This window comes from Miscanthus floridulus, chromosome 19 (assembly GCF_019320115.1).
Source record: "Miscanthus floridulus cultivar M001 chromosome 19, ASM1932011v1, whole genome shotgun sequence".
NCBI classification, from domain to species: Eukaryota; Viridiplantae; Streptophyta; class Magnoliopsida; order Poales; family Poaceae; genus Miscanthus; species Miscanthus floridulus.
Window position 1 is genome coordinate 38,255,695 of NC_089598.1, and position 141,992 is coordinate 38,397,686.

At 46.3% G+C, this 141,992-nt stretch overlaps 12 protein-coding genes and 3 pseudogenes across 14 annotated transcripts; 9 read left to right on the forward strand and 6 right to left on the reverse strand.

Moving 5' to 3' along the window:
- Positions 1–11,614: 11,614 nt before the first annotated feature.
- Positions 11,615–32,070, forward strand: LOC136525901 (uncharacterized). Its single transcript, XM_066518738.1, has 4 exons — positions 11,615–11,743; positions 18,416–18,456; positions 19,038–19,144; positions 31,984–32,070. Exons 1-4 carry the CDS (start codon positions 11,615–11,617, stop codon positions 32,028–32,030), a joined length of 324 nt encoding a protein of 107 aa, XP_066374835.1. The 3' UTR covers positions 32,031–32,070.
- Positions 22,643–25,478, forward strand: LOC136527958 (glucan endo-1,3-beta-D-glucosidase-like). The gene is made up of 4 exons (XM_066520829.1): positions 22,643–22,765; positions 22,880–23,008; positions 23,504–24,652; positions 24,897–25,478. The coding sequence occupies exons 3-4, from the start codon at positions 24,577–24,579 to the stop codon at positions 25,184–25,186; spliced, it is 366 nt and encodes a 121-aa protein (XP_066376926.1). The 5' UTR covers positions 22,643–22,765; positions 22,880–23,008; positions 23,504–24,576; the 3' UTR covers positions 25,187–25,478.
- A 4,128-nt stretch (positions 32,071–36,198) lies between the features above and the next one.
- LOC136527986 (U-box domain-containing protein 39-like) lies at positions 36,199–38,588 on the forward strand. The gene has a single exon (XM_066520857.1). It carries the CDS (start codon positions 36,338–36,340, stop codon positions 37,937–37,939), a length of 1,602 nt encoding a protein of 533 aa, XP_066376954.1. The 5' UTR covers positions 36,199–36,337; the 3' UTR covers positions 37,940–38,588.
- A 154-nt stretch (positions 38,589–38,742) lies between these two features.
- Positions 38,743–41,773, reverse strand: LOC136527987 (uncharacterized). Its single transcript, XM_066520858.1, has 6 exons — positions 41,526–41,773; positions 40,297–40,332; positions 40,007–40,208; positions 39,229–39,307; positions 39,026–39,143; positions 38,743–38,895 (listed from the first exon to the last, which is right to left on the reverse strand). The coding sequence occupies exons 1-6, from the start codon at positions 41,690–41,692 to the stop codon at positions 38,868–38,870; spliced, it is 630 nt and encodes a 209-aa protein (XP_066376955.1). The 5' UTR covers positions 41,693–41,773; the 3' UTR covers positions 38,743–38,867.
- Positions 41,774–46,065: 4,292 nt separating this feature from the next.
- On the reverse strand, positions 46,066–47,731 carry LOC136525902 (protein JINGUBANG-like). The gene is made up of 3 exons (XM_066518739.1): positions 47,688–47,731; positions 47,326–47,387; positions 46,066–47,213 (listed from the first exon to the last, which is right to left on the reverse strand). The coding sequence occupies exons 1-3, from the start codon at positions 47,729–47,731 to the stop codon at positions 46,066–46,068; spliced, it is 1,254 nt and encodes a 417-aa protein (XP_066374836.1).
- A 2,951-nt stretch (positions 47,732–50,682) lies between these two features.
- LOC136525903 (secreted RxLR effector protein 161-like) lies at positions 50,683–50,988 on the reverse strand. The gene has a single exon (XM_066518740.1). The coding sequence runs from the start codon at positions 50,986–50,988 to the stop codon at positions 50,683–50,685; it is 306 nt and encodes a 101-aa protein (XP_066374837.1).
- A 2,663-nt stretch (positions 50,989–53,651) lies between these two features.
- On the forward strand, positions 53,652–54,956 carry LOC136525904 (uncharacterized; annotated as a pseudogene).
- A 1,072-nt stretch (positions 54,957–56,028) lies between these two features.
- LOC136529927 (uncharacterized) lies at positions 56,029–56,706 on the forward strand (annotated as a pseudogene).
- Positions 56,702–58,008, reverse strand: LOC136529926 (uncharacterized). Its single transcript, XM_066522974.1, has 3 exons — positions 57,589–58,008; positions 57,267–57,515; positions 56,702–57,187 (listed from the first exon to the last, which is right to left on the reverse strand). The coding sequence occupies exons 1-3, from the start codon at positions 57,801–57,803 to the stop codon at positions 56,956–56,958; spliced, it is 696 nt and encodes a 231-aa protein (XP_066379071.1). The 5' UTR covers positions 57,804–58,008; the 3' UTR covers positions 56,702–56,955.
- Positions 58,009–58,291: 283 nt separating this feature from the next.
- Positions 58,292–63,354, reverse strand: LOC136525905 (uncharacterized). The gene is made up of 3 exons (XM_066518741.1): positions 63,262–63,354; positions 59,249–59,977; positions 58,292–59,146 (listed from the first exon to the last, which is right to left on the reverse strand). The coding sequence occupies exons 1-3, from the start codon at positions 63,352–63,354 to the stop codon at positions 58,292–58,294; spliced, it is 1,677 nt and encodes a 558-aa protein (XP_066374838.1).
- Positions 63,355–66,369: 3,015 nt separating this feature from the next.
- LOC136527859 (uncharacterized) lies at positions 66,370–69,510 on the reverse strand. 2 transcript variants are annotated; one of them, XR_010776941.1, is made up of 2 exons: positions 68,326–69,510; positions 66,370–66,655 (listed from the first exon to the last, which is right to left on the reverse strand). XR_010776941.1 is itself a non-coding variant. In XM_066520711.1 (1 exon), the coding sequence occupies exon 1, from the start codon at positions 69,327–69,329 to the stop codon at positions 68,424–68,426; it is 906 nt and encodes a 301-aa protein (XP_066376808.1). In that variant the 5' UTR covers positions 69,330–69,510; the 3' UTR covers positions 68,150–68,423. The 2 variants fall into 2 exon arrangements, 1 of the variants encoding a protein (XP_066376808.1); XM_066520711.1 differs by lacking the exon at positions 66,370–66,655 and having other exon boundaries at positions 68,150–69,510.
- A 213-nt stretch (positions 69,511–69,723) lies between these two features.
- LOC136527906 (uncharacterized) lies at positions 69,724–73,523 on the forward strand. Of its 2 annotated transcripts, none has more exons than XM_066520764.1 (8): positions 69,724–69,996; positions 70,118–70,319; positions 70,424–70,533; positions 72,114–72,192; positions 72,260–72,327; positions 72,472–72,538; positions 73,014–73,157; positions 73,237–73,523. In XM_066520764.1, exons 1-8 carry the CDS (start codon positions 69,772–69,774, stop codon positions 73,260–73,262), a joined length of 921 nt encoding a protein of 306 aa, XP_066376861.1. In that variant the 5' UTR covers positions 69,724–69,771; the 3' UTR covers positions 73,263–73,523. The 2 variants fall into 2 exon arrangements, with proteins under 2 accessions (XP_066376861.1, XP_066376862.1); XM_066520765.1 differs by having other exon boundaries at positions 73,071–73,157.
- A 717-nt stretch (positions 73,524–74,240) lies between these two features.
- LOC136529749 (metalloendoproteinase 2-MMP-like) lies at positions 74,241–75,592 on the forward strand. The gene has a single exon (XM_066522821.1). It carries the CDS (start codon positions 74,372–74,374, stop codon positions 75,476–75,478), a length of 1,107 nt encoding a protein of 368 aa, XP_066378918.1. The 5' UTR covers positions 74,241–74,371; the 3' UTR covers positions 75,479–75,592.
- Positions 75,593–77,526: 1,934 nt separating this feature from the next.
- LOC136525906 (serine--tRNA ligase-like) lies at positions 77,527–79,274 on the forward strand (annotated as a pseudogene).
- A 30,975-nt stretch (positions 79,275–110,249) lies between these two features.
- On the forward strand, positions 110,250–111,034 carry LOC136529267 (uncharacterized). The gene has a single exon (XM_066522354.1). The coding sequence runs from the start codon at positions 110,521–110,523 to the stop codon at positions 110,794–110,796; it is 276 nt and encodes a 91-aa protein (XP_066378451.1). The 5' UTR covers positions 110,250–110,520; the 3' UTR covers positions 110,797–111,034.
- The last annotated feature ends 30,958 nt before the right edge of the window (positions 111,035–141,992 follow it).

Consider the following 141,992-nt stretch of genomic DNA (forward strand, 5'->3'; position numbering starts at 1 on the left):
GTCGGCCACATGTGGTAGCATGCGCACACACACGTGTGACCAATGCGGTGACGCCGAGCACCCGAGCGTGGTGATCGCGGCCACGTGACCAACTAGCCCAAAACCAGTAACGCGAACGAATTTTAAAGCGCTCAACATGACCAAACGGTTGCTCCTAAACCTAAACCGTCTTCACCCTGTTCAAGATGGCACATGAGACTACCAAATCAAGCTATAACAGTACACCACTCCTTAACCCAATCTCTCACAATAAACTGCTAAACATAGCAGTGTCGAACTGTTGGCAGACTTGAAAATTCCTAAGTTTTTTAGCTAAATTTGATTTCCATTTGCGATTTCTAAGCTAGTGGAAATATTAGCTAGTAATATCATTTTTCGACCATAAGTATTTCACTATCATCTATAAAGTTTGTACTTCCAACTTTATTAAGGTGACACATATATGTTCTATAGCATTTTTGCTTAATAAAAATTGGTTTTCAACCTTAAGTGATATAACATGATTATTGAATCAACTTTCGTTTCGCATTTTTGTTGATCGTTTTGAGTTATGGAAATTGATCTACACACTTATCACATGCATTAACACATAAACATGATGCTCATGACATGTTTTAGTAAATGATTTATGGTGTAACACCGAGGGTGTTACAAATCTACCCCCTTAAACAAAATCTTGTCCTGAGATTTTCATGTGCCTAGTGTGGGAAAAGAGATAAGAAATAAATTCCGATCTAAACAATTACCTCGGTGAACTAGAAAGAAGGTGGGGATACTGCTTCAAGATATAACTTTATTGTTCCCATGTTGCTTCATCCTCTGAGTGATTTTGCCACTGAACTTTATAAAACTTCATCACATTGTTTCTAGTCACTCTTTCTTTTTCATCTAATATCTTGGCAGGATGCTCAATATAAGACAAGTCAGGCCAGAGGGGAAGTCCTTCAATTTCCACATCTTCATCGGGGACCCGCAAACATTTCTTTAACTGGGAAACATGGAAGACATTATGCACTGCTGACAAAATATCCGAGAGCTGGATACGGTAGGCAGCAGAACCACACCGGGCCAAAATCTTGTAAGGTCCAACATAGCAAGGGGCTAGCTTTCCATGGACACCAAAGTGATGCACCCCTCTCATGGGTGACACTTTGAGATACACATGATCACCAACTTCAAATTGTAAGGGCCTTCTTCGCTTGTCCGTATAAGTTTTCTAATGACTTTGAGCTGCATTCAAATGGCTCTGAATAATACTGACTTGCTCTCAAGCTTCTTTGATAAAATCAGGCCCAAAATATCCACGGTCATCTACTTCAACCCAGTTAAGTGGTGTTCTACATTTCTTGCCATACAGGGCCTTAAATGGTGTCATTCGAATGCTTTCTTGATAACTATTGTTATAAGAAAACTCAGCTAGAGTCAGGCATTCATCCCACTTTTTAGGAAAAGAGATGACACAAGCTCTCAACATATCCTCAACTACCTGATTGACTCTTTCTGTCTGACTGTCAGTTTGCGGATTATAAGCTAAACTTCTAAGGAGACTAGTACCAAGACATTGCTGAAGTTGCTCCCAGAAATGAGAGACAAAGACTGACCCTCTATCAGAGATGATAGTAAGAGGAACTCCATGCAGGGTCACAATCTGGTCAAAATACAACTTGACATACTTCTTGGCTGAATACCTTGTATCCACCAAAAGGAAATGAGCGGACTTGGTAAGGTGATCCACAATGACCCAAATAGAGTCATACCCCTTTGTCGTGCGGGGCAAACCCACAACAAAGTCTATGGAAATATCCTCCCATTTCCAAACAGGGATAGGCAAGGGCTATAAAAATCTCGGTGTACGCATATGGTCTGCCTTAACTCTTCCACAAGTGTCGCATTCCGTGACGTACTTGGTGATATCCTACTTCATATTTAACCACCAATATAATTGGCACAAATCATGGTACATCTTGTTACTTCCTGGATGGATGGACAACTTGGAGTTGTGAGCTTCATTCAAAATTTTTCTTCTAAGCTCCTCACTTGACGGAACAACCAATCTGTTCTTGAACCTCACTACACCTTGATCATCAATACTAAAATGTGGACCACACTCTTCGGCAATTAACTCCTTGATATGCGGGATTTCCAAAACATCTTGCCTTTGCTCTATAATAATTTGCTCAAGTAAATCCGAGATGAGCAATATGGACTAGCACCTCAGCATGGTTTTGAGACAAAGATCCTTCTTCAACTTGATACGACTTCTGGCTCAAAGCATCAGCTACCACATTAGCTTTTTCAGGATGGTAATCAACCTCCAAATTATAATCCTTGAATAGCTCCAACCATCTTCGTTGCCTCATGTTCAGCTCGGACTGAGTGAAAATATATTTGAGGCTCTTGTGATCCGTATAAATATGCACTTTATTTCCCAACAAAAAATGCCTCCAAATTTTTAGAGTGTGCACCACAGCAGCCAGCTCTAAATCACGGGTGGGATAATTCACCTCGTGCTTTTTTAGCTGGCGTGAAGCATAAGCTATCACACATCCATCCTGCATAAGCATGCATCCCAATCTAGTCCTTGAGGCATCACAATACACATCAAATGGCCTGTCAATATCTGGTTGGGCAAGAACAGGAGCAGAGGTAAGAAATTTCTTCAGGGTTTGGAAAGCTTCTTCATAAGCCAGACTCCATACAAACTTGACATCTTTCTAGAGCAACTTGGTCATTAGTTGGGCTATTTTGGAGAAGTCAGGAATGAAGCACCGATAATAACTAGCAAGACCAAGGAACTGACGAATCTGATGCACTAACTTTGGAGATTTCGAATTTAACACATCTTGCACCTTGTTTGGGTCCACAGAGATACCCTCAGGTGTCAGAACATGTCCCAAAAACTGCACTTGATCCAACCAAAACTCACACTTGCTAAATTTTGCATACAACTTGTGTTCCATTAATCGAGTTAGTACTACTCGAAGATGTTGTGCATACTCTTCATTATTCTTGGAGTATATCAAAATATCATCAATGAACACCACTACAAACTTATCCAGCTCCGGCATGAAGACTGAATTCATGAGATACATGAAGAATACAGGAGCACTGGTGAGACCAAAAGACATGACTAGGTATTCATACAGCCCTTACCTAGTAGAGAAAGCTATTTTTGGTATATCTTGTGGCCGGATCTTAATTTGATGATACCCAGAACGAAGATCAATCTTTGAAAACACCTTGGCACCAGCCAACTGATCGAACAAAGTATCAATACGAGGTAAAGGATACTTGTTCTTAATAGTTACCGCATTGAGAGGGTGGTAATCCACACACATCCGCAGAGTACCGTCCTTCTTTTTCACAAAAATAGCTGGGCAACCTCATGGTGAAGAGCTAGGACGGATAAATCCCTTCTCCAATAATTCCTCTAACTGCTTCTTCATTTCAGCTAGTTCTTTAGGAGCCATGCGGTAGGGACGCCATGAAATAGGAGCAGTGCTTGGTTCTAACTCAATAGAAAACTCCACATCTCTATCCGGTGGCAACCTTGGTAGATCTTCAGGAAAGACATTCGGAAACTCATAGACCACAGGAATAGAGGCAAGATCAGGAGAAGCTTCAACATGAGCAACAACTGGTAAGGCTGGATCTGAGGGCATAAGAAGAGACATCATATCCTCGAAAGAAGGAAGTTGTAACTCAACAACTCTCTACTTAAGGTTCAACACTACCCCATAAACTCGCAACCACTTCATGCCTAGAATTGCATTTATGCCTTGCCCAGGTAGCACCATGAACTTGAGGCGGTAAGTGTGAGTGGCTAGCACTAATCTGACTATGTCCATTCGAGTATTAACACACAACTGTGCATCTAAGTATTAATCATAGCACCAAAAGTCTGGTAGTTCCCTATGTATAGCTCCTTCTATAGACTGCAAGAGAGGCCACGATAGAAATGGTCCTAGCATACTGTGCTAGATGGTTAAACTTGTTCACATAATCCATCATAGACATGCTCCCTTGCTTCAGGTCCAGGAACTCCGTCAACTTCCTGTTCAGCACACCAGCAGGAATATAGTACTCTCTGAAAGCAGCGGTAAACTCCTGCCAAGTCACACGGTGGTCCATCGGCTACATGACATTGAACGTGTCCCACCATGCACTAGTAGAACCCCAATAGCTACTGCGCTACAAAGCGCACCTTCTGTTCTTCAGTTATAGTGAGTAGCAGGAACTTCTGCTCTAGAATACGAAGCTAATGCTCCGCATCCAGAGGCTCAGCAGTCAGTGTAAACGTGGGTGGGTACATCTTCAAGAAATCCTGGTAAGAACATGGCCCCTCGGGACCGTGGGCACCACCCTCGTTCCCGCCATTGCCACCGGGGCCTCCACGGGCAAAGCCACCAATAGCCTGGGCCAGCATCTCCAAGGCACGGGCAGACTCGCGCCGAGTAGCCAGCATCTCCGCCATCATCTCTGCATGGGTTATCGGAGGTGGTGGTGGCGGAGGAGGAGCTAGAAGTGGAGCCTCATGGCTGTCCCCATTGGTGTTGCCAATGCCCTCACCACGACCGTTATCACCCTGGTTTGGCCCAGTGCTGGTACTCCCCCGACTAGATCAAAGGTTCATCTATAAATAGATAAGAACCAACCATTAGGAACAACCCTCCAGATTAGGAACAAGAGACTTAGAGAAATGATAAGACTTTTATTAAAGCATTCTTTTAGGTTATCCTATCAATTCACTAATCCATATTATACGTGTGGGGGAAGTTTAGTTTAAACAAGATTCTCTTTTCATGATGCATGCATCGGCCTACCTGTTCACTCAAGCCAGAATATAGCGGCATTTGCAAAAAAAAATCGGCACATCGCACACTCACTTTCCATACGCTAAACGATTCTTACGCAACATAAGTTAGTGTACCTATAGAAACTTGATTAGAAAAAACCAGTGCCGGCTTATACTTATTTACATAATTTTATCGCATCCAACTTTTCGCAAAACTTTTGTTGGTCAAATTTTAGGTTTTGAAAAGAGTTATGAAACTCAGACTCATTATTGGCTCTGGTACCACCTATGGCAGAACCGCCCGAAATAGCATGCTTTCGGAGGCACTCCTCTTCCACCAGACACTAAGCACCCCGAAAGTAAGCTACATCGGATGGTTCCGTCGAGCACACCCCAAGGGAGAACTCAAATAATCCACGTTTTTCCTCTAGGATCCAATAATGAGAACGATTTTACAATACTTAGTCCATTTCATACAACAAGAGTTCTTAGAAATACATTATTACAATACCAAGTTCAGAGTGCGGAATATAAATAGCAGAATTACAATAAACATCTATGGTAAGATACAAGGATTCAGCTGTGCCCACCAGAAGAATCCTCCACACAACAGCCATTCCTCAAGCTACACCTACAATAGGGGTAAATAAACCCTGAGTACACAACATACTCGCAAGACTTACCCGACTAGTGGGAATAATTTTCTGACTCCAAAGGATATGATAAGCTTTATGGTTTGTTGGGTTCCCTTTTTGCAAAAAAACATTACTAGTAGTGAATCCCTATGTATGTATTTTATTAGGAGTCATGATTAATTCATTAGCTAACCATTCTAGGTAAGCACATGTTCTACTTTCAAGCAAGAGTTGAGCAATTAGATCCATTCATTCCCTTTCATCTTCTAGTTCTTACTACGGTGCTAGATCGTAGACAAGTCGTATCGTATTACATGGTGATTCATGAACCAATGTAGCCCAGCTGGGTACCTCGAAACACACGCCCTGCTTGTACCCTAGGCACAAGCAGGACCAACCCACCACTCTCCTGTCAAGGGGTCTAGGTCCCCGTCCAAACTTGGACTCCAAGCCCCCACACTTGAGTCCCAAACTTAGTGTGGTGCTTAGACCTCCACCATCCCCACCTCTAATCAATCGGTCCGGAAAGAGACGAAAACCACAACAAGAGAGCAACGAGCCTTTCTGCTCCCATAAGCAAGTATGTGCTCTGGATAATAAGTCTGTGACCTGACTAGAATCCAATGCAACGGCCAGTCCTTAACCAACACGAACAGGGCAAACAGTGTGCTAATCCACCAGCGACTCATTCATGGGCTACCAGTGCATGGCAAGGATACAAAAGCCAAAAGTCACCGCGCCCGACGTGTGCCAATCCACCAGCGACTTGGTCCGTGCTCTGGCGCTCGCAAGCATGTTTTCGCTCTGGACACTGACGGCTGGCGCGAGGTCCTATAGCAGGAGCCGAGCGGCTCGGACAGGGCACGCCCTGCGCGGCCTGCACCTTCGGTGGCTTATCGAACGCCTTCTCGCTTTCTGGCAGACCTATATGGGAAGTGCTTCAACTATCTCTTTTCCTCCCATAGGGTGGCAACTTGCAGGCTGCCTCCACGATGCCTATGCTGCAGGGGGTTCTGGCACCTCATGCACGACTGCAAGCTGCGGTGGAGGGTGCCTCGTACTAGTTCCACCACACCTGGTGGCACTGGTGGCCGGTCACTTGCCCGTGACCGTACCTTGGGCACCTAGCCCGCATCCCACGCCAGTCTGGTGGAGTTAGCTGGAGCTATGCCTCTGTCGACTGCCGTTGTGCCTACTAGCCGAGGGCGTCGATGTCGGCGTAGGAGGAGACAGAGATGGTCGGGAGTAGGCACCACCAACTCCTCCGACGACGCTGCAGTCCACGGCGAGCCGACCAACGGGACGCGCCTTCTTGGGTTCGACCCGTTGACGCTGACCACGTGTACTCATGGCTTGCTCCCTGGTCGCGACATCATGCAGGACCCAATGATGGAGAAGTTCACAGCCTCAATCATTGCTAGTCGGATCGTCATGTGCCCTCCACCGGCTTCTACTCCGGTGGCCACCCAGCTGGTGGATGGGGCCACGACGGTGGTGACCTGCGATTGCTGTGGACAGCAGACGTCCCAGCATGCCGGCTTTGAGCTGCACACGCTACCTCCATGCTCCATTCGGTGGGCAACGGATTCCCCCTCGACGTCCACTCAACAGGGGCAGTCACAGGTTACGCCGATGTAGCTGGTGCAGAACGCCAACGTGGGTGTTGATGCACCCACGGAGGACAAAAAGGACATCCCGCTAGGCTTAGGTCCGGTCGACCTCACGTCGGATGCTGGCCTTCCCAGTACGATGCCTGGGGATACCCAGACCGTGGACCACGACGCCTCCTTCAAGCACCATCTCAAAAACTTCACCAAGAAAGTGGTGCGTAAGAGGGTCTCCCCGCTGATTCATGGGCCACCAAAGCCGCCGCCTGCAAAGGCGATGCTGCCGTGGCGGAGCAAGCGTCTAGCGGCTCAAAGCCTCTCTCTGGTGCCTGCATCCAAGCGAGGTGAGGTCCTAATCTTGCAGCGATTGGGTTTGGTCACGGGTCTATCATCGACAAGTGAATCGGCGATGAAGACCTACGAGGTGCTCTACGAGGCTGAGCCAAGCGCTTCCAACGTCGAAGCGCTGGAAGCGCTCTTCCAGTACAGTGGGAAGGAGTCAGCTCGGCCGCAGCAGAAGCGCAAGACCTCTTCCTAGGTTGTGCTGCCGGTCTTATCCTGGTTGTCTACCATTTGTGTAATATCAAAATTTGTTTTTGTTTGCTAGGTTGGTCCAGCCCACGGCTGTAATCCTGTATACCTCCTAGGGTGCTCGCCAGAAACACGTTGTTTGTTTCAAACTTTTCTACCTTAATACAAAGATGCGCAAATCTTTCGTGTATTCGAGAAAAAAAAACCTTTCCTCTTAACGAAAAACGGGTTAAACACCTGATCGAGAAAAAAATCCATGTACATGGGACCAATGTGTAGCGAATGCCAATAATAAAAGAAATCCACCGTTTTGGTGAAAGCTAGCCAATATTATGAAGATCAATATATGATGAAAACCAGTATTCGCCAAAGGTTAGTGACGGTATGAAAACCATACTAGATGGAGAACAAGATAACTTGTGTACAATGCTGCACTTGAGGAACAAACATGCTACATAATTGGTTATGTGAGAAAGGATGAGAGATACTCACAATGCTCATGTTCGTTTCGCTGAAAAGCCAGACTGAAAAGTATTGTTCGCTAATTTGTTGTGAGAGAAAAATATTATACCGTGGCTGATAAGGCAGGCTGATAAAATGATGGATTCATGCATGTCAGAAAGGCCACTAAGGCTAAGTGAGAAAGCCGCTTGGGCGATTTTTAATCAACAACAAAAATTGTTGCAATTATTTCTGTCATATTGTCAGGCATTATAAGATGAGTAAGAAGTACTTACAAGGATGTAAGAACCTGTAAAATGAAGATGGTTACTTTTGGGAACTTAACTGTTAGAAGTTCACACAGACGGAATTGCAACAGGCCTAAAACTAGGGATTATACTGATGTAATAATATGATGGCAGTGAACATATATAGAGATTAAGATATGTGAAGTCAAACTGTTTGTACAAAATGATTAGTAGAGCTTAAAATAAGCGAAAGTGCTCACGAGGAGATTTTCAATCTTTAAGTATGATGTTACCTCGGTTGTGTTCTGCTTCTAGATTTCTGCAATTAATGAAAATCCATTATTAAAAAAAAGAAAGTGAAAACTTTGACGAAAACACGTAGCTCTGCAGGAAGCCGGTTACTCCGATAGTCTATCAGAAACAGAGGTGGCGCTGCGAGAATACTTCGCAGAGGCACCTGACTTGCCGGAGGTACATGCTTATTGCTTACCGCAGAGCCAAATATAAACTTGCCGGAAGAAACCATTGGGAAGGCGAAGCCTTGAAGTCCGGAAAATCCAAATATCAATCGAGAAACCAATTCTGAATTTCTGATAGAGCTGATGCGGAGGATAGGCCAAAAGTTGCCCTGAAAGCGAAAAGGCTGAGCTCAGACCGAAGAAGTGAAATGAAGTGACCTTCGGTAACAGTTGGTGATAAAAAAAAAGTGGCCTTTGCTGATAACACGAAAGGTCCTGAGATTCCTGAGTTAGCCTCAATATTTTCTAAAGCTAATGGGATACTAATTTAGTGTTTGTAGAAGATACGGAGCATCGTTGCTTGACACAGATTTTTATCTATAGCTGATAGTATAATGCAGAGCTAGTGCCCTTCTCAACATTCAGAACCATGACCTTCAACTTCAAACAGTAGAGTAGTTCACTGCTCTCTCAGTTCCAAATTATAAGTCGTTTTGACTATGTTGATACATCCAATTTGCTACGTATCTAGATATAATAATATGTCTAGGTACATAGCAATGAATAAATTAAAAAAATCAAAGTGACTTAGGCCCCGTTCACGTGCTCTTAAATTCGGCTTAATCCGCTTCTTTTTTTTATCCGGAACAGTATTTTCCTCTCACAAATTTCTCTAAATTTATTCAAATTCCTTCGGATTTTTTCAGAATTCCTTCGAACGAACAAGGCCTTATAATTTAGAACCGATGAAGTACTCAGTACCTTCGACATGCGCCTGTCCTGCTGTTGATTGCACAGAGTACTTGCTCTATGGAGCAGACGACGTCCAGTGAGAAGCGTCCCTAAGCCAGTCGCGGCTCCACGGTGACTTCGACATTGCAGCGAGTTCAGATCCACCATCACCTCCATCAGCCGTAGATTGGCGGTACAGGGAAAGTAGGGAGGGGATGGTGTACAAACAACATGTTTGACTTTCACTCTGTATTTATTGTACACAATATTACAATAATGAAGGAACGTTAACATCCCGATTCTTGACTTTGACCAAATAATCAGTCTATTCGCTAGTTGGTTTCTGGGTTGATAAGCTCAGCTGGTGCTAGTTTGTTGTGAGAGAAAAATACTGTATCATGACTGATAAGTTCTGACTTAAACCAACGAGCGAGCAGACTGAATATAGGATATGCACTGCACTGCACAGGTGTGGTACAACTGCCAAACTGTAAGCCGGTGTGCCGAAAATCTCAACTGATCATATGTTCGTCCTGAACTGAAGAAAAGTCCAGTCACTCGGTGCTCCTCCTTTTATACGCCATTCACACCTTGCATTCCCTACCCTCTGGCATAGGCAGGCTGATGAAATCCTATTAACCTTAAGAAGAAGATGACTAACGCCGTCTCGATAGCTTCATCGACGAAGTGACGCGTAAGAGGGATTCACTATTGATTCGTGAGCCTTCCAAGCACTGCTAAGTCGGTGCTGTCGTGGCGGAGCATGCGGTTGGCGACTCAGAGCCTCTCCCGAGTACCGGCTTCCAAGCGAAGTGAGGTGTTGATCATGCAACGTATGGGCTATACCAAGGGTCTATCAGCGCCATCCACGTCGGAGCTGGAGGCCTTTGACGAGTTCTTCGACGGCAACCTAACTGCGTCCAACGCCGAGGCGCTGGACACGCTCTTCCCGACCGTTGGAAAGGGCTCGTCCAGGCAGCCGCGAAGACATAAGGCCACCTCCTCGGTCGCAAAGCTACATCGGTATTGGTTGTTTCCTTCTATGTAATATCGAAACAAGAGAGCTTTTGCTAGAATGGTCCAGCTTCGGCTGTGTTAGGTCGAGCTCCTTCGACGCTCGATAGAAGCGCGTTGTACGTCTGTTTAAACTCTTCTAATTAATACAATAATATGTAAATCTTTTGCGTATTCGGAAAACTAATTAATACAATAATATGTAAATCTTTTGCGTATTCGGAAAAAACGAGAAGACGATGACTACTACTATATTATATTCTAACATATTTTTTAGATAAAGATTATATTCTACTAACATATTGACATATATATCTTGGCATAGGTACGTTTCTGCATAAATCAACTGCTAGCTCAGTGCTGTTGCGAAGGTTGGTTTGGCTGGAGGCGGACGCGAGACTTACTTCGCTATGGGGCTGCGCTGCTCCCGAACGGTAGCGACAGAGTTCAGAGACCGCTCATTGTCGTTCAGCCGCGCCTAAGATCCGTCTCGACACGATGAGATGCTTCAAGATTGATCAAGAGGGCAATATTTTATGAGCCAGCAAGAGATAAGAAGCACAAGTGCAGAATCTTTTGGTGTTGGCTACAAAAATAGAGGCTACGCTCATCTGTTATTTTTCCACAGCAGCAGCAGCTGCTGCGTCTTGCAGAATCGCAGTTGCTGCTCAAGAGAGAAGAAGGGGCATTATTGTAAGAGAAGAAAAGGGTGGTGTTAGCCGGGAGTGGAGAGGGAGAGAAGACAACGCAATCCTCTTTCTCATTTGCATGTAGCAGTATCCGTCATTAAAAAAAGTATAAAAGTTCACAAAAAAATTAAAAAAATATATAAAGACCAGGGCATCATGCAGCAGTGGCCGATGATGCCCCTCCAATCTCCGTCCAAACAAGATTTCTTCTTGCACGACATACACGCAATTGTTTACGTATTTGTGTTAATTTGTGAATTGTGATCACGTAGGCTGCTGATAGGCGACCCGGGGGCGGCGGACTCGTGAGGTTTAGGGTTTAGGGTGCGTCGGCGCGCGGCAGCGTCGCAGTGGAGGGCGGGCCGGTGTGCGCATCAGCGCCACGGCCACGGGACACACAGCCGCACAGGGAGTCTGACATTGGGAGCCGCACAACCGCACGGCGTCGGCAAAATTTGGTACTCATGGCCGTACTGCTTCGATCTGTGGCGACGAAGATGAGGGGGATGACCGTCTCCCCCCGCGCACGACAGCCTTTTAGCTCTTCTTCCTCTGCCCCTAGCGGCTCAACGCCGCCGCCAATCAACGACAAGGTACGGGCTCTGCTCTTAACAATCTTGTATTCCGTTTCTGTCACTGTTAGACATACCTGGGAGACCGGCCGGGGATGAGGTCGAGGTTGGCGTCGCGGGGGCGAACCACCTAGGCCATCTCTCCAATACCACCACTAGATTTTCCCCGTTCTCTCTCCGTTTGTCTCCTCCGCCACAGCCTTCACCGGCGTGGACTACTGGACTCCTGCCCCCGTCTCCGTGCTGTCTCCGACACGGGTTTGTTGGTTGATCTCCACCAATGGGCCCAACGGCCTATTGGGCCCTATCTCTACTCCCTGATCGGGGGAGCCCAACCCTAATTCGGTTGGTGGGCCCCTGTCGCACAGCACACATAAAAGGAATGTGGGGGTGAGGGCTCGGACCACGAGGTTTGCCGTGAGCCGCCACACCCACCTACAGTAACCCTAAACCGATCTAAAGACCGTGCTGCCAGCGACGGGATGTGCCCGCCACCACCACTGCCGTCGCCTGCAGGGTCACCGCCGGCGCCACTGGACTTCTCTCCACCGCGCTGGACGACTCCTACTACACCACGGCACCGGCGTCTACGTTGCTGTGCCGCAAGGAGAAACGTAAAGGAGCTTACCCAATCCTACGGTTGCAGAGGTACACACACATCGATTCTAACATTGGTATCAGAGCCAGGTTACAAGTGTGTAACCCTAACCCTAACCGGGTAAAAGCAAAAAGAAAGAGAGACCGGCTCACGGTCTACCGGTCATCACCGCCACCGCGCGTGGGGGAAAGGAGCCGCACCGTTCGACGGCGCACGGCAAAAGTAAAGAAAAGAATAGATCCATTCGGATGTCAAAGAAAAGAAAGGAGAACCTAACCCTAGATCCATTCGGATGTCAAAGAAAAGAAAAGGAAGAACAGCAAATCAGAGAAAAGAAAGGGGAAAAGGGATCTCAAGAACCCTAAGACCTAACCCTAACTCACATGGAGAAAGGGCTAACCCCAATCGGTCAAACAAAGAAAAGCATCTAGATCCGATTGGGGAAGAAGAAGAAGAAGAGAAAAGGAAGGGAAAGACTTTCGGAACCCTACCCCCCTCATCTCAATCGGAATCAAATCCGAAAAGAAAAGAAATTAAAGGAAAAAGGATATGTTTCGGCATTAAGATGAACAGAGCCGAAACCCTAACCCTAGATCCCCTTTTCGGGTGAACAAACGAAAGAAAGAAATCAAAAGAACAGAAAAACGAATCGGCCGAATCGAATCGAATCGAAAAGCGCAACCCTAACCCTAGATCTTGACCCCAACCCCATCACAGGTTAATCCCAAAGGTGAGAAGGGGACGGGGAAGAAGGGAAAAGGGAGCCGAACCGGCCTTTCGCCGACGAGGGAGAAGAAGACCGAGCCGGGAAGATTTTTCGTCGGGCTCGGCCAAAGGAGAAAAGGCCGCGGCCAGGCCGCTCGACGGCGGCATGCTTACCCATTGGGGAGCACGCGCGCCGGCGAGGGGGCCGGCGACGGCGCCATGGTCGCTCCACCGCCCGCTCACTCGCTCGGTGTCCTCTCGGTCGCTGCTGGTTACGGCTGAGAGAGGTAGAGAGAGGAGAGAGCGGCGAGCGAAGAGAGAGAGAGACCGAATGGAAATGATTCTAGGGTTTTGCTGTGCGCTGGCCGCGGCAGGTTTTGTTGGCGCGAAATCGACGCGCAGCCGTCGATCTCCATCGGACGGCGCAGATTCACCGGGCCGGCCTTCAGCCCAGGCGGGTGCGCGCCCTAGGCCGAATTCCCAGCCCAGGCCCAGGTTGCGGCCTGGGCGCGGGGGAGCGCGCGGGAAGGGCGTGTGGGCTGTGGGCCGTGGGCCGTTTCAGGCCCAAACAGTAAAGAGCAAGAGCCCAGTTTCGTTTTTTTTTTCCTTTTCCTGGAAAATTGAAAATGCAAATTGGCTCAAAAGAAAAATAGAAAAAGGTAATTTTTCCCTGTGGGTAAAATTTAAGAAATTGAATTATTTTTCCGCTGCTAAAGAGAAATTGTTTATTCTCCAGTTAATTTGTACCAACGTGGTATTTAATCGGAGAAAAAGAAAGTTATTCCGCTGCTAAAGAAAACGTTGATTCTCCAGTTATTTTGAACCAATGTGGTATTTAATTGGAGAGAAAGAGAGATTTGACATGATTATGATGTTGTTATTTTCTGACCAACGTTGATAATAACAATATCGTAATGTTAATGATTTATGCATTAATTCTACTTCTGCCCAACGGTGATGTAGAATTAGTGTATAAGAACATATGTTAATTTTAAAGATTTATGCATTAATTCTACTTCTGCCCAACGGTGATGTAGAATTAGTGTGTAAGAACAGTTATGAATGTTAAAGATTTATGCATTAATTCTATTTCTGCCCAACGGTGATGTAGAATTAGTGTATAAGAATAATTGTATGTTTTGATTTTGACCAACGTTGGAATCAAGGCATGCAAATGATGTTATTTCTATGTTAAGAAAAGTTTTAACCTGGTTTTTCATCTTGTTTGAGGTGGATTGGGTAGTCACCTCACCGTGTTCCACTGAGTTTGTGGCACCGGTGAGGGAGACAAAAGTGAATGATGCCATTTGGGCAACTAAAGAGAGGGATTTTGAATTCCAAAAGATATCCTATGACTCCTTGGGCATAGGAAATGAATCACTACCAACAAGAAAAAGTTTGGCTGTGATAAAGAACATGATTGAACCTACAATTGTAGGCTAAATCTCAGAGTGTGACACGGTCACCGAGTACCTCAATAGAATAAAGAGTCAGTTCACTGGCTCTTCAAAGACATATGCTACTCAGCTGAAGTGGTGGCATAAGAGAGCTCACGATGCGTTGTCGAAATTATGGCAATGTCGTTTAGGCCATATTTCGAGGGGGAGAATAGAAAGACAAGTTAAGAATGATATTCTTCCTCCATTAGAGCTCTCAGATTTAGAACAATGCAGAGAATGCATAAAAGAAAAAGTATGTAAAGAAGATTAAGAAAGATGACAAAAGAAGCGCAGGAATTTTATAGATTATTCACACAGACATCTGTGATCAGCTTTCCTGTAAAGAGTGTGGATGGTTATGATTCGTTCATAACATTCACAGATGATTACTCCCATTATGGCTATATTTATCCAATCAAAGAAAGAAAAGATATATTGGATAAATTTAAGATATTAAAGATTAAGATAGTCAGATCTAACCGTGGAGGAGTACTACGATCGGCATACCCTAAAAGAATAGCATAGTAGCCCAGTATTCTATACCGGGTGAACCTCAGCAGAATAAAGTAGCTAAAAGAATCAATCGTACCCTGATGGATATGGTGGGCAGTATGATAAGTTACTCCACCTTACAGTTGAGCCTGTGGATGGAGGCGTTAAAAACCTCATTCATATTCTCAAAAGAGTATCAAGAAAGTCAGTGCTCAAAACACCGTATGAGTTGTGGACAGAAAGAACACCCTCACTTAACCACTTGCGTGTGTGGGGGGAGCCCTGCTGAGGCTAAAGTGTTTAACCCAAACATTGGGAAGTTATATCCCAAAACAGTAAGTTGTCATTTATTTGGCTACACAGAAAAATCAAAAGGTTTTCGTTTCTATTGTCCAAAGAGATATACAAAGTTTGTGAAAACGAGACATGCTGTCTTCCTAGAGGACGAATTGATGAGGGGGAGCATGGTAGCTCGAGAAATTGACCTTGAAGTGAAGCGGGTGTAAGCGCCCACTCCAATGATTCATGAGCCAATTTTCTCACTACCTGCTGTAGCTGCACCGACAGTGCTAGATACTGTGGTGCCAGCACCAGTTGTTATCCCACCTGTGGCAACAATGAATGAAAATGAGGAACCTGTTCTTCAGGATCCAATAGAACCAATTGCCACACATGAGGGGGAGCAACAACAGCCTCAAACAGAGGATGTGCCAAATGTGGAGGCCCCTAGAAGGTCTCAAAGAGTTAGAAAATCAGCTATTCCTGCTGATTATGAAGTGTACAACACTAAAGAATTTCAAATGGAGGATTATCAAAGCCTCGTTTGAAGAAGCCATGAGTAGTGATCAGTCATCAAAGTGGCTTGAGGCCATGAAAGATGAAATGAAATCGATGAATACCAATAAAGTTTGGGATTTGAAAATAATTCCTAAAGGAGCCAATACAGTAGGCTGTAAATGGGTCTACAGAACAAAACTTGACTCTCAAGGGAATATAGAAATATATAAAGCGTGACTTGTGGCAAAAGGATTTATGCAAAGAGAAGGGATTGATTACAATGAGACCTTTTCTCCAGTCTCATGTAAGGATTCCTTCAGAATCATAATGACATTAGTGGCACATTACGATTTAGAATTACATCAGATGGATGTAAAGACGGCATTTCTCAATGGAGACTTGGAGGAAAAAGGTTTACATGGCACAACCGAAAGGTTTTGTCATTGAAGGAAAAGAACGAATGGGATGCCGCCTAAAGAAATCCATTTATGGATTAAAACAAGCTTCAAGACAGTAGTACTTGAAGTTTGATCAGACAATAAAGAATTTTGGGTTTTTAAAGAGAAGGTAGAGGACAATTGTGTCTATGCAAAGTTTAAGAATGGGAAGTTTATCTTCCTTGTCCTGTATGTAGATGATATCTTACTTGCTAGTAGTGATGTCAGTCTACTACTGGAAACAAAGAAATTTGATATGAGAGATCTTGGCGAAGCCTCGTTCGTTCTAGGGATCGAGATTCACCAAGATAGAAGAAAAAGGGTATAAGGACTGTCACAAAAGGCATACATGGAAAAGATCTTAAAGAAATTCAGTATGCACAAATATAGTCCATCACCTGCTCCTATAGTCAAGGGCGACAGATATGGGGATTTTAAATGCCCCAGGAACCAATATGAGCTCAATCGATAAAGTGAAAGTGGTTCCATATGCTTCAGTTGTCGGAAGCTTGCAACATGCTCAAGTATGAACACGCCCTGACTTGGCATTTGTTACCGGGTTTTACTTGGCAGATTCCAGAGGAATTCTGGAATAGAACACTGAAATTGATAAAGAAATTCTTGCGTTATTTGCAAGGAACGAAAGGCCTCATGATGACATATAGAAGATCTAATTCACTCCACATGGTGGGATATTCAGATTCTGATTATGCGAGAGTGAATACATATCCAGACGTGGATTTTCTATCATCTCGCAAAGGGGAGCTATTTCATGGAAAAGCTCAAAGCAAACTGTCACTACATCATCCACAATGTATGACGGTTTGTAGCGTGTTATGAGGCAACTGGCAGGTGAACTAACTAACGAAGTTCATACCCGGTTTGAAGGTGGTTGACGACATCTATAGACCACTAAAGTAATACTGCGATTATAATCTGGCAGTACAGGATGCTCACAACATAAGTCAAGTGGTGCTGCCAAACACATTGACATGGAGTATTATGTTGTGAAAGATAAAGTCCGGGATCAAGTCATAAATCTTGAGCATATAAGTAAAGAAAGGATGCTCGCGGATCCGCTTACAAAAGACTTACCACCCAACATGTTCAGAGGACATGGTGTTCAGAGAACATGTAGCTAGCTTGGGTTTAAGGGAAAGCCTAAAATATTCCTGGACAAAAGAAGGCCCAAAGATAAGTATCTATTTCAGAACAGAGTAGTGAGTTGTAGCTGTTAAGTCTATCGGCAATGGACCGTGACGATGAGACATGCTCTATGAGCTAATCTGTAATGGAATGAACAAAAGCAAATGATATGAAAGTGAAAGATAGAATGAGATCAAGGGGGAGAATGTTGGTTGATCTCCACCAATGGGCCCAACGGCCTATTGGGCCCTATCTCTACTCCCTGATCGGGGGAGCCCAACCCTAATTCGGTTGGTGGGCCCCTGTCGCACAGCACACATAAAAGGAATGTGGGGGTGAGGGCTCGGACCACGAGGTTTGCCGTGAGCCGCCACACCCACCTACAGTAACCCTAAACCGATCTAAAGACCGTGCTGCCAGCGACGGGATGTGCCCGCCACCACCACTGCCGTCGCCTGCAGGGTCACCGCCGGCGCCACTGGACTTCTCTCCACCATGCTGGACGACTCCTACTACACCGCGGCACCGGCGTCTACGTTGCTGTGCCGCAAGGAGAAACGTAAAGGAGCTTACCCAATCCTACGGTTACAGAGGTACACACACATCGATTCTAACAGGGTTGTCCAGGCTCTCCCACGTACAGTACAGGATTTCTTGATGCCTTCGTTGGAGTCTTAACTTTGCAGTCATCAAATGTTTCACCTGATCGAGAAACGGAAATAATAAATAGAGATATATGTAATTAAAACGATTGTGCTCATGCTTTAGTCAACACAGATCCCTGTAGTTCAGAATCAGATATATAATAGACTGCTGTAATACTGTTCGATTTAATCCCTCTTAAGCTACCCACAAATACTGGTCAAAAACTTGGTTATCTATAACTCTGAAACATTTGTTACTCTCCGAATAGGTAGACTTGTTCATACGAAATACTTAAGATATGTTAGATTTAATAGATATATTCTAATAGAAAACAAACCAAAGCTAAATTAGAGACTTGTCTTTATGGCTGGTGTATATTACATCTCTTTATTCAATTTCTTCCATTATATGTTGTTTGATGTGTTCTTTTCTATCATCATCATCTTTTCTTCAGAATCTCAGTCAGAACAAGAATGCTCCTGGTGAATTGCACAGGTAAGAACTTCGCTTGTTCCACTATGTGAGAATTTGAGGATATGCAATTGTATAATAAACTAAGGATTTACTGATTCACATCTCACTAAATCATGACCCCTTCATCACATGTCATCAAGACAAAAAACCACAAATCAGTTCCCACTATGGAGTCATATCATGAATTATTTCCAACTTTTGGACCTATAAATGTTTTATAGTACTCCCTCCGTTTCTTAATATAAGCCATATAGATTTCTAAAGAAAATTCCAAAATATAAATACGTATCCGCTCCCACGTCGATTAGTTTGGAAACCTTCCCACCGTGCATAGCACATGCCCCAACCAATCCCTTAAATTTAGGAAGCAATCTGATTGGGAGAGAGAAGATGGCCTGATTTTCTATTTTTTTCTCGGTCTCACATCCTTCCCCAAGCCGTGCGTTATATTGGTGCTAAAAACTATATGGCTTATATTAAAGAACGGAGGGAGTAGTATATAATAACAAAAATTCCACTTGCACTTGTGATTTTCAGTGCAAAGCCTATATACGTGAGAATTGCACCCAAAGTGTCTTATTTAACGCTGTTTGGTTCTGCAGCGTTTATCTATTTTTGGGTGAATCCGAATTGAATGCTCTTCGTAGAGAGAGGTCAATCCTGATCAAAGCTGTGGAGGACTGTCGAAGAGAACATATTCAAGCAAAAGGTGTGTTGTCCAATTCTTGTGAAGCCCAAAGCATATTAATTAAAGATATGAAGGCACGCCGAATCGGCGGCCTTCTAGGATGTCCACGTCAGTTCTTTTTGTTTGGTGCGTTAGATCAAAATTTCACGGCTCAAATAAGACGCATCTCAACCGGCCAGGTGAAGCAGGTGGCCGCATCAAATGAAGCAGGTGAGGATAGATTGTCGGCATGCATGGCTGGTGCCTAACGCGTACATGCATGGACGGTGCCTAACACGAACATGCTGCTGGGGCCGTCCTCGCTTTGCACGCATGCATCACTCGTCGATTTATGTGCACCCTGGCCCCATCCCGTCCTTGTTTCCGGTTCTCATCCCATATACCCATCCCCATCTCCATTTCTCAGCCGCCTGCGCGGGTGGCAGAGCTCGGCGCGACACGCGCTCCCAAATCCAAACGAGAAAAGGCTCCGCGTCTGCCTGCGCCTCGCTGCGGTTTCCCCGAATCCTCTGGCCTCCCGCCGCCGCCATGGACGACGACCACGACCACGACCAGGACCCCGACGCGTCGCCATCGTCGGCCGCCGGGGAGCGGTGCCCGTGCTGCTGCTCCTCCTCCTCGTCGGCCGTGCCGTGGCGGCGGTCCGTGAAGCGGAAGCTGGGCGCGGAGAAGGGGAAGGAGAGCGGGGAGGTGGGGGACGACGAGGCGGGCCCCGCGGCGCGGGTCGAGGCGGAGGGCGAGTGCGCGGCGCTGTGGGAGGCGGTGGCGTCGGCGCAGTCCGCGGCGTCGGCGCTGCGGGCCGAGGTCGAGGAGGAGCGCCTCGCCGCGGCCAGCGCCGCCAGCGAGGCCATGGCCATGATGCTCCGCCTGCAGCGCGAGAAGGCCGAGGTCCAGATGGAGCTCGGCCAGTTCCGCCGCTTCGCCGACGAGAGGATGGCGCTCGACGCCGCCGACATCGACCAGCTCCGCGCTCTGCTCGCGCAGCGCGCGCGCCGCCTGGTGCGCCTCCGCGTGAGGCTTCGCGAGTACAGGCTGCAGCTCCTCCACCTCGGCATCCCGCTTCCCGAGGGCGAGGGCGAGGACCTCGTCGCACAGAGCGCTGCCGTGGAGGAAGAGGACCTCCTCCTGCTCGAGGGCGAGGACGGCTACGTCGATGGCGATGGCGGGTACTACCCTGAGCTCCGCTGCAACGACGGGGAGTACTACTACGAGGACGGGCAGGAGGAAGAGGATGCGGTTGCCCAGCGTTTTTCAGCCACCGAACGGGGCCACTGTCAGCGCTGCCGGTGGTGGTGGCTCGGTCGGAGAACTACGGCGTGGCGTCGGCGGCGAGCATGTCCCGGTACGTCTTCCTGATGGCCCATAGCGCCCTGCAGCAGTCGCTCATGGCGGGCCTGTCCTGTCGGATGGGGGCCATGCACCGGAACGCGAGCTCCAGCAACATCTCCAGCGTGCGTTCCACGGCGAGCGTGCGGGCGAGGTGCGGGTCCAGCACAGCGGCGGAGGCGCCGCCGATGAACCTGCCCATGGCCCAGCGCGCGTTCCACGGCGGGCGTGCGGGCGAGGTGCGGGTCCAGCACATCGGCGGAGGCGCCGCCGATGAACCTGCCCATGGCCCAGCGCGCGGTGAGGCGCTCCTTCATCTCGCGCTTGGTCTCGATGGGGCGGCGCGCCGAGGCGAGCTTCACGAGGAGCACACCGAAGGAGTAGACGTCGCTGCGGTCCGTGAGCTGGCACATCTTGAGGTACTCTGGGTCCAGGTACCCCGCCGTGCCCTTCACCAGGGTGGTGACGTACGTGGACACCCTGAGAGGCCACGGTGCACAACGCCGCGCTGCTCTACTCGGGCTCCTGGGACCGCACTCTCAAGGTCTGGCGCATCGCTGACCTCAAGTGCCTCGAGTACATCCGCGCCCACGACGACCCCATCGATGGCCACCAAAGCACACAAGCAGTGTCGCCAGGGAGTGAGGGCACACCACTGAATCTCGGGAGCAGAGGCGATGGCGAGGTTGGACCCGTACGAGAACAACGGCGGCACGTCGTCGCCGCCGACACCCGCCTCTCCGTTGGTTACAGCATCCTCTCCCGTGACCACTCCAAGATCACCCAGCTGTATGTTTCTGAGCCTCTCTCTTGCCACCCGTCCCATGTATGTATTGTTGATTTCAGAGTCCATACAGACTTGGGTCGAATTCGGTAGCTCTGAATTGAGATCCCACTCCCCGGCTTTGGGTTCGGTTAGTGCTGTAGGGCCTCGCGTGTGCTTCCAACTATGATTTGTGCCTCCTCTGCCACTGTTTCATTACGGCTGGAAATCAGTTATTCTATTCTGAAATTTAGTGTTCAGTATTCAGTTCGTTGAGAATTTGCAACACTTTAGGCTCAACTTCACTGCTACTAATCTGGTCACAATTTCGAGTGCCTCTGGATATGTTAATGGTCTTTGAAAATATTTAACCACAGCTTTGAATTTAATAAGTTGTCAAAATTACCATTAGTCGAATTGCATGTGTTCTAAAGACGGAGCTTATAGTGGTGCTATCATGACCTATAGTATTTTCTGTATGAATATAAAGAAACTCATATAATGGTGCTATCAGGATCTACCGTGTTTTTGAGCTACATTGTGGGAACAGAACAAAATATGGCGCCTAGTCCTAAATGGGATTTGTATTTATAGATGAAAAAAATGATTAGACCAAAACATCTATCATTATAAACAAATTTTAGAAGTAACCATCATATAATATTTGTTTTGGACTGCAGCTTGGTGATTTTAACTTTCTCTCAGCAAATTTTCTTCCAAAGTGAACCTGCCTTATTTTTATAGTCACAGAAACGCCTCTCTAATATTGTCACTGAATCGATGTGATGATTTGCTAATGTTCTCTTTGTTTCCTTGCGAACAGGGCAGACAAATGTGTTTTGGCCTCGTCTGGGTTCCAAGGTGATATCAAAGCTTTGCAGAAGGCTCTGGCTACTAAGGAACAAGTAAGTCACTAAGGCTGTTGATTCCTTGAGCTGTTGAACTGGTTGTGAGACCTCCGTTAAGGTTATTGTGTTTTTGCGGTTGACCACATCAACCTTATTATATTGCAATAACGTGTAGGTCTCAGGCAGACAGCATGTGTAGTGCTTGATTTACTGCTTGGTTGCTTGCAGAAGTAATACGGTTAGGTGTTATGTTTAACTGTTGGTGTGATATGTATTTTGGAAGGTGTTTTTTTCTTCCCTCTACAGTCACATTGTAGCATGCAGAAGATGTTTATGTGTATTGATTTAAACTTTTTTATGTCTGGCTCTGAAGCTTTGCCATCCATTACTGTATTACTTTGTTTCAAAAAAAATCCATTACTGTATTACAGTAATGTCATGATATCCTTATATTACAGCATTTGTGTAAAGGGATGGCAAGCTAATCTGTTACCTGGCATTCGCTTTTGTAGTGCTATCCACATTACAGGACTGAAAGAATCTTGCAAAGTGTGCATTAACGATTTGATGTCAAAGGGATAAAGCTTTAGTAGTTTAGTTACTGATTTGCCTGTTATGCTCACATATGGAAGCAATACTGACTTTAGTGTGGCTGAAGAATTTACATCACAACCACCTTTGCTGCCTCCTTTGGGCATCTCCAATGTATGGTTATCATTTCCGCGAAGTGAGCTTTAGCTGATGTTCTGGAGGCATGCACTTTGTCTTGTAATGGCATCTAACGGTGAGTTTATTTTGTCTAATTTCTCCTTGATCCAGGCAGAGATAGCACTGAACTTAGGCTACCTGGCATACGGGATCTAACATTGCTTCTGCTATCATTTCCACGAAGTGAGCTTTAGCTGATGTTCTGGAGGCATGCACTTTGTCTTGTAACGACATCTAACGGTGAGTTTATTTTGTCTAATTTCTCCTTGATCCAGGCAGAGATAGCACTGAACTTAGGCTACCTGGCATACGGGATCTAACATTGCTTCTGCTGGCTGCTTTGGGATTGGATGGCACTTTTTGTGGGCAAAGAGCCTGAGACTACTATATTGCCTTTGTTAACCAACTATTTCTGTTAGAACTTAGAAGCAACCTGCATAATACGTAAGCAAATAAGCAATGGTAGGCTTTTGATATTTGCCATTGTGGTAAGGCCCAGCTGCCCAAGGATAATGAAATATACAGGGCAGGGCATGTGTTTGGCACTAGATGGCCTGACCTATAGATAGCCATCATGTGTTTGGTGTTGCTTGTGGCATACTGTTCTTTTTCCCAGTTGAGAAGTATCGTGTGACATGAGAATATTATTGACCTCTTTTGTGTTTGCCTCTACTGATCTTGATTGGTGTTCACATGGAGTTTTTATATAACCTGCTTTTTCTTTCTTCCTTTCAGAATCAAGGTTTCCAAATGTTGAAAATATATATCTGGCTGAAATCAATTCAATCTTTCCATGCGAATGGGCAAAATTGGTGTTGCAGGGCAAGGGGACAAATGTCGATGGGAATAAGAGGAAGAGCAAAGGGCAAAGGCAGATAGAAAAGGCGTATAGACAAGGAGGAGGAACAGAGCAAGCAAGGTATATGCATTCAACATCTTTTACGGGCAGCAGGTGGTATTGGTTTCTGGATCTACCTCATTGGTGGTTATGGAACATCCACATGGGTAGAGTAATGTATGATTTGGTAATCATCATGACTTTTTGTTTGGTTTTGGTATGGAGCATGTTGTGCATGTAGAGCCATCAGTAAATACAGAGGAACTCTGTGGGTACTAAAGTGAACACATATGATCTCTGGTAGAGCCATCAGTAAAAAGATAGGGAAGTAAACTCACGTCTGGAAGAGTCATGAACAGGAGGAGCGGTGCCTCTATCCCCCATTGCATAACACCTGTTTGGCTGTTTTGACTACATAACAAGGAATGGGGACAGAGGAAGGAAAGCAGTAGAAGTCGGGATCCACCAAGGCAAGCTTTGTGATGAGGTGAGGTGAAGTGACAAGTGAGGGACCCAAGAAAAGGCCACTGCAGAGTTAAGAGACAGCCGAGAGGGAGAGATGCAAAGAGCAGAACAAAATCGGCAGCAATATTTGCTATGGAGCTGAAGCAGGAGCACATGGTAGGTTGCTTGGGTTTAAGAGACCTTACCTGTGTGGTACACATGCGTGTAGCATGACCGTCCAGCAAGTAAAGCAAATGCAAATGCAAAGCAGAGCAGTGTGTCACCTACTCAGCTCCACTCAAGGTCCAGCGGGTGCGGTGTGGGAGTACATTTCCTCCGTTCCCCAACCTCCCCCCACCCAAAGGTCCAAGGACTTGTTCTCTATAAACCAGAAGAGAAGCTGCAGGCAGGCGTCCTGTTGAGTGCAGAGCACTCTGTCTGATCTCAGTGGCCTATCTCCACGACAACGAGTGCACTGTCCACCCAGCCCAGCTCTAGCCTGCTACAGATCAAGAGCAAGAGCAAGATGGCAAGAGGTGCTCGGCCATCTGCGCGGCTCCTGCTCCTCTCCCTGGGGCTTGTGCTCCTCTACTTCAGCTCAGGTAATTTCACTGCCGGTTACTGGTTTTAATTTCTTCTGATTTCTGAACCCCGCTTGCTTTTCTGCCACACCTTTTCCTCTACTCTTCTCCTTGTTCCATTTCATTCATAAGAGTAAAGGTTTCCCTTTTTGGGGATTGCCGTGCTGTGTGTCAACTGTTGATTGGTAGTGCTCCAGTACCCACCAGTAGCTTGTGCTGCCTTGGTATTTGGAATTGCTTGATTGGAACTGTTTTGATTTTGTAGGAAGCAGTGTTGGCGTTGCTGATGCCCAGAAAACGTGGTGCGTGGCCAGGCCGTCGGCGTCCAACGATATCCTGTCTCTGAACCTCAACTACACGTGCTCCCAGGTGAGCTGCGCCGTGATCCAGAAGGGCGGGCCATGCTACTACCCGGACAACCTGGTGTCGCGCGCCGCCGTGGCCATGAACCTCTACTACGCCGCCAATGGCAGGCACCCCTGGAACTGCTACTTCAACAGCTCGGCGCTCGTGGTGCAGTCCGATCCCAGCTATGGCTCCTGCACCTACTACTGATCGATTGCCCTCCTCTCCGATCCTCAGTTGTAGAGCTGCAGAGGTCGATCGACGAATGAAAATCTAATCCCTGTGTTGTGTTGCGTAATTGTGTCGAGTCCTAGCAAAAGTTACTCCCTTGTATTGTTCCATGCATCCAGTTGATATGGATGATGTTGAGTGCTCCATAGATATATAACCACACCAGCTTAAGCTTACGTTTGGAGATGCATGCATGCATGTGATTGTGTATTGAAGGACAAGGTGATTGCAAATGAAAGAAAAGAGGGGTTTTTTTTCTCTTTTGATCGATGAGATGAAAAAGAGTTTCCAAGCGTCTTAGCGAGATTGGTGGTAATGGTACATTGAGCAAATTAACTAGAGTGGTGCATGGGCTTGTTTCTTTTGTCATCAGGAAGACAACAATCATTCATAAATCTGCCATCTCAGATTGATCATGATATACCAACCGCTGGCTATAGCATCCAGAGAGATCCCTGCCAAGCCAATAGTATCCACATCAACGCATGGCATCCTTATCCTTAGAAAAAAAAGGTGCAATATGTATCGTATAATTTGACTGCAGAGTGGCAATCGCAATAACAACGAGGAAGATTTTTTTTTTGGCTCGATCATCAGGAGTATGTATCCCTTGTCGTAGCGCAGATTTGATCTATATAACCAGTGATCTTCATGAAGCATCTGCAGAGTTAAGGTGACCATCATATGCATGCATTCGTACTGTCAGTGTGAGATCGATCTGGTTGTACTGTACTGCCTAAATTATACAGTAAGTAGCTTAGCTAGCGCTGGATCATATTCATAGCGGCTTCGTCAATTCCGTATCTTTCTTCATTAATTCCGCCAGTACATCATCAACCATGCATCCATCCATCCTCTTGCATTTTGCAATTTGCATTGCTGCGAGCTACTCTTTGTTCTTTTGTTATCAAAAACAAAAACCATCGCCAACTGTACCGTCTGAGCCTGAAAGTATGGCTATGGCGCCTTTTGTTTTTGTTTTGGAGCTAGTGCCAAATACACTACGGTATGTAGTAGACTGAAACCGTGCGGGTCCCACCCCCTCTTTTTTTGCACAATAGTTTTTCTCGATCACGCAAAATGTTTGCGCGTATTTGTATTAAGGTAGAGAAATAGTTCAATACAACGCGCCTCTAGACGCCCCTAAAGAGTCAGTAAAGAGACAGCGGCGTGACGCTGAGAGGACGGCACCAGTGTGCGAGAAAAGGAGCGTGGGTGAGTGGCCACTGGCGGTGCGCGTGGCTTTAATTTCCATGCAGTCTTAGGTCAAACATATAGCCTGAAAATGAAAGCCTACACTATGTTAGTGGGAGGTCTTTAATTTGTGAAAAGGCGGCTTTAATTTGTTACCTCCTTTGCGATTCATTTCCAATCATAGCTGGTCTGCTTGCATCTGAATGATTGTTTTTCTTGTAACCCGTTTGTTTTTTTGCCCTCGAGAACCCTAAGTAAGTCTAACGAGGTCTAAGGGTAAATCGACATAACAAACACAACGGATAAAGCAAAATGCACGGACAAAACGCCCTTATACGAGTACAACATACAAGCACTCCCTCTCCCATTCTCGACACATCGTTTGGCTCCTACGACCCGACGCTTCTTAACATCTACGGATGAAATACAATGGCAAGATTATAACACTAGAGGATGGCGATGAAAAGCACTACTAACTACGGGTACATGTCCCCTAGGACAACTCATCTACTTCGTCGGACCAAACGGCTTCATTCCCGACCTCGGTTGGTTCTTCTTCTACATTGGCTAAGGATCTATCTCCTCTCGTGGTGGTGGCTGAGTGAGGGGGAGCAAGGACTCTACTTCTGACACCTTCGAGGGTGGAGGTGCTGATGGTACTACAACACCAGTTCTCCTTCTTTTCGACGGGTGAACAGGGATTCCCTCTAAGACCAAGGGTTCCTGCCTTTCTGTGTCAAGCGTCCTACGCTTGGCCCTTGTGACCAGATAAGCATCCTCCAGCTGCTGGGTGTGCCGATCTTCAGCCTCCTTCAGGGCTTCCGCCATGGCAATCTCATGACTTTTTGTGGCTGCCACATTGGCATGCGCCTCAGCGAGTTGCACTTCGAGCATCCTGGAGAAGATCTCGGCTTCCTCGGCTCAGCAGAGGCACTTCCTCAGCTCTGGGGCCTGCCGGTCATATTGCTCATCCAGAGCAATCAAATACGTGGCCAGATGTACCACAGTTGGGTTGTCTTCTTGCGCGTCCCGCCCTTGCAAAGCCTCCATGCGAGCCCTCCATACCCGTCGATTCTTTTCCAAAGGTGGAAAGAACTTCATGGGGGTACGAGCAATTGGCTCTTCATAGATCTGGCAAAGATACCGCAAGGCTTTGCGGGCCACAACTTGGTAGGTGTCGACGAAGCGAAACCCGATTGCGGTCACATTCCAGGCTTCAGTGATATCGAGGAACTCCTCACTCTTCCCAATGTAGACGGTGACCTCACATCGCTCAATACCATGTTTCTCATACTCGGGGCGATCCTTGACTCCGAGTTCTTGCAAGGTGGCATATAGAATTTTGGGAAAACCCTCAGTGTTCAGGCAATAGCTGCTAACCCAGGCTCTTGCCATCCTCGGTGGATGATGGTTACAAGGAAGGACCGAGTGGTGGTACCAAGTGGCTAGGCTAGGACTTTTGTAATGGAGGAGCGATCATTGGGCCTGGCGCAGCCCACCATTTAGTCTGGCATAGAGAACAATAAAAGGAAAGCAGCAGGATTTTTACGCGCGCGAGACGAGCAGTGTCCGAGGCCATTCCCTAAGCTATCCAGAAATTCACTCAGTAAATTTAAAAGCGCTTGACATCTTCACCTACACAGGGTGGGTCGAAAGCAGGTGGTCACATTTAATGCCTCCCCTCCATGCTACCATCAGATAGAAACAAGTCGGGCAGGTGGACACATTTAATGCCTCTCCTCCTTACCATCAGATAAAAGCGATTCATTGACCATGCGGGAACATTTGTACTTACACATACATCCATGCATCTAAGACACGGCTTGGTTTGTGTGCACGTTGCTCCCGAAGTGGTTGGTGGTTGGGGTTGGTCGCCAACAGGGAGAGAACGATGTGCCAAAGAGCTAAGAACGGCTTCCCTATATGTTGGCAACAGTGAAAGGACATATAGGACGTGCATTCATGCATATCTTGTTTCTGCATTATAGTGCCGCGTTGCTGGCAGATACGCCATCCATAGGTGTCACGCGTGTCGTGTTGTGCATGACCTACTCATTCCTGTTCCAGAGTTAGTTCTGCACTGTAGCTTTATCCTCCGCGTTCGCCCGTGGTTCGCGCCTGTAGTGACCCACATCTCCTCGTACCCTTTTTCTGCGCTCTTGTCGGACCCTTGCCCTGTAGTCGTACTACTCAGTAGTGGCACCGCACGTCGCTCGCCTCGAACGCGCGGAATTTGGCCGATTCATTCATAGTGATCCCGCGTAGGAACCCTAGTGAACCATGTTAGGACCACAGACCGCTACGCCTTTATAAGCAGAGCCTGGCTTAGCCATTGGTACCACCACTCGGCGCACTTTAACTCGCTTCGCTTTTCCTTTGAGCACCACTGGTCTTTTGTAATGGTGGAGCGGTCATTGGTCCTAGCGTAGTCCACTATTTAGTCTGCCGCGAAGACCAATAAAAGGAAAGCGGCAGGATTTTTACGCGCACGAAACGAGCAGTGTGCAAAGCCATTCCCTAAGGTATCCAGAAATTCACTAAGTAAGTTTGAAAGCACTGGACATCTTCACCTACGCAGGGTGGGTCGATAGCAGGTGAACACATTTGATGCCTCTCCTTCATATTACCATCAGATAAAAACAAGTTGGGCATGTGAGCACATTTAATGCCTCTCCTCCTTACCATCAGATAAAAACGATTAACCGACCATGCATGACCATTTGTACTTACACATGCATCCATGCATCTAAGACACGGCTTGGGTTATGTGCACGTTGCTCCCGAGATGGTCGGTGGTTGGGGTTGGTCGCCATTACTACAGCTACCATAATTGCATCTGCATCTATGCTTGCAGAGGCGCTCGTTCCTTGTGGCTTTGTGCTTTGTGTCGCCTATGGTTACGCCTACCATGACCCAAGTCTCCCCGCACTCTTTTTTGGGCTCTTGTCGGAACCTTGGCTTGCAGCCGTATTAGTCATTAATGGCCTCGGACATCGCTCACCTCGAACGCATAGGACGTGCATTAATGCATAGCTTGTTTGTGCACTATTGTGCCGTATTAGGGGTAGATACACCATCCATAGGTGTCACGCGTGTCGTAGCATGCATGGCCTACTCGTGCTTGTTACAGAGTTAGGTCTGCACTATGGCTTTGTGCTCTGCGTTCGCCCATGAGTCACGTCAGTAGTGACTCACGTCTCCTTGTACCCCTTTTCTGCGCTCTTGTCGGACCCTTGCCCTACAGTCGTACTGCTCAGTAATGGCACCGCACATCACTCGCCTCGAACGTGCGGAATTTGGTCGATTCGTTCATAGTGATCCCGCGCAGGAACCCTAGTGAACCGCGCCAGGACCACAGACCTCTCTGCCTTTATAAGCAGAGCCTGGCTTAGCCATTGGTACCGCCACTCGTCGCACTTTAGCTCGCTTAGGTTTTCCCTTTGAGCAAGCTTTTTGCTCAGCCCTTCTTTGTAGCCACCGCTAGAAATGGCAGGAGCCTGGGTTAGTAGTTACTGCCTAAATGTTGAGGGTTTTCCTAGAATCCTACATGCCACCCTGCAAAAGCTCGGAGTCAAAGATCGTCCTGAGTATGAGGGCCGTGAGTATGAGAAGCATGGCACCGATCGGTGTGAGGTTACTGTCTACATTAGGAAGAGTGAAGAGTTCCCCGACATCACCGAAGCCTGGAGTGTGACCACAATCGGGTTTAGCTTCACCGACACCTACCAGGTTGTGGCCCACAAAGCCTTGCGGTACCTTTGCCAGCTCTATGAAGAGCCCGTTGCCCGTACCCCCATGAGGTTCTTTCCACCCTTGGATAGGAATCGGCGGGCATGGAGGGCTTGCATGGAGGCTTTGCAAGGGCGGGATGCGCAAGAAGATAGTCCTACCGTGGTGCACTTGACCACGTACCTGCTTGCTCTGGATGAGCAGTATGACCGGCAAGCCTTGGAGCTGAGGGCGTGCCTCCGGCGCGCCGAAGAAGCCGAGATCTTCACTCGGATGCTCCAGGTGCAGCTTGCCGAAGCGCATGCCAGTGCTGCAACTGCTGAGAGCCGAGAGACTGCCATGTCAGAAGCTCTAAAGGAGGCCGAAGATCGGCATGTTCATCAGCTGGGTGAGGCCTATCTGTTTACTAGGGCCAAGCGGAGGACGCTGGTTGATGAAAGGCAGGATGCCCCAATCTTGGAGGGGATCCCTATCCACCCGCCTGAAAGGAGAACCAGTGATGTAGAACCGCCAGCACCTCCACCTTCGGAAGTGTTAGAAGCAGAACCCCTGGTTCCTCTCACTCAGCCATTGCCACGAGAAGATGCAGATCCATAGCCAAGGCGGTAGAAGAATCCGCCGAGCACAGGAATAAAGATGCGTGGTTCCAAGGTAGATTAGTTGCCTTGGGATGTTGTACCTGTAGTAGTAGTGCTTTTCACCGCTGTCCTCCTGTATTGTACTCTTGTCGTTGTTGTCATCCGTAGTTATTGGATGCGTGTTGTAGTTTCGCCTAAAGGGAGTGGATCCTAATTCACTTTTTTGTAAACCCTCGCGTTAGGAGAATTACTTGTGTTGTAGTTTTTGCTATTTTCACCTATAATGTAATCCTATCCAATGTTGTACTTTAAATCTAAGTGTGTTAGTTGCTTTAACCCAACTCCATCAAATACTTCTTTTCACTAACATGTCATTGATTTGCTGGCCTAGAATATGCACCATGTAATGACAACCAACCTCTATGTTCGTTTACAATATTGAGACCAACCTTCCGTACCAACACGGTGAGAAAACATATTAGACATATGAGTAAGCACATCACCCGCAGCGAAGCGCGGGCAGCAATGGCTAGTTAGGTATTAGTTTTATACACCATCTGTTCCTTTTTCTTTTAAGTTGTGCTCACATTTCAATGTGCACACTTCATGACCTTAGAAAAACTGATTGATGCTAGATTTTTTTTTAAAAAAACAATCGATGCTAGAGTGAATTCTTTATGATACGTGACTATGCTAACATTTTGGATTGGCCAAACTTGGGGCGATCATTTGGGTCCCCCACTTAATACTTTTGAAATGTTTTGGCTGGTCAAAGTGTTCTTAGGAAAAAAGTGGCCTCCAACCAAATCGTGGCAAAAAAAAATCATGGGAAAGACCAAAGTTTGTCTTGGTACACTGAGGCCTAGAACTAATTTACTGTGATTGCGGTCTTGTTAAAAAGATATACTACAAGAGAAAGTAACTATAGGAGTTTTAGTTTTGGAGACCACATAGAGTCAAACTGCACCTTACAACAAGTTGAAAATTGGGAGGGAGTACTAGATTAAGAGAAACTATCAGCGAACAGAATTGACTAGATACCTTGCTATTTTACATCTTGCCATTAGGGAAGAAATTTGCAGACCACTAATGAATGGTTTGATTGTTTACTGTTTGGCTTTTTCGTCTTTTGTCACTCTTGTTTTCGGTGCAAGTTCATCCCTCCCTCCCTCACTCACTCATTTTCATTTTAGCTACTGTGCATTGGTAACATACATGTTGTTTTGCATTCTATCAGTGCAATCGCTAACTTTGATTGATCTATGCTACATCCAGGACATGGTAAGGAGAGTGATGGACAAAAAAACTTCTTAGATGATTAAGATGATCCTTGAGCAATACAATAATTGAGCTGAGCGGCAGGCTCTATGGTTTGTTTTTTTTCTTCCAGAAAGACTAAACAATGTCATCTTCTTGTTTTTGATATTGTGACATGTTCTTTTAATTGGCATAAACTTTTAATCTAGTACTGCATTATGCTGATTTAGTGTTGGCATGAACTTTTAATCTAGTATTGTATTATGATTTGCCTGTGTTGTGTTGCTACACGTTGCTTCTACACCAATGGTGGTGTAAATTAGTGTTCTTCAGCGATGGAACATTTGCTATAGAACCTGCAACACTAATTTCTACAACAGCAGCGGCGTATAACTAATTTACACAATGAATTTGCAAGTCGAACATTTGCATTTATTTTTCTGTGCATCTTTTCCTTCCCTGAGCCATCATGCGCACTATTAAGCGGCTTCAGCCTTATTGCATCCTTAATTTATTTTTCTGTGCATCTTTTCCTTCCCTGAACCATCCTGCGCACTACATAGATGTTAAGCGGCCTCTGTTAGCTGTTCTGAACTACCCGTATGTATTGAGGATTTCTTCTTCGGTGTACAAACAACATGTTTGACCTTCACTCTGTATTTATTGTATACAACAACATTGCAAGGCTCTGTTTGCTTGTCTTATAATCCGTACTTTTCGGCTTGTCTTTTCAGCTGGAACAGTGTTTTCCTCTCACACCAAATTAGCCGGAACAGTATTTCAGCTTGTTTTTTCAGCGAAGCGAACGGGGAACATTATATTAGCATCCCTATTCTTGAATTTGGCCAAACAATATAGGATATGCACTGCACAGCACAGGTGTGGTACAACTGCCAAACTGTAAGCCGGTGTACCGAAAATCTCAACTGATCTTATGTCGTCCTGAACTGAAGAAAAGTGCGTCACTTGTGCTCCTCCTTATATGCCATTCCCACTTTCATATTTAAAGAACCAGCGATCCTCTCTTTCTCAACTGCAGGTAACAGACTGTATCCGTCGTCATTAGAAAATTAAAGATCAGGGCATCATGCAGCATTGGCCGATGCCCCTCCACAGTTCATCCAAACAAAGATTTCTTCCTGCACGACACGACATATATATACGCAGTTGTTTATTCATGTTAATTAATTTGTGGTTATCCTATCCCCCCCTGAAATAAAGTAGATTCCAGTGCGTGCTGTGCTTTCTGCTTTGCTTGCCTGAACAAAAATCTTAGCCTTGCTACTTGCTTTGCCCTGGCAAAGCCTTGGCATGCTCCTCATTTGATTATTATGTCTGGAAAGTTTCATTATTTTTTCAGACAGATTTTTCTTTCGACAAAAGTTTAGGATAACTTTTGATCCGTCGACAGTACAGTGTGGCCAAAAAGAGATGGGCAAAAGGAAAAGCTCGTCTAAAATGTTGTGAGAATTGTTTGACCCGTAGGGATTAGGGAATGGGAATTAGGGATGGATGGATGGAAGATGGATCATTATTCTCTCTCTCAGGGAGCTCCACGAGAGCTGCTTGCCACTGTCAGCAAATTCCGTGGTGATGACAAGGACACAAAGCACTTTGTTGCTTAAAATACGATTAAAGGACTGGAATAAACTGTTATTAGGGTTTCGGGGTCCACGGCCCTCGCGCGGAATAGTCGAGGTTTCCCGTTATTATCAAGAGCAAAATGAAATACGCAAACCACGAACTTTGCATGCATATTGGATAATTACATATACGTATCATATTAGGCTTATTATACCACACAAAAAGTTTAAACTTACTCCGACAGTATACCATGCATGTATTTCGAAATCCAAATTTTGTTATCTTTGACCAGCAAATGACAAGTTTATTCTGCAAAAATGGTTACATTGGAATTGTATTTACAAGTATTTTTTACTAATTAAACTTTTGTTGCCATAAATTATATATTATAAGAGAAATTAGTGGTTAAAATGTGTTGAAAACTGCAACAAGTTAAATTGCACCATATATTTTGAGACGGATGGAGTACAACTCAACTTGTATGCGGAAAAAAAAAGGTAGAATCCCTTGGGTAACTTCATTAGTTTGGAGAGTAGATCAAGCCTAATTTTTGTTTAGGGCCAGCATGGAAAAAGTGGATTTTTTTTGTTTTGAGGGGGGGAAAAGTGGATTATTGGAGCGAGGAAAACAAATTTCAACCTTCAATAGATTAAACTGGTGAGTCTCGAAGTATTTAAAAAAACAAATACATACCTATATGATTTTCATGTTCCAAACTGAATATTTGAAATCAATATTGATAATCAAAACTATAAAAAAAATTGATTAGGTGTTCTCTCGCAACTGCAGGACCGACCGAGTTGTAGCTTCTCGCCGCGCCAGGCGCTCGTGCTGCCTACGCGCCGAATTGGTTACCAGTTCCCTCCATGCAAGAGTATGCGACTGAGCCTCATCATCTCATTTGAATTCAGAAGTCTCGTCAACCTGAAGACAAGGACAAAGCTCCCATCCCAAGAAAAAGAAGAGGCAGCGTAGGACAAACAAACGTGTCTGATTGTAATTTTGTAGTACAGTACGTGTTCCTACGACTACAAGGCCACAGCACATTTGTACACTCGCGATTGCGGCGGTATATCTGTGCAGTGATTTTGCAAACATGTGATCTACTCCGTTAAACTACCGGAAATGCTGGATCAGGGCGTCTGCCCCGGACGCCTTTATTGCCGTCTGCCGCAACGGTATGAATGACCAAACTATCCTAGATGCCTCCTCCGGTTGGCTGTTTGATAAAAAAAGGTCCTGCTATCTTCTTCACCGACGAGTCTCCATAAACATCATTCTCCAATCCCGACTCGCTGCCGAATTCTAATTTCGTGCTCCACCGTGACTGTGCTCCCGCGACTCTCTCGACCTCCATATCCACCACACCTGAGCACCGCCGGCCGCCTTCCTCCCTCTCCACCGCAATTCACCGACCATCGCGCGCCTTCTGTTCGTCGCGCCTGCCCGACCGCTTCCATCCCTCTCCAACGGCACCTCGGGCCGGAGTGACGACTAATCAGCCTCTGCCTCTCTTCCTCTCCACAGAGTTCGGTCCGCATCCTCCCGCGGCGATGGCATCCAGCGATGCGGACGAGATCGGGCAGGGGGGCAGGGCTGCCCTCCTGTGTTGGCGCTGGTGGTGCAGTCGTGCACCTCCGGTCGGTCCCCACCGACCCAAGGGCACCCAACCCACGAAGCGCGGCCCGCGCTGGTGGTGCTCATGTGCTGCCGCATGGCGCTGGCTCCCACTCCGAGGCCGGAATCAACCGGCCCTGGCCTTTCCCTCCCCCTACGTTGCAAATGTATGTTTTTTCAAGCGTTTCAGATGTTATCAGAGGTATGTTGCAAGTGTTTTATATGGATGTTGCAAAAGTAGATCGGGATGTTGCAAGTGTTTCAGAGACATGTTGCAAGTGCTTTAGAGGCATGTTGCAAGCATTTGTTCAAAATATTTTATTTGTTTCAGACGTATGTTGCAAGCGTTTTTTATTTGGATGTTGCATATGTTTCACACATATGTTGCAAAAGTATGTTCGAAATGCTTCACCTGTTTTAGTATTATGTTGAAATAAGTGTTTTCATGTTGCCAGTTGCAAGTGTTTTATCTGGATGTTGCATATGTTTCACACATATGTTGTAAGTGTTTCATGTCTCAGAGATATATTTAGAGAGTCATAGGGGCAGGGCCCCCGCGTTAGGGAAGGGGCGCAGCGAGCCAGAGGCCGACAGATGGGGCGTACGGTGCGCCTAGGATCCTACGGACGGGGCGTGCTCATCCTCGTCCAGGCTCCCAGATCCCGCCTACGCGGAGAGAGGAGGGGGTCATGGGAAGGAGTGGCGGAAGCAGCCCGGGAGCTCGTGCGGGGCAGGGTGAGGCGAACGGGAGCATGATACGAGTGTGGGTTAAAGCGAGGCAGACCGGGGACGGACGTACACGTGCAGCAGCAATACGGCACAGCGGCAGACGCGGACGTGCGGCCTGGGATAGCAGGCTAGCAGCATGCACAGGGCATACGCGCTCATCTGCTCCGGACGTCCGGACGCTATATTCGATTATTCGTGAAGAAAAACTGGTGACCAATTTTATCCGTGGCCCAGCAAGCCGGCAAGACGGCTCTGTAAAAAAAAAGTCTCCGGTTCCCAATAGCGCGTCCGGAAGAAGCGATGGCGAGTAGCGACTACGCGCGATTCGCTTGCCATCCCGCTCTGAGGAGCCGTCACTAAAAACCCACGACTCCATCGCAACTGCCAACGCAAGCAGCAGCAGCGACCGCGGAGGGTGGAGACGCTCTCTCGCCAATCGCCCATGGCCACGGGCACCGGCCGACCGTGGTGGGCGCCGCCACCGCCGTCCGCGGCGGCTCCCTTCGCCCCGCGGTTCCCCTCCCCGCCGTCGTCGTTCACGGCCGACCCGCCGGCGGAGTTCCTCTGCCCGATCTCCGGCACGCTGATGGCGGACCCAGTCGTCGCGCCGCCGGGCCAGACCTTCGAGCGCGCCTGCATCCAGGCCTGCGCCGCACTCGCCTTCTCCCCGCCCGCCGTCGCCGCCGACCTCTCCGGGTCCCACTCCTCCTCCTCCTCCCCGCTCGTGCTCGTCCCCAACGTCGCACTCCGCACCGCTATCCTCAACTGGTGCGACCGCCTCGCGCTGCCGCACCCGGCGCCGCTGTCGCCGGACACCGCCCATGACATCGTGCGCCGCCTCATGCCGCCGCCGCAGCGGCAGGAGCAGCAGCGGAGCTCGCTGGCGCAGCCGCAGCGCCCGCAGACGCAGGTCGCCTCGTCGGTTCGGGTGAGGAGACCCAGCGTCGTCGTCGACGGTTCCGCGCAGGCGCAGGAGCCGAGCACCAGCCAGAGGGGTGACGCTCTGGAGGAGGAGATCATGGCCGCGCTCGGGACGGACGGCGGCGCCACCCCCGCGGAGCAGGCGTCGGCGATGGCCTTGCTGCGGCAGGCGACGCGGGAGAACCAGGAGGTAAGGCGGCAGCTCTGCACGCCACGCCTCCTCGCCGCGCTGCGCCCCATGCTGCTGTCGCCCGACGCCGACGTCCAGGTCAACGCGGCGGCGGCGGTGGTCAACCTGTCGCTGGAGCCCGAGAACAAGGTGCGGATCGTGCGGTCCGGGGCGGTGTCCCCGCTCGTGGACGTGCTCCGCGGCGGCCACCCGGAGGCGCGCGACCACGCCGCGGGCGCCATGTACAGCCTCGCCGTGGAGGACGAGAACCGCGCCGCCATTGGCGTGCTCGGCGCCATCCCACCGCTGTTGGAGCTGTTCGCGGGCACCGCCGGCGCCGCGGGGCACCGCGCGCGGCGCGAGGCCGGGATGGCGCTGTACCACGTTTCCCTCTCCGGAATGAACCCGTCCAAGATCGCGCGCGCGCCGGGCGCGGTGCGGACGCTGCTGGCCGCCGTGGAGGCGCGGGACCGCGCGAATGAGGGCGATGCCGCCGCGCTCCGGAGGCTCGCCGTCATGGTCCTGGCCAACCTCGCGGGCTGCCCCGACGGGCGCGCCGCGCTGATGGACGGCGGCGCCGTGGCCGCGGTCGTCAGGTTGATGCGCAACGGCTCCGCGGCTCCCGGGAGCGCGGAGCAGGAGTACTGCATATCCACGCTGTACGGGATGAGCCGTGGCAGCATGAGGTTCCGCGGGCTCGCGCGCGCCGCGGGGGTCGAGGCCGCGCTGCAGCCGGTGGCCGAGGGCGACGGCGGCGTGGGGCGAGACCTGGCGCGGCGCACGCTGCGGGCTATGCGCGGCGAGGACGACGAGGCACCTGTCACGGCGACCGGACTACTCGGACGGCAGTGGGACGACGGCAGCGTCGTGTCGGAGGGGCTTGTCTCCATCCGGCGGCCGCCGCACCGGAGCAATTACGCCGGGCCGTCCGGGTCAAACACAACCCAGTTCTGATTGAAAAAACAAAGTCAAAGTCTTCGTTTTCTGCACGCTGTTCTGCCGTCTCCATTCAAGTCTTTGGAACTGTATTTGGCTACCATAGCAGAAAAATATTGCAAGGTCCTTCTTGTCTTGTATAAACTGTAAGGTTGATTCTTTTGTTTGAATTGAAATGTAACTTTATTGGATTTGTGCAGTGCTTTTTGGCTCAATTACTAAAACTGTAATTGAGATCAGGGAAAGGGAATTGTGCTGGATTTGTGATATTAATATCAAGTTGACCAAATGCAAATTTAACCCTTATTTGGAACACGAGAACTTCCTCGATTCAAGCAGCAACAAGACTGGTTCCTATGAAATCTATGTTCCTTCCACTACTTTTGTGGTTCACAGATGCTGAAGGACCTTACAGACGTGCATAGCCCAGCTGTGTGTCAGGAACAAATATTTGGCATGACATTTTGCATTGACAAGAGTCTGTTTCGACTCAGAAGGCTCAATGATTAAGTTGATTCCATCACTTGAAATGTTGATCTATTGCCCATGACCTCAACCAGATCTGAAGTCAACTCTTGCTATGTTTCCACTAGTAGAGACAATAAAATTTCCTTGCTTGCAAGAAAATATAAAGAAGCACAAGGACAGCGTTACAATATGTGCATCAACACGTTGTGACCATGGAAAAGACCCATCCTGTCGAGTCCAATGCCATTTGATTACTCAGATCTTGGAAGCTAAGTTGCAGACCAATAATGCATAGCGCACACAATGACACAAAGACTTCTTTTTTTTTTGTCAAGTAACTGCTCACGAAGATGTGATGAACAACAATATCAACAACTATAACACTAAAAGTTTATTCTGTTACAATATGTGCAATATGGATTTCATTTTTAAGAAGAGCATACACAGACGACATATTGATCCTCGAAGCATTCTTCGCTTATGAGGACATCACTGAGCCCTGATTCCTGAATAAATTCAAAGCATGTTAAATAAAATGGTTCTGCAGCAATGCAGAACTACGGATTGACAAAAATCTCTCTTTGTATAGAGCAGATGCACAGTAGGCTCATATTTTTAAGATTTTTGCATGCTCACCTTCCGAATTCAAGGTATTGGGAGGGGGATATCGGTTTAGGACCCCCAAACCAATCAATCAAGAATATGTTTTCGATTTCCAATTTGAAGATTTTGAAATGATGATTCTTTGGCCAATCTATCAAACAATAACATATGGTTATTTGGATAACACATGGTAGATAACCTCTCTGCATGCTGCATGATTAGAAGTATGAATTTACCCTTCATTTCAGGATGTTTGGTGAAAAGTGCTAACTTGGCCAAATCTGCTTCAGATGACTGAAGATCAACCATCTTCAACTGCAAAAATAGCAAATGCCACTTCATATAACAACTTCTTATATGAGAGAAAAAAAGAGTACAGCATGGTGGCATCCACAATACATAATAGTTCGTAAATCATGTGTTATATACTTATATTCAACCTATGCCAATTGTGGGAGAGGACTAAAAGAAGGGATTTCATCCTCTGCTGAATGGTATTTTATTAAATCTCACATGTTATGACAAAAAAATTACTCTTTTCTAGTATTTCGTCATAAGAGATAATTTAAGAGGACACAGCCTCAAATACATGTTGTTTGTCATGATTGCGGAAATTAATACCACCGAGTTCTCGTGACAATTATAATTTATAAGAGTTTGCTACTTCCATGTGGTTGCGATGGGATTTCCCTTCTTTTTGTTGGAAACTCCATGATCCAGTCAAAAAGTTTATTTATTAGAAATACAAAAGGCATTACCATTACTAGCATGAAATGGGAACACATATGCATCTATAGGTATACAACTCATAGCCCAAATAGTGACAAGTTTAAGCCCATCAGGAAGTATTCATTTTATAGAAACATCACTTGTGAAATTTATAGATAGAAAACCAGTTCAAGCCCAAATAGATCACTGTCAGTTAAATGATTCAATCACAACTAAACAAACAGGCTAAATGGATATAAACAGCAAGTCAACGGTCATCTTATCATGGCTGTAATTTTTTAATACCTTTCCATTAAGAGTAAGTTTTGCACAAGTGGGGCTTTCAGGATCTTTTTTCCCACATGTCCCCAGAGGGAACTCACTAAGGGTAAAGGAGGTCCTTTCATCCTCCAGTGCATCTCTTGCAGTAGGATCCAGAGTTGTCAGATAAAAGTAGGGGATTCCACTGCCCTCGCCGGGAACTCCATCACTATATGAAACTACATTGCTATATGTAAAAGAAGCAATGAATCAAGTTCATCAGTCAGAAAAGTGTATATGCCAGCTGTTTGCAGCAGTGAGACAAGAAGGAATACCCAAATGGAGCTCCACTTAAGTCACTTGATATTGTGCTGCAAATGAAATATTCAAGTATTGATCAGTAACCAACCAAACGGAAATTGATCTACAATAACCTGAGAAAGGAACAGAATTGAATATATTTACTGAATTCAATTCTGCAATTCACTGGTAATATGTTCACTAGTAAACTGAACTTATTGACTTGATGCCTCGTGAATACAGTGTACTTTTAAGTCTTGAAGAGTCTGTCTCTGTACATTTCGCGTATCAGGGTAGTGACTTCTCCCGAATCAGTCTTAAATTTTGGGCATGTATCATTAGCGGAATCAATTTGGATGCCTGGTGTGCTAGGCACAACCAAAATGCCACTACATCAGCAGGAAGCAGTTCTATATTTTCACATTATTAGTTGGGAGCAGTTCTTTATTTCAACATTCAGCCAACTATCACCAGCCAATTAGCATGTGGAGCCTCTTGTCAATATCAGAACCATCATTGTTTCACCATTGGGTCCAACTTGGAAGCAAGCAGCAGTCAAAAGCAGTAAGCTGAGACGATTAACTCCTAAATTTTCAACTATTGATTTCACTGCACTTCCAAATTTTATTACGAAACCACCTAGAAATTGAAGCTTTATATGTACGGTTCAGATTTCAGAAAAAGTGTTGAACCTTCGAAGATGAACAAGGACATTGTACTTTTAGACAGAATATAAGGTCAAACTGTAATTTTACTTAGACCTTAGTCTTTTTACTCTCATGCTCAGTCAAGTCATGGGAGACTAAAATCATGTGACATTTAAGCTATGTATTATACGATTGAACTTGTACATGCATGATTTATATTTCACCGTTTAAGTAATGAATTGAATGAGTGTGGTTTGTTCGACCCGTGTGCTTTGTGCGCACCTGTAGCCAAATTTCTAGCTCCGCCACTGGCATCTACACAGGCAACACAGCGCCCCAAACTACAAAAGCAAGAAGTTCGTATGCAATCACAAAAATTTCTCGAAGCTACAAAGCCTCAAGCAATTTCTAGCCACTCTCAGCACTTATCTCCACTCATCGATTCCAAATTTGAAATCGACAATTTTCTACTGACGCCGGCAGTTGCCCGATTCGATCGAACCAACAAGTGCTGCTGCCCCCTAAGAAGGACACCTGTTGCTAAGGAACTAGCTCCGGCACCAAATCGCGGGGGCAAGAGCACGGGAAGAAGGGTTTCGGGATGAACTGGAGGGAACCTGAGGACACCCCACGTGTTCTGGGCGGCGAGCCACCTCGCGGTGGCGGTGGCCTCGGAGGGGGAGGGCTTGCCAGCGAAGATCGGTCGGGCAGCAGCGGCAGGCGCCGATGACCGGACGACGATGAGGAAGGCGGCGGCGAAGGCGAGGTGAGCAGGGGAAAGCATGGCGATTTCTTGGTTTGGCTGTTAGCTACAGCTAGCTAATCGTGCTGGTGTGGGAGTCGATCGGTGCCTCGGTATTTTGTAGCGAATTTTCCTCTGTGCTAGATGTGGATAGGGTCGGAGGAGCCAGTCGCAATCACAAGGTTAAAATGGGATTGAGGATAGTTCAGGCTTACTGTGATTATTATGACAATTAAACCGAAGAAACGACCGTACTGATAGAGACCGAGCCGACTACTAATTCGGTAATCGGATTTAACTAACCAAAACTATTTCAGGTAATTCGGTCTTAGGCATCGGATATCTTAAGTAACTGAATAATCGAAATAGTCGTTATTTGTTTTGAATTATTGTTTATAAGTATTGTGTTTGAATCTTCAACGATTGAATGTTTATGTTTAATTGTAACAGCTATATTGGTACTTTGTGTTATATGTCATTTACATTTATCTTGTGATATTTTTAATGTTAAGGCATGCTTTGAGATAGAAAATTGGTGGTAAAATTTACTGGCAAAACATATCCTAAAACTATCATGTTAGGCCTGGTTTAGTTCCCAAAAATTTTTATCCCAAACTATCACATTGAATCTTGCGGCACATGCATGGAGTATTAAATATAGACGAAAAAAACTAATTGCACAGTTTGGTTAGAAATCGCGAGACGAATGTTTTAAGACTAATTAGTCCATGATTAGCCATAAGTGCTACAGTACTACATGCGCTAATGATGGATTAATTAGACTTAATAAATTCGTCCCGTAGTTTCAAAGCGAGCTATGTAATTAGTTTTTTTATTAGTATCCGAAAACCCCTTCTGACATCACAAAACATCCGATGTGACATCCAAAAATTTTCATTTCACGAACTAAACACACCCTCAGTTCGGTCTAGACACAAGATCAAACCAAAATAACCAAAATGAATTACTCGATTTTCAGTATTATTTTGCGATGTATTTTGTTCTTCATTTTATATGACTGAAACCTTAGAAAACCAAAAGACTGAACGTAATTCTTCATGACCAAACACCCATGGGCTTCGAAAGAGATAGAACACCTAGAGCATCTCCGTCAAAATTGACTAAAAGAGATCATCTTTTCCTATATCTAGTGATAAAGGAGATTTGGTAAAAAAAATAACCTCAAACAGATCTTCTTATTTTTTTCGTTTGAGAAAAGCAACCCCTCAACAACTTAGGTACCGTTTAGTTCCACTTCATTTTGCAAAAAATTTCAAGATTCTCCGTCACATCGAATCTTTGACGCATGCATGAAACATTAAATATAAATAAAAAATAAAACTAATTATACAGACGAAATTCACGAGACGAATTTTTTAAGCCTAATTAGACTATGATTGGACACTAATTATCAAATAACAACGAAAGTGCTACAGTACCGTTTCCCAAAAAAATTCACCAACTAAACAAGGCCTTAAAAAAAGGGGAGAGAAACGTGTCATCTTTTTCATTTCCACGCGCAAAAAATCAAGTTTGCTGCTATGTTGGGGCGCCATGGTAGCCCGCCATGCCAGGCCTAGCCGTGCCAAAAAGCAAGCACTGTCGGGGCGCCCTGGCATCCACCGTGCCGAGCAAGCAAGCCCCGGGTGGGCCTCGCTGTTGCACCGGGCGGCCGAGAGAGCAGAAAGGGAGAGGAAAGAGAGAAGGGAAAGAAGAAAAAAGATATTTTTAAGCATTGATATGTGAATCTCATATAATAAAGAGGAAGAGTTTTCTCGGTCTGCTATAGCCTTCTGTTTTCTCAATCTCTTATAGCAATTTATAAGAGAAAGAGGAAAAAGAATTTAACAAAGACACTCTTAGTTTTAATTTTATATGTGAGTAGATTAAGTGCTATTTTAAAAAGAGGATAAAATATACTTTTCCTTTAGTTACAAAAGTAGAACATTGGTTTATAGGATTAAAAAACCAAATAGTGATTACTTTTCTTATGTGAAAACAAGAAGGGAAAAAATAAAAGGAGAAAAAAAACAAGAAAACTCCTAGCTCCTCCCAAAAAAATAATACAATTCTAAGTGTATTCTTAATTAAGGTGCCTAAAGTTTAACTATATATATATATATATATATATATATATATATATATATATATATATATATATATATATATATATATATATATATATATTAATATTTATAACGCCAAATAAGTATATTAATTATGAAAGTAATCTAATAGTTTTTATTTAGCAGCATAAATATTATTAATTTTTATATAAATTTAGTCAAACTTGATATATATTTACTTAACACATAGTACTACTCTCTCTGATTTCCTAAAGGATGTCGTTTTGAGATTGTCTTAAGTTAAATATTTTAAACTTTAACTAAAAATAAATTCTTTTGAGTTAAGTTTGAAAATATAAAAGTGACGTAAGTAGATTCATCTTGAAATGTAGTTTTCATAAAAGTATATATTGACTATATTTTGTAAATATTTTATAGCAGAAAATAACAATCAAAGTTGTTTTTTTTAGATGACGTCGCACGACATACTTTATGAAACCGTGGGAGTATCCCATTTTAGAATTGTAATTTCTTACCGGAGGGAGTACGTGGATTCTGAGTCCGAGGGACAACGACCGTGGTTGGCTCCGAGCAAATGTCTGCTACGTTGGATTGAGGGAATGGGATGCTCCGGAGCCGGCTGCTGCTAACGGTGGAAAATGTTTTTAATAAAATTATTGAAAACAGTTAAAGATAATAAATTTGCTTCTATTCTTTGTTTTAAAGTTGAAATTATCATAAATTTGAAACGGTGGTTTATTAGGAATGGTCGGAGATGCTTTTATATACGTACCAATTTTTATGGGCTTTCAGACGTCAGGATAGACATCCGTGTCCGGACATCGGTGTCTGCTGCTCCATTCACGCACGTCTGTGCGCACGTAGGAGCCTGTGCCCCCCCCCCCCCCCCCCTCTGTGCCTCACCGTCCGGACACCCAAGCCCCATCCCGCTTCTCGCCTGCACTCCCTCCGCTTTCCGCACGCGCATGCCATGCAAGGACCGCCTGCACCCTTCCCATCCGCTTCTAGCGTAAGTTTCTCTTGCTGCCTCGAACGTCACCAGCATCGGAAAGAGGAGTAGGGGTGCGGAGGATGCCCAGAGGAGGAGGAGACACCGGAGCGAGGTAGCAGAAAAGTGACGAGGGAGATGCAACACCCGATTTACTTTTGAAACATCGAGATGCAACACTTGCAACATACGTCTGAAGGCAGATAAAACAGTTGAAATATGCTTATGAAACAATTAAAAAAAACACCTAGAAAACACTTAAAAACCATTACAAAATATACGCAATATCCAGATAAAACACTTACAACATATGTGTGAAACGTATACAACGTCCAGATAAAACACACTGGCAACATACATCAAAAACATATATGAAACATTTGAAATAGACCTTTGCAACATATGCAACATCTCGATATTTTTTTACAACATCCACATGAAACAATTGCAACATACCTATAAAACACCTCAAACACATAAAATATACGCTTGCAACATGTATTTTCAGCACATCATAACATCTCCTTGCTGCTTGGAAAAATGGAGGCTCGTCGGCATGTAGAGTTCACCGGAGGCAGCGCCCTGGCGGAAGCAGGTGCACGAGGCGGTGGGGCATCAGCCACGCGACGTGGCATGGAGGCAGAGGACAGCCGCGGCTCAGAGGCAGTTGCGCGCCGCGCCTGGCAGGTAGGGCCAGCAGTTCGATGCCCGAGCGCTGCGCCTGGTAGGCAGGGCCGGCAGTCCGGTAGCCGAGCGCCGCTCCTCGAAGGTGGTAGACGAGTGGATAGGAGCGACGAGCGGATAAGAGCGACAAGCATTTAAAAAAAAAAAGAAACGGACGGCGGAATTTGAGGTGTTGTCGGGCCGATCTACTGCCCATCTGGAGGCCGCGTCCGAAGGGGCGGGGACGGACGGATGTCCTAGCCCAGCGTTATCGAATTTTTATGGTAACCTACCCAGTTGACGTAGGCCTTGTTTAGATTGCCTCAAAATTCTAAGTTTTTTCACTCTCTCTCCATCACATCAATTTTTGGATGCATGCATGGAGCATTAAATGTAGGTAAAAAAATAACTAATTGCACAGTTTGATTGTAAATCACGAGACGAATCTTTTGAGCCTAGTTAGTCCATGATCGGACAAAATTTGTCAAATACAAATGAAACATGCTACAGTGTCCAGATTACAAAAATTTACAATCTAAACAAGGCCGTAGTATACTATACGGAACCGCTGAGGAAATACTAGCATTTTGCATCTTTGGATCCCATCCTCTGTGAACCCCACAATAAAAGTTGACCCAGCATTTTCAGCTCCAGAAGTATCCATGAGCGCACGGCTACTACAGCAAGTCATAAGCAAGAAACAACCACGCGCTCCAAATCTTGACGCCACAGTCCAGCGATCCGCTACAAACAAATGCTGCACAGCCGCAGCCGCTGCAGCAGCGCTCGTCGCACGAACCGCCGTGATCACCTCCCGATTTGTTCACCAACGCCAAGCTCTTCACTGCTCCAGCATGGCCTTTCAGCACGGCGAGACAGGTGTAGCTCGCCCCCTGCGCCGCCGCTGTCGCTCCTCTCCTCCACACCCTCACCGTCCTGTCCGCCGAGCCACTGCACACCACTTGCTCGGCGGCGGCCAGGCAAAGTACGGCACCCGTGTGGCCCCTGAGCGTGGCGGTGGCGGTGGCGGCCACGCTCTCTCCTGCACCTGCACGCTCCCATACGATGACCGTCTTGTCGCACGCGCCGGAGTAGAGCACCCGCCGGTCGGCGCCCAGCGCCAGCGCGTTCACCGCCGCCTTGTGGCGCTCCATGGTGGCGACCAGCGCTAGCTTTCCCTCCCCCCGCCCCGGCTGATGGCGCCTCCACGCCCTGTCGGCCGAGCCGGTGTACACGTGCGCGTCCGCCGACACATCCACGGCGTTGATGGCGTCGCCGTGCACGGGCGCGACGGACTCCACGCAGCGGAGGCTCGGCAGCCGCCACGCCTTGAGGATCCGGTCCCACGACACGGAGTACATCTCCGCGCCGCCCGGGGACAGTGCGAGCGTGGCGACCGCGTCGACGTGGTGCACCCAGGTGCGTCGCCTCCAGTGCCGCCGGACCTCCACGTAGTTGCTGGGGAACAGGAACGTGCGCAGGCAGTCCGCGGCGGTCGGCAGGACGGCGCGCAGGGGCAGGGCGAGGTAGTCGCCGCTGCTCCCGTTCCTCCGGCCGGAATGCCACACTCTGATCTTGCCATCCTGGTGCGAGCTGACGAGGCCGCCGTTGCTGGTGGCGATGATGCTCTTTATGGGACTGTTGGTGGCTGCAACCGTGGTGGTAGACTGCTCGGCTCGTTGCACGTTCATGGCCATGGCCATGTCCAACGGCCAAAGCCTGATGTGCCCATCCGACGAGGCGACATAGATCGAATCGCTGTGGAAAACGATTCCGGAGACGTAGGATGAATTGCCTTTGAGAGTGGCTAGGCAGTAGGCACTGACTCAAGTTTGGGCTCTGGGAATACTGAAAGGAAGAGTGACTCGGATGCGATGGGCATAATATGGTTTGTTCCTCGAAGACATCCTGATGAGCTTGGGTTTCCCCTTGTCTACTGGTAGAACTACTCATGGAAATCCAGCATCTATCAGAGACGAGCTCACTGCAGTACTGCAACCTGCATGGAAGCAAAGAAGGTTATGATGAGCATTCAGTAATACAGTGGGCTATCTTTATAGTAAGTAAGTGACCTCAAAAATGAGGACGCAGTGCAAAAAGATCCAGCTGACAGGTACTTGACTACTTGAGTAGGGGAGAAGACAGTCTAGTATGCTTTAGATTATGGGGACAAGATTATTGGTAAAACGTCTGTGTCAAGATGGCTGCATGCATTCATTCAAACATCAAAGGTAAAATTATGAATTATATCAATTAGCTTTCATCTGATAATTCACGAAACAGGTAAAGGTGGAGATACAGTCTTAGCAAGATCTGTCCAGCCTTGCCGTGTTCAGAGTCCATGCAGCTTCCTTTTCTTTCTCCCCACTTTCCAACGTGCACATTTTTTCCACCAAAGGTTAGATAGCTTGCAATTCTCACTCGAAAGTAATTTGATCCGATCTCCATATGCAGCTCATTTCAGACTTCAGTGATTCATCGTTACTGGTTTTGTAAACTTTGTTGCAGCATATATCCTTGCAAAAATACTAAAGGATATATTAATGATTTGCTATCTCAACTTGACATACATCAATTCCTCGAATTACAGAGATGCCCCAAATCAGACAGGTATGACAACTGCTCCCTCCCTACCAAGTTATAAGTCGGTTTACTTTCAAAAAAAGTTATAAGTAGGTTTGGTTTTATCCTGAGTCGAACTTTTTTAGCTTGACCAAGTATATAAAAAATTGCCAACATTTACAACACCAAAATTAGTATCCTTTAACCTACCAATGCAATGAATATGTTTTGATAGAGCACTTATTTGGTAAATTATAGGTGCCAATATATATGTCTATGAACCTGGTCAAACTTATTACATAATTTTGACTTAAGACAAAGCCAAAATCACTTATAATTTGGAATGGAGAGAGTACTACTGAATGAGGAGTATCAATTTGGCAATTATCTCACACTCAAACAAGTTCCAGTGAGTCAGTGACAAAGGGGGTGATGAAAAGATATGGGGATCATGTATCAATGAATGATTCAATGCCTATTTACAGTCCACGTACAATTCAGCAATACTCGCCCCGTTCCATTTTATCTGGCGCAAGTTAGAATGACACGCTCTGCTAGATTACACTTTGACCATTCATTTGCTTTATATTATATTATTTATGCTTATAAACTTATAATCATTGGATAGTATAATTCCTTACAAATCTAATCATATAAAGTTTCTATTATAATAGTTAAAAAATATTAACCTAATTATTGGTCAAAACTTTTAAAGTTTGAATCTTGATATACGTATGCGCCAGATAAAATGTAACAGAGATAGTAATATCTGAGTGTAAACTTTATTGGTGTTTTTTCTTGAAAACCATTGATGGAAATGTATGCCACACTCCCTATATATTCAGCCTCACTCAGAACCATTTGACTAAAGCATACGGCCACCGCCTCCAAAACAGGGAAAAAAGCACACGGCCACATAATTAAAGCTAATAAAACTGCAAAGGTTCTGCCCTACAAATCAAAAGAATTCTCAAATGCAAAGACGTATCCCAAAGATAAGGAATAAGGATAGCTACTTCAAATCCCTAAAAAAATTCTTGGATACTTAAAGGTCTTGTGTCTGACAAAAGAAACGAGTTACCAAGGAGCAAAGCTCAAAAGAAATAGCTTGATTGTGAGGAGAATAAAAGTCCTCTAGCCTGAGGAAATCCCACTTGAGAAGCCCTATCAATATCTAACAGCGCAAGAGGCAGACAGGCACTGTTAAAGCTACATGAAAGGCCAGTGCATCCAGAGCAAACAAGCTGTGTGTTCAACTCTCACATTTGAATTCTTATACTCGACAAAAATAAAGTTCATACAAGAGGAGAGTATGCGAGGTTTACCAACTACTATTCTACTAAAACCTTGGGTCTACTGACAATTCCAAACTGACACTCTTTTCAAGACAAGGAAGCACATATTTTTCTCAAACATGCAAGAGAGCCGAGCATTATTTCATTAAAGAAAAGAGAGAAACTATGGAATATGAATGAAAACCCCAGCACTACAAAGACCCAACGCACACCCAAGTCCACACCAAAACTCACCCAAACGACAGAAAAAAAAGGTTTAAGAATTTGCCACAGAAACAAAGAAGACCCAGGGACAAGATTAGCTGCCCCCTGCGAAGGACATGGAAGCCCCTTAGCTCCAGCCAAGCACCACAGGACAAATTCATTTGCAACAGCTTGTAGCACCGCCGTGACCCTCAGTTCTAGCGTCATATGAGTTATGAGATTAAATGATTCAGTATTATTTCGAGCTCTTGAGGCTCAGCAGTGAATAAAAATGTTGACTTGGGTGTGCATGCAGATCACGATGCATAGGATGGTAAACCAATCTACTCAATTTAATCAAAGTACAATCAACTAGGACGTATAGAAAGTGCACATATGGGAGCATTCTAGAAGAACTTCTGCAAGATTAATGCAAGAAACAAAACCACGATGCTTGTTGATCCAGTTTAGTGTTTGGTCTAACAGTAACTTCTAATGCAAGAAATAGCACAGAAGATACATCCTTAAGAGACATCAAGCAGCCTAAAAGAACTAAGAACCTTATTATATATGTTCAGAAAAGCAGAAATGCATATATTGTTAGTCGCTGAATTCTTACTTTTGGTAGTAGCAGAATTCTTACTCTCATCGAGAGAGGATGACACTAGGAATTGGGGCAATTTTCTGGTTTATTTCCAAATGACATGCCAACCTGAGGGGTTGGGGGTACATATTTATAGGCTGCTAGCCAGCCAAACATATGCTAAGATGCTAGTCTAAGATGTTGTCCTAAATGCTAAGATGTTGTCCTCTAGTCTAAGATGTTGTCCTCTAAGATATTGTCCTCTAGTCTAAGATGTTGTCCTAAAAACAGATCATGCAGCCACAAAGACCATGTGACCAGCACAGCCCCACAAAGACCAGCCCACACATGAGACTTATCCCATCATTCTTCCCCTAAGTCTTGTGCGTCGCCCTGTGGGAAAGTTGAACCATCCCGGTTCTAGAGCAGAGCTCAAGGAACTTGATCCTCTCAAGGGGCTTGGTGAGCAGGTCTGCAAGCTGGTCTTTAGTGTTGATGTAGCTCGCCTTGATGCTCCCTTTCTCCAAACAGCCTCGGATGAAGTGGTACCTCACCCGGATGTGCTTGCTGCGTTCATGGAATACGAGGTTCTTTGCCAGGGCCAGAACGGACTTGCTGTCCACCCTGAGCTCCACCGCTCTAGTGTCTCTACCGAGGATATCACCGAGCAGTCAGGCGAGCCAGAGCGCCTGAGTCGAAGCGATGGAGGCTGCTATGTACTCGGCCTCACAGCTGGACAAGGCCACCACCCGCTGCTTGACCGACTGCCAGCTAACGAGGCACTTGCCGAGGAAGAAGAGGATCCCGCTCGTGCTCTTGCTGGTGTCGATGTCGCCAGCGTGGTCGCTATCGCTGTACCTGACGAAGTGTGCCGCCCCAGGGCACCTAGGGTAGTACAGGCCGTGATCGAGAGTCCCCGCAATGTAGCGGATGATCCTCTTCACAGCCTGCTGGTGCTCCGTCGTCGGTCGCTGCATGAACCGACTAACGTAGCCGACAGAGAATGCCAAGTTCGGCCGTATGTGGGCGAGGTAGCGAAGGCTCCCCACAAGATGCCGGTACTGCGTAGCGTCCACCTCCTCCGTCGTGCTGTCGTGGCTCCGCTTCAGCCTCTCCTCCATCGGAGTGAGAGCTGGGTTGCAGTCGGTGAGCCCATCTAGCTCAACGACGCGTTTGGCGTAGGCGGTCTGTCGAAGCGTGATCTCGGAGTCATCCTGATGCACCTTGATTCCCAGGTAGAAGGAGAGAGGCCCCAGGTCACTCATCTGGAAGGTGGCCTTCATCTCTTCCTTGAATGCCACCACCTCCACATCCTTGGTGCCGGTGATCACCAAGTCGTCGACATACACACCCACCAGCAGAGCATTTCCTCCACTGTCCCATCAGTAGATGGCTGCCTCGTGTGGTTTTTGCTCGAAGCCCATCCCCTTTAGCATGGAATCCAACTTGGTATTCCACGCCCTCGGTGCCTGCCGTAAGCCATAGAGGGCCTTGCGCAGGCGGAGCACCTTGCCCTCCTTGCCGGGGATCACAAATCCCGGCGGGCGGTGCACGTAGACCTCCTCCTTCAAGTCGCCGTTAAGGAACACTGACTTGATGTCCATGTGATGAACACGCCAGCCCTCCTGGGCAGCTAGCGCAAGGAGGAGTCGCACGAACTCCATCCGTGCCATGGGAGCAAAAGCGTCGTCGAAGTTGACCCCCTCCTGCTGCACGAAACCTTGTGCCACCAAGCGAGCCTTGTGCTTGACGATGGCGCCGGCTTCATCCCACTTCAGCTTGTACACCTACTTAAGGGTGATTGCGCGGTGACCACGAGGAAGGTCAGCAAGCTCCTAGGTGCGGTTCTTCTCGACCGCATCCATCTCCAACTGCATCGCGGTGCGCCATGCCGTGTGTCTCTCGGCCTCTGCAAACGATCGAGGCTCGCTATCGTCACACGCAAGGTGCAACTGTGCCTCCAGGTCGTGAGGCACCGGTCCCAGCACCGACTGGTCGTCGAGAAGGTTCTCCATCGTATGGTACTGCAATGGCTCACCGTCGTGGTACGTGTCGATGCGCTCCTCGTCGTGAGAGAGTGGAGTAGCGAGCTCAACCGGGCTGTGCTCGACACGAGCTGGTGTTGGAGTAGACGTGCCCGGAGAGGTGCCTGTCGGTGCTGGAGTGCGTGGCGGTGCCGGCTGTGGTGGAGCCGGTGAAGGACTCATCGCAGCCGAGGTCCTGGCTGGAGAGCGTGGTGCTGTCGGAGTAGCAGGCACTGGGGTCGGTGGAGGCTCGGGGATTGTGGTAGACGCGCTCACCGAAGAAGAACTGCCTACTCCCCCAGGTCCCTCGAAGTGGACGTACTCGACAGTGAAGTCGTCGTACGTCGGAGCCGAGCCGTCGTCCACCACCTTGTCCCACGCCCATCCTCGCCCTTTGTCGAACACAACGTCGCGCGTCGTGCGCACACGCTGTGTCTTTGGGTCGAGGATGCGATAGGCCTTTGAGCCCTCCATGTAGCTGATGAACACTCCCGGAGTGCTCCTGTCGTCGAGCTTGCTGATGTGGCCAAGCTCCTTGGCAAACGCGAGGTAGCCGAAGACCCACAAGTGGGAGACTGCCGGCTTGCGCCCATGCCAAGCCTCGTACGGTGTCCTACCGTCGAGCGCTTTGGTAGGCGAGCGATTGAGGATGTAGACGGCCGCCACCACCACCTCTCCCCAGAAGATAGGCGACATCCCCTCTGCTTGAGAAGGGCCCGAGCCATCCCCACAACCGTCTGGTTGCGCCGCTCGACGACGTCGTTCTGCTTCAGGCTGTACGGCGCGGAGTAGTGGCGCTGAATGCCCTCATCAGCGCAGTACGACGCAAATTCAGCCGCCGTGAATTTGCCGCCGTTGTCGGTGCGCAACACGCGCAGCTTGCGGCCGTACTCCGCCTCCGCAGCAGCCTACGAGCGCCTAATGGCGTCCGCAGCCTCTCCCTTGCTGCCGAGGACCATCACTCACATGTAGCGGGAGAGGTCATCGATGAGCAGCAGGAAGTAGCATCGTCCTCCCAGTGTGGCCGGTGTCATCGGGCCACACAAGTCCCCGTGCACAAGCTCGAGCCTCTCCTTGGCTCGAAAGCTCGCCCGCTGGGGAAAGGGGAGTCGCCTCTACTTCATCAACACGCAGACATCGCAGAGCTGCTCCACATGGTCGAGGCACGGCAGGCCACGCACCATCTCCGTGGCACTGAGCCGCTTTAGGGCCTCGAAGTGAAGGTGCCCGAAGCGCTCGTGCCACTACCACGCCTCGTCATCCCGACGAGCAGCGAGACAGAGGGGTTGTGCCACCTGCACGTTAAGGATGTAGAGTCGATTTGCGCTTCTGGATACCTTGGCAAGAAGGCGACGATGGCGATCCCAAATCCTCATGACTCCATCCTCAACCACCACACGTGAACCGTTCTCATCCAGCTGTCCCAAGCTGATGATGGAGTTCCTCAACATGGGGATGTAGTAGACTCCGGTGAGCAGCCTGTGCTCACCAGACATGGCGGTGAAGATGACAGAGCCGACGCCCTTGATCTCCACGTCGGAGGCATCCCCAAACTTGATGGAGCCTCGGACGCTAGAGTCAAGCTCGGTGAAGAACTCCTGTCGACCGGTCATGTGATGGGTGGCGCTGGTGTCGAGGCACCACCCGTTAGTCTTGTCGTTGCTGGAGCCATCACCGAGGAGGGCGTGTGCTTTTGGCTCATCAAGGTGGAGGACAGCCGCTGCGGCCAGTGCCGCTGGAGGTAGCTCGATGCTTGCATGTGCCATGAACAGAGTCGGCTCCTCCTCCGCCTATGCGACGTGGGCCTGGCCGCATCGTAGCTGTCGACAGTCCTTGGCCCAATGGCCAAGCTAGCCGCAGTTGCGGCAGGCGTCGTCTCGTGCTGGCTTGTGCCTACCGGCGGCGCCGCCCTGGGTGCCTCCGCGGGCATCACCTTCGGCACGTCCTCGCGCCCTGGCCTAGGCGTCTCTACGTGCCTTGCGTGGCTTGCCACGCTTGTGGCTGACTGTCGTGGAAGAAGGCTCCCCCTTCTTCCGGTCACCTTGGCTGGCAAGCCACTCCTCCCGAGTGAGAAGGAGCTTCCCACCAGTGGTGATGGGCCCCGAGAGGGACTGTGGCTCATCGTTGTCGATAACCTTGAGGCGACCTATCGCCTCCTCGATCGACATCGTGGAGAGATCCAGCAGAGACTCGATCGAGCGAGCCATCTGCTTGTACTTCTTGGGGACACAGCGGAAGAGCTTTTCGACAGCTCTCTCCTCGCCGTAGGTGTCATCGCCGAACTGCACCATCTTCTGTAACATAGTGTTGAGACGGAGAGCGAAGTCATTAATGTCCTCACCTGGCTTGAAGGCCAGGTTCTCCCACTCCTTGCGAAGTGCCTACAGTGTGGACTTGCGGGCATGGTCGCTGCCGATGCGTGCTGCAGCGATGGCGTCCCAAGCCTCCTTGGCAGTCCGCTTGTTGGTAAGCGAGAACTGCATCTCAGGCGGGACTGCAGTGATGAGGGCATCCAGCGCCCGTCGATCTAGGTCATAGTCGCCGTCGCCGTATCGGACTGCCTCCCACATGTGCCGCACCTAGAGCTTTACCCTTATCACCGCAGCCCACTTGACGTAGTTGGTCTTGGTGAGGGTAGGCCATCCACCGCCAAGGCCAACGTCCCTGACGACAGCCTAGAGCCCGTGGTAACCATGGTATCGATCCGGGGAGAGAGAGCCACGCTGCCTGTGAAGGCCATGCTCTCCATTGACCCATCCACCACCGTCGCTGTGCGCGCCTCCTCCAGGAGCACCGCCGCCGTGCGCGCCTCCTCTAGGAGCGCCACCAGCACGTCCATGCCTGTCAGGGCTGCCGCCGTACTCGTGGGCGTGCGTGGCTGCACACTGCGCCGCCTGCGCTCGTCCTCCCTCCCTCCCTAGCAACTCGAGGTCCACGTCGGCGCTGTCGTCAGCAGAAACGGAGCTGCTGATGTTGCCGCGTAGGGCCTCAACCTCTGCTGCCGCCGCACGCGCTGCATCCGCCGCCACCGATGCTTCCGCCTCTGCTCTGGCTGCTGCCAGCTCTGCCGCTGCCAGCCTCGATGCCCTTGCCGCCGCCACAGCGATCTCTACCGCCGCTCGCTCGCGTTCCTCTGCCGCGGCAAGTTCGACCTCCTGCCGACTCCACGTGCTCGAGGCGACCGAGCGCTGAGACTACCCTGCGTACATGATGTGCTACCGGGGGGCTGCTACGTGCGTAGAGGGAGAGGAGTGAGCAGGAGCGGCCGGAGCTACTGCTGCTCTTAGCTGGGGCTGTTGTGAGGCTGGGAAAGAAGATAAGCAGGAGATGCTCAGGCTACAAGATAGTACGGCTCTTATACCAGTTGTTAGTCGCTGAATTCTTACTCTTAGTAGTAGCAGAATTCTTACTCTTATCGAGAGGATGACACTAGGAGTTGGGGTAATTTTTTAGTTTATTTCCAAATGCCATGCCAACCTGAGGGGTTGGGGGTACATATTTATAGGCTGCTAGCCAGCCAAGCATATGCCAAGATGCTAGTCTAAGATGCTGTCTTAGATGCTAAGATGTTGTCCTCTAAGATGTTGTCCTCTAGTCTAAGATGTTGTCCTAAAAACAGACCATGCAGCCACAAAGACCATGTGACCAACACAGCCCCACAAAGATCACCCCACACATGAGACTTATCCCATCATATATGACATCATAGTAAGCAGCAACCGAAGCCAAAGAGCCTTTTCCCTATGTACCATTAAAAAAGATGGCCTTTTCTTACAGGCCACTAAAAAGTTCGGACTTACCTAGGTGCCATGACACTTTATTTCTTTGCCCCCCAAGCCATTCCGTCCATTTTTACTGGTAACGGTGTGTAACAGTGAGGAGAAAAGACCGAAGTGCCGTCAGTCTAGGGAGGATGAGTGAAATTGCCGTTTGCCCTGTATGCCACTCCCTGACCAAGCGTTTGAGCGCCAAGATGGCTGACGTGGGCAAGTTTTTTGGCTCCAAAGGCACTGGGCTTGGCGCCAAAGAGACCCCGCTTGGTGCTATAAATAGGCCCTCAGCCCTCCCTTCCCACTCATTCTTCTCCTTTTTGTCTCTCCTGCTACCTTGCTGCCAGTGCCATGTCTCAAGCGTCAAGCAGCTATGGGAGGAGGCCCAGGCGGGTCATGTGCCCCAACTGTAGTGTGCTAGCTAATCGATTCATATCGATGACTACGAACAACCACAATCGTGCTTTCCACAAGTGCCCGTACTTTGCAGTTTGTTTTTCTTCCTTGCTCATTCATTCATAGGTTGTTCTTTATTCCCTGTTTGGTGCTAATCTGTTGATGCTGTTGTTTATAGGCCGGAGGGTGCCAGTTTTATCAACGGGAGGACGAAATGGAGGACACTGTTGTGCACCCACCTAAAGCACCTGCTCCATTACAGGCCATTCCTCTACAGGCAGTGGCAGCACCAGCTCCTATCTCTACAGCAGCTCCTCTGGCCATCATCCAGGAAGATTCCTAGTCGGCTAGAATTGTAGGCAATGCAGTAGTGGAAGATAGGGTTCTTCAGCAGCTTAGGTGGATTGAAAAGCTGGTGTTTGTGTGCATCTTTCTTGCTTTGTATGCTATCATGAAAAAGTAAGGCCCTATGTATGCAGACTATGTATGTGTGTGTTTGAATGAAGACTAGTGATGCATGAATGAATGGTTTTCATCAGAGTTATGATCTAATTTATGATAACATAGTAATTCTGACATCTCAAAAAAAACATCTCACAAAGTTTCATCTAACCAATAGAGTTCCATCTCATAGTCATTCATCTCACATCATAGTTTCATCTTACATCACAGTCATGCCAAAATAAAGTGATAGCAAAGCAGCAGTAGTTTTTGCAGCCAAATCACCAAAATAACAACTAAACACAGGTGGTTTTCATTTAAACCCTACCTTCTTCTTGCTCCTAGTATTAGAAGCTGGGCTGGCTAGGCAGGCTAGCACAATTGAAAGCTTTTTTGGTGTAAGCTTCTTCTTCAACCCTATCTTCTTCCTTGGTGAAGGCTGGGGCAAAACAACCTCCATTGGTTCTGTCTGCACAGTCTCTTCACGAAATGGGGCAAGATACACAGACTGGAGGGGAACAGTGTCATTGGAACTAGTTCCAAACCTGTTATAGTCAAGTACCAGGAAAGGTCAAGCACACAGTTTCATCAAAAAGTGCAAATGCAGAATTGGATCATGCTTACCTACTAGTCTGGGAATTTGTATGACATGTTGATGTACTGGTAGCTGGGCCCTTACTTTTCTTGGTAGCTGATGTACTGGTAGCTAGACCCTTTGATGAAGAAGATGATTTACTCTTCCTCTTCTGGTGTGTAGCATTGGCCACTGCCTCATTGTGTGGGAAAATCATGCTTGATGCAAGAGTTTTCACAACAAGGCTAGTCTCTGTATTGTAACTTGCTACTTTCGTCTGCCTTTTCTTTGGGAGACCCCTGCAAAGGACAAGTTTATAGTTAGTACATGTATTTAATTTATAGGACAAATGAAAATAAAGTACATGTTTACCTTTCAGCCTCCATTGCAGTAATGTCTTCTGGGTTCCCATTCTTGTAGGTGTACCAGTGGTGGCCTAACTCATGGCATATAGGACACTCATGCTTCTTTGACTTCTTCTTACTGCCTCCCTCAACAGCTGACTTCATCCTGTTCTTCCTCCTACCACCAGTGGACTTGAGACATGGAGGGTGCATGAAGAAGCCATGTGTTGCTTTGGGCCACATGGACTTGTTAGGAATGCATGGGATAGAGCCTGCATAGGCATCCTTGAACTTCTGGACAGAGAAGAAATCATCTACATGATCTTCTAGTCTTGCACCTGGAATTGAGGTGATGTAGGCAATAGCATGCTTGCAGGGTATTCTTGACCCCTGCCAGACTCTATAGGAATAGGTCCTATTTCTTAAGTCCACCACAAACCTAAACCTAGACCCCCCTTAGCACAAATTTCTGCAACACCTTCAGGAGAGCTTGTGATCACTTCAATATCAAGATTGTAACTGTCATCCTTTAGCTTCTGCACAATATGGGGCAAAATCTTTCCTTCAAACTTTCTAGCCACCCTCTTCCTATGGTTCCATTTGATCAATATCTTCTATCTGATGGTGTCCATCAAGTCATCCAGATGCTTCTGCTTCTCACCCTTTATCCAGTTATTGAAAGACTCAGCCAAGTTGTTAGTCACATAATCAACTTTTGAGGCAGTGCCAAACTAGCTCCTAGTCCATAGCTTCTTATGAGTGTCTTGAAGGTACTTCATAGCTTCTGCTTTGGCAGCAGCCATTGCCTGATAATGCTTATCAAACATATATGGACTCCAAGAATATGCAGAAGCCCACAAGTGATCATCAAAAACTTTACCACTATACCTCTTCTTGAAATTCTGTACTAGATGGTACATACACTCCCTATGTTCAGCTTCTAGAAACACTTCACTAACTCCATTCATCACTGCCTGGCCACAATCTGTGGAGAAAGTAAGCCCAGGTGGACTGCCTATTGCGTCCTTCAACCTCCCCATGAACCATACCCAATTTTCATTAGTTTCAGAATCTATGACACCTACTGCTACTGGGTACATCCAGTTGTGCCCATCAACTGCACAGGGAATGCACAACTGGCCCCTAAACCTCCCAGTTAAAAATGTGCTATCTACTGCAAGATATGGTCTACAACCTCTAAGAAAGCCATCAACACAAGGTTTAAGTGCAAAAAAGAGCCTATTAAACCTTATCTTGTTATTGATGGTGTGGTGATCAATCACAACCCATGAACCAGGACTGGTTTCCTCTATCTGGGCCTTAAATCTAAAAAGATTGTCAAAATTTTTGTCCCATGGGCCATAAATCTTATCCATGGCAAGTAGTCTACCTTTGTATACTCTTTTGTAGGGCACCACAATCTTGTGCTCATCCTTCAATCTCCTTTGTAGTTCAGTGGCACCCACAGTCCCATCTTCCTTGAGCCAATCAACCACTTGATGACAGACCCAGAACTGAGTCACTCCTACACAGACTCCTTGCCTCCTGGCGCTCTGGCACTGATGGGAAAATGGGTTCCTCTTTATCTGCAAAACAAATATACATTCCGCAGTTACTGCATGCATTTGCAAAAAGTAATAACAGAACCAAATTACTATCATCATTTACAAAAAGTACATACACAATACCTTAACAGTTACACCATCCTTCAGAGTTGATGCATGGATTCTCCACGGGCAACCATCATTCTGGGCAGTGCAGGTTGCCCTATACCTTCCTGTGTCACTTGCCTCAATGTTATAATGGTACTCATGTTTCACAGAATGTGTAGCTAAAGCCAGCTTAAAGGAAGGAATGTCTGAATAAACAGTGCCTACAGCCATAGGAGGGTCCTTCTTGTCATAATCAACATCAGGCATTTGTTCAGGTTCTTTATCTTTAATAATATCATCTAAGTCCTCTACTTCACTATCATCATCAGACAAGGATTCATCGTCAGAGTCATCACTGTCTGAACCATCAGAACTTTTAGGCTGCCTTTGCTTACTGCAAACTTGACTGTGAGGTTTGGTAGGTGGGGGATGTTGGGGGCCAAGGTCAATGTACAACCCTTCCTCATCAACACCCACATGCTCATTGGATGGGTTTGGGTTAGCCAGATATTCAGGTTCAGCACATTCACTCTGGGTGGCACTCTGGGAGGCATTGCTTGCTTCTGCTCTGGTAGGACAGTGGACTGAAGGAGTGAATGAGGCTTCAACAGAGTTGGCAGGGGGACTAAAATCCCAATCAGGAATCTGAGGCTCACTAGTTGGCCTATTATAGGCAACAGTCAAGAAACAACACTTTGATTCATTACTTTTAGCAAACATTTCACGCATATCTTGGTCACTCCTTACTTCAACGTTGACCTTACTCTGATTGTAGAAATAAAACAGTCGAGCTACCTCACCGAAATCGGGTGGATACTTGTCAACATCACGAACCAGATCTTCGAAGTTAGTAAGCTCAGCATCCACAACTTTGTTAAAAAAAACCACCGAGCACGCGAATTGGGAGTAACAATCCGCATTTCTAGGTTGAAGCTATTGTCTGCGTCCATCCTACAGATGAACAACAAGGAGCACGCAATCAAGGAGAACGCAAACAACGGGGAACAACACCACAATCAACAAGACGGACCCTAAGCATCCACATTCACAACTACCCGACCTAATCGATCCATACCAAGGAGCATGCAATCTAGGGGGAATAACACTCACCCGGCAGCTCGCAAGTTCGGTCGCTCACCCGCACCCTTCTTCACCGCCATACGCGGCCAATCCTCTGGATCCACGGTGAACTCCAAGCAGGACTACCCCATTCGACTCCAGAAGCACGGGGGATTGATCTTCTTCTCAACCCGCCGCCGCCGCTAGGGTTCCGTGTCCGCCGCCGCCCGCCTCAGCTAGGGTTTGGGGGAAGAGAACGAGAGAGAAGCGAGAGTGAGAATACGATGGCGGTCAAGGTCGGTCAACACGGCCTCTCCCTCATAGAAGGGTAAGATGGACAAATTTCTTGTCCGGTCCCACCTGTCAGGGCTTTGAAACTGTTAAAACCAAACAGAACGTGGACGGAATGGCTTGGGGGGCAAAGAAATAAAGTGTCATGGCACCTAGGTAAGTCCGAACTTTTTAGTGGCATGTAGAAAAATGCCATCTTTTTTAATGGTACACAGTAAAAAGGCTCGAAGCCAAAGACCAACGGTTGAACACTTGAACCCAACAATAGGTCATGTGAGAACAACATACCATGCTACTTAAGAGATGTAGTGTCAAGAGTGATCTTTCTGCAGAATTGCCTTCCAAATCTGAGACACTCCTTTTGTAGCCATCTGAATTTTCAAAGATGCCACTGTTGATCAAGCTTGGCTCTTAACATGTAAATTCTCTCCACGAAAGCAACACGTATGAAGCAGACAACACAGCTAGATATAGGGGGGCCTCCTTTCTGCCTACTTCTAGCCTCCTTTTCTTCTAACTACGAGTGATTAAATAGCAGTAGAACAACATGCTAGATAACAATGTCATGGAAAAGATTGGCAGATAAACCACACGACTGGTGGTACAACTTGCCCAAGGCCTATCTGTAGCTGGTTTGAAGCTTGTGGATTGCTTGTGATAGATCAAGAGGAAGCAATGGTGATATGGATGAGTCCAATGTTTTCATCTATTGTGATGCTTCAAATAATTCACACTGAGGTTTATGCAGTAATCTAATCAAATCGTTATCTCTAAGCCATGATCTCCGGCTTGGTAGGATTGAAATAACACTTTGTTTTGTTGTAGTTTATGCTAACTGCGAGTTTGACAATTGTCATATTGATGTGGCCAATGAGAAATAGCCAATGAGAAATGATTCTATTTTCCTGGCGCATGATACAGTTGTCTAGTATATGAAGGACAGTACTCCCTCTGTCCCCGAATAAATTAATTCCTAGAATCCGTGCCACTAACTCTATAGAAAAAAGTAACATCTAAAATGAGAACATTATGAAAATATATTATATACAATATCTAATGATACTAATTTGACAAACTAAATCTTGACGTTTTTTTCTAGAAATTTGATCAAAATTTAAAAAGTTTGACTTAAGACAACTCTAGAAATCTATTTATTTAGGGATAGAGGGAGTAACTGCTTCGCCTCAAACCAAAGGACAGTAATAATGGTACTGTGCTGTCGCTAAAAATGTGCAGGTGAGGGGATATCAATGTAAGTTTTGTTCTCTCAATAGGTCACGACCCAAAACTCAATATTTTTTTTCTCTTGAACACATAAGAGAGCTACATATCATTATATTAAGAAGAAGATAGGAGTCTAACAAGACTCAGAAATCAGAATCCCATTAGGGCATGATTTACTACTAACCGAGAAACAAGGAACTTCGACTAGCGACCTAAACACCACACTATGGCCAAATACGTCCAAGACCTTTATCCCCAGCCATGCACCAGAATAAAATGAACTAATCCTGGATTCAAAGCAAGAAAAGTATAGAAGAAAATGAATTAAGGGGGTGACCAAGAACTACCCACGGGGTTCCCATTTACATCCCCTATGATTAGTGGGCATGCAACAGGAGAACAGATCAGTATATCACAGCCAGGGTGATATTGCACGTTCACCATTAGTGGAAGAATGAGTGCTGCAAAGTGGGGAAATGGATTAAGAAGAAAAGAAAAAAGTATGTTGTTGGTGTTTTGAATCGCCGGCTAGTAAATTTCTAGTTGCACGTCTGACCCGGATGGCTGTGCTCGGAGGACACAGGGATTTATAGTGGTTCGGACAGATCGTCCCTACGTTCAGTCTGCTGCTGCTCGTGTTACCGGCACTTGGTTTGTAGCAGGGGTTACAAACAGGCAAGAGAGAGAGAATGTCCTAAGTCTCTGGTGAAAAGAGTGGGTCTGGTTGAGCGCTTTGTCTACTGTCGAGTGCCTAAGCCTTCAGCTGCTCAGACGTGTTAGATGTGTGAAAAATATGCCCCCTCTATGGGGTGCCTTGCTTTCCCTTTTATAGATGAAGGGGAAGATGCAGGTTACATCAGAGAGAGAGAGAAAGAGACGAGGAGAGGAAGGCTTTCAAGATTGCAACGTCTTCCATCTCCTTTACGCGGGTCCCGACGACCCTGTAGATGACGACGGGGATGGCTCCACGTCGCGGCCCTGTTCGTCACTGACGCCGCGGGCGTCGTCAGCCAATCGTGGCGCTTCATCTCGTCCTAGCGGACGGCATGGCTCGTTGACGTCTCCGCCTGAGGCCGTACGGGGAGTAGGAAGTACAGCGCCGGTACGTCCGATGCTGTTTGGCGACGTGCGTCCTCAGACGTGGCCCGTCATGGGAGCGTTTTCGGTCTCCTTGCGAGTCCAACTCTCGAGCCCCCGCGCGCAGCAAGGGTCTGGTCAAGGGGTCAACTCGTCTTAAGGTCGTCCTCCCTCAAGCGTTTTTTCGATAAAACGGAGAGGTTGAGCCGTGCTAGTTTTTTCTCGATGGACGAACTATGGTGCTTGGTGTGCTGTTAACGAGCAAATTCGAGTGGGGCCCCAGCTTCCCGTTCACGGGGGTCTGGCATGGGTCAACTGGTGACCGACTCCAGATTGCAATCTTGCCGTCGATAGCAGGCTCCCCCTTCATGTTTTGGCGCACCAAACTGCAATCTTGCCTTCTCCGTCTTTTCGCTGCCGTCGTTCGGATCTGCTGCCTCTGCTAGTCTGCCGCCAGCACCCCAGATCCGTAGCTTTCGCTTCTCCACCATCGCCAAAAAGTCCTCGTTCCTCCGTCTTTGCTTTCCATGGAGTCATGGTACCGCTCCGATGTCACCCATGCACGCATGGAGGGCCTCGTCAAGCGCGGTCTTCTTCGCGGGAGGACTGACGCGATGGAGTGGCTGGTTCCCAGCCACGAGGAGGTGCCGATGCCGCCCGATGGTTACATCGTCTCCTTCGCGCCCTTCCACGAGCGTGGGCTCGCGATCCGCCCTCATCCGTTCTTCCGAGGGCTGCTGCACCACTACCAGGTCGAGCTGCGGCACCTCAATCCCAATGGGATCCAGCACATCGCGGCCTTTATCACGATGTGCGAGGGGTACCTAGGGATCGAGCCACGCTTTGAGTTGTGGAGGTACTTCTTCGCCATCTCTCTGCACTGGAAGAAGGATAGAGGCGGGGAGATCCCGATGCCGATGTGATGCGCGGGCATCCACCTCCGGGGGCAGCCGAGTACATGCCATGCTAGTTGTCTAGATCCAACAAGGGGTGGCACACGCAGTGGTTCTACTTGAAGAACGATCCTGCCGCCTCCTTGCCGGACTTCACCGTGCGCTTGATCGATGAGGCGCCACCGACGTAGCCATGGGGGCCACCCGACAAGGAGAAGAGGAGGATGCGCGACATCCTCGAAGCCTTCGTGTTGCTGAGGAGCCACGGCCTTCGCTGATGGCGCGCGCCCTCCCGTTGTTCGGGATGGTGCCCATCGTGGAACTCAGCGAGACGGTGCTCGCTCAGAGGCCGCTTCGCAACAACAAGATTGCGTAGCACGTCAAGGAGGAGACGGGCAAGTCCATTGCCATGTTCTCGATCCCGGGACATCCCGTGATGCGGCCGGAGCCGGGCTTCATCGAGCTGCTGGTGGATTTGGGCTTTCGGGCCTCTGTCGCGCCGCTGCCGGAGCATGTGGCCGTGAGGGCGGTGAACCGTGCCGCAAATGAGCGGAGGAAGAAGGAAAAGGACAACAAGGAGAGGAAACAGCGGGAGAGGGAGCGGGCGAAGCTGTAGCTTGGGAAGCGGCGCCAAGGCTCGTCGGAGGAGGAAGAAGAAGAGGAGGGGGGCGATGGCTCTGGGTCGCCCATCCCGTGGGACGATCTGGCCGGCAGGGACGAGGACCCGACTTTGCCTTGGGCGGGGCCCTTCCCGTGGCATCTCCTGGAGCAAGAGAGGGAGGACTCACCCCCGAAGCCTTCTACGACGCCCCCGGAGCCGAGGAGAGCCGGTGGCTCCGCCTCGTCCGAGCCTCCCGAGCAAAAGGATGGCTCGAAATGGCAGCGCGATGAGGAGTCGCAGCCGGGGTCGGACAGGCCGGCCCCGAAACGTCAGCGCCCGACGGCGTCAAGGTAAGCTGAGAGGTTTTTTTTTGTTTTTTGACGAATTTTTTGTCGCGAACTAACCGCCGTGCCTTCCGCAGCGTTGGGGGCGCGGCACCCTCCTGAAGCTAGCGCCAAAGAAGACCCTCGCCCTTCGGTGGGTGCGCCAGGACCCGTCTGGCGTCACGCCGGAGGCTGGCGGGAGCGTGGCCGAGGCGACCACGAGGGCGACCAGGGAGGCGCAGCCGTCGGCCACGTCTACGGGTCGGCAGGTAGCGGAAAACGTGTCCTAGGCGCCCGTGGCAGGCGCGATGCGGCCAAACGTGGTCGCGATGCCATAGGCGGAGACGACGCGGCCAGAGCCGTCGTCCACACTGGCGGGCGCGTCAGTGATGGGGCAACCAGGGCTGTCGTCCGGGCAGACGGCGGCACCGGTGGCAGGATGGATGGAGGAGGCCACGCCGGGTGCACCCTCGGCAGGCGCGATGGCGGGGCAGGCTTCCTCATCCACGTCGCCCATCCCCTCTACTGCTGGGGACCCGCTCCAAAGGAGTGGCGGGGCAGGCTTCCTCGTCCACGTCGCCCATCCCCTCCGTGGGGTGCCCTGCTTTCCCTTTTATAGATGAAGGGGAAGATGTAGGTTACATCGGAGAGAGAGAAAGAGATGAGGAGAGGAAGGCTTCCAGGATTGCAACGTCTTCCATCTCCTTTACGCGGGTCCCGTCGGCCCTATAGATGACGACGGGGACGACTCCACGTCGCGGCCCTGTTCGTCACTGACGCCGTACGCGGGCGTCGTCAGTCGATCGTGGCGCTCCATCCTGTCCCAGCGGACGGTATGGCTCGTTGACGTCTCCGCCTGAGGCCGTACGGGGAGTAGGTAGTACAGCGCTGGCACGCCCGATGCTGTTGGCAACGTGCGTCCTCAGACGTGGCTCGTCGTGGCCGCAGGTCACATCAAGACGCGCCTGCTCCCCTTCTGGCGTCAGAAGTTTGACCCTGGACTCGTACTTTCAGACCCGTAATGGTTGGGGCGGTACAGACCTCTGTCGGGCGAGGGAGAGCCCGCGCCCTCGGGGGTCGGGCGAGACGAAGTCCGTGCCCTCGAAGACAGGCGAGGCGATGCCCACGCTCTCGGGCTTGGGCGAGACAGAGCCCGCACTCTCGGGATCGGGCGAGGCAAAGTCCGCGCCATCAGGGTCGGACGTGACGGGGTTCTCGCCCGAGGGGTCGAGCGTGACAGGGTTCTCGCCCGAGGGGTCGAGCGAGACGGAGCCCACGTCCTTCGGTCGGGTGACACGGATCCCGTATCCTTGAGGTCGGGTGAGACGGAGCCCGTGCCCTCGGGGCCAGGCGAGACCAAGATACGCTCTTGACCATCCGAGGGAGTTAGTGTTCGCGGCCATTAGCTTCCTTCTTCCGGGTATCCCTGATACTGATACCTGGCACATGTACTCCCAAAACGACAAGAAAATCCATATTAGGTGTAGACATTTCTACATAAGCGATAACTTCCTGTTAGAATGTTTCCATGAATGAGATCCGCATTGATGACTAGTGGATTCAGAGCTTGATTTTATTTTGACTGCTATGGTGCTACCATCTGGACACACACTTTTCCAAGAAACTGCCATCATAGTCTAAATCATTCTGTTCACAAAATTAAATTAACTCAGCTGGAGATTATTTTCCGCAAATCATTCTCATGAAACTTTTTGAAACACATCATTTACAAGAAGGCAGAAAGTCACTTACTAAACACAGATGTCAGCCTAGTTCTTGTAGCTGACTGGCTGCCTATTATAATCGACTTACTGCATATGGATCCATTGTCTGTTAGTGGATCTAGATCTGAAATTTTGGTGTGCCCTGAGACTGTTTGCTTGGTTACTTTCTGGTATGGTTTAGCAGCAGGCAAAAGCACACATTGGTATATTTTGTACCTCAATCACGGTGGAAATACTCTAATCCTGTCGACCTTTAAGCAAAACAACAAAACATTACTAGAGCAGTAGAAAGACAGATAGAAGACTATGCTGATGTAGTTTGTTTACCAAGAAAAATGAAAAACAACCATATAATGCATTGCTGAAACTAGAGGTGCATTGAACCAGTTGTGGATTAAAATCAATGATAGAGAGAATATCTTGTGTTTGACAAGCATGGCCTCATTTAGTAGCCACTAGTAAACACAGATATAAATAGAATCATCTTTGCTATCAGCATCATGGGCAGTTCTGCAGGCAATCCTCAGCATGCATTTCTAGCTGAAATAAGAAACCTTAATCTTGCATAGTTGCATCGAAAAAGCTGAAGTCACCAACGAAAAAGAACAACTTTTCCCCAAGAAAAAAATGGAAGCAAATAAAACTGCAAAGAGCAAACACCTTTGCAATCTGTCATCCAGCCTCGGAAGCCAAATAGCTGAAACAATGAACCCCTCTGAATCTTAGTACCAATGGATCTTGATTTTAAGGCACAACTCACAAACCCAGCATCCACACAAGAACGGACAATGCATTTCACATCACCCTAAATGCTTCAGAAACCAAATACCTAGGCACAAACTACCACGATATCACCAGAAAGAAGTTGCAACATCATGTACCGTTTAGCTGCCCTATATCCCCTCCACCACAGGGATACGTTTCAACTCATTTGATGATCTAAAGTCAGCTATGTCACCATGCTACACTGTGTGTATTGGATCGGGGCAACTGATGCCACCATCAGTGGCGAAGCTAGAGCAAATTAGAGGGTGGTGCACTTGCCTTGTGGGTGCATAGACTTGTGCTATAGGTGGTGCATATATGGTGAAATTTTAGAAAAAACCCCCATTGTTGTCACAAATTTTGGGTGGTCCATTTGCACCCACTAACTTCTAGCTAGTTTCGCTCCTGGCCACCATGGTCATGACTCATGAATGTATCACCCATACCAGACCACCAGTATTCACAGGCAGCTGATACTTGGTAGATTGGTCCACATCAATCCAGCAAATGCTCCTCCCAAGTGTGACCAGTGGCAGTTGCTCTACGAGGGATTGAAGCACTTTGCAATATCGGATTGCAAATGTGCTTAACAAATTCCACACCTAATTATAGGCTAAGGGTATCCATTTCTTGTGAAGAAAATATAACAATTAATTGACAGATTCACAGAGTGGATGTCATCGTGAGCAAAGCCATGAGTCAGAATGTGGGTATTCTATGTGAGATGAGCCCATAATGGGGAAAGGGACTGAAGTAGGAGAGGAGGATTATAGCAGTCAGTTTTCATCCAAATTCACAGAGTAGCACATTGTCGACTAATCTAAATTCTAAAAAGAATAATTTGATCATTTCACTAGCAGCAAAAAGAATGATGTAACTCTGAACAGATACATCTATGCATCAGGACTTTAAAAATATCATTAAAAAGAAACTGAAGCAGTTATCAATTGTTAGACAATAAAGTAAGTGGAGAATACAAATTGATCTCAAAGTTGAACATGTGTTAACTTTATTTCTGAAAGATCTATCTGAACCCAACAAATTACAATATTTTACAGATATTAACTCTAATCTATGCAGATCAAACTAATCAAGATTTCTTTCCACATATATTAACCAAATATCAGAAAGTGAAAACCATATGAAAATGACATACCAAAACACACAAGCATGGAGCCCCAGTGTGCTGGAGCTCTGTCGACATCCTCTTCCACTTGGCTAAACGACAGAAGAACAGCGCCCAAATTTCATCTGTCACTTGGAACCGGGTTCGTGCAGTGGGATCTCGTCATGGGACTCCGCGCCATTTGCCACTGGAGCTGCTGTAGAGGTGATCGCTTCGTCTTCCTTCTCCTCATCCGAATCCAGTGTGAACTGTGACATGATCGGCATCCCCTCCATCTGCACCTCCTTGCCCAGAACACTATACCCGCTCGGGGGTCGGTTTGCCCTGGATAGGACTGCCGCATAAGCGGCCGCGCCGGCAATCACAAGCAGCGCGAGGTGGCCGTTGAACTGCAGCGTGGCGACAGACCGCGCGCGGTGGTAATCCTCGTGGGTGCGGCACTTAATGGTGTAGTCGGCGCGGCTGGCGGCGTGGAGCGCACAGCCCTGTGCGATGGCGCTGGTGAAGAAGGAGAAGCCCATCTGCAGCATCCACGTGCCCTGCAGCGCCAGGCCCGCCGCGCGGGCGAGCCGCGGCGTGGCCTCCCCTGGCCGGTGCGCGGCGAGCAGCGTGGCGCCGAGGCAGAGCGCAATGGGGGCGAGGAGCAGGTCGAAGTACCGGTTCTCGATCCCGGCCGCGGTGGAGGGGCGGCGGTGCGCGAAGAGGAGCAGCTCCTGCGCGAAGGCCGCGGCGAGGAGGAGGTCGAGGAGGGGGAAGGGCAGCGGCGCGGCGAGCGGCACGAAGGGCGCGAGGGAGTAGAGGAGAAAGAGGGCCGAGGCGGCGAGCGTGGGGAGCGAGAGGTGGTGCGCGGAAACGAGAGCGGAGATGAGGCAGAGGGCGGAGAGGGCCGCGGCGACGAGGTGGCGGAGGTGCAGCGGCGTGGAGAGGCGGCGCGGGAGGAACCGGAGCGGCGGGACGCGGAGGGGCAGGGACTCGAGCGCGGCGAGGGCCAGGAGGCCCAGCCCGGCGCCCGAGTAGGCGACCAGACCCGGCATGGTGGGAAGGATGGGAGCTTGCTTGCCGCGCGCCGGGCCGCTTGTCGTGGTTGCTGCCGGCGCGGGCGGGTGTGCTGCGGGGCGGCGGATCTGAGCGCCGGTAGGGGAGGGTCGGCGAAGGGGGGTGGCCAGGTTGGCAGCCAGTACTTGTCTTTGGAGCAGGTTGGGCTATCGGCGATCGCATCGGGGGAGCTGTGGCTGCGACCGACCGGCCGTCTCAGTTGACGACTTGTGCGAGTCGCTGTCGAGTGGGCCCACCCGTTAGCTGCTCGTGCTCGTCCAAGTGTCCACCTGTGGGTCCCGTGAGGAAAGACGAGACACGAGAGTCGATTCGAGCAGAAAGCATCTCTGGATAACGCGTGTGAGAAATACGTTTTCTCTGCTAAAGCACGTATCCACTTGACAAACCCCATCCAAAGCCCCGCGGCCGCCGCCGCGAGAGATGTCGCTCTGCTATTGCAGCAGCAGCACCGCCGCCGGCCGCGGCGTTCTCTTCCCTAGCCTCCTCCTCGGGCGGCGCCACCGTCCGCGTCACCCCCTCCTCAACCGCCGGACCACTGCGACCGTCGCCTCCTCCTCTGCCGCCGCCGCCACCACCTCCTCCCTCTCGCCGCCGCAGCAGCGCCAGGTCACCGTCTTCGTGGACACTCTCCTTGAATGGAACCAGGTCAGTGACCCGAACCCCTGAGCTCCGCAGCTACCACACCTGACATCCCTAGGCACGGAACGCTTCCCACGGCGAGGCGCTGTCCTGCGCGTGCGTCTCTCACTCTCTCGAATCTGTTCAGAGGATGAACCTCACCGCCGTCACCAACGAGGCCGAGGTCATGACGCGCCACGTGGCGGACTCCCTCGCCATGCTGCCACCGCTGGAGCGCGCGTACCGCGGCCGTTCCACCTCCGCTGGCGGCGCCATCGACGGGGTCAGCCTTATCGACGTTGGCTCCGGCGCCGGGCTCCCGGGCCTGATCCTTGCCGTTGCGCGGCCGAGTAAACACCCCTCTTTTCCAGTTAATTGGTGTTGTGATGTGGCTGGGAAAACTAGTTGTGGTTGATTTGGTTGTTGCAATCTCGATTTGTTTCCTTGGTTTCAGGCTGGAAATTTACACTGTTGGAGTCGATGCGGAAGCGATGCACCTTCTTGGAGCATGCCGTTGAAGCCATGGAATTGTCAAATGTGGACGTGGTGTGTGACCGAGCTGAGGTAAGATGGTTTTAAGCTTAGCATATGCTATTATGCTGCCAAATATTTATGGCGTACATACCGACAGCTCATATAGACAAAAGATAAAATGCATAATTTAGAAGATATCACAATTCCATGTTTGATTGTACAACAAACATGATAAAACATGCTGCAGTACAAAATAAATTCATTGACATCACCCCAGTGTAGCAGTGCTCGTTTAACAAATAGATCATTTCATGCAATGAATATAGGACTAAAGTTTTTAAATAGATGTGTGAATTAGACTCCGCAAAGAAAACATTCAATGTTGCACATAACACAAAATCTAATTGGCCTCAAATTCTAATCAAGAAACCAAGGTAGTACTGTAGCAACCATGTCAGATCTACAGTAAGAATACCTAAAACTTCAATACATAAGGTGGGGTATCAGTCAGATTTCTTGTAGTATGAACGGGTATATTTATTCAAAATCAAAATTATGGCATCACCAAATTTATCTAGTCTGCTTTGACTTAATCAAGCAATGCTTCTCTCTTCCTTGGTTATATATATGAATTTGGAGCTATTAAAATATTGTGAAAACACAGCACATATTCCTTCTGAACCTTTTTACAGTATAAACACATGATGGTTATTGATCAAGGAACATTGCCATACAGTTGAAAGATGACAAACCATGGTCGTGAGGCTGAAGGCCAAGTTCAGTGTTAGAAGGCTAAGAAATTGAACTGGTTCCCTACAATAGTGTTGTAGCGTTCAACTGCTACGAGTGGCATCAGCCATCAGGCACACAACAAGCTTTTGATAGATAACATAGATTGTTCTGCAGCTCAAACAGAGTCCCTTCTATGCTCCTAGGATTGGGGAGTTCAGGATTGAAATAGAGCAAGGGCAGACTGGGGAAACGCTGCAAGCCACCTGCAAGACTGCAGCCTGCAGCTAGGCTTGTGACCTACTGTACTCTCTTCCGGCCATGGGTCATGGCCAGCCTCCAACGTCTGGCGGTCTAGCCTTCGCTACCCCATTGCTCAATTTGGCCATGCTGGCGCACCGCTGCTTGCCGGTCGACGCCTGTTGATTTGGCTGCCACCAGCTCTCTGCTCGGGTTTCGCAGGGACAAGAACGAGAGGAGAGGACAAGAGACAAGGGAGAGGGCATCACTGTGGGCACATGCATGCGAGAGATGTAGATAGGTGCAGCTGCGCAGGCGATGAAGTTTGTTGGGCTGGGAGCATTGAGAAATGTACTTGGGCCACGCCTAAAGGGAGTACTAGAATTTTTTTGGGAAACACCTAGGACGGTGGTCCTAGATTGCACGTTTGTTGTTTTAAGAAATCTATATCTTTTGTTGCACTACTATAGTTGTTAGGTCTTCAATTCATTTGTGCTGATTCTACTATAGTTATTACTTATTAGTCCTTGAGTAGATATGCTTCTATTTGTTTCCGGGTGAAGAGATTGATTTTCTGGAAACACTTCTTGCCTACCATGAAACTAGCCATGGCACGCTTACATTGTTGTTATGTTACCTGCAGAGGAATCTATCTGCATTATTAAAAATAACCATTTTCTTTGCGTGGCTTTATAGGACAGAAAGTTGGCCAAAGTCTTGATTTCAGAGAAAAATATGATATAGTAGCTGCAAGAGCCGTTGCTGAACTGAAAGTTCTTGGTATGCGATATTTGAATTTATATTACAAGACCTGTTTTAGCAAATTATCTAGAGTCCTCTTTTGCAGCGGAGTATTGCATCCCATTGGTTCGCATTGGTGGTTTGTTTATAGCTGCAAAAGGACATGATCCCCATGTAAGTCTTGGATTTTCTTGTCTTACTAGCTGTGATACCATTGGACACTGCAAACACTTATCCACATAGTTTCCGAAACTATATATATTGCTTGCTCGGAATTGGATTCAGCACTTTAATTTCACATCTTTTTTTTTGGTACAGGAAGAAGTAAGAAATGCAGAAGGTGCAGTACGGAAATTGGGTGGTTCCATGCTTGAGTTATGTAATGGTATTGTCTCCTGCTTTTAAGTGTGCAGAAGGATTTTGTGTTCTTGCAATTTTATTCTCTCACTTTCTCTTGTAAAAAAAGGGGCATTGGTCTTAGGGAACTGATAAAATGTGACTTGGTGTGCATGACACGGTTAAGAAAAAAAAAACCTCCATAGTCTATTTAGTGTCCACAGAAAAAAATCATAAAAGTTCAGTGTTCTACAGAGCAAAATAAATAAAAAAAGTATTAGATGAATTAATAGCTCATATTGCCTATAGTGAATTCCCCTCCTTGACTATAGCTCGCTGGTGTACTTTCAACGTGATACAGTACTATTGTCTATTGCTACTTTGCATTTTTTAAGCATTTTATCATTTCATCAGTAAATTCTGGAATGAGATATCCTATGGTAGTTGAAGTCAAACACAAATGTTGACCTCATTCATGTGCTCATTATTATTGTACACCATTATTTTGCTCCAACATCATCCAGCCTTTCAGGTTGCAACAAAACATAAAGCTGGTAACATGTTAAACTTTTTGTTCTCAGTTGAATCAATGGGACCTCATGGTCAACGAACAGCTGTTATATACATCAAAGAACATGCCACTCCAAAAAAATACCCGCGCCTTCCAGGTATTTCCATGTGCCACCATGAAAAGCATCACATTTCAGAAATTTCTGTAATCTGAAACATTCCATTGGTCCCATCCAGGTACTCCTTCTAAGATGCCATTATGAGAAGCGTGTTATTGTTGTTGTTGTAGACCTTTTCCATCAATTAAAGACCATAATTGTGGTTGACCGACCTAGTTCATAGGTCATCTACTGGAAGATGTCTTTGTTAGAAGGATGGGTTTCTGGACCACCTTGGAATCCAGTAGCTGTTAACATTTCTTTGTTCCAATGTGTTGCTCTCCCCCTTTTTTCACACTGTTTTCTCGGGTTGGTGTTAAGTAACCACTAAACTGAATGACGCTAAGAAGTTTTTACTGCTGCTCTTGTAACTGTCGGAACTGGAAAATTCCAGTGTTGAAATATATTGGTGATGATAGTAGGGATATATTTGTGGGATAGAACGTAGCAAATGAGGTATTAAGGATTTCTATCAATCAATAAGAAGAAGAATAGTCATACGAGGACATGGAGCCGTAGCCCTTCAACTGCGACGGCTCCAAGTTGTTCTTATGCCACCACGAATGTCCCTTGTCCATATCTCAATGACTCTTTCTGGTTTCTTTCTAGTTGGACTAGGGCCCTTCAACAATTTCGTCCCTGTTACTTACAAAAAAACAATATCAAGCGCTAATTGCTACAACTCATGCACATGGGCACTATCATTGCCCTCTCCTAAACATTTTTTCTTTGCCTGTAGCGCTATACCAACTTGATTACTTGAGTAAGAACAACGAAGCTTCTTCACATACTTTCCCAGGAGCAAGTCCTCACAGGCCCTGTCACTAACATATTGACCATTATACACACAACAAACACGAAACTCATTCCCCAGCTTGACCCAACCAAACTCCGCACCAATCATGCTCATAGTTTTCAAGGCGTTCAGGCGTACCCAGCTCGCCTGGGAAACAGTAGCGCCTCGTGGCCTAGGCGTCCAGGCGTACCGAGCACTCGCCTGGACGTCTAACCGCCTTTTAAACTATGATCATGCTACAAAGAAGTTTTTTTTTTTGACAAAATGCTACAAAGAAGGGTTCCTGTTCTCCCATCTTTAGCCGGCTGACCAAATAGTCGTCTTTGGACGACCCGTCACCCTTCAAAAACATCGCCCAATTGTCCAGCCTCATCCATTCTTCCTCAGAGCTTCTTCCCTTCTCCCCCGAAAGGTTGCAATGGCCAGCACCACCACCTCTCCTCTCCTCCTGATCGCCGCCATGGCGGTGGCGATGCTTGTCGTCGCACCAGTTTCGTCGGCCGACTTGCCATCCGGTTTTGCTTCCATCGCGTCCAAGATCCCAAACCCTTGGTCGGCGTTCCAGAACCTCACCGGTTGCCACTTCGGCGAGCAGCAGCAGGGCCTCGCCAAGGTCAAGGACTACCTCTCCCACTTCGGCTACCTCCCCGAGTCGTCCGGGTTCAACGACATCTTCGACGCCGACCTGGAGGAAGCCATCAAGGTGTACCAGCGCAACTTCGGCCTCGACGTCACCGGAACAATGGACGCGTCCACGGTGGCCCAGATGATGGCTCCGCGGTGCGGCGTCGCGGACATCATCAACGGCACGTCCACCATGGGCGGCGGCGCCGGCACCTCGTCGTCGCACGTCCACGGCCGGAACCTCTTCACCTACTTCCCGGGTTCCCCGGCGTGGCCGCGCTCCAAGAAGAGCCTCACGTACGCCATCACGCAGACCTCCCTGACGTCCATCGACCGGGCGACGCTGAGCCAGGTGTTCGCGCGCGCGTTCGCGCGGTGGTCCGCGGCCACGACGCTCAACTTCACGGAGACCGCGTCGCCGAAGGATGCCGACATCACTATCGGCTTCTACGCGGGGGACCACGGCGACGGCGAGGCGTTCGACGGGCCCCTGGGCACGCTGGCGCACGCCTTCTCCCCGACGGACGGGCGGTTCCACCTGGACGCCGCCGAGGCGTGGGTCGCCACCGGCGACGTGTCGCGCGCGTCCTCGGACGTGGCCGTGGACCTCCAGTCCGTGGCGGTGCACGAGATCGGGCACCTCCTCGGCCTCGGCCACTCGGCGGAGCCCAACGCCATCATGTACCCGACCATCACCTCGCGCACCAGGAAGGTGGACCTGGCCGAGGACGACGTCGCGGGCATCCAGAACCTGTACGGGGGCAACCCCAACTTCAAGGGCGTCGCGCCGCCGGCCACCAGCAGCCGGGACATGGACAGCGCCGCCAGCGCAAGCTCCCGACCGTGGACCGCGTTGGTCGGCGCCGTAGCCGTGGCCGCTGGGCTCGTGGTAGCGTGGTAGTGATCGGCAGTTTTTAGGCTGACCTTTTTACTCTGTTTTTTTTTTACTTTTACCTTAGCTGATTTAAATTCTTGCGTGTAGATCGATCAGTAGATACATTTTTAATTTATATACTTGTTATACATACAGACACATAGAATCTAATCCTATTGCGTAAAAAATGATGTGTGAGGTGGCACTATCGTTGATGAATGATGACTGAGTTTTGGGGTTGGTGACATCGAGATTGGCGCAGAAGGCAGAACGCGTCCGCGTGAGACAACTCGTCGTCCATTTGCCGTCCGTGTTTCTTGTGCGATTCGAATTATGGTTGGTGAGTGTCCACCGATGTCCCGTGCGGTCATGTCTCATGCCATTCAGATGCCGAGCCTCTCACCCGACGCGCACGCTGCTGCGGATACGGACCCACAGTCTTCCCCCTCCTTGATCATCTTCTTCCTCCGTGCAGCCCCTCCTCCGTCCACCTCGACCACCGCCCAGCCCACCGGTGACCTTTTCGCTCGCTGTCCATCCCCGTTGAACCATCCCGTCCTTTTCTAATCCTAATCAGTGAATTCGTCCGGTTACTCCTCGCCCTCGCCACGGGCACCGCCCATCCGATTGTCTACCACCACCCGCTCGGCGGCACCACCGCCGCCTCACTTGTCGCCCCTCAACCCGCCACCACCGTCAGACCCTTCTCTTTCTAAGCCCGCTGGCCATGGAGGGCTTCCTGAAAACCCTAACCACCACCGCCTCAGCCTCCGGCGACCTCGTCGCCGGCTGTCCCACCCATCACCCGCCCCTTTTGCATTCGGATTCGCTGCCATCCTCGCGCGTGCGGCATTTGGGGGAGTGACGCACACACGCCAAATAAGAATTTGGTGCAGACGCAGGTCTTTAGAGGCACCACATCATTCACAATCAGCAACGGCCGATGCACTACTCTTTTTCTCCCCCTAGAGCCAGGATTGGAGGACATCTGATTTTTTTTTTTGAGAAGGATTGGAAGATATCTGATGACAGGCACGATTATTTATCTAATAAAATTATTTAAATACGCAGCTCAGAGCAGGGCCCACCCTGGACCCCCAATTTGATGGGCCCCGCCCCATATATACAAACACTAGTTTTTTTTTGAGCACATACACACTAGGTATAGTAAAGTAGTATTAGACTGTCTCCAACAACGCACGCAAACGGCGACGCAATCGCAAAATCCATCGTGCACAGTGTTTTGCGTACCAAAATCACGCTCCAACGGCGAACGCAAACAAGGCAGCCATTTTGCCTCGCCGGCAAGTCGCAACGCAACGCAAACCACTATAGATGGAGGCGCCTGTGCGACGGAGGCCGGCGGAGCGGAGCTCGCGGCGGAGCTGACGCTCGCGGTCGGCAGAGCCACGCCCGGTGGTGCGCGCCTTGCCGAAGAGGTCGAGCAATACGACGGCCGCCCGGAGCTCGCCAGCCATGGCCTCCATCACCCGCGCCGCTCGTGGAGGCCCTCCCAGCGTCGCCCCCGCGCCTCTCGTGGTCCAACGGCGGAGGCAGCCTCGGCGCCGCGCCCGTGGCCGGCGGAGGCGGCCCTCCCCTCGCCTTGCCCGCGCCGCTCGTGGTGGCCGGCGGAGGCAGCCTCGCCCACGTCGGATGCGGACGCGCCCACGCCGCTCGTGGTGGCCCTCCCCGCGCCATGCCCGTGGCCATCGGAGGCGGCCCTCCCCTCACCGCGCCCGCGCCGCTCGTGGTGATGAAACGAATAGAGGGGCGCCGGGCTCCCTACGAGGGAGAGAGAGAGAGGGGCCTGGATTTGGGTCTGGGTCTGTTGGAGAAGGCGAGATTTGGTTGCGAGAGCTTTTTACTGTAGGTGACCTATACTACTGAATGGGGTATCGTGTTTGGGTTATTTCTGGAGACAGTCTTAGGCCTCCTCGAGTTGCCGTGAGTCCACCACCGGCGAACGACTAGCAAGTTCTCCTGGATCTGCCGGCCGGTGTATATACATTCCCGGTTCTGGATCATCACGCCTCGCCTGCACCCAACAAATTTTCCGTCCAAAGTCATCCGCCAAGATGCTAGACATCAATCTATTGCGCACGGGAGAGAACAAATGCGACGGCAAGCCGGATCTTGTCCGCCTGTCTCAGCTGAATCGTTTTGCCTCTGTCGAGCTAGTTGACGAGGTCATTGCCCTCGATGAAGCATGGCGCCAATTGCGGTTCGACTTGGACAAGGACCGGCAGGAGCTCAACGTCGCTAGCAAGAAGATTGGAAAGCTCAGGACAGGCAAGCAAGAGGAGGAGGCGCAGAAGCTCATGGATGGCACGAACGAGATCAAGAAGTGTCAGGCTGCCATGGAAGCCGAGGAGCGGGAGGCAAAGGCCAAGCTTGAAGCCAAGCTCATGACTATTGGCAACATCTTGCATGAATGTGTGCCCGTTAGCGACGACGAGGCCAACAATGTTCTCGTGCGTGGATTTGGAGAGAGGAGGGTGGGTGGAAAACTCATGAACCACGTGGATCTTTGCATAGCAACTGACATTGTCGAGTTTAAGAAGGGTGTTGCAGCTTCAGGTGGAAGGGGCTTCTATTTGATAGAGGAAGGTGCCCTCCTGAATGAGGCACTGCAAAGATTCTGCATAGCTTTCCTGAGAAAACGAGGCTATATGCCCTGTTTGGCCGGCAGAAATTTGGCTGAAACTGACTGAAAAACACTGTTCTGGCTGAATTGTTGTGAGAGAAAAATACTGTTCCGGCTGAAAAAAAGAAGCCGAACAAGTCGAATATAGGGTAAGACGAACGGGGCCGCATGACGAAGGAAGCCATGGGAAAGTGTGCTCAGCTATCACAATACGACGAGGAGCTTTACAAAGTGGAAGGAGAAGGGAAGTTCTTTATCGCCACGGCGGAACAACCATTGGCCGTCCTTCATCAAGGTGAGCAGTTTCATCCTGATCAGTTGCCAATTAGGTACGTTGGCTTCTCAACGTGCTTTCGGAAAGAAGCTGGTTCACATGGGCGAGACACAGCTGGTATCTTCAGAACGCACGAGTTCGAAAAGGTTGAACAGTTCTGCATCACAAGCCCAGATGGCAATGATTCATGGGAAATGCACGAAGAGATGATTAGGAACGCGGAAGATTTCTACAAGGAGCTTGGCATAGCAGGCCATGTTGTCAGTGTTGAATCCGGTCCTCTTAACAACTCCGCGGCGAAGAAGTATGACCTAGAAGGATGGTTCCCAGCATCGAAAACCTACAGGGAACTAGTGTCATGCTCAAATTGTACAGACTATCAAGCAAGGAGGCTCGGAATGACCTATGGCCAGAGAAAGCATGGTGACACAGTCCAACAAGTATGTTCACACACTCAACTCTACATTGACCGCAACAGAGAGAACTCTCTGCTGTGTTCTGGAGACATACCAGAGAGAGGATGGTGTTCAGATTCCGAAGGTGCTGCAACCATATATGGATGGGATAGACTTCCATTCAAAAAAAACTTCGGATGGAAAACAAGGTGGTCGCTTACGTTCAAAAAAAAGAAAAGAAAAGAAAAAAGAAACAAGGTGGCCGCCCCAATCTTTGAGCTCCAAATAAATGAAAATTGAGCTAGATGAGAGACGAGTCAAAATGCTAAGCTACTTCTACTCGATGAAGAAAAACTCTGCAATCTGCTACTTCTATTTTATTTTATTTATTTTAGATGTATTTTTTAAGGTCAACCGGGGGGGGGGGGGGGGGGGGAGGGGAGGAGAGGATCCCCACCTGAATTTGTATTACTCATTCACTGAATTTGTATTTTAGATAAGAATGGCTAATTCTATTTTATATTATGACATTTATGTTCAATTTGTAATAAGAAATAGTGATGATTAGTCATAATGTCATATGGTTTCATCACCAAAACACGAATCCGATCTCTGGTACATTCCACAGTTCTTTTCACTATAAAAAAAGAATTTTTGAAGACAAGCCCCCCTTATTAACAGTGACAGACATCTTATGGTGTCGTCTTTGTAAATAATTGGACTCGCTCAAGCAAACACTCTCCTCTATTAATTAGTCATTAACACTGGCGAGGATTCTAAGATGACCACCTCTGTTAATCGACTATTAACTGAGGTGATCGCTCTATGACATCCGTCTCGTTAATCCATTAACGGATGTTGACTTCTTAAGATGCATATTACAAAAATGATTTTAAGAGAGAGTCTCTCTAATTAACAGAGACGAGCACATCTAGAGACTATCTCTGTAAATGATTAGACGGCCTCCAGGAAAAAGCCCGCCTCTGTTAATCGACTTTTAATAGATAGAGGTGGACATCTATACATCTGTGTTTGTTAATTAATTAACATAAGAAGCCCATCTCTGAAAATTACTATTAATAGAGGCAAACATTATAAGGGTCCATCTCTAAAAATTGATTAACATAGGTGGGCATGTTAAGCGGATCATCTTTAAAAATAGTTGCATCAAAAAATAATTCATGCCTTCAGATCCTATGGGCTTTGGTTGGGCCGAGCACAGGGTGGTCAACACTGAAAGTGGTCTGTATAATTCTGAAGGTGTGTTCGGAATGCATGAATTTTATAGAAATCAGTTCAATTCGTAAGAAACAAGCAAGGACATGAAAATTTTCTCGTGTTGCAAACAAGGCCTAAATGGCTAAAATGATGAACATTTTCTGTTCAACACGACCGCCTATACTCTAGTTCCCACCATAGTAGCGCCTAACAGAAAAGGAAGTATCCACTATTACAGATTTGGACATCACTGTCGGTCTCATCACTGCCAGATTTATGAGAACTGGCAGTGATGTACCTTTACGGCCGGTTCCGAGCTTGAAAATGAGAAAATGATTTGGGCTGGGCTAAAACCAGTAGTGAAGGATCACATCACTGCCGGTTTGTGGCTTGCGCCGGTAGTGAGTTGGCGGCCACTTATCACTGCTGGTTCTAACCAAGAGCCGACAGTGATTTGGTGCTATCACTGTTGGTCCGAGCCAAGAACCGGCGGTGATAAAGTAGCAGTACAAAAAACTGGCGCCGTCCTCTCCTTCCTCCTTTCTTCCATCGCTAGCACAGAGGCATGCATTTGGGTCGCTCCCTCCATTGTTGCGGCTTGATCTTTTTGCTTTAAGGTTAGTAACAAACATCAACTCCTTTGATTTTGTTGCTTAATTAGCGTTGTTTCGATGGCTACATTGCTTGATTCTCATTCTAGTTCTTTCTCCATTCTAGAGAGCACTTTTCCAAGTGGACTTTGTGCAAGGCTTGTAAGCAAATTGTGGTGAATCCATCATCCAAAAGGTTGGTGTCTTTGAATACGTTTAAAATCCTAGCTAATTACATGGTGGTCAAGATCATTGTTAGTATGTGATGCTATAATTAGTTCTTAATAAGAGTAGAGTAGATTCTTTTACAATTTTAGTGACCAAATTAATCCATGTGTCACATACCAACACATTGTTTGGAGCTATATTGTTGTACATGGTCATGTCTCCAATTTTAGTCTTTTTTTAAATTAGTGTCTCTATTTTTATGTGGCATCGCGTAGAATAATTGTTCTTCATTATTGTGCAATAATTGTTTATTTATGGAGCTATAATTTTCAATTTATATGGCCGGGGCTACCAATTTCAAATTTTCAATAATTAGTGTACAATAATGTTTTCCAAAAATGGGGTGACTAAATTAAATAAATGTAGAATAAATGGTACTTTTGAGCTACAATTGTTGTTTAGGAAGCATGCATGGCGTAGAGATGGATCGAGAGTGGATGCATCTGTCCCGAACGGACAAGCAGTACATGCATGGTGTCAGCCAGTTTATCACCAATGCCAAAGCCCATGCTAGGAATGGGAACCCTGTCTTCTGCCCATGCAAAGATTGCATGAATCAAACGAAATGGGCTCAAATTGAGTCTGTACGAATGCACTTGATTACCAGGGGGTTCATGCCAAACTATACGATATAGACTATGCATGGTGAGGTTGGTGTGTGTCGCAGAACCGACCAATTTATAAGAGCACAAGTATAATGGCGTCCGACAAGCGGTCGCACTGTCATACTTGAGCCCATATAAACCCGGCAGTCCATCGAGTACTACGACGGGTCTCGATAAACGATCCACATACAACCAAGATCGTACATGATTCAACATACATGTCACATGTTACATAAAGTTTATAGATATAGTTCATTCATCAGAGTACGGAATAGAGTTATTACAAACCAAGTTCGATAGATAGTAGCAGAAGCAAATTAAGTTTGAAACTAGCATTTGTCAACATAGTTCAAATACAGTGCCAACTCATGATCACAATCCACAAAAGCATATAAGAAGGATTATTAAAGATGGCTCAGTCCTCATCCACGACGGGATAGAAGCAGTTCTTGCAATAGCCGTGATAGACGGTACCATCTACAACAATGGGAATAAAACCCTAAGTACGAGAAGGTACTCAGCTAGACTTACCTATCATAAACCATAAATAAATTGACTCCAAGGATTATGCAAGGCCTTATAAGTGGAGGTAGCTTGATAACATTTTACATAAAAGCGGTTAACTCAGTTATACAATTATACTTTGGTCATAAAGTTAATTATAGCTATTTATCTCTAAATTAGCAACTATCCCATGCCAAACATGTAGTATATCATTTAATAACATACAATAGTAACTATAGCAGGTGTAGTAATTCTATGTTTATCCGAACAATCACATTCCATAATACAATTACTACGATGTTGGGACTAGCCAAGTTTCTCACTATTCGAGAGAGATAGTGATTCGAATCAATTTCAACCAGCTAGGAATTTATTCCTAATACAAACCCAGGCAGACTAGATCAACGGTCACCTTAGGTCACCTTTGGTAGAACTCAAGTCCACATTTCGTGGGTTCGCCTAGCGCCGCACAATCAAGGACAACCAGCTGCCAGGACGTTCAGACCCGACCTATCCTTGGGCTCACGTCTGGCTCCCCACACATCCTTACTACAATCCAGAGTGCGCACTTTTACAGAACAGGGCCCGCCCTGAGTTGAGCTACTCGACTTCATGGTCGGAACGAGTTATTCGGCCACCTAAGTGATAGACATGCGTTCAATCTTGTTAGAAGCGCCAACAACGTTACGGTCCTTAATCGGCACAGACGGAATCACATGTGTCAACCTACACATTGACTCCGTCCGGCCTCCATTTACATTACCCCATGGTTCTCTTCCATGATAGCAAATATAGCCAACCGTGCTTCGGTATCCACCTATATTTCGCAGGTGACAGGAAATCACCCAACTTCTACCGGTCTAAGCATGACTAAGCATATATTCGATCCTAGACCTACATAGGGTTAAAGGTGTATATATCTGGACAAGGTAGTTCCATGCATCAAGTGTTTTTAATCAACTCTTATAACCTAATGCATCAAACATAAAAGACTCAAGTAGTATTTTGTATAACATGGGATACTTAGAATGCTCCAGGGCTTGCCTTTGAGGAAAGAGGTGGGTCGGTGATCAGGGCACTCAGGGAGCTCTTCTAGAGACTGCTCCCCTTCTCCTGGAGCTATGGCTTGAGGAGTCTCCTGCTAGTCCCCTTCCTCTTCTTCGTTGAATTTCAGCAACATTATCTCCTCGGTTGATCCTATATGCATGATCATGGAATAAGATATCGCGATTGCATGTGTGATGACACATATAATATGATAAGACGTGATGAATGCATCCTCATAAGCATTTTCAGTAGCATGGTGTTAAAGTAATAACAAATGATCCTATTCTACTGAGTAGGTGCATATCTCTTCTCTATTACGTAAGCAAACAGTTCTGCAATTTATTTAACGAACTATAAAACAACAACTACTTGTTTTATCCATAACTAGAGTTCTATACATCAAAATTATATGGTTGTAGACATCCTAGAAAGCTTATGAAATTGACTACAACTTTATTTTAATACTCTTAAGGTGTTTCAAGAGTTATCTAGGTCAAACAATTCAGTTAATCAAATCTATCCAGAAAGTAAACATTTCGGACAATAAACTTCTATCAACCAAAACTCTTAAACCCTAAGGCCTATGACCATGAAAATTTAACACTAGGTAGATTAGTAAGTTATCTACAACTTTTTTATTAACAAGTTTTACAGAAAAGGTCATTATCAACATGAAATCACCCACACAACCGAAACTATGCATGCAGCCATTTGTTTGAATTATAAAGCAATAATTAATTAGTTGCATACCACTAATTGCTTCTAAGCCTTACTATTAACATCAACAGTTCATGTGCATCACAAGCACCACTGAGAACATCATGGTCAAGCACAATCTATTTATTTAAATGCCTTTATTAATTTAATTAGATAATTAGGGGAAATAAATAAACATATACCAAATGTGCACAATAAATTCTCAAAACAATACAGTAGCTCCCTAGTACTCACAATAGACTACTGTGAAAATTTCATACCATTTGCACATGTATAATATCCTATGCAAAAATGGCAAGCTAGCAAGGTCTATTTTAGTGAAAATAGTTAACCCTATAGAAAAGTGTCAAACAATAGATTCTATATTTTTGTTAGCTTCATAATTGTGCCATAATACTGTACAAAAATTTGCAGGGCAAAATGTTACATATTTTTATTCCTATAATTTTCTCCAAAAACACCTTTTATTAATAGATAAATAGAAAGATCATATTTCAATCAAGTTTACTGCAAGCTTAATACTTTTTCTAGCTAGAGCATGTCAATGCAAGACCAGCAAAATTGGAATCACAATTTTATCACATTCCTAGCTCAAGTTACACATTTTACAAAATGGTAAACATTCAAAAAGCACTGGTCTAGCTATATTTTATTCACCAATAAAAATACTAGAACTGTACATCTCATATTTTTATAAAATACTACACTTCATAAGGAACACAACAAAATTTGGTTCACCAAAAATGGACATCTACATCTCAACTTATGATTTTTTAAAGTTAGTACAAAAATCTATAAAAGAAATAACAGAAACCCTAAATCGCAGTCGCTGACAGAGGGGACCCACGGGTCAGCGGGGTCCACCGGTTAGTGACCTAAAGGCAGAGCACGGTGGTCGGCCGGTGCTATCTCGCCGACGATGAGCACTCCGGCGAAACCAACCCCACCTACGTGACCTACTCACTAAGCCACGTCGACTGATGCTCGTGGTGGCAGCACGGATGCACCGGAGCTACCTCGTCGCTGGCTATGGCGGCACGGTGGCACTGTGCCATGGTACGCCAGCCACTATAGGCCATGATAGGGCTCAATGAGAAGCGCATGAGCTCCACATTATCTGAACGAGTCTACCGAGGCTACTGCAACTAGGTGAGATGCGTCGACAAATCCTGCCCGCTTTCGCGGTGGCGCGGAGGTGAGAGTGCGGCAACGCTGCGCGTTGTGTTCCACGTCGGTGAGGCCATGGTTCACTGTAACGTCATGCTACCGACTAGACCACACCCTGACCAAGCCCTAACGTGACAAAGGCGAAGGAACGCGCGACACAGCTAAGCAGCGGCAAACTCACCATGGAGGCAGCCATGGAAGCCGAGCTCTCCGGTGAGGACGGAAATGGCGATTTTGCCCTCACCGTAGCTCGTCTGGCGCTGCAAATGCGCCAAGGAGGTAGAGGGGAACACAGTGAATCTAGCTATGAGATGGAGGCCGCAATGGCACAGTGGAGCGGGTGCTAGGCGATGGCAGAGTGGTGTGGGTGCTCGGCGGCGCTCAGTTCTCCGCGGCGAGAGCGAGAGAGAGCGGTGGAGAGGGAGAGAGTGAGCGCGTGAGTGTGAACTGAGGCGTGCAGCGTTTAGCAGAGTTCAATCAAGTGACTGACAGAGCAAAATGAAGGCGCTATATCTCTCGACGCATGGTGAATTAGTGCATGGTATTAAAACCAAAATTGTAGAGCTACATACCAGCTACAAATTTTCTTAAGACACCATCATCTAATTCACAACGGTTTGGTAGTTAAACCATCACAAAGTTGGGTACGTCAACACTGTCAGCTCAAATGACTTAGCAAGAATTCCTAAGTGCTAAAAACAGTGAAATGTTGATTCTTGTGAGCTAAATTCAAGTATGTTAGGAGCAGAAGTAGCCTATGACCCAAAAATAAAAGTTGTTGCTCTAGTTAAATACTACAACTTTGCTTTAGTGTACACATCCATGCAAAGGAACTATGACATAGTTCAACCTAGGTCAAACATACCACTTTCAAATGATGACTTACACTAGAACTATGACTTAGAGACAAAACTAGCCCTAGTCATGAATACCAAAGTTGTTCATAGTGACATTCTAAACATGTTTAAGTCATTCCCAAGGTCACACAAGCATTTCATACATTAGTTACACATCTAATACTTCCTAGGTCAACAAGCATATCATCACTTAGGAGCTTAATTCGATAAAGTGATCTACATGAACATTGTTCCATTAGTCATCCTAAGTGTAGCTAAGGTGCTTTAGTGATCAACATCAGCCACTTACACTTATTCTCACATGATCATAAGCATACACATATGGAAACATAAAATAACAAGGCATGTTTCACATGTTTTAGTTGTATGTTTCATATGTAAAAGCTTATATATGAATGCTTGATGATTATGCTCATGCAATGCAAGTGAAATTATGCAAGCCTAACACCTAGGGTGTTATAGACCCTCTCCCTTATAGAAATCTCATCCCGAGATTGCAAGACCTACAATTCTTGTAAAAAGGCGGGATAAACCTCACGTAAGTAATCCTCTCATTCCCACGTGACATCTTGTTCACTGTGATTATTCCACACCACCTTATAGAACTTAATGACCTTACTCTGTGTTACTCTTTCCATCTCTTCTAATACTCAAATCGGTTTCTCTTCGTAGGTCAAATCCGATTGGAGCTCAATGTTGGTGGGTGCAATGGCTTCCTCGGGTATACGAAGACATCTCTTCAACTGAGAAACATGGAAGACATCGAATATGGCACTCATCTCTGGGGGAAGTTGTAACTTGTAAGTGACATTCCCTTTCTATTTAGTAATCTTGTATGGCCCTACATATCTAGGCGCAAGCTTTCTTTTCACTCCAAATCTTTGTACTCCTTTCATGGGTGACACTTTTAAGTATACATAATCTCCCACTTCAAAAGTCAGTGGTCTTCTTCTTTTATCAGCATAACTCTTTTGTCTTGACTGAGTTGCTTTCATATGCTATTGGATAATGCGCACCTGCTCTTCAGCTTCAGTGACAAAGTCAATGCCAAAGTATCTTCTTTCACCAGGCTGAATCCAATTCAATGGAGTTCTACACTTCCTACCGTACAAGGCTTCAAAAGGAGCCATCTTGATGCTTGCTTGATAACTGTTGTTGTAGGAGAACTCTACTAAAGGTAGCCATTTCTCCCATGAACCCTTGGAAGATATAACACAAGCTCTTAGCAAATCTTCTAGGATTTGGTTCACTCGCTCAGTCTATCCAGAAGTTTGTGGATGGTATGCTGAGCTTCTGATTAGCTTAGTCCCTAAGGCTTGGTGCAAGTGTTCCTAGAAACGAGCTATAAACTGCGGTCCTCGATATGAGATTATAGTCCTAGGTATCCCATGTAGTCTCACGATCTGAGAAATGTACAACTCAGCGTACTTCCTAGCTAGATACCTTGTGTTCACCGGTATAAAATGTGATGACTTGGTGAGACAATCTATAATGACCCATATTGAATCGTGACCTTGCTGTATCATTGGGAGGCCTATGATAAAATCCATACTTATTTCTTCCCATTTCCAACCTAGGATAGGCAATGGCTGAAGTAATCCAGCGGATTTCAAATGAATAGCCTTTACTCTACTGCAATTATCACACCTAGTGACATAGGCGGCGATCTCTTTCTTCATCTTGGTCCACCAAAAATGGGTTTTGAAATCTTGATATATTTTGCTACTACCCGGATGGATAGACAACTTGGACGAATGAGCTTCATCTAAAATTTGTTTTCTAAGCTCACGATCTTTTGGTACCACAAGTCGGTCCTCAAACCATAGCACACCTCTTTCATCTAATCTGAAATGCTTGGTTTCTTGTTCTTGCATCTTTCTCTTGATGTGAAATATACCTACATCTATCTTCTGCAGTTCTATGATTTTGCTCTCAAGTGAACAACTGATAGTGATATTGTGCAGTACAACAGGATATAACAAATTAAATCCATCTTCCAACAATGCTTCCAAGGTGTTGCAATGAGCTTTTCGACTAAGTGCATCTGCTACAACATTGGCTTTTTTTGGATGGTAGTGCACTTTCAAATTATATCCTTGATCAGCTCTAACTATCTTCGCTGTCTCATATTCAGCTCAGGTTGAGTGAAGATATATTTGAGACTTTTGTGGTTAGTGTATATGTGACATACGTTGTCCAACAAATAATGTCTCCATATCTTTAATGCATGAGCAACCGTTGCAAGCTCTAAATCATGCGTAGGGTAATTGACTTCATGTTTTCTCAACTGCTAAGAAGCATAGGCAATAACTCTTCCTTCTTGCATGAGCACACACCCCAAACCTATACCCGATGCATCACAAAACACATCAAAATTCTTTTTAATGTTGGGTTGTGCTAAAACAGGAGTTGTAGTTAAAAGGGTCCTTAGGGTGTGAAAAGCTGCTTCATACTCTGGTGTCCAACTGAACTTTTCATCTTTCTAAAGTAGTCTAGTCATGGGCTTAGCTATCTTGGAGAAATCCAGATTGAAGCGACGATAATAACCTGCTAACCCTAGAAAACTCTAAACTTCATGAACCAAAGTCGGGGCCTTCCAATCCATGACTTGTACTTTAGATGGGTCTATAGATATTCCATCTCTAGATAAGATGTGACCCAAGAAAGGTACTTTGCTCAACCAAAATTCACATTTGCTAAACTTAGCATATAACTTATGTTCCCTCAATCTGGACAGAATAATTCTCAGATGCTCTGCATGATCTGCCTCATTCTCTGAATAAATCAAGATATCATCAATAAACACCACCATGAACTTGTCGAGCTCGGGCATGAATATCGGATTCATCAAGTACATGAAGTAGGCAAGAGCATTCGTCAGTCCGAAAGACATGACCAAATACTCATACAAGCCGTACCTAGTGGAGAAAGCGGTTTTTGGTATATCTTCTGGCCTGATCTTTATCTGATGATATCCTAACCTTAAGTCAATCTTAGAGAACACCTTTGCTTTTGCCAACTGATCGAACAAGATATCGATACGAGGCAAAGGATACTTATTTTTAATGGTCACAACATTAAGTGGCCTATAATCCACACACATTCTCAAGGACTTGTTCTTCTTCTTCACAAACAAAGCTAGACATCCCCATGGAGATGAACTAGGTTGAATGAGACCTTTGTCTAACAGTTCTTGTAACTAAATCTTAAGTTCAGCTAACTCATTTGGTGGCATCCTATAGGGTCTCCTTGAGATAGGTACCTAGCACTAACTCAATCTTAAATTCTACATCCCTATCCGGTGGTAAACCTGGTAACTCATCTAGGAATACATAAGAAAACTCACAAACCATTAGGATATCGCATAGGGTAGTGGCTTGGATAGCACAAGACAAGTTTTGGAGTTCAAAATTCTAGCAAAGGGGTACTAGAAAAGCATTACCTCCCTTTGGTTCTCTCAACATAATTGTACGAGTGCTAGTGTTAATGAGAACTACATGATCACTCATCCATTTCATGCCTAAGATCACATCTATAGATAATCTAGGTAAAACTATCAGATCCATCGTATACTCCCTCTCTTGTATAGAGATGAGCACATCTCTAACCATCTTATTTGTAGAGATAGTGCCCCAGCTGAACTTATACTATAACCACCCTTGCTTACCTCAATTACTTTATGATCATGTCTAGATGCAAATGATTGGCTCATAAATGAATGAGAAGCTCCCAAATCAAATAAAACAATGGCAAGATGTTTGTTAACAAGGAACATACCAGCAGTGACAACCTCTCCTGCAGAAACCTCTTCAACAGCGGTGTAGTGCACGTACCCAGGACGTGCTTTAGGATTTGCCTGCCTCTGATTTCCTTGGTTCTGATTGTTGTTCTTCTTAGGATGGGGGCATTCCTTGGCCCAGTGACCCACTTGATTATAGTTGAAGCATGGTTGATTGCTCTTGGGTCCTACTGAGCTTCCTTGTCCTCCATTCCCCTTGGGTAAGGCAATGGTGAACGCCTTATGAAACACCTTCTGAGGTCGGTTGGTCTAAGCTTTTGGTGGAGGAGGCCTGAACTTGGGCGCTAGTGGTTGAAACTATGGCCTAGCTACCACTGGAGCTCTGGACTAGGAAGACCCTGAGGTGCCTGCCTCAGCTACCCTCTTGCGGCCCTTTGCTGCTGCATGCAGATTGTTGTGGTTCTCCTGAGTCAAGGCATCACTAATGAACTCATTATAGGTGGTGCACCTTGAGTTGTCCATAGTTTTCATCAACTTAGTGTCAAGGCCTCTCTTGAAGCTTTTGATCTTCTTTTCTTCAGTATCAACAAAGCCCAGGGCATAACAGGATAGATTGTTGAAAGCATGCATATACTCAGTAAGGGTCTTGGTCCCTTGTGTGAGCCGCATGAACTCCACTGCCTTCATGTGCATTAGCCCTGGGAGAATGTGATGTCCCCTAAAGGCTAACTTGAATTGCTCCCATGTGACCTATGCATTGGCAAGTAAGGAGGACAGGAAATGGGTCCACCATATTCCGGCCGGTCCCTGTAGCTGATGGGACACATATTCTACCTTCTGATGTTCCATGACCCTCAGTAAATGGAACTTTTGCTCAATAGTGTTGAGCCATTCATCCGCCTAGAGTGGTTCTTCAGACACCTTGAAAATAGGAGGCTTGGTGTCCAGGAAATCCTTAAAAGTGCTGTACTGATTCGGCTCAGGCCCCTGTTGTTGCTGGCGAGCGCGAGCCGTGTTCTGCGCAATGAGGCATAGGGTTTCCTCCATAGTTCTCTAACTTCCTAGAAATTGTGCAAAGAACTCATTAGCAGACGGTGGTGGCAGGGGTGGTAAGTCATCGTCATTGCCCTCTTGGTTGCTGCCTGCTCTAGCATGAGTGTGAGTCATCCGCAAAGTTGCAACAATAAGTGATTATTAAATGATGTCAAGAGATTGTAGATAAATTGTATAATCATGCCAAACTAAAATTACTGGAGAGAATCTTAAATTCATACAATAAAATAGAGGCATAATAATTCATTCTTGCAACATGACATCACCAATTTGACCACTTATCGGGCTCGCAGCGCGTTAACATTCAAGTCATAATCACCAACAAAACGAACAAGAATTGCATTAAAGTTCAACCCAACGTGAAATAACATGCAAAGTGCTAATATTACATAGAAGTCCAATCGAAATTACCAAACTTCAACTACAAGTCCATTACATAAATAATAGGGATACATCTAGCGCCTTTAACTAGTTACTAGGCGATTCTAATCTTCATTATGGTCACTATCATGGTCGGAGATAGGATCATCCTCATTCTCTGGCTCCACTTCTTTCTCGTCCCAGCTGTCATCTTCAACTAACATCTCTAGATCTTCTTCTTCCTCATCAAGGATCGGGTGCAGTTGGTAGTTCAGATAATGCACTTCATGCTGAAGATCCATCACTACATGCTGGGTCTATGCAAGATGCTAGCGCAAGTCCCTCTCAACATGGTCCTGCTAGACACTCAAGGCATGGGCCCTATCCCTTTCTACTTTGGCTAAAGCTACACGATTGTTTGCTAGGGTCCGCTGGTGCAGAGCTAGGGATGCCTTGGCATAGGCGGCCTCCCATAGCTCCCATAGTCTTGCTAACATTGCTTGATCATCCTCTCTTGCCTCTTGGGCCACAGCTCTCTACTGATCGACTTGCTCCATTTGGGTGTGGAGATTTCCTAAAGCTACATTGTCTTAATCAGTTTCTCATCAAGCCTCACTTGCTGCCTTTTTGTGCTTGCGCACACGCTTCTTGAGCTTACGTTGTGCAGCTTCGGCCCTCATGAGCTTATCCATGCAAGTGGTGTAGGACTCCTGCCAAAAGTCCCTGGTGTCCTAACGAGTGTAGAACATCTTCATTACTGCAAACATGGCGCTCATAGTGGGACTAGAACTATCTACCCGCTCATCCTGATCTCGAATCAACGCATTGCGGTTGCGCTGTGCCCATACTGCTATGGACGGATCCACCCGAGGAAAAATACTAGCAGCACTACTAGTAAGCTTATCCCCGTGCTGCTGATAGATCTAACTCAGTACCTCGAAGGCTACTACTTGGGCAACCTCCCAAGGAGTTCTTCCCTCAGATTCTGCCTTCCATTCCTGCTTGAAGGGTGCTTGAGTATGAGCTGGTATGGTCAGCCGCACTTCATACCATGGTTGTCCCTCTAGGTATACTTCATTCCAGTGATAGAGGGGCGGTTCATAGTACCCCACAAAGTGCAAGACTCTCCAAAGCAGAGCAGGAGTTCCGAACATCAATAGGAAACTCTCACTTCCAGCCGGTGCTGCCATCTATACCAACATGTGCAACTTTCGTAAGACAGAGTCATAATGGATAAGAGTTACATAACCGAGTAAGAGATCTATAAGGGGAGGAACAATGCAAGTATTTGAATAATTATTTATCATGATGCATGTGCGTTCTGTATGTCCTTGCAAACTTAGGAAAAATTATGTTTAACGACATACACGGTGGCATACATACGTTCTCTCATATATAGCGTAGCTAGTTGGACTACACGTTTTGTTGTTAGTGTACCTACACAAGAGTTTCATTTTAGCCCAACCCCACAATTATATATGTAGAATGTAAATCTGGGCTCTATGTTGCAACTAAATACTTCCATACATGTATACCCATACATATACTTCCATATCAAAGCTACCTGATGACAATTTATTACCCACAATTAAATATGCACCATACACACATGCAAGCATGCATACATAGTCGTACCAAAGCTAGCTCTCCCCGACCGCACGCTCACATCTTGCGGTCATGCTACTCATCAACTTACCTTCTTACCTTGGCATAGAGGCATTTGATCCATACATTACCACTCAAGTGAATGACATCCATACAATATCACGCCGTATGGACAATGAAAGTAAAAACCCCTATGTTAGTACTTAAATAGCCATCTAGGAGTCCTTAACTAGGCATAAAAAAGTGATCACTGGCACACTTTAGATTTCAATTCTAGGTTTCAAATACCTATTTATATATCTATTAGTTGCTAGAAACTGGTTTTGGAAAACAAAAACCTTTATTTTAAATACACATGTGGCAATTAATGTTGAACCTTGCTTTGATGCCAACTGTCGCAGAACCGACCAATTTATAAGAGCACAAGTACAATGGCATCCCGCAAGCGGTCGCACTGTCATACTTGAGCCCATATAAACCCGGTAGTTCGTCGAGTACCACGACGGGTCTCGTAAGTGATCCACATACAACCAAGATCATACTTGAGCCCATATAAGAAGCGCATGAGCTCTGTGTTGTCCGAATGAGTCTACCGAGGCTACTGCGACTAGGTGAGATGCGCCGACGAGTCCTGCCCACGTGCGCGGTGGTGTGGCGGTGAGAGCGCAGCGGCACTGCGCATCATGTTCCGCGCCGGTGAGGCCATGTTTCACTATAATGTCATGGTACCGGCTTGACCACACCCTGACCAAGCCCGAACGCGCAAAGGTGAAGGAACACGCGATGGAGCTAAGCAGCGGTGAGCTCGCCGTGGAGGTAGCCATGGAAGGCGAGCTCTCCGGCGAGGATGGAAACGGCAATTTTGCCCTCACCGTAGCTTGTCTGGCGCTGCAAACGTGTCAAGGAGGTAGAGGGGAACATGGCGAAGCTAGCTACGAGATGGAGGTGGCAATGGCGTGATGGAGCAAGTGGTAGGTGATGGCAGAGTGGTGCGGGTGCTTGGCGGCGCTCGGTTCTCCATGGCGGGAGCGAGAGAGAGCGGTGGAGAGGGAGAGAGTGAGTGTGTGAGTGCGAACTAAGGCGCGTGGGGTCTTAGATATCGAGCGCTAACGCGCTACGGCGAGGACCGACGCCAGCTAGCGGTGGCCACGCGATGGCCTATCTCTGCCCACGGTCAGACACCTCGGTGTATGACGCAGCATTCAGCAGAGTTCGATCAAGTGACTAAGGGAGCAAAATGAAGGTGCTATATCTCTCAATCCACGGCGAATTAGTGCATGGCGTTAAAACCAAAATTGTAGAGCTACATACCAGCTACAAATTTTCTTAATACATCATCATCTAATTCACAATGGTTTGGTAGTTAAACCATCACGAAGTTGGTACGTCAACACTGTCAGCTCAAAGGACTTAGCAAAAATTCCTAAGTGCTAAAAATAGTGAAATGCTAATTCTTGTGAGCTAAATTCAAGCATGTTAGGAGCTGAACTAGCCTTTGACCCAAAAATAAAAGTTGTTGCTCTAATCAAATACTACAACTTTGCTTTAGTGTACACATCCATGCAAAGGCTCTATAACATAGTTCAACCTAGGTCAAACATACCATTTTCAAATGATGACTTACACTAGAACTATGACTTAGAGACCAAACTAGCCCTAGTCATGAATACCAAAGTTGTTCATAGTGACATTCTAAACATGTTTAAGTCATTCCCAAGGTCACACAAGCATTTCATACATTGGTTACACATATAATACTACCTAGGTCAACAAGCATATCATCACTTAGGAGCTTAATTCGATAAAGTGATCTACATGAACATTGTTCCATTAGTCATCCTAAGGATAGCTAAGGTGCTTTAGTGATCAACATCAACCACTTACACTTATTCACACATGATCATAAGCATACACATATGGAAACATAAAATAACAAGGCATGTTTCACATGTTTCAGTTGTATGTTTCATATGTAAAAGCTTATATATGAATGTTTGATGATTATGCTCATGCAATGCAAGTGAAATTATGCAAGCCTAACACGTAGGGTGTTATAGTGTGAATGTTCTGTAGGAAAATGATGATGATGTGGCCATGCCTTATGTGGCCATGCATGACATAGCCATCCACGATGCTGACGAGGAACCCTGTGTCAACACGGAACTTATGGCCATAGTTAATGATGTGTTTAGGAACACGCTAGCTCATGACACCGAGGATAACGATGACATTTCTCAGCTTCTACATAATGTATATACCAGATGTCTTAGTGAAAGATAGCTAAGAAAGTTAGAGAAAATGAGACAAGATGGCAAAACACCATTGTATAAGAATTGTCCAATGAGCAAATTGGAAGCCGACATCATACTGTTAGAGTTCAAATCGACAAATGGATTGAGCGATAAAGGCTTCAACCAGTTGTTAGGTACAATAAGGAAAATGCTCCCAGAAAAAAATGAGTTGCCAAAAAAGACATACCTGGTCAAGCAAATGATCTGCCACATCGGCCTCGAGGTTAAAAAATCCACACGTGTTTCAATGATTGCAAATTGTACTATGGAGATGAATACAAAGACTTGGATGCATGCCCTAAGTGTGAAGCTCCATGGTACAAGGAAGGGCCGTCAGATGAGGGTTCTAAGACCTGAGGAGGCCCCGTGAAGGTTGTTTGGTATTTCCCTATAGCTCCCCGGGTGCATAGGCTGTTTGCACATGTAAAGTCAGCCAAGCTATTGCACTGGCATGGCGAAGAGCATAAAAAAGATACAATGAAGAGGCACCCCGTCGATGGAAAGGACCAGAGGATAGTCAATATTGTGTTCAAAAAGAACATCGGTGGAGAGGTAAGGCACCTTTGGTTTGTTTGAGCACAGATGGGATGAATCCTTTTGATCAGGTTAGAAGCAATCATAGCACCTGGCCAGTGACGCTCTATATATACAACCTTCCACTTTGGCTCTGTATGAAGCAGTCATACATCCAGATGCCACTACTGATCCAAGGGCCAAGACAACCTGGGAATGACATCGATGTATTTCTGGAACCAGTGATTGATGAACTAGTGGAGATGTTTGAAAAGGGTGTGGAGGATGTTTGGGACGAGTATAAAAAGGAACATGTCATGATCAAGGCAGTACTTATCGCTACAATCACTGACCTACCAGGTTGAGGTTGCTTGTCTGGAGAGAATACCAAAGGCTATACTGGATGTGTCGAGTGCTTGGATGACACCGATGTGGTACATCTACCAAAGAACTCAAAGATAGTTTATATGGGACACCATAGGTTCCTACCTAAGGATCACCCTTACCGTAGGAACATAAAAGATTTTGACGGACTATTAAGAAATGCTTACCTTCAAATTATCAAGACGGGCATGCGATACTTCGAGAAGTAAATAAACTGGAGGTTGTCCTTGGGAAGGGGCACAATGCAGTAGTAGCGCCTGATGGAAGCGTTTGGAAGAAAAAATTGATTTTTTGGAAACTACCTTACTGGCCAATACTGAGTGTATGCCACTATCTTGATCCCATGCACATTATTAAAAATGTGTGCGGTAACACGCTTAACACATTGATGGACAACAGGGGGACATCGAAGGATTCACTAGCCACATGCTTGGACATGCAACACTTGGGAATAAGGAAGGAGCTACATCCCATGGCGCTAGAGGATGGCCAGTTCAAACTTCCGGTTGCGTTGTGGACCTTGAAGGAAGAAAAGCGTGCACTTATTTCTTTCTTCAATGAACTCAAAGTCCCGATGGGCGACTATGCGAACCCGAAGAGGCTAGTGAATATGAGAGAACTCAAGTTCAACTATAACTATATGAAGGCCCATGACTGTCATGTCATTATGACTTAGCTGCTCCCTGTTGCCCTATGTGGTAGCCTCCCTCCAAAGGTTGGCACCCCAATCATAAAGGTATGCTCATTCTTCAACACGATCTCAAAAAAGGTCATTGATGTGTCCACGCTGGACCTGCTGCAGCGAGACAAAGCCAAAACTCTCGTTAGGCTTGAGATGCATTTTCCACCGACTTACTTTGATATCTGCGTGTATCTGCTCGTTCATCTTGTTGACCAAATTAGAGTCCTTGGCCCAATGTACATGCATCAGATGTTCCCTTTCGAAAGGTTGATGAAAATTTTCAGGAGGTATGTTAGGAATAGATTTAGGCTAGAAGGGGGCATGGTTGACGGATGGTCAATGGAGTAGGCCAATGAGTTCTGCACATACTATCTAGACATCAATAGGGTCAGAGTTCCAGAATCCCATCACGAGAGAAGACTAGGTGGCAAAGTAACGATTGGGGAGAAATCTATAATAGTAGATGACCCTGTTTCTTTTAGACAGGCACAATTTGCTGTTCTCTAGCAAGCAGAGGATGTGATGCCATACATTGGTGAGCATAGGCAATCGCTACAAACTTTGTATCTGAGCAGGTCACAAGCTTGGTTTGATAAAAAACATAAGGAGGAATTTGTTAGCTGGTTGCGATGCCACTTGATTGGAACAACGTTGGGTAATCAGCGGGATATCTTAGCCAAGAGACCTTCGAGTACATTTCTTAAGTACCAAGGGTATGAGATCAATGGATTTATATTTTAAACAAAAAAGCAAGATGGAAAGAGCATATACCAAAATAGTGGTGTTCATTTTGATGCTCACGACAAAAATGGCAACGTGTAGGTGACGTACTATGGTTTCATAGAGGAGATATGAGAGCTAGACTACGGTCGGTTGAAGGCAGCTCTTTTTCGCTGTCAGTGGGTCTAGCTCGAGGAAATCACAACCGACAGAGAAGGGTTCACTACCGTTGATCTCACCAAGACCACATACAGAGACGACCCCTTCGTCCTTGCAAAAGACGTTAAACAAATCTTCTATGTAGGGGACAACAAGACAAAAGCAAAGCTAAAAGTAGTCCTAGAAGGAAAAAGGAAGATTGTCGGTGTCGATGGAGTGACGGGCAAAGAAGACTACAGGAGCTATCAGAAAATTCCTACATTCAAGGTGAATGTACCCCTACCTATCCTTGAAGAGGGTGACGAACCTCCTTATGTCCGGCATGATCACGATGAGGCCCTCATTGTTGGACCCAATGAAGATAGTTAGATTATTATGAACTATGTAATTATTATTCAGACGTTGTATCAGTAATTCGCACTGAATATCTAATTTATATTTTGTACGCATCTCTATAATTTAATTATTGACTATGTAATTAAATTTTGAGATGATGTTCACAAACACTATTATTTAAGAATTATAGATCATTAATTAATTATCGTAGAATTAAATAATCAAGACATAAATTTTTGTGCTATTTTAGAATATAAACTAATTGTATTTACGAACAATAAACAAATAAAAGAAAAAGCAAAACCAATCCAAATCTAAATAAAAGAAAATTGAACAAAACTTTTAATAGTGTGTCTAAATAAAACAAAATAGAATAAAAACTAATTTTGAGTACATTTTTCTGTCTTATTAATTAATAGTGTGTTTGGACAGGACAAAACAAAAAATAAAACCAAACTAACTGAACTCCCTATACTACCGCAGCAGTTAAGGCCGCACACTCTGGACCTTGAGACCCGCGCTCGAGCCCGAGGCGGACCAAACTTTTTTGTGTTTTGTCTTATTAATTAATAGTGCATTAGCACGGGATAAAACAAAAAAAAAATAAAACAATCTAACTGAACTCCCTATACTACTGCAACGATTAAGGCCGCGCACTCTAGACCCTGAGACCCACGCTCGAGCCCCAGGCGGGCCAAACTTTTTTATGTTTTATTTTATTAATTAATATTATGTAGAGGATAAAAGATAAAATAAAACAAAACCAACTGAACTTCCTATCCTAGCGCAGTGGTTAAGCCACTAAACTATGTATCCTGAGACCTGGATTAGAATCCCAGTGACGGGATAATTTTTCTTATTTTTTTAAAAAAGCTACGATGACAGACATCCTAGTTATAGCATTGCAGCATGGTAGGGTCCATCACTGTCGGTTTCGGTTTAAAAACTAACAATGATACAAGCTATCACTACCGGTTCCCAAAACCGGCATAGATGAGCACCTTCACTGTTATTTTTTGAACTAAAACCGATAGTGATCTAAAGATGCTCCTCAGGGGCCTGCAGTTCTCTCGTTGACCACCACAGCAGGAGCACTACTCCCATCTACCCCAATAGCTTCAGTTCAAAAAACATACCACGACTGCTAGCCACTATAAAATAGCCCTCGGCCAGGAGCTAGCCTCTCAACAGCTAAGTCTTGCCACCCTCTTGCTGCTTATTTCTTACTTCATTCTCTTTAGCTAGTATACACATCTATGGCCTCTCTGTGGGATAAAGCCCTGTACATACAAATTTCAATAAGCATAGTCATCCGTAAGGATGGTGCACACAAAATGTACTAGAAGAATGTTTCTGAAGATAGAGCAACATCGAAGCTTGGGGACGCTGCGAGGTTGATAGAGTCATCCTATTCGGTTTGCTCTGGACTGTCTGATCAGAGCGGCATGGATTCATCATTGCTCGGCAACTATCCCATGTGCTCTCGACTGTCAGTCCGAAGAGGCATGGGTTCAACAGTGCCCGGCAACCTCTCCGCTTGTCTCCCGAAGGCGTATCTCGTCAACCATATATGGCATTCTCTGGCGGCTATTTGACCCTACCTAGGTGCTAGAAGAATGTTTCTGAGGTGGTTATCTTATAATGTGTTCGTACACTTCGATTGTAATATTAACCAAGACAAAATAGGTTTTTGTTATCGTATATTTAATTTTAGTGTCATGTCTTTGTTATCGTATATGTAATTTTATTTCAAGGTTTCTATTATTTTATGTTGTATTTCCATAACCGATATATATATATTATATATATATATCGATATTTGTCTCTTCAAATGGCAATGCATGTATGGATATGTTACATACATATGGTGCCCTAATAATTAATTATCTAGCGCTTTTTGGGTGGAAACTATCAATATAACCTGTATTTATACTTAATTCCATTACCAAACATTGGTATATGGGTTTAAACTAATGAATTCCATGAGCTTTGGTAAGTATTGGTATGCAGGAGGATTAATCCAGAAAATAGCACCCGGGATCACTGTCATACACTCCAAACAAGCAAACCGACGACAACAAGTGATTCAACCCGCGAAAACTGTGAAAGATAACTCTAGAAGGTTTTAGAAGATACTACACCAAAGCTTGGGCCAAATGGCCATGAAAGTGGGCCAGCCGACCCAGCCCATAGGCCGGTCGGCCTGCTCCGGAGTCCGCTTGCCCTCCGCCGTTTCGTATGTGTTTCCAAGATCTATACCATTGATTTTAAGGTGGTTATAGGTCGGTTTATCCAACGGTGATCGGGGGAGTTGACACGGATTGATGACATGGCGATTCTTTGCCCCTTCCTCCACCTCAATTTCTTGCCCCTTACTTCACCTCGATTCCTTGCCCCCTACTCCACCTCAGCCTATATATAGTAGCCCCTACCGCCCCTTCCTAGAGCCATCGTAAAACCCTAATTCATATTCTCCTCGTTAGGATCGGAGCGAGTTATCAGGAGAAGATTAGTCCTTCATAGGATCTAGTTTTATAAATAGAAATAGTGAGATGGAGAGTGAGGGAAGAGTATGGAGGAGGTGCCATCCTATCGGTGCTCTCTCTACGGCTTGTACCTTGGTGGATTCAAGTTCTATTTAAGCTTGCCTCTGAGATTTCTCTGGTAATCAATTTCTGATTAAAGTAAGTATCTTGTTTATATTGTTCATCAGGTTTGTGACTCTTTTGAGTGTTTTATTCTGTACATAGGGGGAGTAAAGTATTAATCGTAAGTGTAAGCATGGTGCTTAGACTTGGGTTAATAGTGGATGCACCCTGCATTCTAGAAGGTGGTAGATCACGTGAGTGACATAAGTTCTATATAGCCTGTACTATATAGCTTCGTTGATACTGTAGTCCACCTCCCGTCTATAGGCGCACGTAGGACGTGGTTGCAAAGGAAAGCATCCTCTGCTGGTATCTTTCCCTAGTAATGTCCCCAGTTAGATAGTAGAAGACATAAGCTTACCCAAGTCAAAACTAGAGAACTTTAGTTATCCTCTCTACGCTCCTATTTATCCTTAGCCTTGTTGCTACTCCTAGTTAAGTTAAACCTTATCCTAGTCGCTACCCCTTATTAAGTTAGACCGTAGTTAGTCTCACATGTTTTCCTGTGGATATGATACTTGGAATACTTCCGAGTGAAAGCTACAGCGGTATTCGTGCACTTGTGAATTTATTTGTGTGCATTAAACATACCAAGAAGCTTTCTGGCGTCATTGGCAGAGAAATGATTACTGAATTAACTTTGAGCCTAGCTTAATATTTTATCTTTTATTCTTTCTTTTATTTTAGTTTTTTAGCATGGATTCCACTCCTATCTATCAATATGCTAAACCCATGAGCGCAAGTCTAGAGCCACCAAAATCTTCAGAGCCTATCCTAACACCTGGCTATGAGTTGCGCCCGTGTTTTATAAAACTGATTCAAGATCAATCCTTCTCGAGAGAAGGTGATGAAAGCCCATACTCACACCTACAAGAGTTTGAACAGACCTGTGCATGCTTGTGTATCACTGGCATATCTGACAAGACCTTAAGATGGAAGTAGTTTTCGTTCTCTTTGATGGGAAGAGCTAAACATTGATATAGTCAAACCGTAGGAAGTATGCAAGGAGATTGGAAAATACTATGCTCTAAATTTTGTTTATGTTTCTTTCCCATCTCTAAAGTGGTTAGCCTTTGGAAAGAGATTCTAAATTTTAGACAACTAGGAGAAGAATCTCTTGGTACATCGTGGGATCATTTTAACAAACTCATCATCACTGGCCCAGACCTTGCCATTCAAGACCCTGTACTTCTTTAACATTTTTACATGGGTCTTAGCAAGGACTCCATGGAATCCCTTGATGCAGCCTCTAGAGGAGCTTTCCTTCATCTGTCTGTTAGTGAAGCAAGGTCTATGCTTGATAGAATTAGTGGAAAGACTCCCTGCACTAGCATTCAAGAAATCATCTCCCGATCAAGTAGAGGAAGTTTTAATAGTCAAATCACAACCACTCTAATCCCAAGATTTAGCTATCACTTCTAAACCACCAATACCCCAAAATCCTCCAAGAGAAGAAGGAATTTCACCTTTAGAAATCCCTGTTTAAATCAAGGATGACTTCTTTGGTGCTGATTTTGGAAAAAACATTAAATTCTCATCTTCATAAGAGACCTTCGAGTGAATATAATTCAAATCCTCTTAGGAAGGGATCTCTTAGAAAGCATCCTTATTTCCATGTAGGACATTGGGAAGAATTTAAGGATGGCATGACTAGTAATGCCATAGAAGGAGAGGCAAGCCATTTAGAAGCCACTCCTATCCTCTCCCCTTCTATACCCACATTAGATGTCTTCTCTGAACCCATCTATCAACCCATCCTTGACCCCGATGATCCCTCTTACGCTCTTTCTTCTAAGACTCATGATGATCCTAGAAATACACTAAGACATTGGAAAGTTTAAGATTTTTCTGACATAGTTTGATACTTTCTCCGATTTAATTGAATTTTCGCGCGGCGTCACCAATTAATTAGAGGTTGAACTGAGCCTACCCAAATGATTTGAAATGGTGCCAAACTTTTCCACAGGGTCTTATGTGCCCTAGGGACCAATTTTTGGTCAAGGTGGATGCAAAATTCTAGTGTGCCCAACATGTAATTGTGCCTCTTTTGTCCCTTTTAGCACAAAGAAAAATATAATAATAAAGAAAATAATCAGAAAAACCTAAGATCTTGTTTGGGGCCATAATTTGGGTGTACATGCTTGCAAAAAATTTTTGAAACCATTTGGACATAGGCGGTACATACCTGCTTCACAAACCTATAGAAGTCGTTTCATGTTACAATGACTAAACACCTAGGTTCCTAAAGTTTCTATGATCCATATGTATTCCGTGTCATATTGGTCTTAAACTTTTTCTCAGGTTTACACGTGCCACGGGTGAAGGAACCACCAAGTTTGGGATTTTTCTAAGATGGTTTGGTACTTTCTGCTGTTTAATTGAATTTCCACGCGACGTCACTAATTAATTAAAGGTTGAACTGAGCCAACCCTAAAACGATCTAAAATGGTGCCAAACTTTTCCACAGGGTATCATGTGCCCTAGGGACCAATTTTTGGTCGAGATGGATGCAAAATTCTAGTGTGCCCAATATGTAATTGGGCCTCTTTTGTCCCATCTAGCACAAAGAAAAATATAATAATAAATAAAATGATAAAAAACCTAAGATCTTGTGTGGGACCATAATTTGGATGTACATTCTTATAAAAAATTTCAAGCCATTTGGACATAGGTGCAATTGAAATATAAATACGTGAATTTATTTAGTTTAAAAAAGGAAAACATATATATAATCATCACTGCCGGTTTAAAAAAACTAGCAGTGATGGGCAGAAACCGATAGTGATGACAACTACCACTGTCGGCTTTATTTTAAAAACCGACAATGATAGTTATATTTTTAAAAAATTCAAAAAAAATGTACCTAGCCTCGGGTTCGAGCGCGGGTCTCAGGGTCCAGAGTAGTAGCCCTTCACCACTACGCTATGATAGTGCTTGCGTTAGCTGTAGTTTTTAACTTTCTTTTATTTAGATATGGTGTAGTAAATTTATATTAAAAAATAAAACAAAATTAAATTTTTTTGGCCCGCCCAGGGTTGGAACCCAGGTCTTAGGCTCCAAAGTGTATAGACTTAACCACTGTGCTAGGATAGTAATTGCGTTAGGGTTTGTTTTTTATTTGCTTTTATTTATTTAGAGTGCAATTAGGTGATTGAAAAATCAATAAAAAAGTTTGGTCCGCCTGCGCTACACAGGGTTCAAACCCGGGCCTCGGGGTACAGAGTGTGGTGCCTTAACCGCTGCGCTAGAAGTACGAGTTCATAAGGAACTCAAAACTAACACTACATAAAGGCTAAGCAGAACTGGTAGTGCTGCAGCTCATCATTGCCAGTTCTAGGCTACCACCGGCAGTGATGAGGCTCATCACTGTCAGTTTGGCTTGGCCACTGGTAGTGATGCGCCGTCCATATATAACCAGAGCACGAGCTAGTGAAATATTTCGCCCTCTTTCGAACGCCCATGCCGCTCACTTCCTCCACACCGGTGAAGCACCGCCTCCACCCGCCCCGCCACCCGCTGTGCTCGCGCCCTCTTCTTCCTCCATGCCGGTGGCCGTTCTACATAGTGCACCCAGCGGTCCCCAGCGAGGAAGCCACCTGACACCATGCCCCGCCCCGCGGTCCTCCACACCGTGTTGCTCCATGTTGTCATGCCGTCCCCTGCGCCACCATTCGACGCCCGACGCCCATGTCTTCCTCAACACCGCCGGAGCACCCCATGCCACGCCGGTGCCCTCGTCTTCCTCGACACCGCCGGAGCACCGCGTCGCCCTCACCCTCGTCTGGTCATCCACACCGGCCATGCCCTCATCCATGCCTGCATCTGCCAAAGCCGGCTATGAACCGAGGCCCTTAGGAGCACACGGAGAGCTGCTACCGGCCTCCCACGGTGAGTGCCTTCGGCCATACCCCTTAGGTGTTCGCTGAAATGCTCATGAGGATGACAACAGCCTATTTATCCCTTTTTCTCTAGATTTCATGTAGAATCACTTCAAATTTCCTTAGTAGGAAATGTTCTTTGATCTATGGTGAACAAATTAGCTTAAAACACTATGGTCATTTGAAGCATGGTTGAATACATACTAGTGCTCAAACATACATTGAAATGAGTTAGATGTTGAAATTCATGATTTAGTTGTGTTGGAAATTGAAGTTTGAATATTTGAATATGGTCTACAACTTTGCTCGATACACTAAACTCAGTTTGCTTGGTCTATAACATGTTTGAATGACATAGCACTATCAACATAATTTGGTTACATGTATAGGCAACCATGGCATGGTATGTAGTGCATGTTGGTCGGATGCCTAGGATCTACCTTACCTGGGAAGACTGCTATGCTCAAGTCAATCGATATCCAGGTAATTGTTACAAAAAATACAACATAGAGCTAAAGCTTTGAGGGCCTACTATGGTCCATTGAGTGCAAACCATGGCCATCCGCTGGCAGTGGAGATTGAAGAGGAACCACCCACTGGGGATATGAAGATTAGAATAATTGCTCCTTAGTCTTGGAAAGATTCTTTGCTTTTATTTATGGCTATGGTCATTGTTTTTCTTATTTGGAAGTTGATGTAGGCTTTGTTTCATAGAATAGTAGGTGGACTTTGTTGTATGCAGCCAATCAAACAATGCATTTGTTGTATGGGAACTGTATGTGGACTTATTATTAGACTTTGCATTAAATCTCTATTAGTTGGGTAATATATATATATGCACAAATGCTACTAGTAGTTGTACATAGCCAAAACTAACCATGATCATGTCACAGCCATGACTCATCGTCGCCTGTTAACCCGTCACCCAAGAATTGATAGGCAACAAGAAGCGGCTGATATCGGTGGGATGGGAGAGCAGCATGATCCGACAAACGGTGGTGGTAACAATCAGGATGGTGAGAACGAGGTACCATGGACCCCTACCACTCTTCTCGAGCTAGATCAAGATGACCAAGATGACCGGGTAACTTAGGTATCATGTGACTAGGTAGCCACACACGCTAATTAATTGAGAGTCTATTAGCTTACTTGGTGTCTCTAGCAGGAGGTTCAGCCGACTAAGCAGCCAGATGGTTCGGGTAGAAGCAAGGCCAGAACCAAGCGAGGCATGTCACAACTTTCTACTGGTAGGAATGCACACTGGCACATCACTGAGTTTGACCAAGTCGGTGAGCCGCTCCCACCTAAAAAAGTTGTGGCCAAATACAAGACTGTCATCGGGGCACTTGTAAGGGACTACATCCCGATTAAGTACAGGAAGTGGATTGGTAAAGATGATGGCTCGTGGAGGGTTCCTAAAAGTGAGAAGGATGACATATGGGAGAAATGGATCCTATAGCATTTCACTTTCCCACAGGACTATGACTAGGAGTAAGTCATGGAAAAAGCAAAAGAAATCATGGGGATATGCTTCAAGACTTTCAAGGGGACATTGTACAAGACATTTATCCTCGAGGATAAAGAGCCAAATTGGGATGGTGGAGAGTACACCAAGCAAAAGGACTTCTGGTAGGAATTCAGGCAATACAGGCAATCTGAGGAGTACTTGGAACTGAGCAGGAAGAATAAGGAGAACTCGCTTAAAGCGATGAATCCTCATAAACTCGGCTCTTGTGGCTACGCCAATAAGATGGATGCATTTGAAAGGGAACTTGAGGAGCTAGAATGCCTTGGCATTGAGCCTGAGACTGCCAATTGGGAGCCCAGATCGATATATTTTTGTATGGCGAGGGGGTACACCATGTCCTGAATAGGAGCTTTAGCTCCACAAATCCAGCCATGAGCAGCCTTGTCTAGAAGATCTTCGAGGTAAATGATGAGGTGAGGAAAGGGACCCACATTACTTATAGGGAGAATGACGTGCTCACCTAGGCACTCAGAAACAAGGAGCACCCTGGTTGCACTAGAGGAGCCAATCTTGTTCCTTGGAAAAAAGCATTCGAGGAAGAATCTTCCACTTATCGGAGCCGCTCAAGGGGTAGAGCGGCACAAGAGGCAGAGTATATGAGAGTTCTAAAAGAGATGGAACACAAATTCGAAACATGGATTGATGAGAGGGTTGAAGAAAAAGTCAATGTACTTATGGCGTCCATGGGATCAGGAGTAGTACCACAAGAACCTCTTTCGACTAGCTTTAGCCCATAGTTCAGGGGTCGCAACAGCTACGGATCGACCCTGCTCGATGATGAAGAGGCAAATGCACCTCATCCGGTGGATAGCATCACCGAACTTGTCAATCTCAGGCTGTACATCCGTCAGCAATGGACAACTGACAAGGTTGGTTGCGGGAGACGGGACCATTAATGGCCGCCCAATTCCAACAGGGTATGACCACATCAGCATTGATACTATACTTGATAAGAAGTATAACAAGATGCACATTGATTACCCCGCATAGGAAGATAGGCAATGCCTTGTTCAGAACAAGGGCGCTCATGTGTCCTAGTGCAAGTGCTTCATTAAGCTTGATCACTAGTTGTCTTCAGATGATGATGAAAACGACGGTGAATCTTCACCGCCTAGAGATGATCACTCACCATCTCCTAACATAGGAGATCACACTACCTTCCCTGGTTCCTTGCGATCACCCTCGAGAAGATAGAAGTCTCCTTCTCTTCCTCCTCGTCCTCCATCTTCATAAGCCCCAAGAAAATAGAAGACTCCTCCTCCTCCTCCTCCTCCTCCCTCGTCATCACCCTCGAGAAAACATAATTCTCATCCTCCACCTCCTCCACAATAGCCCAAAACAAGATCTAAGGCATCCTCACAGTCGCAGAAAAGGTCCTCGGATTCGGTCGCTAATGCTCCCAAAGTGGACCAACAAAAAAAAAGAAAAGGACGATGAGTGGCAGCGTTATAAACTTGATGAACCAACAAAAGCCAGAAGTAGCCTCCAAGGAAGACAAAGTTAGATTCTGGAATCTATTTGCCTCACTGCCTAAGTGGAGGGTGTAGTCCGAATTCAATAGGCAAATAGAGAGTAAGCACAATCAATTAAGAGTCAAAGAAATACACCATGAAGATCAAAGGAAGATAAACAAGATTGTCGAAGACAACCCCAAATTAAGCAGGGATGATGCCGTGAACATCTATTATGATTCACTAGCATATGAGACGGCAAGACCGGTAATGCAATTTCAAAGAGGCAATTTCTTGGTGGATGAGGAGTATAAAAATTTGACAACATATATGCGTGACTTGCATGATTATTACATGGCCCAAGCACTTGAGATGGGGCAGGCGGGTTTCGAATGTATTATCCGCCCGCCGCTTGTTTTCCATTATCCTAATGAAGAGAAGCACTTTGTCGATTGGGATCACTTGTTTCAGCTATTCCAAAGACACAATCTCGATACACAAATGTTGACACTATGGACTATGTAAGTACCTTACTCGCACGATATTATAATTAACTACTCTCTCGATACACAAATAGTTAATGATTGCACATTCCCCATGAATTATGCAGGTGTGTAGTAAAATATTGCTTCAAAACAAAGTACGCTCATATGTCTTTCCTGGACCCCGAGCTAGTCAACAAGAGAACATGAGGAGGCATGCATGGAAATAAAGTGGAAGATCTGACGGAGACACTGATGGCCATTTTCGAAAATTTCAAGATGAGTAATAAAACCAAAATACTTCTAGCCTACAACTGTGAGTATGTGTTCTCTTCTCTTATTTTTATGCTTGTTTTTTTGTAGTTACGATTATTCGTTAACTAGAGTTTTGTGATTGCAACAACTATTTCGTCTTCATTGTTGTCGATATTAATAGAAATTGTATCAATGTGTGAGACTCGAAGAAAAAGCCACTTTCTTTGCTCGGTCCCCTAGTCAAAGTGCTTAATGCGTAAGCGAACCTAGTAAGTGAAACTAATAACATATTATTTTCTAATTGCACATCGCATATTCTACTATTGCCCCTTTTTGACATTTATAATGTGGCACAACTTCCAGGCAAGAATGGTTGGTGGGACGAAGGTCCCATTCCAGGTTGTACCAATGCAATTGGAGACCCTAGACCAGCCAGTGGGAAACAATGAATGCAGGTTCTACGTAATGTGGGCAATGCTTCGCTACCTCGGCGTAAAATCAGAGGCGGCAGATGCTTTGGTGTGTATAATCCACATTTCATTTATATCTATTAATTCAACAAAATGATCTACTTATTTCTCTAACATTTCTGTATAATCCCCGGATTTTTTGAATGATAGCGTAAGAAATTTAAACACAATAGGCTGTTAGAAATGAAGGTCATAGCACTGTCATCGGAGCTAGAAGCCTTTATGGTATCGGAGTGCTCGAAAAAAAGGAACATTCTCCATTGCACAGTCCGTGAAGTACAAGGCGCAGTGCAGGCCAGAGCGGCTCGCTAGATTATTATAATTTCTTTTTTATTTCAAGGAATTGAGAGCTTCATAAGTACATTTGAATGGTAACGATAACATTTATAATGTTTAATGTTGATGGACCTATCGTCTACATAGCGAATATAAAGCGAAACCCAATTCCATAAAAAAATAAAAAATAAATTATATAAAACAAAAAAATATGAAAAATAGATCATTGCCGGTTTGCATGTCAAGCCGACAATGATGTCTTGAGCAACACTGCTGGTTCAAAGCTCAAGCCGGCAGTGTTGGCTTGAGCATCACTGCTGGCTCGAGCCACAAGTTGACAGTGTTGGCTTGAGAATCACTGTCGGCTCGAGCCACAAGCCGACAGTTTAGGCTTGAGCATCACTGTCGGCTCGAGCCACAAACCGGCAGTATTGTCTTGAGCATGACTGTCGGCTCGTGCCACAAGCCAGCAGTGTTTGCTTGAGCATCACTGTCGGCTTGAGCCACAAGCCGGCAGTGTTGGCTCGGTGTTGGTTCAACTGACACTGCCGGTTGGTGCCAGGAACCGATAGTATTGCTTGCACATCACTGACGGTTCTGAGCACCGGCAGTGATGTGAACCCCACATCACTGCCGGTTTAAAATCCGGCTGTGAAGGAGGATTTTGAACCGACAGTGATGTCCTGATCTGGGGTAGTGATCGCTTCATCTCCGGTAGTCTTTCTTAAACATATTGTCTAAATTCTCATTCAAAGAACTATTCTAATAAAAATTGCTCTCTATATCTCTCCACTCTCCAACAATGTCTATATTTTGTTTGGCATTTTAGAGAGCCAGCTCCACTCTCTATTTTCGGTGAGCGTAAAAGCAGTGATAGATAGAAGATAAAAATATTTGGAGACTTAGTTGAAGGAGCTATCCGAGAGATTTTCTTTTAACAAAACCTTTCAGGGATTTTTTTTCCTATATATAAATTCTATATACCTATCGATACGAAAGGAGATAAAGAAACTTTTAGGATTGCTCTCACTACTATTTGTTCTAGGGTTGCGCGAAATCTTTTCCGAGCGGGAGATCACAATTCACAAGTTCATATAATTGATGGTTGACCTAGAGATTAACAACTCCACAGCGATTTAGATATAGCACATGGATGGCCAGTAGTAGTTTTTACCTGTCCAACACTCCAAGCGCTAGTTACAGACAGCACAGCAGCTTGAACGACCGGTAGCCATGTGCGCTTTCGGCGCCCTGGCCCGGTTTTGGCCGTGCACGTTCATCCGTCTCTCGCTACGCTGTCCATTGCCGGACGGCCACCGGCCACCGTCCGCTGGTGTCGTCCCAATCGGAATTCTTTTTCCTTTCCACGCATGAGGAGTTGAGAGAAAGAAGGCGTGCCAAACGCGACGGTGCCCAGGGCCAGCATCCAATCCGTGGCCACGAGACCCCGTTCTCCCGTCCCGTCGCAATCTGCTCCGGTATGCCAACTGCTCTCCTCCTCTCACCTCTCGCAGCCGCCCGGAGACTCCGTGACACGGGGCCGTCGTCCCTCTCGGACCCCACGCGTCGGTGCCACATCGGCCCGAAGCTTCCGTGCCCCTGCCCGTGCGCCGCCGTCGCCTGCCTGGTCACCTCCACCTCCCAAAGTCGCAGCGACACGCTTCTAGAACGCGTCGCAGCGGAGTATACGCATCATGCGTGAGGCCATGGACGCCTCTCGATTTTCTTTCCGAGAATCGATCCCTTCACTTTCCGTCGCCGCCCCCTCTAGATTACCTCCCCTGAGCTGTCACCGACGGCGACGCGTTTCTTCGCGCAGCGCGCTCGCTGTGCCTTTAAAACTCCCGGGGCCGGACCGCCGGAGACCACGAGACCAAGCCCAGCGTCTGTTCCTTGGTTCCCGAGGGGGCAGAGGTCTTTCATATCGATCGCGCCGCGCAGCTCGCGTTCTCGGCTTCTTCCTGCGCTTCTCAGCTTCAGAGAGGCCGCAGGCATGCAGCGGAACAACTCGTTCGGGACGTCATGGGCGGACCAGTGGGACTACGGCGGCGACCCGAGCCCGAGGGCGCCGCGCGACCACGGCCACGGGGGCAAGGCCAGCGGCGGCGGCGTGGGGGAGAAGACCAAGGCGGCCGCGGCCACCGGGATCAGGAAGGTGAAGGAGGGCACGGCGCACGGGTTCCAGTGGATCAAGGACAAGTGCCAGAGGAAGAACGGCGGCGGCGGCAGCGGCAAGAAGCAGCAGGGCTCCGAGGTCCCGGGTTACTGACCACCTCATCAGATCAGCGTTGGTCGGCTTCGAGTCTTCGAGACTTCGACACGCTAGCTGCCGGCTGTGCATAGTATAGTATACTGCATATAGGTTATTATGGCCGGTGAACACATCATCTGATCTCGCTGCTGTTGCAGTTGTAGAGTAGTTCATCGTACCTGGTGTCTGCTGATTACTTAATTTGCTACTTCGATGCACATAAAAGGATATTTATATACTTGTATTTTTCTGCTCATATATTTTGGAAACAAAGTGTAGATGAAGTTGCTTATATACACTCAAAGTCTCAAACCCATGCATGATTAGGAGAGACTAGCAGGCTAGCATAAATTAAGTCATGAAGATCGTATCTTGTCATAGAACATGTTGCCTACATATAGAATAAGAATTACTCGAGAAGATAAAAAAGGGGGGCATCCACTGAGTCTTGAACTTAGGGTCTGTTTGGCTCTCGTCCAACTCGCGCCGAAGATCGCCGCGCCATAGGTATGGCACACCGCAAGTACCAAACTCCTACGCCATAGTACGCTAAAGCTTTGGCAGCTGCTGCAGCTGCTAGTTCAATCTTTGTGCCAGACCTTGCCAAATGTTTGGCGACAAAATTGAGCGTTGTAGTTTCGGCAGCGCCGCGTTGCGGCTTGGTGAACTGAGGCATAGGACAAACAGGTCCTCAATGTGCAAGTTCCACAACAAAGAATCTACGGAAACGCTCCAACCCAAGCGTTCGACGTCCGGATGTTGTACCCACTCTCTATGCCACACGCCCTTTGCGCCACCGCCGCCTGTGCCACCCACACCCGGCCTTCTGTGCGCTGCCGGCGAGCTCGCTGGTGACCCCCATGCATGCGCCACCCACCCGCCCTCTGCACGCACCGCCGCCCATGCTGCCTCCACACTCATCCTCTGTGCGTTGCCGCCCAGCTCTGCGTTGCCGGCGAGCTCCGTGCCGCCAGCGAGCACACTGGTGACCTCCACGCGTCGACGAGTCTCCATTTGCGAAGCAGCAAGGAGATGTTTGAGCTGAAAGGGCATGTTGCAAACATATGTTTCGAGTATTTTAGGTGTTTCAGAGGTATGTTGCAAGTGTTTTATATCGATGTTGCAAGAGTAGATCATGATGCTGCAAAAGTAGTTCGGGATATTGCATATGTTGCGATGACAAAATACGCATGTTGTAAGCCTATGTTTCAAGTGTTTCAGATGTTTGATGCTAATGTTTCATCTGGATGTTTCAAAAGTATATCTTGGTATTGCACATGTTGCAATGGCTATACACGCACGTTTCAAGCGCATGTTTCAAGTGTTTTATCTATTTTAGAGGTATGTTGCAAATGTTTCATCTAGATATTTCAAAAGTAGATCTGGTATTGCATATGTTTCTAAGGCTATACACACGTGTTTCAAGCACATGTTTGAAGTGTTTCATCTATTTAGACGTATTACTACTAGAAATATCCACTTCTATGACAAAAATCTTAATGACGAATCCAAAACCGTCATAGAACAATGCTTTTTATGATGAATATTTACGTTTCATCATAGATCAGTGATGACGATCCTCCAACCCTCGCTATCTATGACGAAATCATATATCGTCACAAGAAGTGTCATAGAAGAGCACACGGTTTCATCACAGATCACTTGCGTGACTCATCTGTGACGATCCTCTTTAGAACTATGAAAACCAAGGCGTCGTCATTGAACTAAGTACACATCTGTGACGAAGTTTTCGATCTGTAACGAACGGTACTTCATCATAAATCTCTACACTATACTTTCTCCATCTGACGTGTGCCTATGGGACTTGCAATTATTCATCCGTGACGCTTGCAATTCGTCATAAAGTCTCCCGCTCGGTCCTTTCTCCATGCGATGTGTACCTGTAGGACCATTCTCCATCCGACGTGTACCTGTGGGACCTACCGTTACTCATCCGTGACGCTTGTAATTCATCATAAAAGTCTTCGCTCAGTCATTTCTCCATCCGACGTGTACCTGTGGGACCCTTCTCCATCCGACCAGTGGGACCCAACGGCTTACGTGTCACGTGTACCTGTGGAACCGTTCTCCATCTCCATCCGACCTGTGGGACCCGATGGTTTGCGTGTCACGTATACCTATGGGACCATCCGACCTTTGGGACCTGACGGCTTACGTGTCACGTGTACCTGTGGGACCCGATGGCTTGCATGTCACTTGTTGCCGCTGGGTTTAATAAATTCAAACTAAAAAAACCATGAGACCTAGGAGTCAAACCTAGGACGAAGATCAAGGAATGGACTGTCTTCACCTTTGCGCTAGACGCCTGGTTGTGTTGACATGTCTTTGGAGTCCTAATAGTAGTATATGTCCTCTGTGTGGATAGGTTGACTTATATATTGGATGTATCCCCTGCAAGTGGAAACAAATTGGTGCTTGTTGGACTTGCGACGATGACGGCAGCGGATGATCCCTGATGTGCTGTGGTGGCTTAGGCATTCTTTTGGAGGCTAGGCGGTGGGTCTTCCTGGTGGAGCACGATGGCATTAGTGTCCGTGTCTATCGTGTGCCGCGGTAGAGGTGACAGATCAGATCCGTAGGTCTCCTTTCTTGCCTTTTCCTGTTTGCTTCACTGTTTTGGTCCTTGCTTGAACATGAGGTATACAAGAAACATTGTAGTGTTGCAGATCTGGTTGATTTTCTGCTGGTGTCTTGGTTTTCTACATATGTTCAGTGTTCTTACTGTAAATGCCTGTATGCAACTAACCCTATTAATTGTCAAGTGCTTGCTTGATTATACCTATCTGTCTAGGCAAACATACAGGCCCTTTGCTTCTGCATTAAACTATTTTTTCTGTCTAGTGCTTGCTTGATTCTATATTTTTGTTTCGTATGCTCCAATGCCACCAATGAGTCCTTATGGTATTTTGAACTTGTAACATATCTGAGGCCACATTTATGTGCCAATTATGTCTACATGGCTGTTGGATGTATTAGGATATAGCTCATATGTTTGCTTTTTGTGTTTTCTCCTTGTTGACAACCAAGTTATCCATTTGGTTCCAAACAAGAGGAAGACATCGAAAGCAAATCAATGCTTTGTGTCCATCATTCACATCACTGAGGCCAATAATGTTTAAGCTGCACATGTTGCCACTAATGCCAATAATGATCACTACCACTTGTTCACTGACATTCTACTTGTGAAAACTAAGAAAGCTCAATTAACTATTGAAATTATAATGGTTACAGCTCCATTGGCTGCTACTCTAGTTTGAGTTATATATATCTATGCGGTGCTACTCTAAATTTACATGAGGTCATACCATGAAAATTGTTAATAGTTGTTAAAGTTGCACTTTGGTATGAGTTGTGGAATTCACTGATGCATCTTTATCGGATTATTTTCCTCTTCAGTGATCTCATTACTGAGGAAGCTCTCATCGTACTGCACACTGACAAAATGGAGGAGGCCCCCAACAAGAGGAATGCACTGGCCAGCCTCATGGAGGTTGTCGTTTTTGAGATCCTACGCCGCCTCCCCGCCTGCTCCTTGTTCTGCTGCAAATGTGTCTATTGCTTTTGGAAAAACTCATCTCAGACCCCAACAACTATAAGAAGTTACCCTAGACTGTGACCGGCTTCTTCTATGATAGTGAGAACGACAATCAAAACTTCACCAGCGTCGTTCATAGTGTATGTCCTCACTTCTTGGAATTCTTGCCCTTCAACATTGAAAATGTGGCTGTCTCAGTTGCTGCAACAGCCTCATCCTATGTTGGTGCCTTGGGGCTAATGGATACTGCTATGTCATCTGCAATCCAATGACCTAGAAGTTTAAAATTCTGCCGCCTAGCACCTATGATGTTGGCCATGTTGTTGGTGAGGCTCGCTTGGTGTTCGATCCAACAGCCTCCTCACACTTTCATGTGATTGAATATGTGGATATCAATGCTATGTGCATAGGTGTGGAGATCTACTCATCTCAAACTACAGCATGGATCTATAAGGAATCTGAATGGGACGAGCATACTGATGTGACATTTTATAGACAACCAAGTGTGTTTCTTAATGGTTGTCTGCACATTATAGGGCACTCTAGGGAGTACCCTATGGTACTTGCTATGGATATGGAGGAAAATTAATGGGCCTAGTGGTCTTCAACACCCCATGCATCAAGCTCAGTGTCACTTGTGTGTATGTACTGTTGGTGGTCTCAATGATTCCAAGCTTTCAATCTAGATCCTTGAAGACTATGGTACTGATAATTAGACATTGAAGCATACGGTCACCACGCGGATCCTATTTGGAAGGATTAATATTAGATTTGGTTTCCTAGATTTTGTTGATGAGAACATAGTGATTATAGTTCACCTAAAATAGAATTTAATTTTCTTTGCTAGGGAGGATGGAACAATCATCGCATATGACATGGACCGCATAAGTGTCCGTGTCATCCCTGCTCGTGTCTTTCGGTATGATAGACGTGCCATTAAAAAAGAGTTCATCTACAGACCATTTTATCTTCCTTATGTTCCCTTATTCTTGGATTCATTAGCAGAGTAGTAAATAAATCTGCATTTGATGTATCTCTTTATTATGTATTTTAAATGGACCAATGTTGTTTGCTTATCTATGGACATGTTTATTTCCTCAATGATGGATGTTGTCATTATTCCAGCTAAACTAGTGTGTCATCTTTGTTTTGTTTGTAAATTGAATTATTTGTTTGGTGCGCACATGTGTTATGGTGGTGTTACTGCTTCTGTCGCTGTTTCATCCATTAATTCAGCTGTAGTAGAATACTTATATTGATTTCTAATGTCGTGGGTACATGGGGTATGCTGATGAGGGCACTCTAAAATATACAAAAATGACACTTCAAAAGCACTACAATGCACCTGCCATATTGTACTACTAGGCTATGCTACTATTAAGTTAGTCAAACTTAAAATCATAAACGACACAGTAACAAGCATCACAGGAAGACGAGGAAAACTACAGAGGATACTGTCAGACGCGTTCAAATGTATAGAGGTCAGACTTTCTTACGTGTGCAATAACATTTTAGCACCAATGGCTCCTCTGCTCTCCATTAGATTGAGGCGAGACTTGCTCCTCGCTGCAAGGTTCTTTCAAGTTCAATAAATTTTATCAAAGACATAAGTTGGCTTCAATAGAGATCAAAGGCACTGATGAATGTTTAGCATATTATAGATCAGATCAAAGACAACTAGAAAGAAATCTTCAGCGAAAAGCAACCAACAGGGGCTACAAACCAGCTATAAAATGACCAAAAGACCTGAGCTACACCACGCTCAATAGAGTTTAACCCACCTAAGGCCTTATTTGGATGCACATGTATTCATCTCAATCCACATGTGTTGAAGTGGATTGGAGTGGAATTAAACTAAATTCTATTCCATTCAACTCCAACACATGTGGATTGAAGTGGATACACATGCATCCAAACAAGGATGTCCATGTATTTGTCTCAATCCATATATGTTGAAGTGGATTGGAGTGGAGTTAAACTAAATTCCATTCTATTCCACTCCAACACATGTGGATTGATGTGGATACACATGCATCCAAACAAGGCCTGATACAAAGTTCACCAAAAGTTAACACCAACATGCAAATAAGAGTTCACATATTTTGCAAGGGCGTCCCGCAGATCAAACTTATTCATGACTACTAATACTACTAATATGTCCCACAGATCAATGGTCAAGGTTGGCATGTAGGATCTCGTCCACCTCCACCTTTGGTAAGACGGCGTTGGCGGCCATATCAAAACTATCGATCAGATAGGCGATGTCATCGTCCATCAAACATGGCAGAAAACCCTGCTCTACCACTTTGAGGTTCAGCGATGTGCCAATCTAAAGCTGGGCAGTAGCCAGTGCCGTGGAAGCCCCTTGACGAATGGCTTCGATCACCATGGTTCGAAGGCAAGCCAGCAGGGCTCGGAGGTGCTCCTCTGCAGTGAACGGATTATCCACTTTTCCAATAGGGAAGGCCATGTTATAGACGGCTAGCATGGACTGTTGCAGGGTGTCGACCTGCACACTCAATACCACAGTAAGGTTCATCATGTGTTGGGCCCACTCATTGGTGATCACCAATTCATCTCGCGCCTAGGAGTCTAGATTCTTGGAAGCTTGATGTGCGTTGCACGCGACATCTAGCTCACCAGCGCAGCATCTCGATGTTTAGCCTGGTCAACGAGAAAACCGCTTGGACCTCATGGTAATCCTTCAATAATTGATGGCAGTCTACGTCGTCTAAGGATTCATGCTCTTCTAAGGATTCGCCCACGTCAAAACCAGAGGGCTATGCGGGGATGGACAGGCTCGACGGTGGCAAGTGGCGATAGGATGACTCCCCGACACCACCAGGGGAAAGCCCCATGACTAGGGATGGCACCGCCATGGCAAAGCGCTGCACAATGCAAGCCAAGTTCAAGCCCATTTAGGATAAGGTGGGATAGTGATCTGATTGAGAAGGCAAACGAATTTTACCGAACTGATGGCACAGAATTGTGGGTGGCTGCCTCCATTAGGGGATGCCTCGCGGGGCCACTTTCCAAGCGCAACCGCGGACGAAGAACCCAACAAGGCTTGGGACGCTGTCATGCCCACGATCACCTGTTGAGATAGTAGGTAAATTCCAAATACTAGTTAAATTAAATAGCATGATCACAAATACTAGTGTGAGCATTGCTCGCATACTCTGGTTAAATGAACATAAACAACATGAAGAGCGGTGATGATCCACCTCCAAAGGGGGAACTAGTAGATTAGAGAGTAGGCCGATGAGAGATCTGTCTATCGGTGGAGGATTGCCGACATTGAAGGCCTCCGGAGACTCCACATCAATAGACGACCTCGTCTGCTCCGCCATGGTCCTGGTAGGAGGCATCGGCGGCATAGTAAGGTGGAAGGCAAAAACTTTGGGATAGAATTAGGAGCTCTTGAGAGAGGAGCCAGCAGGTGTAACCTTCCCTCTCACCCCTTGTCTCTGTTGCTATAGTTTGGGGCCATCGACTACCCCACGACTGAGACATTTGCGTGGGTGGACGGTGGGTTTCGCCCTGTCACGTCAATGCAATAGGCTAGGAGGCGACATCCCCTGCTGCAACAGGCTGCTGACGCCACCCATATGCATGCGCTTGCACAGGAATGCAGGAGCATGTCATCCGAGTAGTCATGATTTTAGACGGCCAGACCTTGTGTGATCCTGTAAAGTATAAACTTTCTAAATAAAAATAATCCTTGATGCATGGTTCTTGCAAGTTCAACAAATCTTATTAAATACACGAAAATAAGGTGAGTTGGGTTCAACATAGATCAAAGCCACTCATGACTACAACTACTGATACAAATATTGTGACCGAGTGTACTCCATAGGAAATAGTTTTACTCATAGCTCCATACTATATAGTGTCCAACAAGATCAAATGTGTCATATTTTGGACTTTCTTGCGAGCACAGTAAAATATAAGAGTGAAGCGAATGCATTAGGAAAGCTGGACATAAGAAGTGATTTGAGAAAAGGTGCTTTTGACATGCTTGAGACTTGAATGTCTGGTACGGTTGTGATAGGTCTTTTTTGTACTTATTTGATTCCAATCCAAGCAGACATAGCAATCGAGGGGCAGTCTGAAGGCATGTCTGTCCCGGTCAGATTTATAATGCTCAGACCATCATAGGGACTCTAGGGCAAGACAAGATAAAGGTTTTTCCCCAACCAGTGTGCTTCGCCTCAGGTACCATCATGCTCCCTAGGGAATCACAACCTGTCATACCACAGAAGGCATGTTCGACTAGAGATGCAGGAGCTTTGATGTTCCCAACCATATACTGATCAAAACAGAGCACGTCTCCTCCATTTACGCCGATAAGATGACGTGAGCCTCGGTGCTAGTTTTTACTACATGTTAGCTCCTTCACTAATGCCGCATTAGTGCGCGCACTCCTTGTGTTTGTGACAACACCAGAAACACAGAAAAGAAAGCTCCCACGAGAGGAGATGAGAATAGAGATATATCAGCAAGGATTCCTCAAGATTGTCAAGTTCCCTAGTTGGCATAGCGGGGCTACAAGAAGACATGGCAGGACCGAGCCAGAGCGACCTAGAGTGCTTAAAGATCCTTCGTCCAGGAATGTATGCAGAAAAATTGGTAAGTGCCCATTTTCTGTTTGTTGAATCCCATCTGCTGGGGTTTGCTATTAGGAATGAACTTGTCCCTCTATCTGGCTATGTCGATCTTTGTGAACGTAGAATCTACCGGTTGTAATTGCCTGGGCCATCGGAGGTCTTTTGATACTCGACTTTGTCTAGACGACGAGCAGAGCCTGGCCCGGTGGAAGGTGGATGTGTTCCCTGATGTCACCAACGGTGGCCACTTGTACCTCCATAGGGGATGGAGTCACTTTGCCCACACCCTTGGCCTCTATGATGGGTACTCTCTTGTATTGCAGTATGACGGCTGGTCATAGATTAACATCAAGGTTTTCGACATTACCAACTACCACAAGCAGTACCCGCATGACTTTGAGGCCGACGATAATCAGTTCTCCCTGCCCATCACAGAGCCAAGGAGTTTTGTAGTGATTTTGAAGAAGTACCACCTCAAAGCGAAGTATCTAGTGAGCACTTGCACGAGACGCAGAATGTACCAACGATGTCACAAGTTACTATTGTCCTCTTTGTCATCAGTCTTTTTTTGTGCGAGGCGAAGAACGTGCCAGTGGACTTTGAGCGAGTGCATGACTACAAGTAGTGGCACATCATTGAGCTGCAGATGGCTAGGCAGTCCTAGTTCATGGGCTTGGAGAGGACCTTCATGAACAAAGTCTGGTGAGTGTCATTCAAGTACGAGTGGGGTGCCTTCTGCACTGACAACAACCTCAACGTCGGTGACACCTGCTTCTTTAACGTGATTCACGAGGCCACCTGCAGCAATGACAATGATGAGAAGGAGGAGCTAGAGGATGATGAAGCTAAGCTCCAGGTGGAGGTGCGCAAGACAAATGGTGGATGGAGGCGGTGAACTTGGCGTAAGAGTAGACACCATCTGCATTTTGCTGTTTCACGAAAAGTATTATCTGGCTTGTCAAGATTTCTTAGTATCGAACTGTGTTAGGCCCTATTTGGATGGACTAGAACAAGTTAGCCATGGCTAAAAATTAGCCAATTAGTTGTTTTATTAGTCCATACATGTTTGTATCCTGAACTAATTATTGGGTTCTATGGCCTAGTTGGATGGCCCCTGATAGTTGTCATCACTATATTTTCGTTGTTCATCGACTCACAGTGATCCGGACCATCTATATTTCCTAGGGTCGGACTGACTTAGGCTCCAAAAAATTTCAACATTTACATGCCCATGTCCTCCGATCAGAAAGGGCAAACACCGTTAGTATACTATAGATTAGAAAGAGAACCAGAAAGAGAACTACAAGCAAAAGTAGCCAACAGGGGCTAGATAGAGTTTAACCCACCTAATATAAAGTTCAACAAAAGTTAACGCAGACATAGTGATTGCGTGGGTTAAACTCTATTGAGTGTGGTGTAGATCAGGTCCTTTAGTCATTTGGTAGCTATTTTCTAGCCCCTATTGGTTGGTTTTGCCTGCTGGTTTCTTTTTGGTTCTCTTTCTGATATGTAGTATGGTAAATATGCACAATAGAATTCATCCAATCAAGTCTCTCATCGATCTAATGCAAATGGAGGAGCCACATAACTATTCAAAGTTTACTGCACATATAAGGAAGTCCGAGCATTATAAATTTGACCGTGCCGAACACATCTCATGTTATACAGGGAAACCTGTTTTGTACTAGTACTTTTGTTGAATCCCTAAAGGAATCGAATATAATTAAAGCAAAACAACAGAAAGGTAAAAGCAACAAGAAATCAAAAGCTATAGAATACACTATATTTGAGGACAAATTTCAAATGCCAGAATACACTACATTCGAAAAGAGTGAATTACTAGTTTGTTATTCCAATTTCCTATTTAAAATGGATTTCTTGGCAAAGCCTATAGTTCTCGCTGTAATATAGAGCCCTTCTTTCCTATTCATCTGCATAGCCACAGACGCCGCCTGCGCACAGAAGATCACAGCGCACCTGTGCCGGCGACGACAGTGATAACTTGCCGCATGTCATTCGAAGGACCACCACGGTGGCCGAAAGATGGCACAACACACACCCCTTGTTGCTTAGCTACCTACTTGTTGGTCTACCGCCACCGCCCACCGCCGCTGCTTGTGATACTTCCTCGCCCTCAACCCATCTTTCATCGTCACCGACATTGCCATTGTGTGTATAGAGTAATAGGGCGACCAGATAGGCCGCTAGATTGTGCCTACCATTAGCGGTGCGGGTGAGATTGTCGAGGCATGGCCAGGGGCTATGCTTTTCCATGAATACAGTTTGTATCCCGGTGAGGAAGCAAGCCTCTAGGTTGCCTACTTGGGTCAGGCTAGCAAGGAGGGCTTTGTAGTCGACAAGGTCATCCCACGTCCTCCCGTATCTGAACCGATCTAGTGCTAGACGCCTACCAACGGTGGGGTTGTCACAAATGCAACGCATAGATGAGCATGTCACCTATAGGCTCTAAAGGTCACCCATGGGCTGCTCCGAGGTCGCCGTGAGGTGGCCGACGATCATAATTAGCACCTCAGTAAGGAGTGCCGTCAGCGACATGATTGCCGGTGTGGATCGAGTTACGGCATGTGGATGGTGGCGAGTTGGAGGGCTGGAGAGGCGAAGTGGCATGACATAGGTTGATTGAGGAGGAGATAGGGGAGACCACCGAGCGGGGGCTATAGTAGGAGTTCTTGAAATACCTTCTGTGAACTGGCGTCGGAACTCGCAACGACGTTTACGCAATGCAAGGGGGGAGTCAAATAATGGGAGTGAGGCTAGGCTTTGTACACACAGGGACGCCAAGGCTGGAATAGGCTTCTAACATGAGCACACCATGTTCATCATTACTAGTATCCGAGTAGTGAATATTTTAGATAGGTCGGACCTTCTATCATCTGGTGAAGTATACAGTGGCATAGTGCAGTCCAATCCAAGCAGTCGTAGGCTCGCAGCAGCCGAGGGGTAGTAGCTAGCTAGAGATGGCTGCATGGTTTCATAGGTTCTAATCATCTGCACTCCCTCAGCTGTGTTTGAAGCTGCTCCTATTTGTAGCATTGCCAATCAGGCAAAAGTTCTACTCATAGATGTACAAGAGTTACATGTTCGGCCCATTAAAATTTACGCTGCTCGGACTATTAGGTGAGCATACGGTTTACAAGAAATAAGTAAACATCATTTCATCTAATATATTAGAGGGACATGGTCAGGGGAAAAGTTATGATTGTTTGTTGTAGAGTTCACATCCGTGGTATGGTGACTAGTTGCCATCTGTAAGCATGATTTTGGTTAGAATAAATGTCAATCGAGATCCTCAAACCACCATGGCATGCTTGACACTTAAATGCCTGGTGCGGTTGTAATAGGTCTTTTCTATACTTATTTCACTCCAATCCAAGCAGCCACAACAGTCTAGGGGTAGACTGATTGCTACGACACTTTATACTGTCCTACGAGATCAAATACACAGTGAGCGGACTTTCTTGCGTTTGTAGTAAAAGTCAATGGCTATGGCTCATCCGTTCTGCATTAGATCAAGGTGAGACTTGTTCAGATCAACTCCTCGCTGCATGGTTCTTTCAAGTTCAACAAATTTGATCAAAGAAAATTTCAACATCTATACACCCACATCCTCCAATCAGAAAGGGCGAACACGATTAGTATATTACAGATCAGAAAGACAACCAGAAAGAAATCTGCAAGTAAAAGCAACCAACAGGGGCTAGAAAATCTAGTTACGAAAGGTCCAAAGGACCTAAGCTACACCATGCTTAACAGAGTTTAACCGAATTAATACAAAGTTCAACAAAAGTTAACATAGACATGCATGCAAATAATTAAGACTCCACATACGGTCGTCCCATGGACCAAACTTAGTCATGACTTGTACTACTAATATGTCCCACAGATCAAGGGTTGAGGTGGGTGTGCAGTATCCCATCCATGTTCACCTACGCTAAGATGGTGTTGGCAGCCGGCTCGACACTCGCGAATAGATCATCCATAAAATCTTGATCATCTGATAACGACAGAAAAACCTGGTGCACCACTAGGAATTTCACCTCTGTGCCAAACTAAAGCTGGGTAGCGGCCAGTGCCTTGGCTACCCCTTAATGAATGGCTTCAGACACAATAGCCCAAAGGTGGGCCAGCAAGGCTCGGAGGTGCTCCTCTACAGCGACCGGATTGTCTGCAACCTGCATGGGGATGGCGGTGTCACAAGCAGCAGTAACATCGACAAGCAGGTTCTGGACCTCTGCCTCAGTGGCCGCCTTCTTGCCTGGCACCTGGGCGGCTTCTTGTTGGGCGACGCCTAGTGTAGCATGCGTGACTTTCAGCTCATCATGCAGCTTGTCGGTGTCCAGACTGGCCCTTGAGTACAATTCTGTGGCCTTGCGGCAAGCCTCCTTTAACTTAAAGTATTCTTCATTATCTAACGATGCATTACCAGAAGACTGTCCAAGGTTAGACAGGATTAGCGATGGCATGCGATGATGTTCTGTCTCTCTACACAATGCTAGACAAGTTCAATCCCATAGGATAAGGGGGAGGGCAATCTGATTGAGAAGGCAAATGACTCATCAGACTGTCTAGAGCAGGAGGGGACAAAATCATTGCTGGTGGCTGCCCCCACCATGGATGGTTCCTAGGGCCACTTTCTGAGCATGACCGTGGACAAAGAACCTAGCTCCAGGGCCAACAATCCTTGGAACACCGTCACGCCCACGTCCACCTATTGAGAAAGAAGGCAATTTCCAGATACTAGTTAAATTAATAAGTAGCATGAACATAAATACTAGTGTGGGCATTGCTTGCATATCTAGTTAATTTAATAAAGAGAAACAACATGAACAGCGGTACATGAAAAAATCTCCTCGTTAGGAGGAACTGGTGGTGGGTGTGAGACCACACCAATGAGAGGTCTGTCTGTCGGTGGAGGATGGCCAGCGCTAAAGGTCTCTAGGGACTCCCCCTGCCACGATCCAGCATGTACTGTCCCATAACCTTGATGACCCATTGGTCTAGATCATCCTCATGGATGGTGACCCTAGACTCGATTGCAAGGTCCGTCGGGCCCCAAAACTCCCACTGGTGGTGGTAGCTCATCTTCAAGGGGAGGACCCAACGGTCGATGAAGGTATGGATCACCCTCGTCCCCATTAGGCCCTAGCCCTTTAGGTCCTTGATCGCATCCAACAAGTAGGGCACACCCTGTGTGTCCTCCTAGGGCGGTAGTTCCTCCCACGACTCTGGGAGGTCACCACGCAGTTGGTCAGGAGAATAAGACGGCAGCGGTAGGCTATCATTGGGGATGTACAACCACCACTTTTTCCACCCCAAGTCTGCAGAATGGTAGCAGTCAAGGCTCAGGTACCTGTCCTCCATTCTAGGATGAAGTTGGATCAAGGCGCCCCCATCCAAGGAAGATGGACCCCCCTAGGCACTAAGCGAACCACCTGCAATAAAGACCGCCACAACTCGTAGTGGGTAGGGACTCCCAGGAAGCCCTTGCATAGCATGATGAAGATAGAGAGGTGGAGGATCCCCTATGGGGTCAAGTCATGAAGGTAGAGCCCATAGTAGTATAGCAACCACCAGAGTAAGAGGTGCGCTGGCACCCCAAACCCAAAAGAGTGGAAATGGGAGAAAGAGATGATGTCATTCTCCTTTGGCCTCGGCTCCACTTTGGTTCTTGGTGGGACTCTCCACCCGATCACATCGATGGCCTTCAAGATCACCACGTTCAATCATAGCTCATCAAACACCTTGCGGTCGATGGATGACTTCATCCACTGCTATTGGTGTTTCGTAAACCAGACTAGTAAACTTATACGATTGTTGCGCTGCTCTGGGAAGAACATGATAGTATCCAAAAAACACTAGGATTTATACTAGTTTAGGCTAGAGCCCTACATCTAGTCTCAGAGATGATCGAGTGTGTGTTCCTCTCTTGAATGCTCTGAAGTTCTTACAATGGAGGGTGCAAGAATGGTGGAAGAGGTAGAAGAACCTATGCTAGGCGATGGGCTACCCGAAGGGAAGCTCCAGGAACCCTACTACTAGGAGGAATGGATAAAATTGTAGAGGATTTAGTGTAACACCTTTGTGTTAAGCATTGCAATTTGCACTTGCATTTCATGAGCATAAGCATCATCCAAGCATTCATGAACATGAGCATATGAAATTTGATCTCATTCTTATACTTTGTCACATGAAATGTTGATTTATATACATGCATATGCTAGGATTTACATGTGACCAATGTATAAAATGTCTGTGGGACCTTAGGAGTACCTTAAATGTGTTTAGAATATCATATGGAACAACTTTGGCATCCATGACTTGGACCCATTTGGCCTCTAAGTCATGGTTATAGTGTAGGCTTTCATTTTCAAGTTGTATGTTTGACCCAAGTTGAACTATATAATAGATTGTTTGCATGGCAGTGCATCCTTAAGGAAAGTTGTAGTACTTGACTAGAGTAACAACTTTTATTTTTGGGTCAAGGTCCAATTCAGTGCATAGCACACTAAAAAATAGCTCACAAATAGCAAGAAAATACTGTTTTGGACTTGCAAAATTTTTCTTAGGGTTGTTTATAGTTTTGATGTACCTCACTTTGGAGCAATATAGTTTCTTAACTAGTGAGAATTAGATGATGGTTCTTAAAGCAAAGTTGCAGATCTCATGTAGCTCTACAACTTTCACTAAAATGGTTTTCACTAACTCGCCACAGAATAGGAGTAACGATCGCTCAAAGTTGCTCTGCTAGTCGTATTCATCTAGGCCTAATGCCGATCTGAATCGACATCAGTGGTCGACCGGGGGCAGGCCAGGTGTGCCGCGTGGTGGCCATATGCTGGCGCCGGCCCAGTCGGTTAGGCTAGAGCAATGAGATAAGGTGCGCAACGCTGGTGCTTGCCTCACTTTGCTCTCGCACCTCGCCCTCTCTCGCACATGCTAGGGCAAAGCGGAGTGCCGTGTCGCTGTCGTCATTGCTGAGTGCCACCGCGTTCTCTCACGCTCCACCACCGCACCTTTGGCCACTATCACACGCCCACCACTCCACTTTTGTCTCCTGCACCTCCTCGACCAACTCGCACCAGCATTCGAGCTGAGGAAAGCTTCATGGCGTGTTCGCCATCGCCGCGACCGTCATTGGAGCGCCGCCATGCTCACGCTCACCGTGGCCATGCTCCACTGAGCCATCTTGCTCACTCCTTTCTTGTGTTAAGGCTAGCCTAGAGCCATGTCTAGCTCACATCATTAATCGCTGGCCAAGGCCGACATGCCAGCACCGGTACGCAGCCTTCTGCTGTCGTGCTCCTGCCGCCATGGCACCATGCGCGCGATCAAGCTCACCGGCGCTAGCCTGTAACACCTCGGGTGTTAGCCTTGCATAACTTGACTTGCATAACATGAGCATGAGCATCAAGCATTCATACATCATCATTTACAATTGAAACATCTGATCGAAACATATGAAACATTGCTTGTTATTTCGTGTTTCTTGTAACATATGCATATGATCAATGATCATGTGCAAATAAATGCTAGTGTGTAATGTTGGTCACTACAACACCTTAGCTACACTTAGATTAACAAAAGGAACCTTGTTCATGAAGGCCACATTTCATGATCAAGCACTTAAGCGATATTTCATGTGTTGACCTGAATAGCTATATGAGTGACTACTACATGAAATGCTTAAATGACCTTGCAAATTGTTTTAACATGCTTAGGATATCATTAGGAACAACTTTGGTATTTAGTGCTAAGGCTAGTTTGGTCATTTAGCCATGGTTTGAATAGGTATCATGATTTCAAAGTGACATGTTTGACTAAAGTTGAACTAGGTGTTAGAGACCTTGCATGGAGGAGTTCACTAAAGCAAAGTTGTAGTGTTTGACATAAGGAACAACTTTGATTTTTGGGTCTTTGACTGATTCTGCTCCTAACATGTGTGAATTTGAGTTTCAAAAATCAGAGAAATCACAATTTCTACACTTAGCAAATTTTTGCTAAGTCATGAACACTGTCAGCCTGACAAGCCGACTTTGAGCATGATTTTACTCGGTTTAGGTCGCAAATTAGAGTATGCTGCCTTAACAAGAGTTGGAGATGGTACATGGTTCTACAACTTCTATTCGGTACGTTTGCACGAAGGAGCCACCGTTTAGCCGGTAATTCAGCGAGAAAACGCGCTGTCAGGCTCGGCCATCACGCGACTGACGAAACTGAATCGCGGCGTCATGGCCGACCGGCTTCAGACACCGCGCGCCGCGTGGAGGTCTCCATGGCCGCGCGTCGCCGTTGCTCTGTCCGCGCAGGCCACGCCGCGTCTGGGCGCGCCTTCAAGTCGCCCGCACCCGCCCGCACTCCACCGCGCACCCCATTTGCTTCGCCTCGGCCCTCCTTCCTCGCAGCAGCAGCCCAGCTCTTCCGCGCCGAGAGCCGCCGTCGCCATAGCCAACGCCAGTCACCCTCGTCGGTTCTCCTCCACAGCAACTGCTCCACCAGCACCCCCACGTCTCACCGCCTCCACCCGCGCTCGTCAATCGCGCTTGGTAAGCCTCCGCAGCGCGCACATGCTCGCCGGAGCTCCGCCACCACCCTCCGTCGCCGTGGCCAGGCCTAACCAGACCACCCCAGGCCACGAGAGCTCGCGCACTAGCTTCCTTGTAGTCTGTAGATGCTCGGCGTAGCGTTTGTTTGAGCCGCCGTAGCCTTCACCGGCGTCCTGCCGACGTCCCGCCTCGCCGAGCCGCCATGGCCGCCGCCGTCGTCCTTACCGTCGACGTTAGGGTCGGCCAAGGGGTTCAATAGAAGCGCTAGGTTGAGTAGGTCACGCCGTGAAGACGTTACCGCCGGCGGACTCGCCGTCGATGAGCCGTGGCCGCGCGAGCTTGCTCAGCACCGCCGGCTCTGTTTCGGTTTCACTGACAGGCGGGCCCTGCTGACCAGCGGGTCCCACCGGTCAGCGACAGCAGTGTTGTAGGCTAGTTCAAATATTCCAGTTTTTGATTTGTTTGGTTATTTTTGTATCTTTAGTTTGGTAGCTCCTAAAATGTTCAAATAAATATGATTGTGTTGCTTAGGAAGTGTAGTATTTAAGAAAAATACATTCTTGGTTTCAACAGTAGGAAATTCTGGAGATTTAAATAGGTATTTCAAATGTGCTTTTGAATGCATTCAAATTTGTTTATTTTATATCTAGAGTTCCTGTGCTCCAAAAATTATGAAATTTTTGTGGTAGGCTATTCTTGTCATATATGAGCTTGGGTAAAAATTTGAAGACCAGTGCATGTGTAGATCTATAGTTATAGATTTTTCTTTTATAAATAGTTAATCCTTGCATGAATTTTTATAAATTAATTATGAGTCCAAAATTCATGAAATTTGTTGGAGGTGATACTAGTACCATATGGGTGTTAGGAAAAATAAGAAATCTGTTGTTTGACACTTTTCAATAGGATTTTCCATTTTTGCTATTTCAAGCCTTGCTTCCTTATCATTTTTGTTTAGAATGTTCTACTTAGTAAAATGACATGAAATTTTTATAGTAGTCCTTTGATAGCATTAGTAAGGCTCTGTAAATTTTTGAGAATTTATTAAGCACATCTGATATATATTTATTATTTAACCTAGATATCTAAATAAAATAATAAAGGCAATTTAATAAATAGTTTGGACTTTGCCATCATATTATCTTAACTATATTTGGTATGCTGAAACTGTTGGTAGGTTCTAGGTTGTCAAATTGTGAATGATTACATAAAGTAGAAGTAGTCTTACTTTATATTGCATGTGAAATCATTTCCGAACCGATTCTAGAATATGATAAGTTGCATGTTGAAACTGATGTAGACTGTAAAAATGGTTAATAACAAAGTTGTAGAGAATTTGATAAGCTTTCCAGAAAGTCCAGGATCACTGTTTTTGGATTTGTAGAACTCCAGTTATGAGTGAAACAAGTAGCTGCTATTTTATGGTGTAGTCGATGCATTGTAGAAATAGTTAAGTAGTAATCGAGAAGAGATATGCACCTACTCAACAACGCGATGCACTTGTTAACATTATGCATTCGTAATACTCATACCATACTCATGCATCTAGGATCGGAGGAAGAGATCACGTTGCTGGAATTCGAAGAAGCAGAGGAAGGGAACCCGCAGGAGGATCCGCAAGCCGCAGCTCCCGAAGGCGTGGAGCAGAACCCTGAAGAGCTGCCGGAGTGCCCTGACCATCGCCCTACTTCCTTTCTGCGAGGCAAGCCCCGGAGCATTATAAGTCTCCCAGTAATTTACAAATGTTTACTTACGTAATTATGATTGATGCATTAGGTTATAAGAGTTGAATGAAACCACTTGATGCATGTACATTCCTTGTCCAGATATTATCCCGTTAACCGGTATAGGTCCAGGATTGAATATATGCTTAGCCATGCTTAGACCGGTAGAAGTCGGGTGATTTCCTGTCACCTGCGAGATATAGGTGGATACCGAAGCACGGTTGGCTATATCTGCTATCGTGGAACAGAACCATGGTTAATGTAAATGGAGACCGGGCGAGATATCGATAGAAAAGCAACAAGGCATGGAGGTCTTGGGTGTGGATCTATCCCCGTCTGTGTCGATCAAGGACCGTACCGTTGTTGGAACTTCTGACAAGATTGAACGCATGCCTCTCACTTAGCTGGCCGGATAATTCATTCCGACCGCGAAGCCGAGTAATTCAACTCAGGCCGGGAATCGTTCTGTTGTGCGCTCCTTCCGGGGAACGATCAGACTGAGCCCAAGGGCAGGCTTGGCCTGAGCATCCTGGCATCTGGTGTTCCAGATTGTGCGGCGCAGTACGAACCCGCGAAATGTGTACCGGAGTTGTACCAAAGGTGACCTAAGACTATCGTGGCTGATAGATCTGGGTTTGTGTTAGGAATAAATTTCCAGCTGGTAGAAATCGATTCGAATTGCCGTCTCTCCCGGATAGTGAGAAACTTGGCTAGCTCCAACATCGTAGTAACTGTATTATGAAACATGATGGTTCGGATGAATATGGAATTACAATACCTGCTATGGTTACTATTGTATGATTCTAAATAATATACCACATGTTTGGCACAGGGTAGTTGCTAATCTAGAAATGGATAGTTATAATTAACTTGATAAAGGAATCACAAGTGTACAAAGATTAATTGCCTTTTTCGTAAAAATGTTGTCAAGTTACGTCCACTTATATAGCCTTGCATGATCCTTGGAGTCATTTTATTTCTGGTTCATGACGGGTAAGTCTAGCTGAGTACCTTCTTGTACTCAGGGTTTATTTTCCCATTGTTGCAGATGGCACTATGTATCATGGTTATTGCAAGAGTTGCTTCTATCCCGCTGTGGATGAGGAGTAAGCCTTGGGCAGGCTTCCTTAGTAATTCCTATCTTTGCTTTTGTGGATCGTGATCTGGCATGGCACTGTATCAAACTATGTTGGAAACTTATCTTCGAACTTATTTGCTTCCGCTTTAATTATCAAACTCGGTTTGTAATAACTTTCTATTCGTACTCTGATGATGAAAAGTATCTGTGAACTTTATGTAATATGTGGCATGTATGTTGAATCCTGTACGATCTTGGTTGTTGTAAATCGTTTATCGAGACCCGTCGTGGTACTTGATGGACTACCGGGTTTATATGGGTTCAAGTATGACAGTGCAACCGCTTGCGGATTGCCGTTATACTTGTATTCTTATAAATTGGTCGGTTCTGCGACAGCTGGTATCAGAGCAAGATTCAACGTTAATTGTCACAAGTGTATTTAAAACAAAAGTTTTTGTTTTCCAAAAACCCTTCTCTAGCAACTAATAGTCATATAATAGGTATTTGAAATCTAAAGTGTGCCATTGATCACTTTCCTTATGCCCAAATTAAGGACTATTAGGTGGCTATTTAAGTACTAACATGGGGGTTTTTACTTCGTCGTCCATACGGCGTGCTATAGTATGGATGCCATTCACTTGAGTGGTAATGTATGGATCAAATGCCTCTACGCCAAGGTAAGATGAGAGTATGACCGCAAGATGTGAGCGTGCGGTCGGGAAGAGTTAGTTTGGTACGGCTATGTATGCATGCTTGCATGTGTATATGGTACGTATTTAATTGTGGGTTTAAATTCTTAACGGGTAGCTTGATACGGAAGTATATGTATGGGTATGCATATATGAAAGTATTTACAATTCCATTCTGCATACTTCATTATGGGTTTAGGGCTGAAATGAAATTTTATGCAGGTACACTAACAACGAAACGTGTAGCTCGACTAGTTACGCTATTTATGAGAGAACGTGTGTATGCCACCGTGTCTACCGTTAGAAGCAAAATTTTTCCTAAGTTTGTGAGGACGTACGGAACGAGCATGCATCATGTTAAATTACCATTCACATAACTACATTGTTCCTCCCCTTATAAAATTCTTACTCGGTTATGTAACTCTTATCCATTATGGCATTGTCTCACCAAGGGGTACATGTTAATGGTGCAGATGGCACGCACCAAGCAGACTGCTCGCAAGTCCACCGGAGGCAGGGCTCCTAGCCGTCAGCTTGCTCCACGTACCCGTCAACGTCACACGTTCCTTGGAGAGTTTGGGATGCCTACACTCTTGTGGAGAGTGCTCAGCTATGTAGGTTATCCTGATGGAATGGAACCCCGCTACTTCTGGGCGAATGAGCGGTTGGGAGAAGGTCTCTTAGTTACTGTGGAGGCCGTTGTCCGTCCCCGAGGTGACGATTCTGAGTGGACCGGCTGGTGTTATGAGTCGACTGGCAGGACTGCTGAAGAAGCAGCTGGCAGGGCAGCCTTTGGAATCGTAAGGGATATCATGGATCGTTTTCCTCAGGAGCTGGCAGCCGCTTTGGTTGGAGTCTTTCCAAGAGGAAATCCCTCCACTGACTCATGGCAGCAGGCAAGAGGAAGACCCTTAGAAATTGGTGCAGCAGAAGGGCAGAACAGTGATAACCCTTCCATGAGCGCCATGTTCGCAATGATGAGAGTGTTAGATGGAGTTGAGGGTAGCCTCAGACGTGTGTCTGGTGCTCTTGGTCATGCCCGCGAGGACCGACGTCAGCTTCAGAGAGAGCACGACGTCGAGATTGAGAGGCTCACCGAAGAGATGACTCGGTTAACTCACCAACGGAATGTAGCCTGGTCCAGGGAAGATGTCCTGAGAGCTCGACAGTTTGAGCTGGAACAGCAGCTGGCAAATGCGGAAGAATACAACGATAATCTGCATGAAGAGGTTCATCTACTGCACAATCAGCTCCACCCTTATGTACCACCTGGAGCCACAGAAATGGATCTAGAAGGTTACGAGGAAGAAGAAGAAGTGGCACCTAAAGAAGAAATAGAACCTGAGGAAGGAAATGATTCTGCGTCTGACCTCGATAGTGACCATGACGAGGATTAGATCGCTTAGCATTTAGTGGAAAGACTAATGTATCACCTCTATTTATGTAATGGACATGTAGTTGAAGTTGGCATTAGTAACCAGACTATCATGTAATGTTAATCGCATGTTTGGACGAACGTCAATGCAATTTCCGTTCTTTGTCGGTAATCACGCTTTAAAATTTCTTGCGTTATGAGCACGATAAGTGGTCAAATTGGTGATGTCATGTTGCGAGAATGAATTATTATGCCTCTGTTTTTATTGTGCTTTTGAGAATTTTCTCCAGTAATTTCAGTTTGGCATGAGTACCTAATTCATCTGCAATCTCTTGGCATCGACCAATAATCGCTTATTGTTGCAACTTTGCAGATGACGCGCACCCGTGCTGGAGCTGGTGGCAGCCAGGATGGCAACCAGGATGACTTGCCACCCCCACCCCCGCCGTCTGCTCAGGAATTCTTTGCCCAGTTCCTAGGGAGCCAGAGGACAATGGAAGAAGCTTTGCGCCTTATCACGCAAAACACTGCTCGTGGCCACCCACAGCAACCAGGGGCCGAGCCAAATCAGCACAGTTCATTCAAGGAATTTCTGGACACGAAGCCGCCCATCTTCAAGGTGGCTGAGGAACCACTGTAGGCCGATGAGTGGCTGAATACCATCGAGCAGAAATTTCGTCTGCTAAGAGTCACAGAACACCTGAAAGCAGAATATGCTTCTCATCAATTGCAAGGACCAGCAGGAATCTGGTGGACGCACTTTCTGTCGTCTCTGCCTGCTAATGCGAGAGTGACCTAGGATCAATTCAAGTTGGCTTTTAGGGGACACCATATTCCCCTGGGCCTGATGCGCATGAAAGCAGCAGAATTTATGAGGCTCACTCAGGGAACCAAGTCACTCACAGAATATATGCACGCATTCAACAACTTGTCAAGATATGCTCCAAGTTTCATGGATACTGAAGAGAAAAAGATTGAGAGTTTCAAGCGAGGTCTGGGTACCAAATTAATGAAGACTATGGCAAACTCCCGATGTGCCACGTACAATGAATTCATTAGTGATGCCTTGACCCAAGAAAATCACAACAACATGCATGCAGTTGCTAAAGGTCGCAAGAGGGCCTATGAGGCCGGTGCATCCGGATCTTTCCAGTCGAAAGTGCCTATCACAGCTAGGCCACAATTTCATCCACCTGCACCCAAGTTCAGGCCTCCACCACCGAAAGCTCAGAATAACAGGCCACAGAAACCATTCCATAAGGCGTTCACTATTGCCTTACCAAAAGGAAATGGCAATCAGGACAGCTCCACAGGATTCAGAAGTAATCAACCATGTTTCAACTGCAACCAACTGGGTCATTGGTCCAAGGAGTGCCCCCACCCCAAGAGGAATGGCAACCCAACTCAGAACAATCAGAGGCAGGTGAATGCCAGGGCACGTCAGGGACAAGTGCATTATACCGCTGTGGAGGAAGTGCCCGCCGGAGAAGTTGTCACGGCTGGTATGTTTCTTGTCAACAAGCATCCCGCTGTTATTTTATTTGATTCGGGAGCTTCTCATTCATTTATGAGTCAAGCATTTGCATCTAGGTATGATCAAGAAATAATAGAAGTAAGTAAAGGGGGTTATAACATAAGTTCAGCAGGGGGTACTGTTACTACCAAAAAGATAGTCAAAAATGTACTCATTGTGATACAAGGGAGGGAGTACACAACAGATTTGGTAATATTGCCGGGATTGTCGATAAGTGTAATCTTAGGCATGAATTGGATGAAGGATCATGGTGCTCTTATTGACACTAGCACCCGTACCATTATGTTGCGAGAACCCACGGGAGGGAATGCTTTTCTAGTTCCACTCTCCCGCGATTTCGAACCCCAACATTTAGCCTGTGCTATCCAAGCCACCACAATATGTGATATCCCAGTGGTTTGTGAGTTTCCGGATGTATTTCCAGAGGAATTACCAGGTCTACCACCGGATAGGGACGTGGAATTTAAGATCGAATTAGTGCCAGGTACCGCACCCATATCCAGAAGGCCCTATAGAATGCCACCCAATGAGTTAGCAGAACTCAAGGTTCAATTGCAAGATCTATTGGACAAAGGTCTTATCCAACCTAGTTCATCTCCATGGGGATGTCCAGCACTGTTTGTGAAAAAGAAGGATAAGTCACTGAGGATGTGTGTAGATTACAGACCACTCAATGCTGTGACCATCAAGAACAAATATCCGTTACCCCGCATCGACATCTTGTTCGATCAGTTAGCGAAGGCAAAGGTATTCTCCAAAATTGACTTGAGATCAGGTTACCATCAGATAAAAATCAGATCGGAGGATATACCCAAAACTGCTTTCTCTACTAGGTACGGCTTATACGAGTACTTGGTTATGTCTTTCGGACTAACAAATGCTCCAGCCTACTTTATGTACCTGATGAACTCGGTATTCATGCCCGAACTGGATAAGTTCGTGGTCGTATTTATCGATGATATATTGATTTATTCAGAAACTGAGTCAGATCATGAAGAGCATTTGAGGATTGTCCTATCCAGACTGAGGGAACATAAGCTATATGCCAAGTTTAGCAAATGTGAATTTTGGATGAGCAAAGTACCTTTCTTAGGTCACATTTTATCCAGGGATGGAATCTCATTAGACCCATCAAAAGTACAAGAGGTCATGGATTGGAAAGCCCCAACTTCGGTGCATGAAGTTTGGAGTTTTCTAGGGTTAGCAGGATACTATCGTCGGTTTATTCCAGACTTCTCAAAGATAGCTAAGCCTATGACCAGACTACTTCAGAAAGATGAGAAGTACAAATGGACACCAGAATGTGAAACAGCTTTTCACACCCTCAGAACTTTGTTGACTACAGCACCAGTGCTAGCCCAACCAGACATTGAAAAGCCTTTTGATGTATTTTGTGATGCATCAGGAATAGGTTTGGGATGTGTACTTATGCAAGAAGGGAGAGTAATTGCATATGCCTCTCGGCAACTGAGAAAAACATGAAGTCAACTACCCTACACATGATTTGGAACTTGCAGCCGTTGTCCATGCATTGAAGATATGGAGACATTACTTGTTGGGCAATGTATGTCATATCTATACTGACCATAAAAGCCTCAAGTATATCTTTACCCAGCTAGAACTGAACATGAGACAACGTAGATGGTTGGAATTGATTAAGGACTATAATTTGGAAGTGCATTACCATCCGGGTAAAGCTAATGTAGTAGCCGATGCACTTAGTCGAAAGTCCCATTGCAACACAGTGGAAGCGCTATTGGAAGATGGATTCAACTTGCTACATCCTGCTGTACTACACAATATCACAATCAGTTGTTCGCTTGAGGGCAGAATCATAGAGCTACAGCAGACTGATGTAGGAATAAGTCACATCAAGAGAAAAATGCAAGAGCAAGAGACCAAACATTTTAGATTGGACGAAAGAGGTGTATTATGGTTTGAGGACCGACTAGTGGTGCCGAAAGACCATGAGCTAAGGAATCAAATTTTAGAAGAAGCTCACTCCTCCAAATTGTCTATCCACCCGGGTAGTAGTAAGATGTATCAAGATTTGAAAACCCGTTTTTGGTGGACTAAGATGAAGAAAGAGATCGCAGCCTATGTTGCAAGGTGTGATAACTGCAGTAGAGTGAAAGCCGTCCATATGAAAACCGCTGGATTACTTCAGCCACTGCCTATTCCAGGATGGAAATGGGAAGAGATCAGTATGGACTTTATTACAGGCCTTCCAACAACACCACAAGGTCATGATTCAATCTGGGTCATTGTTGATCGTCTCACCAAGTCAGCACACTTCATACCCGTGAACACGCGGTATATAGTTGGGAAATACGCTGAAATATATGTTGCCCAGATCGTGAGATTGCATGGAGTACCCAGGACCATAATCTCAGATAGAGGACCACAGTTCATAGCTCGTTTCTGGGAGCACCTACACCAAGCTTTGGGAACCAAGTTAATCAGAAATTCAGCTTATCATCCTCAAACTTCAGGACAGATAGAGCGAGTGAACCAAATCCTAGAAGATTTACTTAGGGCTTGTGTTATATCTTCAAAAGGTTCATGGGAGAAATGGTTACCTTTAGCTGAATTCTCCTATAACAACAGTTATCAAGCGAGTATCCAAATGGCTCCATTTGAAGCCTTGTATGGCAGAAAGTGCAGAACTCCATTAAATTGGATTGAGCCCGGTGAAAGGAGATATTTTGGTATTGATTTTGTCAATGAAGCCGAAGAACAAGTACGTATCATCCAACAACACATGAAGGCGGCTCAATCAAGACAGAAGAGTTATGCCGATAGAAGAAGAAGACCACTAACTTTTGAAGTAGGTGACTATGTGTACTTGAGAGTATCACCCATGAAAGGTGTGAAGAGATTTGGGATGAAAAAGAAACTTTCACCAAGATATGTAGGGCCATACAAAATTTTGGAACGAAAAGAAAATGTTGCGTATAAGCTACAACTACCAACAGAGATGAGTGCAATCTTTGATGTGTTCCATGTTTCACAGCTAAAGAAATGTCTTCGAGTACCGGAAGAAGCTATTGCACCCACCAACGTGCAACTTCAATCGGATTTGACCTATGAAGAAAAGCCAATTCGAGTATTAGAAGAGATGGAGAGAGTAACAAGGAGTAAGATTATTAAGTTCTATAAGGTGGTGTGGAACAATCACAGTGAACAAGATGCTACATGGGAAAGAGAAGATTATCTGCAAGAAGTTTATCCTGCCTTTTTCCAAGAATGGTAGGTCTTGCAAATCTCGGGACGAGATTTTTATAAGAGGGAGGGGCTGTAACACCTCGGGTGTTAGCCTTGCATAACTTGACTTGCATAACATGAGCATGAGCATCAAGCATTCATAAATCATCATTTACAATTGAAACATCTGATCGAAACATATGAAACATTGCTTGTTATTTCGTGTTTCTTGTAACATATGCATATGATCATGTGCAAATAAATGCTAGTGTGTAATGTTGGTCACTACAACACCTTAGCTACACTTAGATTAACAAAAGGAACCTTGTTCATGAAGGCCACATTTCATGATCAAGCACTTAAGCGATATTTCATGTGTTGACCTGAATAGCTATATGAGTGACTACTACATGAAATGCTTAAATGACCTTGCAAATTGTTTTAACATGCTTAGGATATCATTAGGAACAACTTTGGTATTTAGTGCTAAGGCTAGTTTGGTCATTTAGCCATGGTTTGAATAGGTATCATGATTTCAAAGTGACATGTTTGACTAAAGTTGAACTAGGTGTTAGAGACCTTGCATGGAGGAGTTCACTAAAGCAAAGTTGTAGTGTTTGACATAAGGAACAACTTTGATTTTTGGGTCTTTGACTGATTCTGCTCCTAACATGTGTGAATTTGAGTTTCAAAAATCAGAGAAATCACAATTTCTACACTTAGCAAATTTTTGCTAAGTCATGAACACTGTCAGCCTGACAAGCCGACTTTGAGCATGATTTTACTCGGTTTAGGTTGCGAATTAGAGTATGCTGCCTTAACAAGAGTTGGAGATGGTACATGGTTCTACAACTTCTATTCGGTACGTTTGCACGAAGGAGCCACCGTTTAGCTGGTAATTCAGCGAGAAAACGCGCTGTCAGGCTCGGCCATCACGCGACTGACGAAACTGAATTGCGGCGTCATGGCCGACCGGCTTCAGACACCGCGCGCCGCATGGAGGTCTCCATGGCCGCGCGTCGCCGTTGCTCTGTCCACGCAGGCCACGCCGCGTCTGGGCGCGCCTTCAAGTCGCCCGCACCCGCCCGCACTCCACCGCACACCCCATTTGCTTCGCCTCGGCCCTCCTTCCTCGCAGCAGCAGCCCAGCTCTTCCGCGCCGAGAGCCGCCGTCGCCATAGCCAACGCCAGTCACCCTCGTCAGTTCTCCTCCACAGCAACTGCTCCACCAGCACCCCCACGTCTCACCGCCTCCACCCACGCTCGTCAATCGCGCTTGGTAAGCCTCTGCAGCGCGCACATGCTCGCCGGAGCTCCGCCACCACCCTCCGTCGCCGTGGCCAGGCCTAACCAGACCACCCCAGGCCACGAGAGCGCGCGCACTAGCTTCCTTGTAGTCTGTAGATGCTCGGCGTAGCGTTTGTTTGAGCCGCCGTAGCCTTCACCGGCGTCCTGCCGACGTCCCGCCTCGCCGAGCCGCCATGGCCGCCGCCGTCGTCCTTACCGTCGACGTTAGGGTCGGCCAAGGGGTTCAATAGAAGCGCTAGGTTGAGTAGGTCACGTCGTGAAGACGTTACCGCCGGCGGACTCGCCGTCGACGAGCCGTGGCCGCACGAGCTTGCTCAGCACCGCCGGCTCTGTTTCGGTTTCACTGACAGGCGGGCCCTGCTGACCAGCGGGTCCCACCGGTCAGCGACAGCAGTGTTGTAGGCTAGTTCAAATATTCCAGTTTTTGATTTGTTTGGTTATTTTTGTATCTTTAGTTTGGTAGCTCCTAAAATGTTCAAATAAATATGATTGTGTTGCTTAGGAAGTGTAGTATTTAAGAAAAATACATTCTTGGTTTCAACAGTAGGAAATTCTGGAGATTTAAATAGGTATTTCAAATGTGCTTTTGAATGCATTCAAATTTGTTTATTTTATATCTAGAGTTCCTGTGTTCCAAAAATTATGAAATTTTTGTGGTAGGCTATTCTTGTCATATATGAGCTTGGGTAAAAATTTGAAGACCAGTGCATGTGTAGATCTATAGTTATAGATTTTTCTTTTATAAATAGTTAATCCTTGCATGAATTTTTATAAATTAATTATGAGTCCAAAATTCATGAAATTTGTTGGAGGTGATACTAGTACCATATGGGTGTTAGGAAAAATAAGAAATCTGTTGTTTGACACTTTTCAATAGGATTTTCCATTTTTGCTATTTCAAGCCTTGCTTCCTTATCATTTTTGTTTAGAATGTTCTACTTAGTAAAATGACATGAAATTTTTATAGTAGTCCTTTGATAGCATTAGTAAGGCTCTGTAAATTTTTGAGAATTTATTAAGCACATCTGATATATATTTATTATTTAACCTAGATATCTAAATAAAATAATAAAGGCAATTTAATAAATAGTTTGGACTTTGCCATCATATTATCTTAACTATATTTGGTATGCTGAAACTGTTGGTAGGTTCTAGGTTGTCAAATTGTGAATGATTACATAAAGTAGAAGTAGTCTTACTTTATATTGCATGTGAAATCATTTCCGAACCGATTCTAGAATATGATAAGTTGCATGTTGAAACTGATGTAGACTGTAAAAATGGTTAATAACAAAGTTGTAGAGAATTTGATAAGCTTTCCAGAAAGTCCAGGATCACTGTTTTTGGATTTGTAGAACTCCAGTTATGAGTGAAACAAGTAGCTGCTATTTTATGGTGTAGTCGATGCATTGTAGAAATAGTTAAGTAGTAATCGAGAAGAGATATGCACCTACTCAACAACGCGATGCACTTGTTAACATTATGCATTCGTAATACTCATACCATACTCATGCATCTAGGATCGGAGGAAGAGATCACGTTGCTGGAATTCGAAGAAGCAGAGGAAGGGAACCCGCAGGAGGATCCGCAAGCCGCAGCTCCCGAAGGCGTGGAGCAGAACCCTGAAGAGCTGCCGGAGTGCCCTGACCATCGCCCTACTTCCTTTCTGCGAGGCAAGCCCCAGAGCATTATAAGTCTCCCAGTAATTTACAAATGTTTACTTACGTAATTATGATTGATGCATTAGGTTATAAGAGTTGAATGAAACCACTTGATGCATGTACATTCCTTGTCCAGATATTATCCCGTTAACCGGTATAGGTCCAGGATTGAATATATGCTTAGCCATGCTTAGACCGGTAGAAGTCGGGTGATTTCCTGTCACCTGCGAGATATAGGTGGATACCGAAGCACGGTTGGCTATATCTGCTATCGTGGAACAGAACCATGGTTAATGTAAATGGAGACCGGGCGAGATATCGATAGAAAAGCAACAAGGCATGGAGGTCTTGGGTGTGGATCTATCCCCGTCTGTGTCGATCAAGGATCGTACCGTTGTTGGAACTTCTGACAAGATTGAACGCATGCCTCTCACTTAGCTGGCCGGATAATTCGTTCCGACCGCGAAGCCGAGTAATTCAACTCAGGCCGGGAATCGTTCTGTTGTGCGCTCCTTCCGGGGAACGATCAGACTGAGCCCAAGGGCAGGCTTGGCCTGAGCATCCTGGCATCTGGTGTTCCAGATTGTGCGGCGCAGTACGAACCCGCGAAATGTGTACCGGAGTTGTACCAAAGGTGACCTAAGACTATCGTGGCTGATAGATCTGGGTTTGTGTTAGGAATAAATTTCCAGCTGGTAGAAATCGATTCGAATTGCCGTCTCTCCCGGATAGTGAGAAACTTGGCTAGCTCCAACATCGTAGTAACTGTATTATGAAACATGATGGTTCGGATGAATATGGAATTACAATACCTGCTATGGTTACTATTGTATGATTCTAAATAATATACCACATGTTTGGCACAGGGTAGTTGCTAATCTAGAAATGGATAGTTATAATTAACTTGATAAAGGAATCACAAGTGTACAAAGATTAATTGCCTTTTTCGTAAAAATGTTGTCAAGTTACATCCACTTATACAGCCTTGCATGATCCTTGGAGTCATTTTATTTCTGGTTCATGACGGGTAAGTCTAGCTGAGTACCTTCTTGTACTCAGGGTTTATTTTCCCATTGTTGCAGATGGCACTGTGTATCATGGTTATTGCAAGAGTTGCTTCTATCCCGCTGTGGATGAGGAGTAAGCCTTGGGTAGGCTTCCTTAGTAATTCCTATCTTTGCTTTTGTGGATCGTGATCTGGCATGGCACTGTATCAAACTATGTTGGAAACTTATCTTCGAACTTATTTGCTTCCGCTTTAATTATCAAACTCGGTTTGTAATAACTTTCTATTCGTACTCTGATGATGAAAAGTATCTGTGAACTTTATGTAATATGTGGCATGTATGTTGAATCCTGTACGATCTTGGTTGTTGTAAATCGTTTATCGAGACCCGTCGTGGTACTCGACGGACTACCGGGTTTATATGGGTTCAAGTATGACAGTGCAACCGCTTGCGGATTGCCGTTATACTTGTATTCTTATAAATTGGTCGGTTCTGCGACATAGCCCATAGCCTAACCTGCATCCTTTAGCTTTGCTAGATCACCGCATAGATGTAGCGAGCCTCACCTGAGCTTACCGTGACCGGAGCTCATCGGAGCGCTACTGTGCAGCTCCGCCGTCCGCCATGGCCACCGTCGAGCCTACTCTAGTGAGCCTCTGAGCCAACCTAGTATACCCATTGATGCGGGACGTCAAGGCGAAGCCATCGGTGGTGACCTCACCACTGGTGACCTCGCTAGCGATGAGCTATGGCCGGTCAGCGCCGTGCTCTGCTTCTATGTGTCTGACGGATGGGTCCCCGTTGACCGCAGGCCCCGGCTGTCAGTGTGTATAAGATTTGATTTTCTGATTTATTTCATAGATTTGAATGCATGTTTTAAAAATTCATATCTCCAGCTAGGAGCGCC

Coding starts and splice junctions, on each gene's coding strand:
- LOC136525901 (XM_066518738.1), top strand. CDS start 11,615: ATGGCCGTACTGCTTCGATCTGTGGCGACGAAGATGAGGGGGATGACC. Junction 11,744..18,415: donor CGCCGCCAATCAACGACAAG/GTACGGGCTCTG, acceptor TCTTTTCTTCAG/AATCTCAGTCAGAACAAGAA. Junction 18,457..19,037: donor GCTCCTGGTGAATTGCACAG/GTAAGAACTTCG, acceptor TTGGTTCTGCAG/CGTTTATCTATTTTTGGGTG.
- LOC136529926 (XM_066522974.1), bottom strand. CDS start 57,803: ATGTGGCCCAAAGCAACACATGGCTTCTTCATGCACCCTCCATGTCTC. Junction 57,516..57,588: donor ACTGCAATGGAGGCTGAAAG/GTAAACATGTAC, acceptor TGTCCTTTGCAG/GGGTCTCCCAAAGAAAAGGC. Junction 57,188..57,266: donor ACAAATTCCCAGACTAGTAG/GTAAGCATGATC, acceptor TGACTATAACAG/GTTTGGAACTAGTTCCAATG.
- LOC136525905 (XM_066518741.1), bottom strand. CDS start 63,354: ATGGTGGAGAAGCGAAAGCTACGGATCTGGGGTGCTGGCGGCAGACTA. Junction 59,978..63,261: donor GCAGCGAAAAGACGGAGAAG/GCAAGATTGCAG, acceptor TTCTACAATCAG/AGTAAGGTCAACGTTGAAGT. Junction 59,147..59,248: donor AGGATGGTGTAACTGTTAAG/GTATTGTGTATG, acceptor TTTGTTTTGCAG/ATAAAGAGGAACCCATTTTC.
- LOC136525902 (XM_066518739.1), bottom strand. CDS start 47,731: ATGGACTCTGAACACGGCAAGGCTGGACAGATCTTGCTAAGACT. Junction 47,388..47,687: donor GGACAGATCTTGCTAAGACT/GTATCTCCACCT, acceptor GCTTCCATGCAG/GTTGCAGTACTGCAGTGAGC. Junction 47,214..47,325: donor TTCCATGAGTAGTTCTACCA/GTAGACAAGGGG, acceptor CCCAAACTTGAG/TCAGTGCCTACTGCCTAGCC.
- LOC136529267 (XM_066522354.1), top strand. CDS start 110,521: ATGCAGCGGAACAACTCGTTCGGGACGTCATGGGCGGACCAGTGGGAC.
- LOC136527906 (XM_066520764.1), top strand. CDS start 69,772: ATGTCGCTCTGCTATTGCAGCAGCAGCACCGCCGCCGGCCGCGGCGTT. Junction 70,534..72,113: donor TGGTGTGTGACCGAGCTGAG/GTAAGATGGTTT, acceptor TTTATAGGACAG/AAAGTTGGCCAAAGTCTTGA. Junction 72,539..73,013: donor CATGCTTGAGTTATGTAATG/GTATTGTCTCCT, acceptor AACATCATCCAG/CCTTTCAGGTTGCAACAAAA.
- LOC136527987 (XM_066520858.1), bottom strand. CDS start 41,692: ATGCTTTCCCCTGCTCACCTCGCCTTCGCCGCCGCCTTCCTCATCGTC. Junction 40,333..41,525: donor AACACGTGGGGTGTCCTCAG/GTTCCCTCCAGT, acceptor TTTCATTTGCAG/CACAATATCAAGTGACTTAA. Junction 39,144..39,228: donor CAAACATCCTGAAATGAAGG/GTAAATTCATAC, acceptor ATTGTTTGATAG/ATTGGCCAAAGAATCATCAT.
- LOC136527859 (XM_066520711.1), bottom strand. CDS start 69,329: ATGCCGGGTCTGGTCGCCTACTCGGGCGCCGGGCTGGGCCTCCTGGCC.
- LOC136527986 (XM_066520857.1), top strand. CDS start 36,338: ATGGCCACGGGCACCGGCCGACCGTGGTGGGCGCCGCCACCGCCGTCC.
- LOC136529749 (XM_066522821.1), top strand. CDS start 74,372: ATGGCCAGCACCACCACCTCTCCTCTCCTCCTGATCGCCGCCATGGCG.
- LOC136527958 (XM_066520829.1), top strand. CDS start 24,577: ATGGCAAGAGGTGCTCGGCCATCTGCGCGGCTCCTGCTCCTCTCCCTG. Junction 24,653..24,896: donor GCTCCTCTACTTCAGCTCAG/GTAATTTCACTG, acceptor TTGATTTTGTAG/GAAGCAGTGTTGGCGTTGCT.
- LOC136525903 (XM_066518740.1), bottom strand. CDS start 50,988: ATGCAGCGACCGACGACGGAGCACCAGCAGGCTGTGAAGAGGATCATC.